Here is a 120,196-nt window from a genome sequence, read left to right as displayed (position 1 = left end):
CACTGTCCTGGTCATTAGGTTTCAACATATGCATTTTGTGGGGGACACGAATATTCAGTCTGTGGCAACCTGTTTAGTCTCATCCCCGCTTTCAGAACTCAGATGTAGATTACAGACAGGGTAATTGAAAATTCAGGAGAAAATTAACGCGGTGAGTTAAGGCACATGCAGAGTCCAGCCCCAGCCCCCTGGTAACACGCGTTTGCGTAAAGCGCTCTAACAGCGAGCGAGCGTTGTCCTGCCATTTGCTCCTGAACGGCCCTGTGAACTAGTTGGAGAATGATTCTTAGCTCCATTTTACAGATGAGACATTTGGACCAAAAGAGAGTAGGTGACTTGCTCAGCCTGATCTGTGGCCAAATCCAGATGTTTCCCCACAAGCTCAAGTTCAGAGCTCTTAGCTGTCTCTTTCTTACCCTCCTAAGTCCTGCCTTGTGGATCTTTTTTTTTTTTTTTAAGATTTTATTTATTTGACAGAGAGATCACAAGCAGGCAGAGAGGCAGGCAGAGAGAGAAGGGGAAGCAGGCTCTCCGCTGAGCAGAGAGCCCGATATGGGGCTTGATCCCAGGACCGTGAAACCACGACCCGAGCCAAAGGCAGAGGCTTAACCCACTGAGCCACCCAGGTGCCCCCCTGCCCTGTGAATCTTGTTAGTTTTCGGCCTTAAGCGTCTTCTCATTCCTACAAAATAATAGTTCTAATAACTGAGAATCAGCACGATTGGCGTTGTAGGCCCCAAAGGCCTGAAATTAGGGAGGTGAGTAGTTGCAGCTTAAAACAAAACTGAGCCCTTCCAACAGCGAGGCAGGACATCGTCCCATTCATTCATCCCTACAGCTGTACCTGCGGAATGACGAGTTTTATCACAGAGTAGCTTTCGGGAGAGTTTCCCAAGGAAACTGAGGGTTTCCACAGTGCGGTCTCAGTGGTGAGGAAGGCTGTGCGAGACAATGTTACTGCCCGACATCAGTCATCACACAGTGGTGAAAAAGAAGGTTCCTCGTGCTTTCCTTCCCAGTGCCCACTCACTCAGAGGAAAGAGCGTTCCTGTGTTCCATCCTCTGCAGAGAACCCAGCAAGATCAGAGGCAGCATTTCACGCCAGCTACGAGGACAGACACGTGGGCAGCCCACTCAGCCCTCACTGGGCCTAAGCTCCTGAGATCACTTCAGCCCCTGGGGGCAGGGTGGGCGGGAGGCGGGCATTCGTGTGCGTCAGTGTCTCCCCTAAGAGGCCAGATGAAGCAGAAAATATCAGGCTGTGGAAAGTGAGACGGATCTTGACTCTGAGCAGACACCTTCTCTGTTTCTCGGTCTTGACAACGTCAGTGTCACAGCCCGTACTCAGCCGAGATGGAGCTTCAGAGCGCGGTGTCTGGAGCGGATCGCCTGTCGTTGCTTCCGGGCTTTGCTCCCTAGGGTATATGTGTCCCTCAGAATGTTATTTAGCCCTTCTGCCCCTCAGTTTCATCATCTGTGGTATTTATATGGGAACAGTGGGTAAGAGCACCTGCTACGAAGGCTCACCGTCAGGACTGAACGAGTTGTTGGGTGTGAAGGCCTCCGAAGAGAACCTGGCTGACAGGAAGTCCGAGTTGGGATGTTTCCGGTTCCTGTCTGCAGAAGCCTCCAGCCTCGGGATGGGCAGCTGAGGGGTACCTGCCGAAGTCTCTCTCAGCTCTAGGCATCCTTGCTTCTGTGTTCAACCTGGACTACTTCTGTGAGCGCGAGTGTGGTCCGTGGGCAGGGAACAGCGGCCTCACCAGGGCCTCACCAGGGGGGTTGTTAGAAGTGCAAATTCTCGGGGCGCCTGGGTAGCTCAGTGGGTTAAGCCGCTGCCTTCGGCTCAGGTCATGATCTCAAGGTTCTGGGATCGAGTCCCGCATCAGGCTCTCTGCTCAGCAGGGAGCCTGCTTCCCTCTCTCTCTCTCTCTCAATCTCTCTCTCTGCCTGCCTCTCTGTCTACTTGTGATCTCTCTGTGTCAAATCAATAAATTAAATCTTAAAAAAAAAAAAAAAAAGTGCAAATTCTCCATCCAGTGCCTCCGGAAGTCTTCCAAAATCAGCATCTCAGGGCGGGCCCAGAATCCTGATGGAACATACGCTCCAAGTGATGTTTAAAGTTGGAAGAACATTGTGTCAGAATCTTCTTTTTACTGAGAAAATTCAGGCCAGATACCCACTTTTATGAATCCTAATTGCAGGGCTGCAGTGGTTACGGTGACTCTGGGGACCAAATGGCCTCAACAAGCCCTTTGACTTGGGGACTGATTGGAATTTGGACAGCTCGTTTAGGACCTCAACATAATCTGCCTAGTTCGTTAAAGGAGTGACATTTGGAATGGGAGGGGAGCCCTTGCTGGGGTAAATCCAGATTATGAATTGGGCTAAGTTTTAGTACCAATTTATATATTATTTACCTTAGATCCAATTCCCACCTACCGTCCTATATGTGTAGTCTGAATGAATCTGTAAACAGAAGATTGCTGGTGATTCAGGGGCTTTGAGGATGGTTTCTGGTGCTTTTTTAAAATATGAGTGGAGCTAAAGCTCATAAAGGAAACTGAGAGCCCATTCTTTGTAATAAAGAGAGCAGTAGGCAGTGAAAATCCATCAGTAGTGTTTGCTGAGTTTTCCCAAAAATTCCAGATACCACACTAAGTAAGCACTGCAGAGAGGTAAAGAGGCGAGAGGAATCAGTGAAGAGACGTGAACTGCTACCTTGAGCTCTCTCCCCACTCCCATGTCTCCATCCATCTACTTGTCTCCATCTGCAGGACGTTTCCCCCATCTAATCAATAAATATAAAACACATTTCTGAAATGGACTTCCTTGATCTTCTACACGACAATTGTGTTTTTAGCTAATTCTTAGGCAACAGTGAAACCATTACTTTCCCAGTTTTCTTCCTGTGCTGAAAGCGTTGAGGTATGAGTCAACTCATTACCTTTTGATGCATGACAACGTCTCTGGGATCTGTTTCTTCTAACCTCCCTCCATTTTGGAGGCACAATCCAGTTCAGGTTTGCATCACCTCATTGCCGGATGGCTTTAGCGACCTCTTGGCTATAACCTTGATGGACCAGCTTATTTCCTCTTCAGTGCACATACCTCCATCCCCCTTTGCCACAACAACTCCCCTTGAAGATGTTTTCCATAACGTGTCATTCATGCCTTTGACAGAGAAACAATTCTGCCCTCATTTTGGCTCTTCTATCAAGACCAAGTATCTCTGCCCAGCCTCAAAGCCATTCGCTAACTCTACCTCCTATGTTTCATCAAGAGAATTCTCCATATACCTTTTCATCCTAGGAATTCAATGTGCTACTCATCCCTCAACATCCTCCCACCTCCAGAGCACACACACTGTCCTCCCCACACTGCCACAAACACACTTCGCCCATCTTGTGTTTTTCTTCCTGCTCCCCTTCCATTTGTCCTCGTCTCTTGTTTCAGAACTCCCATCAGGCATCCCCTTCGGTCCTCTCTAACCTTATTTGTACCACTACTGCTATCTCCATGCTCTTATGTGGCTTTGCAAATATCCCCAAGTGATTTCTATACGTCAGTTCTCATCTAGGTAGTTTACTGCTAAAGACCGAGGCAGCAGAGAATTTTCCATTTCTTTTGTTAATGCTACACTTGGGGGAGCAGCCCAGAGATGAAGTGGGCACTAGCTCCACGTTATTCACCAATTACAAAAATGTTGCTTGATCCCCCAAAGACAACCGGGGGCGGGGGGGGGAAGCAGTTAGGAATCCTCTTCACTAAAGCCTGTTTTAGGGAGCTCTAATGAGACCCAATTAGAAACCTTCCTCCTGTTTTCATATGTTTCATGTGAACAGTAAGAGCTAATACGTGAAAAAATCAGGCTTACTGTGGCTTTTTGGACCATTGCACACTTCTCTTCTGCTCTGAATGCTTGCCTGGTTTGCATTACGATTTCCTTCCTTGCTGGAAAACTACATAGACTTTCTCCCTTTCTTTGGAAGAAGTGGGACCTGTTGGAAATGTGAGGCTCCAGGATTCAAATGCAATAGGCTTGGCTGTGGCGCTCTGTAGTGCATTTCTTGACAAGTCCTGAAAAGACTATTGAATTCTAGCCTGTGCTTTTTTTCTGCAGTATTTGGATGTGTTTCAGCAGCAGTATTTGGCTGGATAGAGTAATCGAAGTCGTTTTTTTCTCCCCCAGCAATCTTAAGTTACAATTTCATCCTTTGCAGTCAAAGTGGAATATTTTACTCTATGCAAATACTTTGGAGTGCAATAGAATCATTGCTCTTTCATAAGCAAACAATCTCCCTTTTAACATTACATGTAAACAGGTGAAAGTATAAACTGGCAATGTTATCCGGATGGAAAAACTGGTAGGTATTTGGTGACTTAGCTAGAGGATACCAAGTTACAATGAAGATTTTTTTTTTTTTTTAATTAAAGACAGGCATTTTGGAGGACCTTTTACTTAATAGGGGAAAAAAATGGTTTTCCTCTTTACTTTCCTATGATTAAAATATTGTAACTAGTAACCTCCTCAAGGTCACAAGCTTTGTGCCTATGTGGTGGGTTGGGCTTTTGATGCCCTGTGTAACAGGCTCTTGTTCTCTGGTAATCTTCAAAAGGCTGCTGGCCTTTGAATTTGCTCCATATCTAAAATTCTAGCTTTAATTATCAGATTAGCCTGCATTTTTTTTTCTTTGTGAGTAAGGCGAGGAGAAGCTGAAATGTGTTTTATTATTCTGCAAAATGCTTGAGATGGTCGGATCCCAAATGTTTAATTCTGTTCTGGAAATGGGAGCTGTCAAATTATCGACTCCTTCAAGCCGATGGAGGGAAATTAATAAATCAGGGGAACAGAGTCACTGAGTGACATGACATCAATGGGCGTTCATGTGGTGCGCTCTGCTAAACAATGCTGGAATTGTGCCTTCCAGGGTCCCTGCAAGTCATGAACAAAACAAGAAAGATTATGGAGCATGGGGGAGCCACCTTCACCAACGCTTTTGTGACCACCCCCATGTGCTGCCCCTCCCGGTCCTCCATGCTCACCGGAAAGTATGTGCACAACCACAACGTCTACACCAACAATGAGAACTGCTCCTCACCTTCATGGCAGGCAATGCATGAACCTCGGACTTTTGCTGTATATCTTAACAACACTGGCTACAGAACAGGTAAACGTGGACTTGTTAGCCAATGAACCTCTGCTGGTACTTCTTAGATACAGGAAAATGCCTCGTCATGAAATATATAAAGTTCCAACAATTGGAAGTAGTGTAGGTTTTTGGTTTTGTTTTTTGGGTTTTTTTTCCTCTATCAGGAGCCTCCCTATCCCCCTTTTTTTTTTTTTTTTTTTTTTTTTGCTTGCTCTAAAGAATGTACCAATGTGAGATCCCTTAGGAAAAAAGTGATGCTCAGGGGGGCACATTATGAAAATGTTATATTCATCAGAGCACACAACGGTTGGAATTTTCTAAGAGGATCCGCAACAGAACAGTTTTCACCCCCATTTACCTGCTTACCTCAAACTCCCAGATCTCAAGGGATCATGGTTCAGCTTGAGGCTTGTCTTAGGTGTCAGTAAATTCCTGCTGATTGTTTCAGTGAGAAATCAACAAAGGTTTTGAAACTGTTTAGCATCTACTTCAAGATCTGGGACACAATAGGTCATCAGAATGATTTTTTGAATTAATAAATAACTGAATGAAGAAACCAGTGGGGTATACCTTATTGATTCATTTACTCATTCATTCCTAAAATCAAGAGAATTTGGAGTTTCTTTAGCCAATTTGTGGTTATTTTTAGGTCCCATGTGTTCATGCCCATCTTCCATGAAGGGAAGTCATCCCCAGTCCTGTGTAGGGCAAGGAGAGGTTTTTGGTTACTTGGTCTTTTGAAAATTGGGGGTCTCTTTCAAGAGAAGTCATAAATGTCATGCCAGTCTTTCTAAGAAAGAAACAAGCTCCTTCTGGTAAGGTTAACCCCCAAAACCTTTGAATAAAACCTGAGAGAATTCTCAGCATGTCGATATTCTCTTGGGTTTTCTGAACGCTTCCTTTTGAAAGGCAACAAGGATGTTTATAGAAGAGTGGGAGAACAAAACTAGTTTTGTTTTTTTTTTTTTTTTCAGAGCCACCTAGACTTATAAGATTTAAAGATATCATCATTAAATCTCGTTGGAAATGATTTTTAGGTCTACGGATTCTCTATTCTGAAGATGATGAAGTAAAGGGTTTCAAACAAATGTATTCTCTTAAATACCTTTAAACAATGAAATGAATCTTTCCCACTGGACTTGAAAAATATGAGGCCATTTGCTTCTTTTGCAGAGCATTCTGTGGGCACTTAATCCTTGTTATTTATGGATAAAAATATTGATTTTGACTATGATAGTGTTGTCATTCACAAGCATCTTAAAATCTCCTCCCATGACTCTCAAGGGTGTTTGCTTATGCTTTGGAAAGAAACTAGGTTACACAGAGTGCCTTATCCTAAGTGTGTTTTCTCACGTAAGTGATTTAAATTTATGGCACCTTTCATCTGAGAGCTCTAAGGCACTTTGCAAATCCATCAAACATCCCCGTAGGGTTCAGAGACAGCAAATGTACTTGGCTCTGTTTTATAACTGAGGTGGAGATTTCAAATACCGTGTGACCAACTCAGAAGCAAAATCAGAAACGTTCCCCTAAAGCCTGGTTCCTAATTGTAACCACCAAATTGTGTTTTGTTCGTGAGAAGCATCATGTGAAATTGATGCCTTTCAAACTCCCAGGCTCCCTATCATTTAAAACCTAGTAGCAGATACATAGCTTGAAGGATCAGGACTCTCCCCATATCCAGAGTGATATGGACGAATTCTGTCATAAGAAATAGAGATGCAGGATGACACAGGGAACCCTGATAGGACTTAGAGTGGCCCACTAGGTTTTGCTAACTTGTTTCAGAGCAAATCAAGAAAAAGCAAGAAGATAAATGAGTTCTGAAGAAACTGTGTACAGCAATGGGACCGTAGTTGACAATATTGTATTGTGCACTTGAAATTTGCTAAGAGGGGTTGGTGTTGTCACCATATAAGAAATGAAAAGGGAACATAGTAGAGGTATGAGGTGATGGATATGTTGGTTGGCTTGGCAGCGGTGAATATCTCACGATGTTTAAGTATTTCGGGCCATCAGGTTTTACACCTTAAATATATTGCAACTTTTTTAGGATTTTGTTTATTTATTTGAGAGACAGAGAGAGAGAGCACTTGCAAACGCAGGGCGAGAGAGGGACAAGTAGACTCCACACTGAGAGTGGAGCCCCACCCAGGGCTTGATCCTGCAACCCTGAGATCATGACCTGAGCAGAAACCAAGAGTCGGGCACTTAACAGGCTGAGTCACCAAGAGGCCCCAAATATATTACAATTTTCAATTGTCAGTAATACCTCAAAGAAACTAAGGAGAAAAAAGTAAGAGGGAAAAGAAGGAAATTAGTATTTGTTGCTGACCTGCCATGCAGCCCGCACTTTCACGGAATTGTCTCACTGAATTCTTTTGGCTTTGCCTATGTTACCAAAGACGAAAAGACTCAGGAATTGTCTAGGGTCACAGGTTAACCAGTCTTGAGTTGGATTCAGCACATCTGACTCCAGAGTCTTTCCTTTTCCATCATTTTATTTCTTTATGTACGTTTCTGTCATGGCTCAAACCAGAGTTTCTTCAGGGACACGTAAAACACACCAGGATACAACACAGTAAGGACCCTGGAAAATGGAAATGAAGAGACGTACCAGTAAAAGTCAAGGCAAAGCTAGGCGTACAAAGTTCCCACTGTGGAGTTGTGGGGGGGGGAGGGTGCCTATGTGGAACTAAGCTTCCAGATGGCAAAAGCAAAAATCAAAATGCCATCCATTGCGAAGTTTACCAGGTCACTAAGATAAAATAAATTGGTTTCTTCTAAGAAGCATAGCGTATTCTGGTACTTGTTTCAATTAGACTATGCTGTATCTACCCTACCAAGGGATCATAAGACATAAGATAAAACAGAGAGAATTTAGTTGGAGTCCCTTATTTTCAGGTGAGCAAATTTAAGCCAAGATTAAAAGTGACACATCCGATTTTCTAATGCAGGGAGCAGGTGTCAGGACCTTGGTCTTCAGGGTTCTTGCCAGTGTGCTACCCTGCCTATATGGGTGGGGTCTCAAATGACACTGCACACCATAAGGCTGTCCCAGTGACAATTGTCAGGCTCTTTGTGAAGCCCAGTTGTCTTCTCTCAGTGTAGAAGACTTGCTCCTGGAAACCTAGTCTGATTCTGAGGCCAACCTTCTTTCTGCCCAGGGGTCTAGACACTTAGGTAATAATTGGATTTATAGTGAGTCATCGTAGAGAGGAAAAGGAATTCTTTAAAGGAAACAAGGACTTTTCCAAATAGTTAAAAATAGAAAAAGGATGATCTTCACAGAAGAAAATTAATGTTGATGTGCCCCTTAATGAATCAGACAAAAGTACAAATTGGAAGACGAAAATGGCAGTGATAGAGATCTATACAATTTAAATTTATCTTTGATAGGAAAATAATGAAGAATCTCAGGTGATTAGGAAGCAAAAATGCCTTCTTAACAACAGTTTATTGATCTAGCCAGGGATAGAGACCCATTTGAAAATACACAAATAAGAACAGCAGGATGACAGGCATTTTAAGAAGTCAAGAGAATGAGTGAAGGGGTATTAAACCAACATAATCATTTATAATCTACTAACCTAGAGGGGGAAAAGCTGATATATAAAGATTTTATTGTTTTTCTAATAATGAATACATTATCTGGAATGTTTAGCTGAGAACCCAAGAAAAATAATGTAAGAAATTGAGATATGTATCATACATAAATATTCATCGAGAGAAAAGCACAACGCAGTAATCAGTTTTATGAAGAATAACTCCAAGAAGACAAATTACTAAGAGACAGATTTTGGGAGGCATCCAGAATACATGGATTTCAATGGATTGAATTGATCCAATATTATATTTACCATCGTATGACATGATTTTTCTTTCTCAGAACTGAGGCATATTTTTGGACTGGCTATAGCCTGAATTTTTTCTAACTTTACTCATGGAAAATATGACTCTCCAACAGCTTAAATGTTCAAAAGGGGAAAATAGAGCAACATGTCTATTGCATTTTATGTTCAGACAAGTGAAGTGGGAATGATACTGGATGATCTATCATAAAAATGAATATCCTACCTGACTCTCCGCTCAAAAAAAAAAATTAGTGTGAATTTCTCGTGAGACTTGAATGTAAAACCTCGATAGACTTGAATGTAAAACCTGGCATTAGTTTTAAGGTAAAAGTAACAATCCACGTTTGCGAGATAACAATAAATGTCAGAAAAATCCCTGAATCAAGACTGAGGAGAGCTAGAGCCACATCACATCTCTGCCTTTAATTTGTTTAGAGAAACTTGCATAGGCTAGTTTTCCAACTCATATATGTAATACAGAGATTAAATTAGGATGATTCCTAGTGTTTTTTCCTGTCTAAAATTATACTGTGGTTTTATTATAATCCCTATAATTTTTATATTGATTCATTGAAAGATTGTAGTGTTCAAGTTACAGTCAGAATACATGATACATAAAATCACATGTGAATTAAATTTTAGTCATACTCATTTTACTTCATATCATTTGGGGAGAAGGGGCTATATTTAATGGAGAACTGCAATAAATTCTTTTGAAAAAAAATCCCTTTGTAACAAAATAATTTGGACAAAGGAAGTTTCTGATTTCATTTCTTTTTAGTTTATGAAATTTATTTATGTTACTTACAGCATATATATTTTATTTGCTGTCCAATATGGGATTTTTTAAAAATGTAGAGATGACCTAAAGTAAGACACACTAATATTCTAATTTTAGTGAATAATGACATTACAGATTTTTGATAGTAACATGAGGTCAAGCAAACATTTTTTGAACTACTGATGCCTGGAATTACACTAAATGCTGGGATATAAAAAGATATAAAGATCCCTGTCTTCATTAGATTTACAGTCCAGTTGGGGAATTGCAGTTTTAACTTGGTTCAAAATCATGTATGTTGTTAGTTTGTCAGTTACTACCAGTAAAATCCTGTGACCCCAAGCCTATCAATGACACGGAGTAAAAGCTCAATTAGTGTATCGTTTGTTATATTACGTAAGATTTAACTTCTTCACAGCATCAGACATCTTTTGTGTAGTTCCTATTGCTGACTGAAAGGTCTTTGCTTCAAAAAAGTTGAAGGGGAATTTTTAAAGTATTATGTAACAGATAGTCTTGGACAGAAGTAGCATGACATAAAGTCAACACTAATTATAATCAGGTCTTTGTGATCTTTCACCCTGTCACCTGACCCCTCTACCACCTTCTCAAATAGCCGTGAAGGGAAGTGTTTAATGGTGTCTCAGAGAAGAACACGATACAGGACGGGTAGTTGGTGTGTTCGGGATATACTCCCATAGTAGTAAATTGTCTGAATTGCCAATGCCAAAGGATAAGAAAAACTTCATACTATACGTAATGCAATAGCATTATGGGCAAGAAAACAAAATTCACCTTAGGGAGGGAGAAGAGATTTAATACATCTGGAGGAAAATAATTAGAAGCCCAGATAATCAATTGCAGAGCACTGCCAGGAAGCGTAATGTTGCAAGAGGCCAGGGGTGATTACAAATGAGTCTCAGTGTTATGAGGCAACAAGAAAAGCCAGAGTAACTTGAAGCCCAGGGCACCAGGGGTGCCGCGTGGTGACGCACAAGGTCCTGGTCTCTCTTGGAATGAATGTGATGGGTGAGGGCACATCTGGAATCCTGAGTACATATTTTACACTCCATTAGCTCAAAGACAGCGAAAACCTGGAGGGAGTTCTGAAGCCGGTAACAGGGACTATAAAGAGACTTGATGGGATAGTTTATAAGGGGAGGATTAAGGGAGTGGCTATAGCCGTGGCAATGGGTAGAAAGCAGCGGTAACTAACCCAACAAGGACAACCATGAGGGAAGGGCAGGAATGACCTGTCATGGCTGCCCCCAGTGGAAAAAACAACAGAGAACAAAATGAATGAAGCCAGAAAAAAAATCTACAAACTAATGAAGCAGGAAAATGTAAGCCAAATGGGAATCTGTTGCCACAAAATAAGTCTGATTGGGCAGGAAAAAGATGTAGAAATATTTTCAAGTGCACAAGTGCAGAACTCAGACAAGATTTCCTCATAGCACAGGGTGGTAAAGGACTTTGAGTCAGGACTCAGGGTTGGAAGGACCATAGTAATGGAGCTGCTAATAAGAATATGAGCAGAGGTGGCATTTAATATGCCCTTGTTAGGTGCCAGGCACTGTTTGAAGCACTTTACATATGTTTTAATTCACTGGATTCTCACGACAACCCTACCGCTGTTCTTACTATGATCCTCATGGTCTTAGAGATGGGAGAACTGGAGGTGAAGAGAGGCCAAGTGACTTGCCTGTGGACAGACAGCTGGTGAATAGCATGGCCAGGATTTAAACCCAGGCAGGCCAGCTCCGGGGTTTATACTCCAAACCCCTGTACTCTTCTACGTCTTTTAAGATGAAAGGAGAGAAAAGGGGGAGGCGCAGGGGGCAGGGAACCCTGGAGATGAGGAGCAGGCCAGAGGACAGAGACGGGCTTGAGCTTATTGAGTGAAAAGTTCCTGGAAATAGTCCCCTCTGAGGTCATGTTGGTGGGGTGTGGCCCTCGTCTGCTCCTTCTGACTGGAAGTCATTATTGCCTTTCGTCAGAAAGGAAAATCATCTCGTGGTTCTCTGTGAAAAGGTGGTTGGTCTCTGCAGACGAGAAACCTTCATAAGAATTCCTACTGCACGTAGTCAGCTCGGAGGGAAATCCTGAGTCCTATCTGACCTGAGATCCTGTATGCTTTGTCCCACACCCCTGGATCGGCTCCAGGGCTTGGCTGGGTAACCAGGCAGTGGGCATTAAGCCAACTGACTGCTTGATGGATATACTCATTTGCAGACTCAACATGTAAGCATTCATTCAACAAATAAACACTGCTATGTTTCTCGATTTGAGTTAGCTCTTCAAAGAAAATTAATCAAAAATGGCAGCTTCAGCCACTTTTGATTTCAGTGAAAACATCAGTCTAGAACTTGTGGAATCCCCAGAACACACAGAGGCCCATGAACTCCAGTTCCAGTTTCCAGAGAAGCGAAAGCTATGAAGCCCCCTATGCTATGTGCAAGGATGAGGAGCAGGAAGAGTACAGAGATGAGGCAAAGACAGTGTTCGCCCTCAAAGCCCTACAGGCTAAGGGGGATTACCTTACATACGAGCATGACTGTAGCACAAGGAGGGAAGGGAAGATGGCCTTCGAGCCACAGAGACAAATCGCTGTGGGGACTGGGCAAAGACTGGGATTAGAATGTTACCTGGTCTAGCCCTGATACATGGCGGGGAGATGAGGGAACTAGCACCGGCAAAGGCAGAGAGGTGAAAACCAGAGCAAACAGAGAAAATGCCTCAGAGAGAGGGACAGATAACCAAGAATGTGGGCTGGGGTTGGAAATGGAAAGAAAGGGATTTTGTCCTTGCATGGCATGCTATCAAATGAAACTTGATTCTATCAAGTGAAATTTGAGGGGGGGGGGGGTCCATCCACGATTGCGACAATGGGTGATGTCCCCAGAGTCAGTCTTCAGGAAGGTGGTATTAAGAGTAGAAAGGTCCGGAAGGCTGGCTAGGGGAGCTGGCAGGAGACTGAGAGTATTCATGAGGGGTGTCGAGTCATTGGAGAAAGAGGGGCAGGTTCAAGAGCTATTATCCACATGGAACCTTCAGGTGGTGGCTTCCGCGTAGCAAGGGGACCAAAGGAGCAGGTGAACCGGGAAAGGCCCTGGGGTGCCGTGTCTGGTTAACCAGGAAGACGATTATGACTCTCAGAGAAGAAAAGGGTATCTGAGGAGAGAAGTAAACTGGGAAGGGAAAAGAATTCATTCCATTCTGGACGATTCTATGAAGAGTAAGGAAAACATTCAGCTGCGGGTATCCTACAGGTAGCTGTGCATCAGGATGAAAGCAAGCTAGCTAGCCCATCAAGACACAGATATGACGTGCCGTGGGCGAGACTGAGATTCAGAAAGGCGTGCTTGAAAAGCGATACCAGTAAACTGCCTGATTCAGGGATCTGTTTTCATCTTCCCAGGCTCATCATCCAGGAACTACCTTACTTCATGTGTGTAAGTGGAGGCGCCTGAAGCCTGTTTAGTGAAGATGCACAGTGGCTTTGACACGGAAGGCATCTGGCTAGCCAGAGTTTCTCCCTAAAATGAAAGATGGCGGCCTTGATTAAAAATCAGAAAAATTAAAGCTTGCCTGCATGTGTGTATTACATACACACATATGCACAGGTCTAAGCGTGTGTGTACACAACACACACACACACCCCTCTATATCTATATATAAAAATTTCTCTACTCCTTCTTACTTAAGGGGAATGCTATGTTTATGGCTACTACAGTGACCAAACATGTAGGTTACCCAGAACAGGGCTTGTTTATGCCTGCCTTCCTGGTGGAATTACAACTATTCGGAATAGTACCCTCCTTGTCTTATGGACTGATTGGGTCCTGAAGTTTTGAGGGCTGGTTGGTTCTTAAAGAACCTTTTCAGAACAGCGTATGGGCTATAACAGTCTCTGCTTTCCCCACAAATGGAAATGTGTGTGTGTTTACACCAAACCTTAAAAAACTGGTCACAGCTGCTTGGAAGTAGGCTTTATCTCAGGATCATGCATGTAAACATGAGAATACTTTAACAACAGATCCCAGTTTGGTTTTTCTGTAATTGCCGAGTTCGAGCTACGCTGCTGCGGTATTAGAGTAATTTTTGAATGTCATCTTGAAATAGAAATGTGGATTTTAAGTACTAAGGCAAGGGTAAAGGAGAAACACTTCTTAAACATATGCAGTGTATTTTCTCTGTAAGAATCCTAAATGTTGACACATTACCTATAATCGAAGTGGCTAATGACTTTTCAGCAAGGTGATTTGGTCAGACCTTACCCACAAACTTGGGTATACTCCAGAATGCTTTCCTACACTTGTGAAGCTCTCTTGTCTAACCTGAATTTACGTTCTGTGGTGATAACACAGTGTGATTAGATTCAAGTGAACATATTAAAAAAAAAAGAAAGAAAGAAAGAAAGAAAAGAAAGGAAAAAAGTAATGATACCCTCTTTCATTTTTGGCTCCCCTTCTGATAGTTATAAGGCATTTGACTTCAAGATCTAACACATTTTGTTCCCGAAACCCCAACCTGCCCTACTTATTCTCTCTTTGCCCCTCTCCTTTCATCATCTGTGGCAGAGGACCACATCCAAATCCAAAGTTTCCCTCTGACAGGATCGTAAGTTCTGTTGCCCAGTGGCCTTCCTTGGGGGTGACATGCCAAAGTTAGAAATGTGAAGTCGCCTAGGGACCTCGTCAATGAACAGTAGCGTCAGTGTCCCACATACTTCTGTGCGACTATGATTCTATGAAAGTTAGTCATCTGTGCAGTAATTCTGCGTCAGCAGAATCCTTCATTATCAAGAATAGACATACACGTTCATAAAAGACACATAATGTGAACACCAATGCCATAAAATGTGTATGGCATAGAAACCCTCGCCTAAGAAATGGAGTTTACCGTGGTTCCTTGACTTGGAAAATTTGTACTCTGGATATGCAAACCCAAAGACAAGCTTTTCTATACTGTTTTCATAATTTTTAACTCACAAATAGTAAGTTAGAAAACTTATTTTCTCACCAAGACTGAATTTTCAGTCCCCCAGTATTTGCCCAGAGACAGCACTCCACATTGCCACTGGCTACTTCTCTGACTGTTACATCAACTTAACAAAAGGATACATTCTGCTTTCATCCCAGCAGACCTACAAGAAATGGATGCACCCTGAGTACCATGATCATTATGGTGATTTTATTGCACTATAATCTGTGTATGTGGGTGCTATGCTTTTTTATTCAAAAGGGAAATGTACGTCTGTCACTTTGCCAAAGAATCAGAGTATTACACTATTATTTCGGCGTTCACTGTTAGCAAGGTTTACTTTGGTTTACTCCCCTTTTTCAAATCCTAATTTCATACTTATGCATTTATGCATTTATTTGTGATTAATCATTTCATATGAGAAAATAATCCTTTTTTCCCCCTTTGCAGCCTTTTTTGGAAAATACCTCAATGAATATAATGGCAGCTACATCCCTCCTGGGTGGCGAGAATGGCTTGGATTAATCAAGAATTCTCGTTTCTATAATTACACTGTTTGTCGCAATGGCATCAAAGAAAAGCATGGATTTGATTATGCAAAGGTAATTTTCAGGCACTTTTACACTGCATCAATTTACTTTGTGCATAATGGGGAAAAGCCATTTTCAGTGAGTTAACTTATCCGCGAGATTGGCTTTCTATGTTCTCACAATGTTAGAATGAGAAATTTTAAGGTAATTTTAAACTCCAGGCAAGAAAAAGACTTTCAAGGAACACTGACTTTGAATAGTGATTCTTTTTTCCCTCATTAGGATGAAAGGCAATCAGCCTTTGATGAAGTATCATCAAGAAAATCATAGACGCCTCCATTCGGTCTCGTGATATTGTTTTATTTTTCTGCTCCCTAGAGGATTTGTCCACATAATCCAGTGTTCTTCTTGTACCATTTTGCTTTTCACTGGCGTGAAAGTGCATTTCATCTGTGGCTTCAGGTTTAGAGCAGACAAGCACAATAATTGAAGGTCAGGAAACCACATTCTTTGCTTTTCCTCCTGTCTGACCAAGCATTGATATGTGACAAGGACATCTGCCCCATGGCAGCGAAAGTCCACAGCATTCTCTGGGGCCATCAACCCTCAGATTTCCAAATCTGTTCACAGAAACTGAAATCGACACATCCCTCTGTGTCTCTGACAAATGCATCCCAGATTAGACTTTTTAAAATTCACAAAGGTTTTGTGATTGCCAACCAAAAATAAAACAATTTTCAAACGACAAGAGTGAAGGGGAAAATATCTTCGAATTTAGCCCACTAATTAGCCTAAAATATCCTCTTCTCTTCTAGCCATGCCCAGCTCTTCCCTCTTGTCTAAAAGAAGCCGGCAATCTGCTCTATCTAGCGTAGATCACTACGAAAGAGCCATTGGTGGAAATCGGAGAGAAGGAGCTTGATTTAATTTTGGCATGGTGCTGGCTTTATGCTTGGCCTGATTTGAGCTGGAGGAACTTAGTAGGAGATAAGGTATAAGTCTAGCTCTTCCGTCCCCTTCAGAAAACAATGAATGCAAATGAATTCACAAACATTGCTAATAAGATTCCAGACTCATCAAAGTGGAGAGCTGGCGGGGACCTTGGAGGCAGATTTGAGCAATGTCCTACAAAGTGCGCTAATTGTCACTGCCATCATTTTTTATCTGTAGGGATGCTTTCATGCTCCTTGTTCAAGCTATTAACCTTTCTTTCCCTGTTGTCCTAAGGAGAGCAAAGTAATCAAGATTCCCTCCAAAGACTAAAATTAGCGTAACTTGCCCATTATCACAGCTGATTAAGTGTCAAAGACAACTGTGTCCGAAAAGAATATATGGCTTTTTTTTTTAGTGAGAAAAAGGAATGAAACAGACACTCCCATGGAAGAAGGTGATGGCCCGTGGAGTTGTCCTCACAATGACATGTGACACAGATTTCCTCCCTTGGGCATGGCTTTGGCAGCTGTGCTGGTCCTTGAATCTACATGTGATTAGTCATGCCTGGGAGCCTCTGACACTGTGAATGCTGTCTGGGCACTTTCTGAATAAACTTTGCAGTGGAGCTCCAGGCCAGCAGTACCCACTTAGAGGAAGCAGGTGGTTTAAGTTTTCATCGTTCCTTTTCATTCCATTTCTTCCTTCCCCTTTACAGAGTTGCATCAGTCCCTCGGATGGCAGCTCAAGTCATTTTATTAGCCGGTCAGGCTCAAATCCCAGCAGCTGTATCATTTTAGTTGTGCAATTAACAGTATAGTCTGCAGGAAATCAAATGCTCCCCATATTTACTGTTTCAAGTGAATTAATTGATAAAATACTGCAGCTTTTCCCTGTGCACCCAGATTTGAGCTCTGGCTTTCATTTAGCAATTACTGTATAATTCCCACAGGTGAATTTTGAATTTAAAGAAAAGACCTTTCCTTTTGTTTGTGCATGTGCGCGCGCGCGCGCGTGTGTGTGGGTGGGCGTGTTCTGCAACTGTGAATTTGTAGTGGGCGTGGGTGTTTCCTGCCCTTGAAGTAATTAAATTTTTTGTCAAAGAATTACATCAATGAAATCTGAGAATGAAATATGTATCCGGTGTTTCATGGGCTCTAGTGTTTGGATTGCCAGATCTGATCATTATCTTGGGCAAACAGGACTGACTGGACTCTTTTTCTTTCCTAATTGCTAAGTCGTGCCCTTACTTAAAATAAAATTTTTGCGTGTTACCAAGCTAGTCACCCTAGAAAGTAACTGGCAACTGATTTCGTCCGTTTGGGAAGATGTTTTGCCGCTTTGGGAAGTTATCACCTTCCTTCCTGCTTCAGGCCTCATGCCTTCATTGAGTGAGACGCTTCTGAAGAAAGCAGTATGCAAATGCCGTCTGATGAATGTCACCTTTTGTAATTTTTGTTTTGTGTCAAATGTATGTTTCAGGACTACTTCACAGACTTAATCACTAACGAGAGCATTAATTACTTCAAAATGTCTAAGAGAATGTATCCCCATAGGCCCATTATGATGGTGATCAGCCACGCTGCGCCCCATGGCCCTGAGGACTCGGCCCCACAGTTTTCAAAACTGTACCCCAATGCTTCCCAACACATGTGAGTAATAACATCAGTTCTGGGACCTGCTGAACACGGGCCTTTTCTTTGCTCCCACCCCCCACCTCCCATCTCTCCCTCACTCCATTTCCTTCCTTGCCCTGTCTCCCGAGGCAGGAACATCAACCAGTTCCTGCCAAGAGACCACGGGGCAGGCTGGCCACAGGGCCCGGCATAAGGACCAGGTCTCATGGCATGATTAGGAGTCACAGTATGTCCAATCTTTGTTAAGTAGCTAAATGGAAAGGAAGAGAAGCACTTACGGTGAATGGGGGAAATTTGTATCATGCGTTCCCTTCGGTTGTCTTAAATAATATCCCTGAACATGATCTCATAAAAATAACCATCCAAGGGTATGCTCCTTGTAGCGGCAGAGTGGCGCCCCCTGGTCTCTGGTGGTAGAAACACGGGTCTGTCTTCCAGGAGAATACGGGGGTCGGCTTTGCTGCAGATGTGCAATTAGGACTCCTGCAGAAAGCAGCTTGCGCCGGCTTGCCCGAGAGGCCTTCTCAGGTCATGGCTTTAAAATAACCTGATGTTTCCTTTTGAGAGGCAGGAGCTCTGGTAAGGAGGGGAGGGGAGGCCCAGAAGAGGGGTTGGGGTGCGGAGGGAGCGCGGCAGAGAGCCCTGTTAGGCTGGTAACTCCCCCTAGCCAAGAATGAAAAAGTCCGGAATGCTTTGGCAGCAAAGAACATGATTTTGTTTTTTACTCCCTTGACCCACTTCCTTCCCGTCCTCTGCAATAACGTGCAGCCTTCCCGACAGAGCACTTGGCTCTGTGTCTACGGAAGGATCCACCATCAGGAAAGTAGGGACCGGGGAACTGGTATGTTTCCTTCAACACTAAACCTCCAAAATTGGTTCTTGCTCTGTTTATGCTGAAGTAGCATCTCTTCTCACCCATACTGATTTCCCAGCCGCAGTCCTAGACAGAAAGAAAATTGAGTAAATGTATTTTTGGAAAGAGAGACATACCGAAGGCACTGTTATTGCTGGTCATTATATATCCCTGAAGAATCTTCCCTTATATGCTTATTTTTTTTATCTTATAACTAGTAAACTCATGGCTTTGGGCCAGTAGTATTCAGGTCGTCTCTGCCATATCAAGTGATTTAGAAAGAAGGAAGGAGGTCAGAGCTGACTGAGGACAGGAACTAACAGTAAATATAAAACCAGGACAGACCCCCTGCTGAACATGCCCAGTCAGGATGGAAGGATGTAAGGATGGAAGCATCTCAACATGAACTATTGTCAACAAAGAAAGCAGGTTCCCCCAGCGCCTGGGGAATGTGGTCTGGGTGAGCTGCTGTGTTTCGGAAAGAACGCTGTGGATGGATATACAAACCTCTAGAAGGTCTACCTACATATAACCATGCAACAAAATTCATGAGCAAAGCCCACAAATGGCAAGGGGCTCTCCATTCCAGATCACTTACAGATGGGCAACCTGCTGGTTCAGTGAAAGAGAAAGGTCTTTGTAGTTTTCTTCCCAGCCCTGGGACCCACCTTTCTCTTTCCTTTTTGAATCAGAAAATCACTGTGTCGGTTTTCTTGTTACACTAGCAGATGCCTAGCCTAAGGAGGCTTGCTACAACTGTAACCCTTACCGGTGTTTTCGTGAGGTTGAGGAGAGGGCATTGACAAAATGTGGTGTTTTATGGCTCCTTAGAAGTCAGCCTGCTTTGAAACTTCTGCCCAAGGTCTTGAGCCTACAGAAAAATCAGCCGCAGGTCAAGAGGTTCTGAGAGCCAATGGCATGCACAGACAATTGTAGGAGGAGAGGAATCTGCAGACTTCCCTGGGCCTTCATCATCACTGAACCACAGCATCTCCGAGCCCAGCAATTACAAATTCTATTTGATTCCACAAATATTTATGAGTGGTGCTCTCCAGTACAGCTGGGATATAGGCACAAGGAAGACACAGTTGCTCACAACCAGAAACCAGGGAGCAAAGACAGGCATGGGCCCCCTGGGGCCAAATCCAGCTTGCCGCCAGCTTTTGTTAATAAAACTTTATTGACATACAGCCACATTCATTCGTTTTTGTGTTATCTGTGGCTGCTTTCACAATTCAACTGCAGAGTAGTTGTAGCAAATACATTATGGCCTTCAATGCCCCCAGTATTTGCTCTCTGACCCTTTACAGGATGAGTTTGCCCCAGCCCCTACTCTGGGGGGAGGATGGGCAAGTGTCCAAACAGCCATAGCACCAGTCAGAACAGAAGGCGTAGGTACTAGGACAGGCCTTCAAGGGGCTATGGAAGTTTGGAGGAAGAGGCATTCTCAACACGGAAAAGTCATGGACCAGCAGACATTCAGAGCAGGTCTCAAAGAATGGGTACGATTTCTGCAGCTGATCCTACAGACTGGCTAGTTGATTTCAGTTAGAAAATGCAGCGTGGACAAGTGGCCGCCACGTTATGTGAGACGATCTAAGATGTGACCTAGGAAAATGGAGCACAAAGAAAGCAAGAAGGGATAAAGCCAGAAAGGGAAACTAGCAGAATTTTGAGGACCTGAATGAATTTGTATGTGACCGTAAGCAGAGTCACCGGAGATGACGTCATTTGGTGGGGTAGTGACAGAATAAGTGACTCGGTCATTTTCTCATGAAAATTGTTTCAGTTATTTCTTTTGAGTTCACGTGAACTACCTGTGTGGCTTACTAGTGACTATAAAAAAAATCTTCACTTGACAGAGTGAAAGTATTTAGGCCTTTGAGACAAACAAACATGGGTTCCTTTTTCATGTCTTCCCACTACTAAGCCTGTGGGCATTCTTTTTTTAATCTCTAGGAAACTCCATCATCTCATCTGTTAAATGGGGATAATACTAGCACTTTGACATAATATCATGAACAAAAACTGAGACAGGAAGCACAGGTCAAGTCCCCCCATAGGGCCTGGGACACAGAAGCCACTTCATGGACGCTGATCCTTATTGATCCTTTCCATTGAGATGAACCACATAAAGCTGCTCTTTCTTGAGGCCATCTTTCCTGGCCCACAAAAAGTGAGATTTCATTTGGTTCAACTTCACGTTCAGGGGAAGCAGCTGAAGAAATGACAAGTTGATAGGTGTCCACTGTGATGTGACAAAGCTCTTGACAAGCTAAGACTCACACTGGGACGAGCCTCTCGCACCCGGCCGCTCTAAACACCCAGGCAGGATAAGCACCCATCTGGGCTGTGTTATCTTTTCCGGCTGCGAAATGGTGCTGCGAGCAAGTGCCAGTGAGGAGAACACCCTCAGCCCTAGAAAATGAAAATCCATGCAGTTGGCTAGGCGACTCAGCCTCTGTTTGCTGCTAAGCCTCGGGCTTTGGTGCCCCCGGCATGGAGAGAGCCGCTGCGGCTCCCTCGGGCCTTCAAAGGCCTGGGTTAGCAGAGTCTTTGTTGCCCAGGCCTCCCTGGCTGCCGCTCGCTGGAAGAGGGGGCCGGCGAGAGTCCGTGTGCGGCTCTTGTCACCGTGAGTGACTGCACAGGTCCACAGTTCAGTCTGTAGACAAAAGGAGTGAGACAGATGAAGACAAGCAGCTAATTGTGGAGCATGGAGCCCCTGAATGGTGGGTTTCCTTAGCAAAAACGTTTGCCACACACTCGAGCATACTTTGCAGACATGTTTGGCAAGCCCTCTGCAAACAGGAGAAGCTGTAGACACTCCCCCGTTGGGAGAAGCAACTAATGTGAACGCGTTCCCTGCGGTGGCCTTCCCTGGTGGTCACGCGGTATCCAGGTGCCTTTCATGTGGCCTCAGGCAGTCGTCATCTGGCCCTCTCCAACCGGAGTGAATGCATCGTGTTTCCACGGTACTTTCCACTCCCAACAAAGGAAGGAAGCCGGGCCAACACTGGCTCGCTGGCTTTACACTTCAAGGCTGAAGGTTTTGCCAACCAACTAAGAACTAGGACAGATATGGACCCCTCGTGACAGGAGGCACTGTTTAATCAGAAGCGGTTCAGCTGTTCTAGGCCTCGGTGATACCTGAGGGAGTCTCCGTCATAACATCACACATGATAATCCTTATCCTAAAGCTCTTCCCTGTGGCGAAGACCCTACTGTCCTTTTCAGTAAATTACCTCCCAGGATCCTCCTAGGACTGCTACACCCTCACTCTTTCTGTGACACAGCTTTTCTCTCCTGGCCGCCATGACATGATAATGTGCAGCAGTGACAGGAAAGGAGACTCCATTTACCTACCCTATGATTCTGGGGGAAGCTAAGAGACTCCCTCAGAACTTTCCTACCAACCATCCCCCTATCAACTGAAATTTTTTTATTATTCCATTTCACCAGTTCTTTCCCCTGTCCCTGGAAATGTGTCTGATTGTGTGTATGAACACACAAACACCGGTTCAAGTGAAATCTAAACTCTTGGTAGAACGATCCAGCTCCTCTAACTTGCAAGAATTGGTCTAAAAGCTCAGTTTGGGGGATGACAAAGTGTGCTAAAGGGACAACAACCTCTGTGTAAGCCTCAGAACAAAGTTTTTAAAACACCTCTGTTGTCCGAAATGGGAAAGAAGTGTTTTCCCTTAGAGGAATTTGCACATCCTCACTTCATTGCTTCCACAGATCCATAAAAGAAAATGCTTTTGAAGACGAGAGAATTTTAAATTTTCCGTAAGAATCTTTAGTCTGGGCAGAACTCATCACTCCCTCCCTGTGTTCCCACTTTGTTCTTCTCTTTGTCATTGACTGCATATCCCATGGCACTGGCTGTTTACCCAGACCCTTGAAGTCAAACTGCACACCTCCAGGGGGCAGCATTCACACAAGATACAGTTTGAATGAGGCCCTGGAGTTAGGCAAGATAGCTCTTTCCAGAAGGCAGGGCCAAGTGTTACCTCTCTGCTTCCGGTGTCTGGGGAACATGGCTCCTTCCCCATCCCTTGCCAGATATTTTTTTGTTTAGCAAATGAATAAATGTGTTAATCCCAGGTGACATTAAAACATATTTTGATAGCATAAAAATATTTAAGCAGTCAGTTTTATGAATTAAAGGACACCTAGAAATCATCGAATGCCATAACTTTTTAGGTTAAAAAATGAAGGCCCAAACTCTATTTCAAAAAAATAAAAGACCCAAATGGCTCTGCCCAAGTAACGTAAGTAGACAGAGACAAAGCTGGAGCTATTCTCTTGGCCCCAGGTGATCTTTGTACTTCCCCTGCTTTGTTCAGCACTCGTCACAGTTACAGTTAATATTAGAAGTGGCTCCCATGTGTGGGTTTGCACAATTCTGTTGGAGTCTGCAGCATCTTAGAAGACTTTTTAAATTAGTTTCCTGCGGTATCTATAATCAAGATCATTCGATATTATTCTGCGTGCGTTCAAATGTTACCTACCTAAAGACATTTGAACTCAGGTGGGGAATATCTCTACAAAGTCAATTAAATAAGTTCAATTTGAGTGAAAGCTGAGATGGTGTGGCCTGGGAGATTAAGTATAGAATTTCCAATTTAATGCTTTGAGTGAGTGTCTTAAATCTATATAACTAGCTTATTCTGGGAATTGAAACCTATTTCATTTCTCACAGAATGACGGACCCACTACCAGTGCTCTTTAAGAGTTAGATCATTAGAGTTTTTGTTGTTGTCCGAGACTAAATAACAAATGAAGAAAACACACGTGCGGATATGAAATGCTAGAAATGTCTTTCTTTTCACCGGATGACAATAAAGGCCATCAGCAGTAAAAATGAACTGCTAAGTTCTTTGCAATTCCCAGAATATGGATTTCATACACAACACATGCATTTCTTAAAACCATTTCTCGTCTAGTGAGAATTATTCTCCCCAAATACCCACCCATCAAAAAGAAAGGTGACATTACTGATTTTCAGGATTCGTGTTCTCGTTATGCCAATAAGCAGCAGAGGAGAGGGAATCAAAGCCCAGAGAGAATTGGCATGGACGGCAAAGGTTGAAGTCACAAATGTGAGGTCAAAAGGATCTAGTGCTGAGTAATAAATTCAAACACGAAGAAAAAGCAATGTGCAGAGAAGCCTCACGGGGGGAAAGTTAACATTTTTTAACTATGAGAATAGTCTAGGTTTGGGGGAGAGTGTAAGGCCTGGAATGCAGAATTACTGGTTAAAATCCTTCTTGGAACAGACAAGAAGGAGCCTTACCAGGTCAGGCACATGCGACTGTGACCCCAAAGTGGATTTTTTTTTTCCTTAAAGCAACAGAAACTTAAAAACGACAACTTAGTCATCTCTCCTCTCAGTTTTTAAGCAAAGAGCCAGTGTTATGTCTTTTCGCTGATGCATCCAGTTTGCCTTGGAGGGTCCGACTTTATCTTGTATTGTCAGCAAAAGCAGACACTGGGCAGCTGGTGGGAGGTACTTGAACGGGGAGCAGAAAAGGCTAATGGACGAAGGCTAAGGATTTTAGGACTTAGTTTTGACAGAAAGGAATGCATGTATCAGACCTTTGAATGACAGGGATTTTGAGGTGCTTCTTGGGGACTCTGGTGCAGGACTCTGGTCGTTGTGACGTCATGGGAGGAACTCCGGCCCTGGGAAGGAATTGCTGAGCCTCTGTACACTTTACTTTCTCATTTGTGAAATGGGAATAAAATGTCCTGCCTGCTCCTCAGGGTTGCCACAGCAACCAAAAGAGCTATTAAATGATGAGATCTTTCCCAGCTACCCACGAGAACAAGTGTGATGTGGTCCCAGGATGTGTTCTCTGGAGTCACTGAAATCTCCTTAAACCCTCACAAAGCTCTGAAGTCGTTATGCCCATTACACAGATGGAGAAACAGAGTCTTAGAGGGAAAAAAAAAAAAGTTGCCAAGATCACGCGGTCATAAGTAACAGAGCTGGGATGAGATTTCAGGTCTGATCCCCAAACATTCTGGAACAATCGGAACTGTGATTTTCCACTTTTCCCCAAAACAGTTACCTGCTCCTTTCAGTGGCTGATGTTCCAGCTGAGGGCTCCAGGCCCTGTTTGAGTCATTGTGAGTCAGTTCTTAGGGAAGCAAGTCTTAATTATCACTGGAGGACAGAAGGCTGCATCTTCCAGGAATTTGGAAGACCCCAGCAGGAGGCAACCACAGGTCTTTGGCAAAAGATCACTTTTCAGCAACATTGTCAATTCCAGCGACCCCCGACCTTCCACCTGCAGGTCCCCGAACAGCTGCTGTTCAGTGGGTGGGAAGCAGGGGCAGGCTGTCTTCCTTTAAAAGGCAAATGCATCCCCTCCACTCCTTACCCCCTGCTGAGATCCCACCTGGGATTTCAGCTCCAGAGCTGGGGGTCAGCTCCCACTTGGAGAAAATAAAGGGGGAGGGGGAGAAAAAGGCAGTTGGGGGTAGGGAAGGACATCTTTGACAACAGACCTGAACTCTCCTTTTTAATATAAGCCAGATTTAACATATGTCATTGTGTAAATCCGGGAGTCCAATTGGAGGCTTGTAATTTGCTGTGACCTTCCCCATTCCTCAAAGTGAGATGGAGTTGTGCCAAGCACATCAAGGTAGCTGGTAGAAGATATAATTTGCCTGCTGGGAGTCTTCGTTTCAGTTCCCTATTGTTAATTTTTATTTGTGTTGAGGTTTTGTGGCTTTAAAAAAGTCAACTCTGTTTATTTCAAAATTAAGGCAAACCAACATCAAAGGCAGTAAGAGGAAGATGTTTAGGTATTATAAAGAAACGTGTGATCTTTTATAGCCCTATTCTTTTTCGAGACACGTATCAGTAAATGGTTAGGGGACCTTTCATGACCCACTTGCTCTATTTTTCTGACCTCTAGCCACCCCTGAGGGTGAAAATCCCTCTCGGATGGGGTTTAGAAGCCCCCTCTGTCATCCTGCTCAGCCTCTCCATCTAATCCTGTTTGTACCACGACATGCTGCGTGAAGAATAAGAAACAGGGTTTACATCCTTTCCTACTGCATGAGCCCCTGAGATTGAAGAGGCTGATTCCACCCGTGTTCACTTTTAGATATCAGGAACCCTTTCAGGCCAAAAACACGGGACAAGTGGTTCATGAGTCATTACCCGGGTAAACATAAGAAAGTTTATGCTGAAAGTTTCTCTTAAAAAGAAGAGCAGGTGATACCTGGAGACCTTGTTTGGTTTTTAATGCAACAGGATTTTTCCACCCAGACACTTACATAGAATGTTTATTGGCTCATGTAGGAAATTCATGTGCCTCTGTACTAGCACTTTTAAGTGATATAGAGATAGATAGATAGATAGATAGATAATAAATAGGTGATAGATGGATAGAGAGATGATTGATAATGATTAGATAGATAGAGATAGACAGATCTGTTGTTCCTCAAAAGAGCTTTTTAAGAAAGGTACTATTATCCCCATTTACAGATGAGCAAAGTGAACCATACTTGCTTTTCCTACTCTGCAAATCTGCCCCTTTAAAAAGGAGTTGACTTACACTACTGAGCACAATTTATACAATCTTAGGGATAGTGTCTTCTGTGCTCACTGTTATTCTGGTATTTGTGCTGTTTTACTTCTGCTAGTTAACTAGCATCCAAGAAGCTCAGTGGTACCAAAACAGCATTAAAAAAAAAAAAAAAAGATTTTATTTATTTATTTGAGAGAGAGAGACAGAGAGGGAGAACAGAGAGGGAGAGTAAGAGCAGAAGCAGACTCCCCACTGAACAAAAAACCTGATGTAGGACTCGATCCCAGGACCCTGAGATCATGACCTGAGCCAAAGGCAGACACTTAACTGACTGAGCCACCCAGACACCCCAAAACAGCATTTTCAACTATCAAAAGTGAGATTTTGAAAATGTATAACAGGCAGCATTTATATTGTTCAGCATGCATAGGAATAGCCCAATAAACAATTGTGTAGCTCAGAACTTCCAGGTTCACCCCAAGGGAAATTTGCGCTAGAGCAAACCAGCAGAGTTCATGGTAAATGCTCCTGAATTCACTCGGCTCACAGTGATTATTTCTCTAGGGTTTTTCGGGTTTGGGTTTGGGGTGGTTTTTTTTTTTTTTGAGATTCTATTTATTTATTTTAAATTTATTTTTATTTTAGAGAGAGAGCAAGAAGGGAGAGGAGCAGCGGGGGCAGGGTACGGGAGGGGGAAAGAATCCCAAGCAAAAGGACACTGAGACCATGACCTGAGCCCAAATCAAGAGTCGGACACTTAACTGACTGAGCCACCCAGGCGCCCCTATTTCTCCAGTTTTGTAATATAAAAGATGGCACAGGAGGATGAGCATAGCAGCATCTAATGGTCAAGGGATTTGGGTTAGATCTCAAAAAGAAGGCAACATATTTTGTGGGTCTCCAACAAAATGTATGAGACACCACTTGGATTTCTGCAATAAATTAAATATAGGCTTGAACCCGCATGTTCGAGAGGAATAAGACCCACCTCCCTGTAGTTAACAAAAATTGTGTCTGCACGTGTATTGAATTGTCTATAAAAAGAATGGCTTTATGGATAAGCATGTATATGGCAGAAATAGATTGGCTTTAATTCCAGCACAGCCCATTAAATTAATGGTATCTATATATAAGGTTAGGAATGAGAAAAACTCATAGACTACATATGTAAGTAATCAATATAATAGCCCAGTAAAATCAAGAGGAAAAAATACATTATTCCACATCTTTGTATCTAATAATATATCTAATAATATATATATATCTAATAGCCTAATTAACTACAACATTTATAGAGTTAACATCACCATGAAAACATCCCCTTGTGTGTTACAGAATTTTACCTTTAGATCTTACATGATCATCCTGATGTCTTTTTACACATTTTATTCAATGAATCAAATGAACTTGCACTAATTACCTTTTTAGCTGCCCGTCTAGGTTTTATAAATTTGAATCCATATGCCTTTTGGGGATGTGTGATATTTGGGGTAGTGGAGTTTTGAGCTCTTCTTATAAGCATAGAAGACCCGTGGGAGACAAAAATAGCAATGTCTAAATTACCTTTCCTAAATGATTACTTCACAACCTTCAACTTGAGATTTTTCTCTACCTGACTAAAATTATACATAGTAAGAATCCTTTCTGGGTATTTTCAGAACCCCTAGCTATAACTATGCACCAAACATGGATAAGCACTGGATTATGCAGTACACGGGACCCATGCTGCCCATCCATATGGAATTTACAAACATTCTACATCGCAAAAGGCTTCAGACTTTGATGTCGGTGGATGATTCTGTGGAAAGGGTAAGTACACAAACTTGCCTCAGTGACAGGTTTTGGTCCAGCTTCCTTGGTGTAGATCCATTCTTCCTAATTCTTTCTTCATCTCGTAGGTGTTTTCAAGAGAGGGAGAGAGCCTGTGTGCGTGAATATGTGTACGTGTGTGTTGAGTGACTTTATCTTCCCTCCCTTATCTTGACCTCTTCTACTAGCTCTCCAGGCTTGGTTCTTTGGAGCCAGCAGCAAAGAGGACAAAATCAAAACACCGTAAGTCAAGAGCTACACTCACAAATACCTTCAAGAATTAGGCAAATAATGTAAATACCCAAAGCTGGTCTTGTATAAAGCGATAGGGCATGGCGGGGACTATGGGACACTTTAAACGCCCACATCTGTAACAAGGAGCAACTACTCAGCTCCAGCTTATTTTTCCTGCGTAGGAAAATAGATCCAGTATCATGAGTTCTTTTGACTTTTCAAAGGAAACCAGAAATACAAACATTTTATTTGAAATCTCCTGAATTTAAAAAAATAACAGAAGCCAAACAAAACATGCCCAGAGGCTGGATTTAGTTGGCTCAAGCTCCAAAGCAGCCTCTTCGTAATCCTTGATAAAGAGTGATGATAAAATTTGCTTTAACAGTGGATTTTCGAAGTAAAACCTGTAAGTTAGGTGGCAGGGACTGTTTTGTAGAGTTTGTTGTTTGGTTTTTGTTGTTGTTGTTTTTTTAATAGGTGCACAAAAGCTTGAAGAACAATGTGCCAGATTCAAAAAAGTTACATTACTCTTTTATCAGACATTTTCCCTCCAGGATTGTAAGCAACTGGAACATGTAGATAGTCATCATGTTTCTCAGCCTTGTTGAAGTGACACTTGCCTTTAACAAATAATGGGGAAGACTTTCGGGGAAAATCACGGCAACACTCTTGTCATCTTGCCCATCTTGTCTCCGTTGTATTTCAGCTGTATAATATGCTCGTGGAGACAGGCGAGCTGGAGAACACTTACATCATTTACACCGCTGACCACGGTTACCATATCGGCCAGTTTGGACTGGTCAAGGGGAAATCCATGCCATACGACTTTGATATCCGTGTGCCTTTCTTTATTCGTGGTCCAAGTGTAGAACCAGGATCCATGTACGTATTTCTCTGCTTGCAACATTTGGCTATCATGGCTTATGTGTATCTGAGATGATTCGATTATCAATCTCAGGGTCTGGTTTCTTTTCACCCAAAACAGAAAAGGGGGTAGGTAGGGGGAGGTTGCTAATTTAGAAAGTGAAAATCTTAGTTTTTTTTCCCCTGCCACATGTTAAATTAACTGAAGTATGCTATTTAAAGAGAAAGGAAAATTAACTATCAATGACTAATTCTGCCAAATGGACCAAAATCCACATCTCACGGCCTGTGCTCACAGACATAGAATGGGATCACTAGGGACATATCTGTATTTTCTTTGAATCAGACATACACTGTCTTTAAAAACAGAAACAAAAACTGAAACAGTGCCTGCCTCTAGTTGTTTTTTTTTTTAATTATTACTAAAGAAAAATTTTTAAAGAAAATAAAATTTTTAAAAAGTATGATTTTCTTTTAGAAGAAAAAAGGGTCTGAAAGACTAGCGCTCTATTTCTGCTACTTGGGAAAAGTAGACAAGTATTATTTGGGAAAAATTAGACATGTCACTGCCTCCCTCTGCATCTCTCTTTTCCTGTTACAAAATGGGTTTTATGTTCCCTGCCATCTACATCAAAATGTTCAGTGTAAAATAAGATTGCGTACATGAAACAAGTTATGGAAAGAGTTAAAGAAAAGAATCCATGTGGAATTTCAAATCCTGAATGGTCCTAAAGGAGCATCCAGCCAGGACTACTACTTCTTTTTCTTCTCCTTCTCCTTCTTCTTCTTCTTTTAAGATTTTACTAATTTGTTTGAAGGGGGGCATGCCAGCATGAAGAAAGAGGAGGGCAGAGGGTCAAGCAGACTCCCCACTGAGCGAGGAGCCCCATGCGGGGCTCAATCCCAGGACCCTGAGGTCACAACCTGAGCTAAAGGCAGACGCTTAACCTACTAAGCCACCCAGGCACTCCCCAGCCTAGACTCCTGATCTAACACAGAAGAAGCTTGGCACAGCACCAGTGCCTCTCTCAGAGTCCCTGATTCTGGAAGTGGCTGCATTGGGGCCCAGAACCTGGATATTCTGAATCTCCTCCATGTGCCTCCTCTGCCACTACATCTGGGAGAAGACGATAGTAGTAAAAGGGCTTCTTTGAAAGTTATTGTATCTCTTCAGGTCATTGGAAACACTTTGAGAATTGTCTGATCTAGGTGAAACAGTTTTATGTGTGAAAGACTTAGGTAGGGGGAAGAAGGTTGAAGGCCAAGAAGTATCAGTGTGGAGAAAGTGGCCCTCCGTGCCACCCACACAGACATTAGTTCCGGGAGTGACCACTTGTCCCTTTGCAGAGTCCCACAGATCGTTCTCAACATTGACCTGGCCCCGACGATCTTGGACATCGCTGGGCTCGACACTCCTTCCGATGTGGACGGCAAGTCAGTCCTCAAACTTCTGGATCTGGAAAAGCCAGGTAACAGGTGTGTCCATTCGCTTTCCCTCAGTCAGCCCCAAGCGCCTCAGCCCCCAGAGCCAGCCGGCCACTGAAAGGAGTGAAGGCCAAGTACCTCTTGCCCATGAGAATCACCCTAAGCTGAGAATGTCTTGGCTGTTTGTGAACAGCATACTGATGGAGGGGCAGTCGCGGTCTGCGGGAAGCGAGAGGTGTTTCTTTAAATAAACTGTGAGCACAGATGCATGTGGAAAAACGTCCAGATACCAACAGTAAATATTATTATTTTGCTTTCAGGTTTCGAACAAATAAGAAAGCCAGAATTTGGCGTGATACGTTCCTCGTGGAAAGAGGGTAATTACTAGTTCCTGGGGTGCTTCTGGGAACCAGGCCTAGTGGGCAGCTCTCCCTGCTGAGTATTTTTTTCCCCCTTATTCCAGTTTACTAAGCATGCAGATTTCGTAAGCTTGGTCACAAGATTGAATGGTTGGCTACTCATTCTCCACTGGCTAGCACAGTAATGATTGTTGCATCAGAATTGTAAAGCATAAGTTCTCATACAACGGGACCAAAGCGTTGACTGTTGCATTTTTCGACCTCGGTTCTGAATTGGACCAGTCCATTCCTTCCTTCCCAAGTCCTGCCTCACCCTTTCCTTTCTCCTTCCTTTCCGTAAGTGCCTTTCCTAGTTTTAAGTACACATATGAGACTGTCATTTCCAGAGTCCCTTCTGGGTTTCCCCTTTGGATTCATAATCCTCATTGTCTCTCTCTTTTTTTTTTTTTCTGTACATATATTGAGAGAAAAGCATTTATATGAATCTAAAGCTAAACACTTATGCCCAAAATTTTGAAATTAATGTTTTAGGGAGATAACGATTCTTCCTAGTACCTGGCTTATAATTTTCACAAAGGAGTCAGCAAATGTTGAGCTCCTATGGACAAGGTCTTATCATCTATTTCACACCATTTGAAGAACATGGAGGAGTCATGCTGCAGGGGAGAAAAAGAGAAAAGGAAAATACACTGGGTGGGTAAATCAGATCATTTCTCACATCAGGAACTTCTTCTTTTCTGTCAAAGGAAGTTTTTACGTAAGAAAGAAGAATCCAGCAAGAATATCCAACAGTCAAATCACTTGCCCAAATATGAGAGAGTCAAAGAATTGTGCCAGCAGGCCAGGTACCAGACAGCCTGTGAACAGCCTGGGCAGGTGAGTGACACGGCTTGTCTTCACCACAGGTCACATGCTTCTTCATTTCTAATTTTAACAATTTCAACATATAAAATAATGTACATTTATATATAAATACGTTTTTCATAGTGGTCATGCAGCGCTCGCTGTGACAGCTCTCTTCTGACTGAGAATTATTTAACTGGTCTAAGCTGGGCCTCCTCATCACTGCTTGGGCTCCCTTCAGTGAAAAAAAGATGGTGCCCTCAGAGAGAACTAGATATCCACCCAATTAGCCAACACCAGTTCAATATATCACACATGTGAAATGGGTAGTCTGGTTAGAAAGATCAGAATCTTGGTTCCACCTGAGGAGTAGCCATCACCCTCTGGAGTCCGGTTAACTGGTTATCAAGAAGGGTCAAGAAACTACTTAGTCAAGATCCAGGGGTAGATGTTAAGCCCCTGGGCGGTGAACCACCCAAGACACATGATCGGGTCTTCCCATCCTGTACTAAAGTCAGATGTCATCGAACCCACAGAGGTGGAGAGAATCATGACCAAGACTGGGAAGTGAAAAGGGAAGCCATATTGTGTTTGTTTATTATTTCTACTTCTGCTCACAAAATTTCTGACATCAACTATTTCATTAGAATGAATTATTTTTATTAATGGAAATATTACTACAAATGGGGTGCCTGGGTATTTCAGTGGGTTGAGTGTCCAACTCTTGATTCTGGGGGAGGTCATGATCTTGGGGTTGTGAGATCGTGTCAGACTTCACACTCAATAGGGAGTCTGCTTGAGTTTCTCTCTCGTCCTCCTGCCCCTACCTGCCCCTCTATCAAGTAAATAAACAAATCTTTAAAAAAAATTACTATAGAATTAAGGACTACCCAGAACACCAACTATTATCAATAAGAACTAAAGAAATACCATATGATGAATTAACACAGGCCTGTTTCTAAGGAAAGTGAGAACGTATGAATGCTAACTATTTAAAACACTCTTGATTGACATCTACACTAGCTAAAACAAGTACTGTATCATGATGAGAGAGGAATTACCTAAGTCATTGAGACAAAATTGAAGGAAAGTGAAAAATAATAGTTATTATGCATTTGTCTTACATAAAGCACTATACATGGAGTTTAGTTTAATAATTAGCTCTGTTTAATAATCCTCATATCCGTCCAACGAGGTAGACATTGTTGTTCCCATTTATAAATGGGCAGCTGGTGAGTGCAGAGCTGGGATCGAAATGAGTTGTAGGATTCAAAAACTCGGGCCACTTGCAGCCTTCCAAGGTCAGTTACATTAACGAGGCAAAGAGAAGTTCACATCTGTTCTGAGTCTTTTCTTCTCTTTAACTTATCTGACCTCTAGATAGCCACACAATTAGCCAATACCAGTTCAGGATACCAGGTACATGAAATGGATACACAGTCATTATTAAAATGACCTCCTAAATGTAGGGCATCACAGTTGTACTGGTGATATGGTATCTAGCTTACTGAAGAGACATTCACAATAAACAACTTGAGCCTCATACTTTCTGCATTTCCTCATGACTTTTTGTCCTCAGGGATTCCTTTGAAATAGAAAAAGGTGGGGATGGAGGTTGATGAAGGAAGGGATAAAACCAAGCCTGCATGACGTTCTCGTAAGTCTTAATTTTCAAGTGTTTAGTGGAGAAGCTTAGACTTATTCATTATATTTTAATATGATGTCTTCAGATCCTTCTCAAGGAAGCTCTAAGTGTTATTATGACTAAAACCTCAGAATTGTTCTGTAGCTCTAAAATGATTTTTATGAGCCAGCCTCAATAGACTAATTTGCTTTTATTCAGGAGTTGGAAATGTTTGGTGTTAAATATATTTCACACGAATTGGTGATTCTGTTACTATTTTAGCCTTCCAAGTGGCAAGCATTACACCCTTTTGAGAATTAGGTACACTGCCTACCTTTCAGTATACAATTTTGCAAACCCCTCTCCATATGGCTTGCCCTGGAATTTTAATACATGTCCTAAAGGGCAAATGTAGTCTCAACTAGATTACGGCATGTTGGCACAAACTCTTCCCTCTTGTGAAATGCTAACTGTGTTAAGAATGTCACTTCATTTTTTTCACAGTTTTCTAAACTTGTTTTGCCCACCATAAAATGCTTTAATGCCTGGTTCCCTGAGATTCTCCTCTGCTGCTTTATTTCCATGTGAATCAGTCTGAATATAGAATATATCACAGGAATATATGTAAATGTTCACAATAATTTCTTTTAGAAGTGCCTGAATTATTAGAACAGAGAATTAAACTCTACCCCGGATGGCGATTTCTTTCTTTCTATAGGTGATGCTCAAATTATAGCTTAAAAATCTGAGAACTTCTGGAAATTTTTGAGCCTCTTCAGGTCAATTACAGAAACTGTGGGTCAAACCTGATAGCTCGGTTGTATTCTACAGAATCTTTATGTTTTGGGACCTGTGCTTTTTCTATCTGGTTACTTTGAAGATTATCTTGTTAGTTACAGTATCAGTGACTTTTAAAAAAGGAAAAGTCCAGAAGAATGAGGTTGTTTTGCTCTGGATCAAGGAATCAGTTAAGGCTAGAATGAACTCTAATCTAATCTCTTCTCTTGACACTGATTGCACACCTGGCCCGTGGCCTGCGTCTCTTCCCCTGACCAAGGTTAACCAGCTCCATTCAAAGACAACACAATCTTCTCTTTGGTTTGACTCTGTACGGGATAGAGAGGAAAAACCCAAAATACCAAGCCCATTCTCTTCACTTCAACCCCCAAAGAAACGGTGTATTTCACCCATGAAACCATACCCTCCTGCTCGGTCCCCTAAGAACTGCTTGGCAAGGTCAATGTGGATGCACAAAGGAGGTAAATGAAGGAAAGAAAATAGGACATCACAAAGTTTGGGTTAGAATATTGGCATCCGCTACTATTTACCTGTGTATTTGGGGACTGGATTAAGAGTCTTGGGTTTTCTATCCCTAAAGTTAAGAAAATTAATCTCAGTCTCATAAGGATTCCGTGATATCATATATGTAAAGTGCTAGATGAGTTACAAGGCTACGTGGGAATGTTGGGCGTTATTTCTGTTCCGGACCATCTTACCTGCTTTTTTGTTCCTGTGAAGCCAACAGGGAATTCAAATGGGCTGGAATCCCAGACATTTGGCAATACTTCTTCCACTTTGTGAACAGAGCAAGCAGCAGGGACTAATTAAGACGGCATGGACATATGTGTTTGCATTACTTCTGTGTTCCTGAATTAATATGAGGCTGAGTATGAATTCCTGCCACTCTCTCAGCTGGCATTATACCCCCAAGCACATTATGTACAGATTTATGTATGACACACTAAACACACACACACACACACACACACACACACACACACACGTGCAGATCTCAGCTTCTATCTGAAAAGACTTTGGCTCAACAAAGAACACACATCAGTAATGCTCAATTCTGGCCGCACCTAGAATCACCTAGGCAGCTTTGGAAAGGGCGCCAGGGTGGCTCAGTCAGTTAAGCGTCCAACTCTTGGTTTTGGCTCAGGTCATGATCTCAGGGTTGTGAGATTGAGCCCCGCCTTGGGCTCCACACTGGGCAGCGAGGGTGGGAGAGTTGGGGGGGGGGTTGCTGGTTAAGATTCTCCCCCTCTCCCTGTGCCCCTCTCGAAAGAAAAAAGAAGGAAAAGAAATATCAATGTATATATAGCCTCCCCCCCAAACCAATCAGATTAACGGGTCAGAGGTGAGGTCAAGGTATCTGTATTTGTTAACATAGTTAAGAACCAGAGGTCTAGAGTCAGAGAATATTGAAGTTGGAAGGAGTCTTAGAAATCTCCTAGTTGAAAGGTATCCTTTTTCTAATAAGGACATTTAGATCCAGAAAACTTAAGCCACAAACTCAAAGTCAGAACCTGCAACTCTTCACTCCCAGCTTCATCCTTTCTTCCCCAGAACATGCTGCCTCTTCAAAAATGTAACAGAGTAGATTTTCTCTTTGAAATTATAGATGGCATTTGCCTGGCGGAAGCCACAGGAGCTTAGGACCCACTTAGAGCATCTAGGGAAGTGGTTCCCAAGCCCTGCACATTAGAATCACAGAAGCAGCTTTACAAATGCTGATGTTCAAGCTTCACTCCAGACAAAGGAACACAGAACCTCTGGGGATGAGACCCAGACACCCCGTGATTGTTTTCCAGCTCCTGGGTGATTTCTTTGAGCGGCCAGGACTGAGAATCATTCATGCCAGGAAAAAGTTACTCTATTTTTCCCCTTCTAGGTATAGGGATTGACTCCTTAAAAAGGAGTTACATAAAAGAGAAATTCACGAGGCCTTCAGTTTTGGAGTACACTTCATCTATTCTCTGTTGTTTGAAAAAAGCTTGTTTTTCTCTTTGATAAAGAAAATTTCATGTCCTCTGCGAGTTGTTAAATTCCAGTAACCTGGCAATTTCATTTGCCTTTCTACTATTGTGTCAATATGAAATCAAAGATTTGTTGACCATTACGGAAGAACCCCAGATCAAGCAAGCGGGTACTACTTGGGAAATTAGAATGTGGCTTGTCGAATGTCCTGGTTTAGCTCCAGGATTTATGTTCTCATCCCAAAATTATCCCTCTGACCACAGATCTTCAACCTTTTGTGACCAGCTGCAGAGGAGGAATAAAAGGCAGTTACCAGTAAGATCGGGCAAGTTTGCCAGGAACTGACAGCCTGTTTCCAGAAACTCACTGAGCCCTGGCTAAAATTTCAGCATGGCTCACAGACCCTTGCCCACGGCCCTCCTTATTCCAGAGGGACGGCCCCAAGGACCGAGCCCCAGTGCCACCCTCTGGCTGAACGCTTGTCTGCATGGCGCTCAGCACCGCCCACCGGGCCGCAAAACCTCGCCTCCTCCCTCCCCTCTTCAACCTGCACTGAAGGACATTTCTGAATAGTTGTGCCTCTCGATGTTTTGACTTCTGTGCATTTTTTTTTTAATAATTTTATTTTTTATAAACATATATATATATATTTTTTCCCCCAGGGGTACAGGTCTGTGAATCTCCACGTTTACAAACTTCACAGCACTCACCATAGCACATACCCTACCCAATGTCCATAACCCCCCCAACCCCCCTCTGCCCAGCAACCCTCAGTTTGTTTTGTGAGATTAAGAGTCACTTATGGTTTGTCTCCCTCCCAATCCCAACTTGTTTCATTTACTCTTCTCCTACCACATTAACCGCCCATGTTGCATCTCCTCTCCCTCATATCAGGGAGATCATATGATAGTTGTCTTTCTCCGATTGACTTATTTCGCTAAGCATGATACCCTCTAGTTCCATCCATGTTGTCGCAAATGGCAAGATTTCATTTCTTTTGATGGCTGCATAGTATTCCATTGTATATATATACCACATCTTCTTTATCCATTCGTCTGTTGATGGACATCTAGGTTCTTTCCATAGTTTGGCTATTGTAGACATTGCTGCTATAAACATTCGGGTGCACGTGCCCCTACTTCTGTGCATTTTTTAAAACACAAACCGCAGACTTAAATGTCAAACCATACTTAACGATGCCCCAAACGAGTCAGAAAAAAGACAAACATAAGGCCATTTTACTTATAAACTACCTAATGCGGCCACACCCGACTTAATTTACGCTCTTGCTTCCCACTACTCCAGAACACAGCCCGCTCTGGGCAGGATCCCCTTCTCCCTGCTCGTAAACAGAGCATTCTCGTCAGCGGCGGCCGGCATGTAAGCTGTTGCCTCTGCTTCCCAAATGCTATTCCCTCCACCAAGGCTGTTGAGAAGCCTCACATTCTACCACTCTTTTTTTATTGGGGTCCTAATCAATTGGGATTGCATCCTGGGTCCACTGCTTTCTTGCTACGTGACCAGGGGCAAGTTACTCAATTTAACTCTGCCTCAGTTTCTTCATCTTGAAGATGGGCATAATAATAAGTACCTGCCTCAGAGGGTCACAGTAAAGGTTATAAGAGATAAGTGTATTAAACATCTAAACCAGTACCTGGCACATAATAAGCACTCAACAAATACGGGCTATCACCTGTTGGCCCAGGTCAGTGTACCAGTTGTGCTTTCCCCAGACTGTAAGAACAATACTCCTTTCGACCTTTCATTATTGACTTTTACAAAGGATTATCCAGATGAAAATCTGAAGGAAGAAATATTTTCTCCTGTTTCTCTTTCCTTTCCATTTCTTCTCCCCTCTCCCATCTCACCCTATTTCAAAGAAGACAGGAAATAAATCTTAGCACAAGTAACTCTACTTAGACTGGTGAGAAAATCTGACAATGGCTTCGGCTAAGTAGCAATATGAACGAGGATGTTTATATGGTACTTTTATAGTCCCAGTGTTGAGATGAAATTCTAAATGCATGTCCACAGACAGGTAACTGTGTTTTACGATATTGGTACCGGCCTGAAGGTTAACCAGGTTATCCCAAAATTACTGTATGGTTGTTTTATTTTGGAGAACATGATTTGACCTGCATTATGACCAAATCCACATAATAAGACATATAATGATGACAAATAATCCATGTGTGTTTGTGTCTATGTGTGTGTAAAATTAAGCTTTCATTGCAGTGTACTTTTGAAAAAGCTGTAGCCAAATTTTTTTGTTTCTTATTCATGAATAAGTGGGCATAAATAAGAATATAGAACATTCTTAATCAATCTGAAAAATATCTGCAATTAAAAATGTAGAAACTAAAAAAAAATATAGAATCTATAATGATTATCTGGTAGGTACTTCAGAAAAGGGAAGTAAACAGAGCTCTATCTTCAACTAATATTATGCTAGGCACTTTACACGGAACATTTTATACCTGAAAATTATTTTGTAGAAGAGATCTTATGCTCATTTTAAATATAAGGAGACTAAAGCTCAGATGGGAAAGTCACTTGCCCGAAGTCACAAGTCTGAGTTCAAACCAAGATCTGTGTGATTCAAACCCACAGTCTCCCCACTAAATAGTAATTATTGTATTATATACAATGTGCAAGCATGAAACATGAACTTGCACAAGGATTGGATAACCGTTGTTAAAGGTCAATTATAATAGTATTGCTCTGGATTTATATAGTGCATCGTTTTCTCAGAAATCCAAAAATATTCAACGAGTTATTCTCATGGCATATTCTTGAGGCCAGGAGAAGCAAGTATTATTTTACTAGATGTGGAATCTGGAAGAACAAAAAGATTCTGTAATTTGCTCAAGGCCGTAGAGTTAGCAGGAAAACAAAATGAAAATGGAGGACTTCACATCCCGAACCCAATACTTACCTTCATATCCCTAATCCAATACTTACCTCCATTAAAAATGACTATCTCTCATTAAGTTTGCATAAGACCAGGTTAAGTAATAAACTTAACTTGTGTGTGCAGAGGAAGATAGTCTGTGAAATAATAACAATAATAATAACAATAACTGCCTTTGTTGGGTGTCTACCAAGTACTGAGTTCTTCCTGCTCCTGAATGAGTTCTAATACTCACGAAGCTTGATGGTAGAGCTGACTTGCTCAAGGACACATAGTGATGTGAGAAAGCTGATAGTCGAATCCAGACTTTTCTAGGTTTGAAAGTCCAGACTTCTGCCACCGAGCCACATCGACATGGATATGAAATGCCATTCTCAAGTCCCAGGAGGAATATGGGTGATATTCACCACTACAAAATCCTACTCCATCAAATGAGTTATGGTAGCACTGTAGGTTATAGTGGTGATTACGTGGATAAATTTATATAAAGTGCTCTAGACCAGTACCTGGCATCAAGAGTTCCACAGGTGATGATAATGATGTTGAAGGGAATTGATTGAAGGGCATTTGTCTCATTTCCATTAGGTTTGATTCCACCACACAAGCTACACACATGAGTCCTTGTATCAAAAGGGCCAGCCATCTCTTCTTCATCACGTGTTATTTACATATAAGTGTAGACAGTCAATCAAGGCCACCAAGACACGATTACTAAACAGAGTGGTTTGATGCTGAGCTAACGTCAGGGAACAATTCAGGAGTGTGACACATGGTCCTTGCCTTTAATTTGAAATTCCAGTGTGGTTGGAAAGGCTAAAATGAAATCCTAATATAAACTTACAAAATTATTTTAATAGTGTAATTGAGCCCCTCTCTTGCCGAATGCGTGCAGAAATCACTGTGGAATGAATGTACATGAAGTGATTGGTACAGACGGAGTCAGAGATGCAGGAGATAAACCTAGAGGATGTCCCACGAAGTGGCAGAGGAATTTACGGAAGGGGAGAGTGGTTCAGGGAAGATGGACAGTGGATCTGGCAGTTCACTGATTCACTGATAAACTCCCAGAGAGTAGATAAGAGGGAGCAAGTATGCTATCTGTACCTCTGCACAGGCGTGTGTTCAACAAAGCAGGTCCGGGAGGCTGAGCCGCATCCCCTGGGAGGTTGCCTCCTCTGAATCCCCGCTCCCATCTGGTTGCTGCAGCTCTTAGACAATGCCAAGTCATTGCCTCTCTTTCTTTTGAGCATTTAAGGGGCTTGTGGCATGAGTTTCAGAGCAATTCCTGAGAGCTCTCTTCCTTCGTACTAAGATTTTTAAAGCCCCTCGCTAATGACTCTATTAATAGGGTCTACAGCTTGTTCAAAGGGCCCACGGTAGAGAAAATCATTGGCATTTTTCTCTGTAGCTCTTGTTTTATACAAGAATGTGTATAGGTGTATACATGTGGGTATATGTGTGTGTACATGTGGGTATATATGTGTGTACGTATGCATCCATATACGTATGCCTATAGTATATGTGGGTATATGCATGTATGTATGTGTACATTAATATATATGTGCATATAATATATGTGGGTATATGCATGTGTGTATGTATGCATCCATATATGTATACCTATAGTATAAGCGGGTATATGCGTGTGTACGTACGCATCCATAAATACATGCATATTTGATTTGTGAGATATATGATTCATACCCAGGGTGGTGTCAGATCTCAGGTTTGGTTAAATTCATCTCTTCAGGAAAGAAACACCCCTTCCCTTCACCTCTGCCCTGTAGGACATTAGCGAGGAATTTGGCTAATGGGGAAAAGCAGTTTGGATTCCAGATAGACCAAATCATTAAAAATTCTGCCTAGACTTTCTGTTCTAGAGGAATCTACTTGTACCCTCAGCTCTTCAGGTCACACAAAAAAAGTAGAATTTTTTAATGCATCGTGACTATAAAACTAGGAGGGTTTTCACTGTAGTTACGTGTTTTAAAATTCAAGTTTATACTGAAATTGAAAAAAATTCGAGCCACAAATGACACAAGACCATTATTTTTCAAGAATAAAGTTAACCCTATTTTTCTGTCTGGTCGAAAATAGAGCATTTCTTAAGCCGTTACGAGGCTGAATTGTGGATCCCCTGGCCACTGCTTCTGCTAGCATATGCATCAAGTAGCAAACTCTTAGCTTTGGGATGCTTAAGTTAGAGATTACCCAGATTGATGGACAAGTCCTCAACCATCTGGATTTAGGACAAATACAGATCTAGAATGACACTCAAGCACCACCGATTCCCAATTTTTCTGGAGCTTTGAAAGCATACGGATTATTCTGCTGACACTTCCTGTCAGCAGAAATTCTATTCTATTCTATAGGGCATATAGGATACACAGAATGATAGTTTCTGAGAACAATTTTTTTTTCTCCTGAGAACTATTTTTGAGAATTTCACTGCACCTCCTCCCAGCTCATGGGATGTGTCTAGAAGGGCTACAAACCCAGGCTTGAAAACCACTGGTCTCCACGTTGAATGACAGAACCCTGCCGCAGGCCACACACTGCTTTGTGCTCAACCTTTATAAACACTAAGTTCCCTCACTTGTCAGCTAACTGTGGAGAGAAAGTAAGGAAAACTGGTTACTCTTACAGAAAGCACATAGTCCTGCCTGTAGAGACAAGCCAGTAGTATTCCTCTGTTGCAGCTGGAGTCGTCTTCTGATCCAATTACATCAGTACCTTTCTAGACACAACTTCCTTTGCATACCCAGGCCGCAACATGCATACGCCCCTCTCAAAGACTCATCCTTCTGAGCTGCTTAGACCCACAAATACCTCTTTTGCCCCTGCCATGGGTCCCAGCTGCAGAAAGTTCCAGGGACCAGATGCAATCGAAGATATTTGTTCTTAACCCCAACTGCACATTGGATTCACCAGGAGAGCTTTGGAAACTCCCAGTGCCCGGCCGTGTGTGAGAACCACTGAGCTCACATAATTCCCCGGTGCCTAATCAACTTGACTTTGCTTTTTTTTTCAGTTAAATCATCTCTAACTTAGTGGGTCCTCGACTATTCTTGTCTGTGTTGCCTTTCATGGCTTTGTGAATAGAGTTAGTCACCTTGTCTCTTGAGCCTGCTTCTCTGGATGGAGGGGATAGACATTGAGGAGGATATTCTGGTCAAGCCACAAAGAAGATTGTCATCTGATGTCACTGGAAATGACCAAAATCAGTAGCACCAAGAGGGTGTGGGGGTAAAGCAAGATCACAGCCCAAGCCCTATAAACCAGGGATTTGGGAACTCTGTGGTAGAGACACAAGGCGGCTCTGATAATTCAACACTTACAGAGGGCACATGGCTCCAGTAAGAGAAAATAAGCCAAGACTGTACCTCGCTCCACGGTGAGTGGTTGAACCCCATTTTGTACACAAGGGTCGTTTGCTCACCAGGACCTCTGGGACCTTTGACTAAATTTTACCTTGCATTAGGTCACTTGGAGATTAAAATATAATCCAAAGTATGGTACAGGTACAAGGCCGGGATGGGGGGAGGGAGCATCTGAGATCATTTTACGGTGGTGCAGGGAAAACCATCTTTTATTGGATGATTTTTTTATTTATTGAAAATATGTAACTCATGCAACAAATGCATAATTTGACAGGTACTGTTGCTTTGGCCACTGATTAGAAATGTATCCATTTAAGGAAAGGTATCAGTAATTGTATACAGGTGATACTCTTCTCTGGAACAAAAACCAGAGACAGAAGTTGGCTCACACTACGTGCTAGCATGGTCAACTTCAATTCAGGGTCAGTGTTCTTCCCAAACTACCATTTGAGGGAGCGAGTGGGGGGAAAAGAAAAAGAAAGGGGAATGTTATTCAGTCTTTAAGTAAGATATGGAGGAGCTCATGAAATGCCCCCAAGGTGAAATGCTCTTCTTTCTGCCAGATTGCTATTCAAGAAGCGTGGGCGGGAGGTGAATGAACACTGAAGCCGGATGCTGGGTCCTGTTGATCTAGAGTTGAGCCCGCAGTGTCTGCAGTGGGCTTGGTAGAAGGCTCAAAGGAGAAAACCCTGGGCCAGCTCCCCCATGCCCGTCTCTTGGGAAGGTGAACGATGTGTCCTCCCAAGCAGCTCACTCTGCCGGGTGTGCAGTGTCTGTAGAAGGCTAAGAAGAGGCCCAGAGAAGACCTGACACGCTGGCTCATGCCGTGTGAAAGCTGGTCCACTTGCTCCATGTAGACTCTGATTAAACTCATCTCTGTCTTCCACGGTTTGAGGCAGAAACTCGGGGGCCCGAGAACAAAGCAGCCAAGTGTGTTTCTCCAGAGAAAGAGGGGTCTGGCAAAAACAGCCCTGACAGCTGGGTTCTGTGGCTTGGCGAATTAAGGGCTTTTACATGTTTCATTCAAGACTCTGTTTAGTCTGGATACCGGGGATTTATATATCAATTTTTGGCTCTAGTGTCACGGAGGTGGTTCTGATTTCCAGTGATTTCATTGTCATCCGCAGTTGCCTACAGTGAGAGAAAGAGCTAAGAGAACCGGGGTTAGCGGGGTATGGACTGAATGGCAGTCTCAGCTAGAAGCTTGCCTTTCTTGCTTGGCTCTCCTTAAAGGGGTTTCTCATGCTGCCCCAAACCTAAGGCAGCCGTCCTTAATCAGAAACACCTGGAGCGGGATGGGTAACCCGCTTTCACATTGGCTTTTGCAGAAGTGGCAGTGCATTGAGGACACATCTGGCAAGCTTCGAATTCACAAGTGTAAAGGATCCGGGGACCTGCTAACGGTCCAGCACAGCACGCGGAACCTCTACGCTCGCGGCTTCCCGGACAAGGACAAAGAATGCAGCTGCGGAGAGTCCAGCTATCGTGGAGGCAGAAGCCAGAGGAAGAGTCAAAGGCAGTTCCTGAGAAACCAGGGGACCCCCAGTAAGCTTCGCGCGGGGGGCCCTCTCAGGGGAAGGCAGAGTGCTCTGCCGATGGACAACAGGGAGACGAGAAAGGCTTGCTCCGTCTACGTTTGAGATCTTATCCATTCAGAGGTTTAGCGCCAAAAGCAAAGAATTGTTCTGTTTAGAAGAGCGAAGCTAAGTTGAAATCTGGGGTTTGTGGACATTTTAACTTAAGCATAGAATGAAAATATATTCAGTAAAAGTACTAGACACAAACTATACACACACCTAAAAGAGCTAAAAAGGGGTAACAGGTGTGGGGAGGAGCAGAGGGTATAGTTTAGGTCAGTTTTAGTTTACATGAATACTAATGTCCTGATTTGTCTGCCTTGAGCTGTTCTTAAAAAAAAAAAAGGAGGAAAATAATTCGAAGTTTCATTGCTTATAGATTTAATAAGAAAAATATAAATACTTTTTTTAAAGGTACATCTGTTGTAGGACAGTATCTTTTTTTTTTTTTTTAGTTCTGGTTGACTGGCAGGGTCAAACTAGTCAAATTCAGCATGAAAAGCACTGCCTAGCATTTTCTTTATAAAAATTCTATCAGGCAACTATGAAATTCCTGTGATTATACAGATGTGAAAACCCAGTCTGGACCCTTCCCTAAAAGAATGAGAGTCTAGTGCCATCTAGTGGCATATTAGGAAAAGTGACTCATTTCTGTGGCAATTCTTTTCCATATTGGTTTGGAAATGAGTAAAATACATTTTCTGTGTTGTTGTTTTAAGTAGGCTATACACACAACGTGGGGTTTGAACTCACGACCCCAAGATCAAGAGTCGTGTGCTCTACCGACTGAGACAGCCAGGTGTCCCCCTCATTGTAAATTAGGAAATCAATCACTAGAACAATAGAGGCTCTTAGCGCTGGCTTTTTAATCCTAGACCTCACAGATGGATTTTAAGGGATCGTGAGCCTTCTAACATTTTATCCAAAATAATAAGTCTATTCTGTATATATGTGCACATTTTTCTGGATGTCCCTAACTTTCAACATATTCTTAAACGAATCCCTAACCCAAAGGCTAAGAATGATTGATTTAAGAGATCTTTTTTCCTCCCTAAGAGAAAATGCCAGGTTTAATCATTTACACAAAGATATCAAACGGAAAGCCGGAAGGGGCAGCCTCCACAGCAGTGACCACGAACACTGATTTTGTCCGACGTTGAACACAAATGGAGATGCCTGGGGCCGTTCTTTCAAACCATGTAGAATCTCACCTATTTGAGGACAGGAGTTGCTCATGAGCACACTCCGTGCCCTGCTGACTGTCACAGAGGCGTTTCCTCCTCTGGAAACTGCCATCATGGCGGGATCCTGTGGCAAGTGCCATTCTGAGTCCATGGCCTGGGTGTTCTCTTTTTCCTATTTTAGCAGCAGGCTGGAGAAAGAGGGCCGCATGAGTATGTCCCCTCAGAGCCAAAGTTCATCTGGTAAGGAGGGGCCAAGGTTTATGCATTAAAGCCTGTGTCTAGCACACTATGAGCCTTGACCACGTCTACAGACCAGAAACCATGCTGGCCTACCCCTGGCATTGCCCTCCATCTGCCAGGTATTAAAAGTCAGCTGCCTGATAAAAGCATTTGCAAAATTTAATTTTTCTCTATTTTTTTATCTATTTGACACCTTCAAATAGAAGGTGTCAAGAACATGTACCCTTTTGTAAAAGCAGCCCAGTGTTGTAGAAAGACTGTGGCCTTTAGAATCTGGTAGATTAGAGCCCTGGCTCCCACAGCTCTTGGCTCCATACCCTTGTAAAATGTAAGCAGCATTCAGAGCTTCAGTTTTCCCATCCGTAAGAATCATCACACCAAATTTATGAGTCTGTTCTGGCAATCTATTAAGTTTTTTCTTAATATAAGGATTTATTATAATAATACAGGTCTTCCAAGATTGTGGATTAGAGATAAATATGAACTGAATAATATATAGCAAAGGCCCAGTCAATAAGAGTCAGTATTATGATTAATACCATAATTGGGAATAGAGATTTATGCAAACAAACTGCCTTAGCAGTTCACGTTGAAAACGCAGTACGGAAGTTCACAGCTTGCTGTGAGTGGAAAGGAACTTAGACGCACCCCCTTCTCCACTGGAGGGACGAAGGGCTAAGGCCAGGGGAGCGTGCCATCCATCCACTGCTATGCAGCGCCCAAGCCCAGACAAGAGCCCATGTTAATGTGTATTCCCTTATTTCCAGAGTACAAGCCCAGATTTGTCCATACTCGGCAAACACGTTCCTTATCCGTCGAATTTGAAGGCGAAATATATGACATAAACCTGGAAGAAGAGGAATTGCAAGTGTTACGACCCAGAAACATTGCCAAGCGCCACGATGAAGGCCACAGGGGGCCTGGAGGTCCCCAGGCTGCCGGCGACGGGGACGCAATGCTGGCAGACAGAGACAATGCCCTGGGCCTGCCCACCACTGTCCGAGTGACTCACAAGTAGGAAGGCTTTAGGTGTTCTCAGGGGCTGAGTTCCCAGTCATCCTCCCCTCTCCATTATCACTGTCTTGCTTCTTTTTTTTTTATTATTATTAAAGATTTTTATTTATTTGACAGAAAGAGAAATCACAAATAGGCAGAGAGGTAGGCGGGGGGGTGGGGAAGCAGGCTCCCCACTGAGCAGAGACCCCAATGTGGGACTCGATCCCAGGACCCTGAGACCATGACCTGAGTCGAAGGCAGAGGCTTAACCCACTGAGCCACCCAGGCACCCCACTCTTTTGCTTCTTCATAAAAAGTGATATTGCTCGGCTGTACAGGGTCCAGAGGTTGGCCCACAGAACAACTGGAGTTTAAAGAAGCAAGGGGGTGTCCAAACAGTCATACATTTGGACACATGCTTTCGGTTCAGTTTCACATGAAGGCTGATCTGCTGGGAATTTAGCCAAAGCGGTTCTATCACATCTTAACTTAGCAGTCATGGATCTCTGCCCTTGAACAGTTACCTTTATGGGAGTCTAGGAAACAGATGGAAACCAAGACTGGCACTGTAGAGGCTCAGAGGAGCTGTACATTCATACCCCAAAGGAGGACTGAGAGTCCAGGAGAAGCTTCTGGAGAGGTGGGATGTGGTGGGAATGGAGGTAAGATGCCGAAACACCTAATTAACCAGGGAGGATCCCAGAGGGCAGGGAGGGCCTCAGGAATCATAGAGACAGGGAAGGAGACGATTATCCCACAGCTGTAATGCACCACCTCGGTTCTCCATTTCCTTCTAGAATCGTTACTCTCATGAGAGAGAAAAATTTTCTTTCTGAATTTAGTAGCCAGGGTTTTTTTCTTTCTCATTCTATCACTTTGGGGAGGCCCGGTATTACGAGCTCTGGCAGGATTTTTATCTTTGGGACTGGTCTTCCCGTGCCTGTGCAGTTGACCTTGAACAAGACAGGGATTGGGAACACAGACCCTCCCCCTATTCCACAGTTGAAAATCCACTTATAACTTTTGACTCCCCAGAAACTTAACTGCTAGTGGCTTACAGTTGACCAGAAGCCTTAACAATGACATAAACAGTCAATTAACACTTATTTCATATGTATCATATACTATATTCTTACCGTAGTATAAGTTAGAGAAAACAGTGTTGTTAAAATCATAAGGAAGAGGGAGGAGAAAATATGTTTACAGCTCTGGATTGTGCTCATTTAAAAAAAAAAAAAAACTACTTATAAGTCAACCTGTGCTGTTCCAGCCTATGTCATTCCAAGGTCAACTGTAGTTGTTTAGAATTACATGCTAGGAGATTCAGACCAGGATTTGTTTCTCTTTCAGTACCGATCAACCCCTTATCCCAATATTTCTCTGCCATAGGGTTATTTCTTTGCTTCAAACTGAATGAGGTACTTGAGGCAGGGTCTTTGTAACAAAATGAATAGGATAATAACCCCTTCTAACTCTGCATTTCTTCAGTCAGACAACTTGCTTCCATTATAACTGTGGAAACCTGCCTGTTTCCTACGTAGTTGACAAGGCTTTCAAATCTGGAGTTTTCCGGTGGTCGCTGTTCTTGCAGACATGAATACTGAACGTTGCTGTAAAAGGGGATCTCAGTAAGGGTCTCTCTCTGACACCATCCTTTCCCCACCCGGGTGTCCAGGAGACATTCCCACGTATCCTTGTCTATGGCTCAGCTTCAAACTACTGCTTGCCTCCAAATTAAGAGTTTAGAAGACAATGTTGTTCCCTTTGCTATTTCTAATGGGTTTTTTTTTAAATGCAGATTAGCTTATAAACCTATTTCTAATGTTCTGGGTTTGTTTGTTTTTGCAGGTGCTTTATTCTCCCAAATGATACAATCCACTGTGAGAGAGAACTGTATCAATCGGCCAGAGCCTGGAAGGACCACAAGGCGTACATTGATAAAGAGGTTAGCCACGGCTGTGTGATTGGAAGGTGTAGTCCAAAGGCAAACCCGGCGCACCAGCTCCATGGCGGCCGGTGGGGCTCCATGTGTGTCCACTTCATTTATTTTATTTATGATTTTTTTTTTTTTACAATGACAACTACGTGAAAAATAGCGTAGCGAAGTATTTATCTTTCCCTGGGGATATAGTGATCATCCTGTCTGAAAACAAAATAGGGTGTGAGGAAACCGTGGGGGTTGGCTCGAGGACCTGTTGAAATCTCCTCGAGGAAATGATCCAGTCGTAAGCAAGGCACCTGCTCACGTTTGTCTCAGTGGGAACATCAGCGGGAGGACCCGAAGATCATCTAGTCGTGATCATCATGACCAGCGGGAACATCGTGGTAGACATACTCTGTGCCCAGTTTGTTTCTAAGTTAATTACCATCTCAGGGGATAGCCGGAATTATGGAACACAAAAAACGAGGTGAAAAGAGGGGCACTCGGCGCAGGAAATCCTGATCTTCAGATGTCATTGTTCAAATACGTGTCTTCCAGATTGAAGCCTTGCAAGACAAAATTAAGAATTTAAGAGAAGTGAGAGGACACCTAAAAAGGAGAAAACCAGAGGAATGTGCCTGTGGTAAACAGAGGTGAGTGCAGCCCCCTGGCGGTCTTGCTTCCAAACGTGTGTTTCCACAAGCTCCAGGGATAAGAACTGGGCTTCTTTCTCTCTTATGCCAATAGAAAGCTTTATAAATTGAATTTGTTACCATATACTGTAATGACCTAAACTCCTTAGGTTAAATGAAATATGTCATAAATCTAAGCCGAAGGATAAAAAGGCCCTATTAAGCTAAGATCGTTAAAGTAACCACTTTCTTTCACTTCTGCTTTTTGTTGTTGTTGTTGTTGTTGTTGTTTTCTTTTTTTTAAGGGACCCCTGGGTGGCTCAGTTGATTGAGCAATTGTCTTCAGCTCCGGTCATGATCCCAGGGTCTCAGGATCAAGCCCCATGCTGGGCTCCTTGCTCAGCATGGAGCCTGCCTCTCTCTCTCTGCCCCTCCCTCCTGCTCAGCTTTCCCTCTCTCTCTCTCTTTCAAGTAAATAAGTAAATAAAATATTTAAAAATACAATAAAATGAACTGTCTGATCGAATGTGAGACTACGAAGACTCACTCTTCAATCTTCTTGCCCGTAGCTACTATAATAAAGAGAAAGGTGTAAAAAAGCAAGAGAAGGTGAAGAGTCATCTCCACCCATTCAAGTAAGTGAGTCTCTGTTTTCTGCATTTGCTGGGAGTGGAGGACTGTACACTGGGCACTTCTGAAACATAGTAGGGGCCCCTATGTTCCACGTAGTGCTGCTCGCTAGCAAGCAGATTTAGTCAGGAGGGCCCAGAGCCCAAGAAGTTGGAAACAAAGCCCATACCTTGCCAAGAGACCACAGGGATGCTTTTGGAATCCTTTGAGGGGGAACCACAAGGAATTCTACTCTAATTCTGAGTGTGTTTTCCAACCGTCTGTGAGGTGGTACCTGGATTTTATTCTATGCACTGCTTCCTCTGGACAGTGATTGGGAAATGGAACCATCTTGAATAGGATGGTGCGTTCCACAGAGTGGTCTGCAATTGTGCTGAATTCTGAAAGTTGGGAGAAATACACATTTTTTTAAATAACAGTAAAATGTGCTCATGAAGGGGATTTAGGATTGAGCCTCAACAAAAGTTGAGTGCTTTATGGAAAAAAAAAAAAAAAGCAAAATAATAGCAAAAGGAAATTCTTTCCAAGCCATCTAATCCCACTAACCATGGACTTTATGGCCAATGAGTCCCGAGTCCCCACGGAGTTAAGCCATTTGTCCAAATGCTGTGGCCAGCGGGATCTATGGATTCACACTGACATTCCTTTCCACCAGTGTTTCCATGTAAATAAGAAAGAAAATGTTGATCCTTTCAAGCTCAGTAAAATTCTAAGAGAGTTGTCACTTAATGAGTTTGTCTTCACTCTTGCCTATTATAGTTCGAGGTCCTCTGTGAAAAAGAAAAGTCATCCATTATTGTGTGTCTGCCTCTTTGTGTGAGGTTCATAAGGACGATAATATTTTTAGTCAGGCAAGTCCTTTCTGATCCCAAACGCATCCCTTCTACTGGAACAGGGAAGCTGCTCAGGAAGTAGACAGCAAACTGCAGCTTTTCAAGGAGAACCGCAGGAGGAAGAAGGAGAGGAAGGAGAAGAAACGCCAGAGGAAGGGGGAGGAATGCAGCCTGCCTGGCCTCACCTGCTTTACCCACGACAACAACCACTGGCAGACGGCCCCATTCTGGAACTGTAAGTGTTGCATGGTTTTGGTTTCAGGTTTTTTTGGTTTTTGGTTTTTGGTTTTTAGAAATATATTCCCCAGTTTTGTGGCACCTGGGCAGCTTTATTGGTTAAGTGTTGACTCTTGGTTTTGGCTCAGGTCATGATCTCAGGGTCGTGAGATCGAGCCCCACATGGAGCTCCTCGCTCAGCATGGAGTCTGCTCATGACTCTCCCTCTCCCTCTGCCCCTCCCCCCCACTCATGCTCTCTAAAAAAATACATAAAATCTTTTTAAAAAGTAATTCTTGGGGCTCCTGGGTGGTTCAGTGGGTTAAGCCTCTGCCTTCAGCTCAGGTCATGATCTCAGGGTCCTGGGATCGAGCCCCGCATCGGGCTCTCTGCTTGGCGGGGAGCCTGCTTCCTTCTTTCTCTGCTACTTGTGATCTCTCTCTCCCTCTCTGTCAAATAAATAAATAAGATCTTAAAAAAAAAAAAGTCATTCTTTTCCCCAGTTTTATTGAGCTATAATTGACACACAGCATCTTCCAAGTTTAAGGTGTATGGCATAATGACCTGACTTCTGTGTGTTGCCACATGATGACCACAGTAAGTTCAGTTCACATCCGTCACACCATCTGAGTTGCTGCTAACTGCCGCCGTGCGGAGAGACACCGACTCACACGACAGTTACTAAAATGAGGGCTTCAGCAGCCTGAAACCAGGGATCTAGAATGATTCAAGAGGAGACCATCATATTATTTTCTGTACTGGCAACTAGAATGATCTTGCCGAAAATTACTATTTTCTTTGGAAATCAGTTTCCATATTTTATTTTTTTTCAAGTTGTATAATATTTTATTTTCATAGAAAACTTTTAGTTTCCATATTTTATTTGAAAATACCATGCTCGCCCTGGGTGTGTCTCCTGATGGTGTTACTTCACATACTGCCCACCTCTAGGCAGAGTTCCTACCCAGTAAGGCTGGGTTTAGTCATATCTGTTACCAAATAGCTAAATGGATGGACAGTCTTGCCTTGAATACATTTTATTTCTGTTTTATTTCATGTCATATTCTAAGTGTAATAAAAGGAAGGGAAAACCCCTTCAATGTAGGGTCTCTATTCGAAATCTCAGTCCTCTTTAGTACCTAGCACTATGCCCACAGAAGAATAGGGACTTTAGAAAATATATGGTTTTACATGGAATTGCTGATGATATGAATAATAACAATGTGCACTTTTTTTTTTTTTTTTTTTTTTTTTGGAGAGAGGGCACACTAGCAGGAGTGAGGAGTAGGAGGGCAGAGGGAGAGGAAGAGAGAGAATCTTAAACAGGCTCCACACCCAACACAGAGGCAATGCGGGACTCAAACTCACGATCCTGAGATCTTGACCTGAGCCAAAATCAAGAGCTGGACACTTAACCAACTGAGTCACCCAGGTGCCCCAGCGATTGTAAACTTTTAAAATTCACACTTACAATGCTTTAGTGGCCTAGGCACAGTATTGACAGAGGTCATCTAGAAATAGTGCCCTCAATTTTTGTGACACATCATCTGATTGAAGGCGTACCATCCCGGGAAGTAGCTAACACTGCAGACCTTCTCCTTGAAAAGAGCCCAGGAACCACCTGGGTCAATGTTTCTCAAAGTAGGATTTGGAGACCCCAGGAACCCCAGAACCCGGTCCTATCTCTGAGGATTTTTGTTTTATCTTTCCATTTTGATGCTTTTTTATTTCAGTGTCTAAGTTTGCATTTTCATTTCCAGCCATATTGAGGCCAAGTGAAGTCTTAGACTCATAGCATTTAATGTTTACTCTCGTTCCCTAAACTGGGGTGTGAGGATCTCTGAGGGTCATTCAGGTTGCAGGGGTCCGTCCTCCACCAAGATCCAGGCTGGGGCACCAGAGGCACAGCAGCCTGAAAAATCGTTTCTGCGGGGCAAGGATGAATAGATGGAACAAGGGGGACATTTAGGGCAGGGAAACTGCTTTGTGTGACACTAGACTAGTGGGTACATGGCATTATACATTGGTCAAAGCCCATAGAACACACAACACCAAGAGCGAACCCTAATGCAGACTATGGACCTTGGGTGATGACATGTCAATGTCGGTTCATCAGTTGTCACAGATGCACCACTGTTGTGAGGGATGTTGCTGGTGGGGAAGGTTGGGCATCATGGGGATGGGGTTCTCTCCAGAAATTCTCTGTGCCTTCTGCTCAGTTTTGTTGTGAACCTTTTTATGCCCTAAAAAGTCTATTAAAATAAAATTGGGGAAAAATCATTTCTCATTCGTTGTTTAAAACCTCTTTTTCAGCTTGAGGAGATAGTGTGTTTAATATTGGATGCTGGGGGGGTGGGGGGAGGTGCCTGAGTGGCTCAATTGGTTAAGCATCTGCCTTCAGTTCAGGTTGTGATCCCAGAGTCCTGGGATGGAGCCCCAGGTTGGGCTCTCTGATCAGCAGGAAGTCTGCTTCTCCCTCTCTCTTTCTCAAATAAATAGAATCTTAAAAAAAAAAAAAAAAGATACTGGATGGGGGTTAAGTAGTATGTAGTCGTAGGAGTATCCCCTCTAGGGACACCTGCATGGCTCAGTCAGTTAAGCATCTGCCTTTAACTCAGGTCATGATCCCAGTGTCCTGGGATCGAGTCCCTCATCGGTCTCCTTGCTCATCAGGGAGTCTGCTTCTCCCTCTGACCCTCCCCCCTCTCATGCTCACTCTCTCCCTCAAATAAATAAATAAATAAATCTTTAAAAAAAAAGATTAAATGAGTTAATAAATGCAAAGTACATAATGGACAGTGAATGCTCATTAAGTGTACCTATCCCAAAAAAAATATTTGCTGGACAGCAGATTTTTAAAATGCAATTATCATTGTAAGAAAGGTCAACAAATTTGGAAACTGCCTTTCTATAAAAGAAGACCAAGTAGTTTGTTTTGTTTTGTTTTAATTTGACATCTGTTTTGCATACTTTCCACCAGTTAACCAGTGAACCTCTGCGTGGTACGTAACGTGTTCATAGTCATAGCCTGTTTCATGTTAAAAATTGTTGGGGCACCTGGGTGACGCAGTTAGTTAAGCACCCCACTCTTGGTTTCAGCTCAGGTCATGATCTCTGGGTCGTGAGACTGAACCCAAGTTGGGGTCTGCACCGAGCTGGGAGTCTGCTTGAGATTCTCTCTCTCTCCCTCTTCCCCTCCACCCATGCATGCGTGAGTGCATGCTCTCTCTCTCAAATAAATAAATCTTAAAAAAAAAAAAGTTGTCTACAATGATCAAAATAATCCCCTTTCTGCGTACCATTTGTGAGTGTGATCATGATGCAGAGAACAAGCAAGGGCACAACGTCCTTCTCTGTACTATGTAACTTTTTTTTCCTTTTTTAAGAGAAGATCTTAAATAACCAGTAAAAGATAAAAATAACCCCATTCTCCATTCGCTCACCCTTATTTCAGAAACCACTGCCTGACGGTGGAGGGCAAATGAACGTACCGAAAACTTCACGTTGGCCTGAAGTCTATATTCACGATCATAGATGGCCACTGTTTTCCCCATTTTCCACCTGTTCCCACGGCAAATTGTTTAGGGAGGGGGAAAGTATAATTTTTTTTAACATCCAACCACATAATAGTTACAAGACAGAAAATGTGCCCCTTGCAGTATAAAGATAAGGAAATGTTAGAATGACTAGCCTGCCTCCATTTTCATTGTTGTTGTTTCATTCTTTTCATTTCACTGTTCTGTGTTTACCAACAGTGGGATCATTCTGTGCCTGCACGAGTTCTAACAACAACACCTACTGGTGTTTGCGGACTGTCAACGAGACGCATAATTTTCTTTTCTGTGAGTTCGCCACTGGCTTTTTGGAGTATTTTGATATGAATACAGATCCTTATCAGGTAAGTCAGTATGTTTTCGTGGGATAACAGCTGTTGACAGTAAACTAGCCGGAACCTGAGCTTACCCCTCCCGTCCTGGCCTCTTCGTCCGCAGCTCACCAACACCGTGCACACGGTGGAGCGGGGTATTTTGAATCAGCTGCACGTACAACTCATGGAGCTCAGGAGCTGTCAAGGGTACAAGCAGTGCAACCCAAGACCGAAGGGCCCAGAAGTTGGTAAGAGGGGAATAAGGGTTTTTTTTTTTTTTTTCCTGTATTTTCTGGGAAATTCTTTGTGTTGTTGGGTTTTCTGCCTGTGAAGTGTCTCCAGGCATAGACGCAGAGAGTTTGGGATACTTATACGGGAGGCTTGCCAGGCAATTCCAAATATAATGTGTTCTCTAAGTTTACCTCTGAGAGCATTAATGAAACAGCTAATGCGCCCAAAGATTGGGTGAGCGTTTCATTCTAGTTTCTCGCACACATCGGTTCTCCTAGTGAATCCTCCTGAACGAAGCATCCGCTGGGGCAGGTGGGTTGAAAGCTTGGGGGATTTATCTGTTCTTGCTGTCAACAGACATAATACAGACTCAAGGCAAACTGGGATATCCTCAAATTTTTAGGTGAATTTGGACGGAAACACCCAGTGCCTTGTTTCTGCCTATCCCACAGCTGGGAGCTGCCCCAGGGGAATCCCTGCCTGGAACACGGGGAATTAGATTTCTTTTCCCAGGATTTTCCCTCTGAAACCAGAGATACTTAAGTAATGCACTCTCTGGGGCTCTAACAGCGTTGGAGGGCCCATATGGAATCAGCCAGATGTCCCCTCTCTGGGCTGCTGTGTTAAACTTAATTATCGCTTTGTTTCATAGAGCTGCAGATCTTTTCAGTCTGTCCCCGCCCTTTCCTAGTTGATGGTAATACGATTTCCTCTTAATTCTGGTAGAACTATAAATTCCAGCGGTCCACGGAAGGAAGGAGAAGGAGCTGGCATTGGCAAGGGCGTGCGTGTCAGTAGGGCCCGCCAACCCCAAAAGGGCAAAGTGCAGGGTGCCCAGGCAGGGGGAACACTTTGCAGGAACCCCTTGTATGCAACAGCCAGTCCTGGGTCATGTGACCGGGAAGGGGGGAGTGCCCATCCCCAGAGGATCAATGTCCACAACCGGTCATTTCCACCATTGTAGGGTCCTGAGGCTTTCAAGCTTTGAAGGTCCCTTAGGAAATTATAAATCCTGTGAGGGGGTCACCTCACAGCCATCAGCCAATCCTTCTTCATTAACACCTTACTCAGATGAATGGCCAGCAGAAAAGTCCAATCCTGATTTGCAAAAGAGGTCTTTTGGTCACAACCCCACTGAGCTCAAATCTTTCCAGATATCCTTGATTCTCTGTTTGAGCTTTTCCTTACACCATAGCCCTCCATACACCAAGAAGAGGAGAGGGGGGAAAAAAGCCCAGTAAGGCCTAGAAATTAAAGCAGTTATTAGAAGCAACAGAAATATGACACCCAGACATTTCTCCCCCAAAAGACCTAGCTCTCTTACAGGTGGTGACGGAACTGCCAGAGAAGTCTGACAGTCCCTTGATGGGATGACACACCCGGGCGTGGGGGAGAGCCCATGATTGCTGTTCGGCCCAAAGTAGTCCTCTCCACCTTCTAGACAATTCCTCAGGGAGATGACCATTGGCCCTTTTTTTTTCCCCCAAGTGTTTTGTCTCAAAATAACCAGCATTGTACTGAGACTGGAAGGACTTCTCTTCCTGCTCTTAAACGGGCTCTCCTCCCTTCCCATTTCGCTCATGTCTCAAATGAACTCCTCTGCATTTTTATCTCAGACCTTTTTATTTATAACTTCATTTTGAACCCGTCTACTAGAAAAGTCCTGTGGGACTCCAGCCCTGTCTGCATTTAACACAATCTGTTTCTCTCTAGGATTTAGACGTTGTGCATGGAAAACTACGTAGTGAATGGTGTTATGAGTTCTAAAGCTAACGTAAATTACTCTTGTATTTTCCTATGTCAGGAAATAAAGATGGAGGAAGCTATGACCTGCACAGGTATTCACCCTTTTTTATTCTCCCCCGCAGCTTCTTTTCCCAATAATTGCATGATCCAGCCATTTCAACTAATTTCCGTTTCTTGCCGTGTTGCACAGAGCATAGTGTGGGGTGCGTGCACGTGCTAATAACATTCGGCACCAGATTGTGTCATTGGTTACAAATCTGTCATTTTGCTTTTAATCAGCTGACTGTCACTGCGGGGTGTCTCTCAGAGCATTGCCTCCATATGCATTTGCTCATTAGATGATGCTTTTAAGCATGGAATGATGTGAAAGGGGGGAAAAAAAAACCAGAATGATCTTTGGGAACTCTGGGGAGAAGTTGGGAGAATGATTTCCCTTGCGGGGCTCACATGTGGATTTGCTGGACAGGCTTCATGGAAACTAGTTTGAGATTTTTATGAAATATAATGTCAAAGACCCAGAAGGAGTGATGGGAATTTCTAGAGCATTCTGAAGCTGAATTTGGAGGAAATAGAGCTTCCTTGCTAAGAAGCCTTAATTAACTTGGGTGTTGAAAAGCATCAGTGTTATGATCCAGAAGGCTCTGCTGGTGGTGAGTGAGGAGAAGGCACTAGGGTAGGGGACCGAGAGGTCTCCGCATTAGCCCAGAGACGGTACCGCCTGACGCACCCAAACTTCATAAATGAGCCTCAGCCCAGCCATCTTGTTCCCTCTGACCCCCACACCCATCCTTCTTATCTCTTCATGTTCTGGAGGGGGATCCCACACACCTGGCACCATCGGCTCTTGATAATTTTCCACTCTGAGCGTAGACCTCAGGTGGGTTTGTCAGAAACGTGCCATGTGGGGCAGGAGGGGACTGACCTTACCACCTCTAGGGTGGGGAAACTGAGGCACGGTGAATCTGTCAAAGGAACATAAACCTCCTTGGACCCATGCCAGGGCACCCTATCTGCCCCACGGCCTCCCCTCCAGCCTCCCTAGCTATAGTCTCAGATTCCCCTTTTTCCAGGGCAGCTCACTGGCCTCACCAGAAACTAAACAACAGGAAAGATGAGGGGGTGAGGGGAAGGGAGATGTAAACAACTAACAAAACAAAGGAAGTTGGGCTTTCAAGGATCCTTAATAACCGTATGTATCTCTTCTTTTTCTCTTCTCTCCTGTCTTCTTTCCTTTCCTGGCTCTGCAACGCCCCCGGCCCCCCCATCACCCCCAGCACACGTAGGACAGAGCAAAATAGCCCACTCTTAAGCTGGTCTCAGCGGAGATACGGGCTGACGAGGTAATAGCCCGCACCCAGGCACTCTTCCGCCTGCTTCCCAAGGGCCACATTAAGACATTTCCAAAGTGTGACATTTTAAACGGACCTACCACTAAATATTGACTTCACAGTTATTTGACGATGCCCTCAATTTTACAGCGAAGGGATTTTCAGTCGAGCTTTCTTTGACTCCTTGTCATGAAGGAGATAAAAAGATATGAGCAGGCGATTGCAGACACAGGCCGGGTCAGAGCTGACTCAGAGAGCTCTTCTCCATCTAGTCAACCCCAGACAACTTTGAGGGGAGGGATGTGGAAATGCTCTCCGGTCATAATTAAGCGGCCAACATCTGAGACTCCTCCCTCTCCTTTCCCTGCTGCCACCACTAAGTCCATCATCTCTCAGGTCCTTTGTCACAGCCTTGGTGACTCATTGTTGATGGGGTCACCTGTCTGAGAAGGTGGCTGTGTGTGCAAGGTGACGGAGTGTTACCTGTCGCCTCCCCACCGCCCCACCCGAAATTCCCTACCAAAGGACAAATCTAAGGAAACTCTGTAACTCAGAATGCCTGGCATTTTTGGATCCCACCGTTCTGTAAGGCAGGGGCGAGCTGGATGTCAGCAGATAGCCACGTTGCAGGCGGGAGGGAAATCATGAATCAGGATTCCTGAGAGAGCTTCTGCCGGTCACACCTGGGGACTCTCTGGATACCCAAAAGCAGTGTCTGCTGCGACCTCTCCTGCTTGCGGTGTCCTGATGGACTGAAAGGGAACAGATGCCAAACAAGTCACCTCCTGTGTGGAACTGCCGAAAATCCTGTCTCCAGATGGTGTCTATGGGTACGCCGCCCTCCGGCAACTGCACTCCTGACAGGCTTCTTCAGAAGCCAGGACTCTTCAAGAAGATTCTGATTTTTTTTTTTAAGAAAACGAGTTAAATACATTTTTTAATCATAAAATCTCATTATAAAAGACTTTGAGAAAACCGGTTAACTACCAAACCTGAAGAATATGAAACTTGAGAATTCAGCAGACCAGTATTTCAGAAACATTCACCTTGCACAAGATTGACTACATAATAGTTTTAACTGCCTTCAATTTTGTGGATTTTGAAAATTTCATCTTTAGATTCTTTTCAAAATGACCTTTTGAAAAGCAAATCTGTTCCTTGTTCAGCTTCATTATTTATTTTATTTCTTGATGGCTGTAGCATGTGCCTGGGGCTAGGCCCCCCGAGAGGCTGGCTGACTCTCCCCGGGTCGTTTTTCCTGTTAGGACAGGCACAGAGTAAGGGCATCGCTCAGAAAGTAGCCCTCATGACTCAGGAGATCATTTTTGGCTCGAGTTGAAAGCAGTCATTTCTGTGTTGCAAAATAGAATGGGAGCAACAGGTTGAGGAGGTGTTTATTTTCCCATTGCTTAGGAAAGCTAATGCCACTGCCTTTTGATGTCCCGGAAATACTCCTGGCAGGTACAGTGGGCACCCAGCAGCTGTGTGGGGCAGCCCAGGGCAGGGGGCGGTTCTGGGCGGCCTCATGCTGGTGGGGCTACTCCCTGGCCCCAGGGTGCCGCCCTTTGGAGACCAGTAGGCCACACGGAGCTTCACCCTCCACAGCCAGGCTTCTGCACACCTTGCTGTTGCGTGTTTTGACTCATCTCCCCTGGAGCAGCAGCTATCGTCTTGCAGATGGATATAGATGAGCGAGCTGGGTGTTAGGGCCTGGTTAGCATGGAGGAGCCAGTCTGCCTTGGGTTCAAGTCCTGCCTTCCTTAATAAGAAGATGAGAATGGAGCCTGGCATGTATCAAGCCCCAGGAACGATGAGTGTTATTAGTAAGTTGTATATGCTATATGAAACATTAAAACGAAGGAGACAGTACTTGAAAGGGAATAGTGACATCAAAATTCTGAAGAATGCTCCTGTGTTTTATAAGAGATAGTCACACAAATAGAGATAGTCATCACCATCACTGCCATCTCATTCATCACTCTTTGGTAATCCAGAGTTCTCTTTTTTCTGAACTGCCTGGACTTCTTGAAGGACAGAACCCAACCTCCACTACCCTGCTCTGTGTTGCTTTAATGAAGTTTTACCTGGTTCTCTTCTCTCTGTCACATTTCAGGACTCCATTTTCTTTTTTCTCTCCATATTTCTTTCCAGTTCTACTGAAAAATAATTGGCATGCGTCACATCTAAGTGCATTTTATTTGTAAGCTGCCTTGCTAACCCCGTTGGACTTTTCTGTTTAAGAGGCTTGACCAAGAGTTGGATCAAGGTCAAGGTTTGGGGTTAAAGGAACCAGCCTCCTCAGGTAACAGAGGGCTGAGGGTCAGAGTTGTTAGGACGTGGGTCAGAGGCAGGGCTGCTGTGTGGGATGCAGGCACTGAAATCCAGCCAAAGTTCTGCTAGACAGGCCATGCCCACTGGTGGGTTAATTTTTCTTCACTCAACAGAGGCCACCCTGGTCAGGATCAGGGGCAGGGACAAGTCAGGATCATCTAAGCTACCAAAGAATTCTCAGAATTTGGTCTTACTTTTCCACTAGTGATTCTACTCCCAGTGCCTTGTTTCTTATACCATAGAAGAAGAAACGAAAATATTGCAGGATTCGAAGACCCTTCCTCCAAACGGAGGAGCGAAATTTACCTGTAATTGGCTTCAAAATTGAGAGAAAGGTGGGGGAATTAATCCTCTCTCATCATTCAATAGTTAAAGAAGGAAAGAATCTACATGGCCACTTCTATGCATGCCACTGCTTTCTAGGAGAACATAGTCAAGTATTATGATTACAACATAGAAAACAAAGTGCTCTGACAGGAAAAACATGACACTGTATGAGCCATGTGGGACCCCTAACCCAGCCCCAGGGAATCCTGGGAAGCTTCCCAGGGAGGCAGCATTTAGGGCTGCATGCGGAAGGCAAGGCTGGCATGATCTAGAATAGGATATTGAAGAAAGAAAACCATTCCAAGTAGAAGGGAGTGTTTTTTCAAAGTCAAGATTCATTTGGGGGGGATTGTGATCAATTCAAAGTTAGGATAAGGAAAGGAGGTGAGGGGTGAGCAGAAGACGTAAACAGAGCTGTTTCATGAAGAGTACGGTATGTAGTGTGACCACAGAATTTGTCTTCCAAACAGCAATGTTTTGACCATAGAGGGAGTACTAAAAATAATTAAAATGATCTAAATGTGATATGTGTCTTTGCTGACCAATGACTTGACCAGTGGATGTATCAAATAATTGTATTGAAAAATGATTTTCTAAACTAAAATTCCAAAAATTCTGGACAAATGCTTAACGGAAGAGGATGCCAGTCCAACACACATAAACAGGGACCCTCCCGGACAATCTAGACAATTTGGTTACCCTGGTTGCATACTGCATCCCAGGATTGGATCTTTATCCTGAATGCAATAGGGAGATATTCAAGAGTGTTATAACCTATGAGAAATAATATGATAGGGGGTGCCTGGGTGGCTCAGTGGGTTGAAGCCTCTGCCTTCAGCTCGGGTCATGATCCCAGGGCCCTGGGATCGAGCCCCACATCGGGCTCTCTGCTCAGCAGGGAGCCTGTTCCCCCCGCAACCCCTGCCTGCCTCTCTGCCTACTTGTGATCTCTGTCAAATAAATAAAAATAAAATCTTAAAAAAAAAAAAGAAAGAAAGAATATGATAGTATTTGGGTCAGATTAGGTAACATACATAGTTGCAAGGACAGTTTTGTGGGTCAGCTTAGTCCCAAGGTCTGGCTCCATTGTTTTCTAATTTGGGGACAATTTCTAGCTGTGTTACCTAACTTACCTTATTCCCACACTCTCCTAAGTTCTTTACATACGTTAAGTCACTTAACTGTCACAATAATTTTATGAAGGCAGCACTGTTACTGCCATTTTATTGATGAGAAAATTGAGTCACAGAGACACCAAGTAACTTTCCCAAGATTATATAGCTGATAAATGATGGAGTACCTACCCAAGGAGTCTGGAACTAGCATGTGCTTTTAATCTCCATACCATGCTGTTTCGCTCAAACAATTTATTTAACCTTTTAACTTCGTTTTCTCATCTGTAAAGAGGTGATCGTATGCAGATACATAACACGTAAGGATTACATGAACTGATATCTGAAAAGGGCTTAGCCCTGAATGTACATCATTCATTTTTAATTACTTATTTATTTTTTTATTAACATATGTATTACTTGTTTCAGGGGTACAGGTCTGTGATTTATCAGTCTTATACAATTCATTCTATGAACGATGTTTGATAATAAAGTTGAATAGTGAGAGAAATAGCAAAGAGCCCCAGAATTTTGAAGGACATTTACCATCCCATTAATGGGTAATGAAATTAGAGGCTTTTTAAAATAATGAAATGTTAAGAAAGAAGGAAAATTATGTGCATTTGCCCCAATAAGCAGGTATGTGCTTTTAATCAGCCATTGACTATGCAAAGTTATTCATCTATAGATAAATCACATAACTTACTATTTGTAGTTCTATACTGCCTTCTTAGTGGAACGTTCATGGTCTTGTATCTGTAAAATAAATAGGTGTTCTTGTAATTCATCAATAAAATTAGTGCCCTAGAAATCTTCTATGCATAACAAATAAAAAGGTACATATGATTGATTGGCTTTTAGTTATGTGCAATAGGACATAATTGACATAACTCTGAATTCAGAGTCTCTGGAATTTCCAAACCCAAAGTGAATTCCATTTCAGCCTAAAATGTGCTGTGTTTCAAGCAGCACGAATGTCACACACAAGGCACACTGCTTTGGTCCCAAATATGGAAACTCCGTGCCTTCAGAAAAATATTCAAAGAGAACACAAAAAAAAACAGGGAAGGGCTTTGGAGAAAGGAATGGATATGTTAGCGCAGATACTCTGCTCGGGCTCTCTCAATTTTGGAAAATCAAATGAATGCCTTCAGAACTGAAACCTGGGAGGGGACTAGCCATATCAGCGAAAACATCCCTCTAGTTAGCAACCATCATCAGAATTCCAGTGCTTATGAATTTCTGGTTGACCTAGTACTTGCCCTTGAAATTATGGACATCTAGCCTGGTGAAAGTCAAAGTGAACTTCTGAACACAAGTCACCAGGACCATCTACAGGTGGGTGTGTAATGGAGGGGCTCCCACCATGCTGAGGAAACCCAATGGGGGGAATAAGAGGGTCACGAAATTGTAGAGGGAATGATGCTCAAATTTCATTTTGAAGGCTGAGAGCCAACTCAGATGATGAGGCAGGGAAGCAAATTCTAGGAATAAATGCCAGGGCTGAGAAGGGAGAGAGCCTGGTGTTTTCAGGAAACTACATTGTTTTGGCGAGGCTATGGCAGAGGCCATGTGGGGAGCAGGAACAGAGCAGGCTGAAGAAGTCGGTAAGCATCAGGCAGTCTCTGTAGAAACTACTCTTTCTGCTTCCTAGGACACCAGGAGTCCTTGTGGATTATACCATTGCTCCAAAAGAGGGACAACTCTACCCTTATGTGATCTCTGCTACCCATGCGTAGACAGGGACATAATTATTGGTCATGTTTTTAAAGATGTATTTATTTTTTTCAAAGAGAGTGAGCAGGGGGAGAGGCAGAGGGAAAGAGAGAATCTCAAGCGGACTCCCTGCTCAGCGCAGAGCCTGACTCGGGGCTTGATCTCATGACTCTGAGATCACAACCTGAGCCCAAAGCAAGAGTCTGAAGCTTAACTGGCTGAGCTCCCTTAGAGCCCTGAATTATGTGGTCATGCTCTTAAAAGTCAGTAAGTGCCATCCAGGAAGAAATGAGACTCAGTTTGAGACCTGCGTGTGCTTTTGCATTTCTCTTAGGGGTTTTGCAACCTTTCTATTTCCCAGATTGGATGAGAATTACCTGGAACTTGAAATCATTTACATTTACTCCAAAAATTCACTTTTCAGAACAAACCTACTCATATGTTTACTCCCCGAATAAAGAACTTCAGAATGGCCCGAGAAAGAGGGCTCCTTTTGTGAGATGAGGACTGGCAGAAACCAGGACGGAAATGTGGACAATTTAGTTCTAATATCTAAAAGGATTTTGACTAATATTTTGATACAATGTTACAGAAAACTTGCAAGAACACTTCCAAGAAATTTTACCCCATTTGTCTTAATGTTTTTTCTTGTTCTCTGGCTCTTCTCCACATACACTACATATACTTCTTTTATTTTTCCCCTGAAATCATTTATAATTTGCAGATATCATGTATCTTTTTATACAAGAGCTTCAGTATGCATTTCCCAAGAACAAAAACATTCTTACATAACTGTTGTACATTTATCAAAATCAGGCAATTTAACGCTGATACAAGTCTATTTTCTGGTCCACAGTCCATATTCAAATGTTACCAATTGTCTCAGTAATGTCATATTTATGGTTTGGGGAGGATTTTGTTTTTCTGGTCGGGGATCCAATCCAGAATCACACACTGTAGTAAAGTGTCATGTCTTTTAAGTCTCTTTCCATCTGGAATAGTTCCTCAACTTTTCATTGCCATTCATGACATTTTTGTTGTTGTTGTTAACATATAATATATTATTTGTTTCAGGGGGACAGTTCAGTGAATCATCAGTCTTACATAATTCACAGCGCTCACCATAGCACATACCCTCCCCAGTGTTCATCACCCAGTGCCTTATCCTTCCTTCCCCTCCCCCCAGCAATGCACTGATGACATTCTTAAGTGTATATATAGGCCAGTTATTCTGTAAAATGTCCCTCAATTGGGGTTTTTCTGATGTTTCCTTGTGATTGGACTAAAATTGTGCATTTCTGGCAGGAATACCACAAACATGGAAGTGTACACTCAGGATATCTTTTTTTTTAAGATTGATTTATTTATTTGAGAGAGTGGGGGCAGGAGAAGGAACAGAAGGAAAGGGAGAGAGAGAATCTCAAGCAGATTCCACACCAAGTGTGGAGCCGGATGTGGGGCTCAACCTCACAACCCTGAGATCGTGACCTGAGCCAAAATCAAGACTAGGATGCCCAACCCACTGAGCCACTCAGGCTCTCCCCAGGATATCTTATAAGGAAATCCATGACATCGGTTGGGTGGTCTTACCTTTGAGTACTTGGTTCAAGTGTGGTTTGCTCGGTTAACCTGCTATAAAATCATACTTTTTCCTTCTTTAATTAATAATTTATTCACTAGCTTTGGATGATTTTATCATTTTTAATCATTTTGATGACTGCAAAATGATTTTTTTCCAACTTCATTATTGTAGCTACATTTCTTAAGTAGTACTCTACCACAAAGAAGAAATTGCCCTTTTCTCATACATATGTAGACATGTATGTATAGCAATAAGGATTCATAGACCCTTATTTCATCCCATGGATATCCCTTTGCTACCATTCTTTATTTTGATCAAACTATCCCAGTTTTGGCCAACAGTGTCCCTTCAGATGTCCCTTCAGAACTTTTGGGGTGTTCCCATTATCTTTTGAGCACTCCCTTGCTTTGGGGCCTGTGTTGCAGGTTCCCTTTGTAGTTTCACTCCCCTACAACTGGAATCAGCCATTTCTCCAAAGAACCCCAGTTCCTTTTAAGTGAGGACTGGCATTTGGACCCAAGATCTGGGTTTGAGGGGCGTAAAATTGCTATGGAGGCATCTTTGTATGTAGACCTTTTGGGTGAACAAAGCTAAAATACACACGCACGGATATGGACAACCATTCCCAGATATATTACAAACCATATGTTCATACTGATACCTCTAATTCTAACTCAAAGGCTCAAGGTTCATTCTAGTCTTCCTAGTTTCTATACGGTAACTTCATTTTCCAGCTTTGAGAAGTCTAGTTCCCATTATCCTCAAAGGATTAACTCATCTGTTAAATGCTACAGCACACAGAAAGCAATTTTAGAATTGCTAGATCCTGCAACAGTAAACACAACCCTGCTAACTAGAGTTCAGTATATTTTTCAGGTCTTTATGTCTTCAGAAGGAGCAAAAATAACACTGTGTTTGAAATTACTGGGGCTAGCTCCCTGCTACCTCCCCCTTTATTGTGGTTATGTTACTCATTTGAAATAGACCAAAGTTTGTTTATTTCTGTCTGTATTTCCATTTTTGGTTCTATTTTTTCCTCATCACTGCTAGTGTAATTTTCTTTTTCAGTGTGTAATACTTTAACATAGTTCCAAAAGTCAGAAGTGCCAAAAGCGTATGGAGAGAAATGTTAGTCCTTCCCACCACCTCTTCCCACACGTGCGCTGTAGGTAACCAGACTCCTCAGTTTTTCCTTTACCTTCTTGTGTTTTTGTTGCAGTAGTAAGCAGATGGTGATACCTGATTTCTCTTATTTTCTTTCACCGAGGATAGCATACAATATAAACAGGATTGCACTTGGTTTCTTTCTCACTTAAAATATTTTCACTTTAAAATCTATCCTCTCCCTCAGTTCATAGAGATCTTCCCATTCTCTTTTCACTTCTTCATAGTAATCTACTGTGTGGCTGTTCCATAATTTATTCAGTCACTCTTTTATGTATGAGCCTTTCGGTTATTCTCATATTTTGCAATTCCAAGTGGTGCTGCAGTAAAGAGCCTTGCACAAATACGTTTCATGTTCTTGAGGCTATCTTCAAAATAAATTCCTAGTTGGAGGATTACTGGGTCAAAGGTAAATGCCTATATGGACCTATTAAATACTGCCAGATTTCCCTCCATGTGGTTTGTACCATTTTGCATTCCCACCATCACTGTATGACTATCTGCTTTCAACAGCTGTCCAGGTTCTAAATTTTTTTTCCAATTGAATGAGAAAGAAAGGGTATCTCAGTATGGTTTGAATTTGTATTGCTCTTCTTATGAGTAAAGTTGAACATGTTTTTGAAAGTTTAAAGGCCACGTTACTTACTTTTGTAGATTATCTGGTTATGTCGTATGCCCACTTTTTTATCTGGTTTTTGAAAGAATTATCAGGAAGAACTTGTATCTTTATGATGCTGAGTCTTCTATCCAGGAACGAAGGCTATATTTCCACCTGGTTAAGTAAATTTCCAGGTCTTCCAGGAGCTTTCTGAACGATCTTCTCATAGGTTTTGCACAATTCTTGGTATGTTTATTCATAAGTATTTTATCTTCTCTGTTATTATTGTGAATAGGGTTTTCCTCCATAATTAAACCCTCTTTGAGATTCTCATTTGTGTATATGAGGGCTACTGATTTCTGTATATTAATTTTATATCTTGCTACTTTAAAAAGTATTTCTATTTTTCAGTTAATTTTATCATTGATTCCCTTGGGTTTTCCAGATATATTTGTCATACATTTGTGAATAGAAATAGATTTGCTTCTTTTTTTTTGCTTAAGATTTTATTTATTTATTTGACAGAATGAAAGAGAGGGAGAGCATGAGAGGAGAGAGGGTCAGGGGGAGAAGCAGACTCCCTGCTAAGCCAGGGATCCTGATGTTGGGACTCAATCCTGGAGCTCCAGAATCATGACCTGAGCTGAAGGTAGTCGCTTAACCAAATGAGCCACGCAGGCGCCCCAGCTTTGCTTCTTTTCCAGTTTGTTGGTTCTGACTGATCCCTCCTGTCAACTTGAATGAACTAATACTTCTAGTACAGTGTTATCTTGTTGCTGATCTTAGTGAAAATGCTTCTCAGATTTCCCTGTTAAGTGAGAAGGCATGTTTCAGAACTAAGTTGTACACATCTTTACATGTTAAGGAACTAACCATTGAATTTTTTTTTTTAGTGTTTTTATTAGTAATGAATGTTGAATTTGTCAAAGGCCTTTTTCAGCATCTATGGAGATGCTCAAATAATTTTTCAATCTTCCAATATTATATATTATATTCTAATATGACATATTTTATTCCAAAGTTATTCTATTCTAGTCTGTTCTATTCTATTCTATAGATCTTCAAATATGATATATTATATTAATGGACTTGCTAAAAATGAGCCAACCTTTCATTCCTAGAATACATTCCATTAAGTCGTTGTGTGTTATTTTCTAAATTTAATATTGGGTTCTCTCCAGTAATATTTTACTTAGGATTTTTGTATTATATTAATAAATAATACCAGTCTGTAATTTTCTTTTTGTTTGCACTAGTGTTACCTTTTTAGGTATCATATTAGTTTTCTATTGCTGCTGTAACAAATCACCCCACTGTCTTAAGCAACACAAATTTATTCTTTCATTTTTAGCAGTCAAAAGTCCAAAATGGGTGTAACTGGTCTAAAATCATGGGGTAAGCAGGTCTGTGTTCCTTCCCAGAGCTCTAGAAAAGGATCCCTTTCTTTGTCTTTTCCAGCTTCTGGAGGCTCCCTACATTCCTTGTCCAGCCCCCTCCCCCCCATCTCCAGAGTTCGTAGTGTAGGTCTTCAGATCTCAATCTGTATGTGTCTGTGTGGGCATGTGCAAGCACGTGTCTCAGACCCAGGCTTCCGGGCTCGCATCTTCTCACTCCCCTGCCTCTTTCCCTACTAAGGACCTTCATGGTTACATTGGCCCCATCTAAATCCTTCAAAATTATTATCTCCCCCATATCAACATAATTGAAATCACATCTGAAAAGTCCCTTGTGCCATGGAAAGTAATAGATCTACAGTCTCTAAGATCAGGATGTGGCTATCTTTCTTCCTACAACAACTAAAAATGTTATAGTTGCTTTATAAAAAGAGTTTGGAAACTTTCTTTGATTTTTCTATGCTTTAAAACAGTTTATCTAGTGTTCAGATTCTCTTCTCCTTGAAGGCTTGGTAAAATTCTCCTGTGAAACCATAGGGACCTGGTGCATCTTCGTAGTTTCTTAATAACCTTTCTTTTCCTTCTTTGGAAATTGCTTTATCTAAACTTTCAATTTCTATTGGGTCAATTTCAATAAACTACTTTTCTGGGCAATTATCTCTCTTATCTAGGTTTTCTAATTCATTTGTTTCGAGGTCTACAAAATGGCCTCTTGTGTTTTAAGTTCTGCATATCTCAATGATTATTTCTCCCTTGCCATTTTTTTTTTTTGTCATTCAACAAATTTATTAAATACCTACTAACTGGTTTACAATTCCATTTTTTTTTATTTTTTTATTAACATATAATGTATTATTAGCCCCAGGGGTACATGTCTGTGAATCACCAGGTTTACACACTTCACAGCACTCACCATAGCACATACCCTCCCCAATGTCCATAACCCCACCACCCTCTCCCTCCCCCCTCCCCCTGGCTACCCTCAGTTTGTTTTGTGAGATTAAGAGTCTCTTATGGTTTGTCTCCCTCCCAATCCCATCCTTTTTCATTTATTCTTTTCCTACCCCCAAACCGCCCAACGTTGCATCTCCCCTTCCTCATATCGGGGAGATCATATGATAGTTGTCTTTCTCCGATTGACTTATTTTGCTAAGCATAATACCCTCTAATCCCATCCACGTCGTCGCAAATTCCCTTGCCATTTCTTATTTCGTGTATGTGAACTTTCTCCTTTTTTTCTCAAATAGCTGAACTAGTGATTGTCAGTTTTGATACTTTTGTAAAGAACCAGGATTTTGATTTACTAGTTAGGTATGTCATTCTTCTGTTCTCTACCTCATTAATTTTTGCTTTCACCTTTCTCATTTCCTTCCTGGTGCTTTCTTTTGATTTACATTGTTCTTTCTGCAGAAAGAAAGAAAGAACATCTTCTTTCTTTTTGAGTTTGGTGTTTAATTCATTTATTTTTCATGATAAAAGTGTTTAAGGCTAAGAATGCTTAAAACGATGCATAAATATAATGCCTTATGCATCATAGGTTCTAATAAACAGCGTTTTCATTATCATTTTTTAAAATTCTGCACTTTTAGGTTTCTATTTTCCTTTTCACCCAGATGACCTCAGCTTCCAGGTCAAAGGGCTTTCTTGTTGTTTTAATGTTATTAATTTCTAGTTTTATTGTATTGTGTCAGAGTGTTTGTGATATTTCGGTTTTATGCAACTTACTGATTCTTTTTTTGTGACCGAACACATAATCAAGTAATGTGACTTTCTATGTGTGTTTGAGAAGGTGTGTCTTCTACCCTTGGAATATACTATTGGACACATTTAAATGAGAACTACCTGACTGATTATATATACTCAGGTCTTCTAGATTCATACTTACTTTTAGTCCACTTGACATGTCTTAGATTGAGTATCACTTATTATTATGTTTCCACATATTTCACTTTGCATCTTTTACAGGTAGTTTCTTCTTTATAAAGATGGTTGTCTTCCCCTCCCACTTTGGAACTTTGTAGGATTTGCATTTTTGTCCTATTGGTTGCCTTTGAACTTAAACGTTTTTAATGTCCCTAGTCCCTGTTTCTTATTTAACCTTTTGTTATCTCATTGGTCAGTTTTCAATGGAGTTCTTTGACTCCCAACTATTATTTCAACTCAATGAGCTTCTCTTTCAACTTCTCTATCTTTCCTCCCATTTCTAGTTACATTATTTTTACTTTGTCATATAAAATGTATACATTATCTCTCGACCCTTCTCCTATCTTTATCAGACTCCTAAATCTGATAAGTACATTAAACGCTCACTATCAATCCTTTTGCTCCAGTGATTTCTTGGTTGGATAAAAACTGTTCAAGAAGAGCTGATGTGGACAGTGTTCTCTGCATTCTTACATTTTAATTTTTAGGCCCGTTTTTCTGTAGCCTTGATACTTGAAGAAGGGCTTGGATGGTTGTAAGATCCTTGGTTTGTACTTTAATTTCTGATTTAAGATGGTTTTCATATCCTGGGGTGCTTGTTGACTGAAAATATTTAATTTACTTGGCAGTGTTGTATTGTGATTTTCTTCACTTTATGGTTTATTTTGTAAGGGGATTTGGCATTTTCATAAGATGATAGATTTTGTTGTCCTTATTTTCTATTTTCTTTTATAACAATTTTGTATAGATTTAAGCTGTTTTTCTTAATTTCATAGATTTCAAGTATTTATAAGATTTCTACTTTAAGAGGATTCTTTCTAGTGGGTGTATCCAAGATACGTTCTTTCTACTATTTTGTTTTATTATTATTTGGGGATGATGATAGGGGAGGTGGTGTGTTTCCAATTTCTTCTTTCTCTTTTTTCCTCACAGGATCTGACATTTCCCCTCTTTTGCTGTCCTTTTCCCTTATCACCCAGTTTCCAAAGGATGTTGCTTCTTGCTTTGTGTCCTTTCCTCCCTGCCTTTCCGACTGCCACCTCGATTCACACCCACTTCTGAGTCTCTTCCTCGTTGTCGCCACTGCGGTTTACCAGGATTCTGACAGTCTTTTCTACATCAGGTCGACATTCTTTCCGGCGATGGCTTCAACTCAGTTCTTGGCTGCGACCTCATTTCCTGCTTCTCTCATCTGTCCTGTTTTCCCAAGGCTCGTGCCCAAAGTGTGACAGACAGCTCTGTCAAGATTCCATTTTAACTTTCTTTTTTTTTTAACTTACAGGTCATTTGAAGATTATGTAATTTTCTATCTTCTTGTTTACCAAGAGTGTGGGTTTTGTGTACTTTTACATATTCTTCCTGTTGGTCCGTATTGCTTGTGGGTAGTTGATCACATTAATCTAGGCTGCCTCTTTCTAAACGGTACTTAGACATAACAAAAGAAAAGATGCTATTTTCCACAGGACTGGAGCCACCTTGGTGATGTAGAAAGATCTGAGAGAGAGAAAGCTGGTGTGTTCTTTGTACACTGTGGAAAACATTCAAAGATTGACTTATCTAGAGCATAGAACTTTTAGGGCAAACACAAAATCAGAGAGGCAGATTCAAGCATCGGACTTGAAGAGTTCAGTTGCAGTCACGTTTGTTTTTATACTCAGTCCTAGGGAGCATAAAAATGTCTGACTAAGCATCTCCTGTTCATTAAAACCCTTTCAGATTCATCATTCACCCAGTGACCCGGTAGGTAGTAAAGTTTCCATCACACAACTATTCCCGCATCTGACAGATGAGGGGTCGAAACTCAGAGAGCCTCACTCACATGACGTCCTGGTCACAAAGTTGACTTGAGGAGAGCCAGGAGTAAAACAGCAGCCCCCTGACTGATGATGCCATGCATTTCCAGCACCAGCTTCGCCTCATCACAGAACTTTGCCTTTGTTTGAACCTCTTTACAATTTTGTGTTACTGTTCAGTCGCTTCTGTAACCTAACTCCACTCCCTGACAACAAATGACTAGGGGAAAATAGTCTTTAGTGTTGTATTTCAAATTGATTTGCCCTGTTAAAAACAATGTAAGTTGCTTGTCCGATGAGTAGGAAATACTTTCTCCACTAATCTACCTCCATCTCTCTTTTCACAGAGGACAGTTATGGGATGGATGGGAAGGTTAATCTGCCCAGCCCCGCAGCCGATGTCAACTGGCAAGGTCTGGAGGATTTATACAGTGTGAACGAAAGTGTTTATGAGTACAGACAAAACTATACACTTAGTCTGGTTGACTGGACTAATTACTTGAAGGATGTAGATAGAGTATTTGCACTGCTGAACGGCCACCATGAGCAAAATACAACAAATAAGACTAGGACTGCTCAAAGCGATGCGTTCCCGGCTGGATCTGCTGAACTCTCTGTGCCCGGGGAGGGGGCCTCCGCGGAGTCCGACGAAGACCCGAGTCCTAGCGTTGGGGAAGCGCCTCATTGGACCCTGCCCGCTGACCTTCCAACTCTGCGCTGGAACCAACCAACATTCAGTCCAGACACGAAACTTGAATGGAATAACGACATTCCAGAAGCGAGTCATTTGAATTCTGAACACTGGAGAAATCATAAAACTGAAACGTGGACGGAGTACGAAGAGGGAAATCATCCTGAAACCGACTTCAGTGGCAATGGCCTCCCGGAGCTGGTCCTCCCGCCCGGCCCCCGGCTGCTGCCCGGGAGCTGGCCGCCGCGCGAACTGCCCCGGGCTGGCGGTCCAGGCGAAGACGTTTTTGAAGGTCAGCAGCATCTTTCGGGGCCCGCTGATGTGGATGCCGTTCATCAGACGAGCGATGCGTCTGCCGGGCAGCGGCCCGCTAACCCCCGTGGCGAGAAGCGGATGTTGAACAAGGCGAAGAATGGCAAGACGGGGAGCTTACAGAGTCTAGAAGGCAGTGCCTCCTTTCCACTCTCCTCCAATTAGCGGACATTGTGACCTTACCCTAAACACAGTATTTTTGTAACTTTTTATTAGGAAACTAACAACGATGATCAGGACAGCCAACATTGTACGCTACCCCAGGCACACAGGTGCAGAAGTCAGCGCCCGCGCGAGCAGGAGGCCCGCGGGGACTCGGTGTTGTGATTCACCAGGTGTCAAGAATAGAAAGAAAGGTTGACTTGTGTGTGTGCGTTTGTTTGGGGAGGACTCAAACAGTGGTGTCTTTTGAAAGTGATAGGGATATGTCTGTACAAATATTATCCAATCAAGATGGCTAGAATTGTACCTTTCTGAGTTTCTAAAACTCGACACCCTCCATGAATTTGTCAGCACACTCTCCACTGTGTGCATAATGTGGTTTTGATTCCGTTTTTAACCACTGGACCTTTTCAGTGCCATCACGTTCAATGATTTTGCACTTTGAGATCAGAATGCCATGTCGGTTTGGTTAGTCATTTTTTTTTTCCCCTTCCCATAGGCATTTTCATAGTCTCACTGCTTGCTTTCAGTGTGACCACTGGGAAGCAGACCCCAGGAATGACACCCAGTACAGATGACATATTGTTCAGTGTACGCTTTTGCCAGAAAACATTGCATGCGTTTTCCTCGACTTGCTAAAATTGATTAGCAGAAAGGCATGGCTAACGATGTTGGCAGTAAAAATAAATAAATCAACAAAACCAAGATTGCCTGCTCTCTCTGTGCCTAGCCTCAAAGTGTTCATCATACGCTTCAGATTGCTGAATTTTTATTATTTTATTAACAGGATAAAAGGACAGATGACTTTTTTTTTTTTTTTTTTCCTTTCTATCTTTGTTTTCTTGACCTGGCAAGTCAGGTCAAGTGTTGAGAAAATATGCTTAGTCTTGAATTTATATAAGAAATCTTTTTCAATAAAACAAACTCATGAATGTTTCATCTTTTAAACACACCATATGTGTTATATGATTATATTTAAGGACTTCACCAAGTTCTGATTTTTTTAAAGGCATAATTCAAGACTGCTTTTGAAATTCTGTATTCTTGAAAATATTCTTGTTATGTATTAGATTTTTAAATACCAGCAAAAGGATTACCTCATTGAGAGTTACCAGTACCCTAGCCAACTTCCCAAGGTTTTTTTTTTAGCTTAACAGTGATTTTCTTTCTATTTTTAGATCATTCAAATGCATAGGTAAATTATGTTTCTTTAAGTGTTTAAGGTAAACTCTTTTAAAGAAAATTTAATATGTTATAGTTGAACCTTTGACAACTTTAAGTCTTTATCATAGACTTTGTACATATGTTAAAATTAACTAGCTCTTTATCAGATGTGTGTGTCACCAGCTGAATGACAGAAGAAACATATTTATGGTCATGAATGATGAACTTTGTAAAAAGGTTTCAAGTTATTAGGAAGCATACTGTGTTTTTTAATCTTGTGTAATATTCTGTGATACTTTTATAGAACAACTCTGGCTTCGGGAAAGTCTAGAAGCAATATTTCTTGAAATAAAAGGTGTTTAAACTTTACCTGTTTCAGAGAAATGAGCTTATTACCAAGTTTTTGTGTGACACCCATTCTTTGTAGGTAAAATTGAGTCCTGATCTCAATGGACATGGTCGAATATTGGCCACATTTGTAAAACTGCCCCAAAGTCCGTGTGTTCTAGAACATGCTCAGATTAACGATTTCAGTGCGGATTTGCCTCCTCACTTTGGGGAGGCTATGGTAGAGGCAGCACAAACTGGCTCCCCATGATGCCCCCCTTGGTTACATAGACCCGGCGTTTGGTTGAATGGTCTCCGGTCACCATGTTGACATCTTTAATGATCTTTGAACAAGGAATCCCACTTTTCCTCATTTTACCAGACCAACAAACTATATACCTGGCTCTGGGCAACACAGATAGAGTTTCCCAAAAGCAAGAGGACAGATCCACTGAAGGAAGGTTCAGTTCACTAGGGACAGGACCATAGACTTTGATCAAGACCCATCCACCCTCCAATACTTCAGGTTTTTCTCAACTGACAAATGCCATATACTTCTTTCTGCTCCAGATTTCCTGAGGAGCTGCTTTTTCTGCAGGTCCAGGGGCTGACAATCTGTGAAATGGCCAGAGACCAGAAGGTTAATAGGAAAGGGAGAAGAAACTAAAGCAAAGGACTTCTTTGAGATCTGTCAACCCAGTCCTGAGATAACTGAGGAAACCATCTGTATTAGTTTGTGAGGGCTGCCATGACAAAATAGCATAGGGGGGCTTAAACAACAGACATCTATTTGCTCACTGTTCTGGAGGCTGAAAGTCTAAGACCAAAAGGATTTGGTTTCTCCTGAGGCCTCTCTTCTTGGCTTTCAGATGGCCATCTTCTCTGTGTGTCCTCACATGCCTTTTCTCTGTGCGTGTGCAGCCCCGGCCTCTGTTCTTACAAAGGAAGAACACAAAAAATGCCAGCCATATCAGATGGCGGCCCACCCATATGACCTCATTTAACTGTAATTACCTCTTTAAAGGCCCTCTCTTCAAATACAGTCACGCTGGGGGCATAGGGATTCAACACCTGAATTTTGAGGGGCATAATTCAGCCCATAACACCACAGATTCATCAAGAGAAGAGTTTGAGATAATAGTGTTGACCAAAAGCACGTCATTTTGCCTCCCTCCTTGATCCTTTCCCACCAAAAGTGACTAAGCCAAATGCTGCTATCCCAGAGAAAATTCCATTTTAGTTCAATTCAGTAACTATTTATGCAGTACCTACTATGTGCAAGGGCATGAAAGAGACATTCAGATTTTGAAGAGTGCTTCGAAATTCACTAGCTGACTGACCTTGTTTGACCTCTGAGGAGCTGATGCCCAGAGGGTTAAGCTGATTCCCCAACAGCCCATTTCCTACAGATTTAAGAGGAAGAGGTTTACAGAGGCAGGGCCCGCCCCTCTCCACTTTCTCCATTTACACACACACACACACACACACACCCCAGATCAGGGAAGGGAGAAGCCATAGTGAAACTCCATGTAGGAAAGAGTAGTGGAAAGAACAATGGACATGAATTCTAAATTTTACTACCTATGAGCTGGGGAAAGTCGCATAACCTCTCCTTGACTGTAAAATAAGATATGAAATAAGGATGGCAATTACATCACCTCTGGGCTTTCTTTTCCTAGAACATGCCCAGGGAAGACATTGCTCATGCATGAGGACACCTCCGCATGAAGCCAGAGCACTTGTACCCTTAGAATCCTTCCCAACACAGCTGGCTACACCATCGGTAATGAAGTGTGAGACACAAACCTACTGACCATATCCAAAGTAGGTAATATCTGAGGCTCCTCCCAGCCTTCTTTAGAAAAATAAAATAACCCTCTCTATGGGGTTTTTGGTTAAGAGAGAAGGAATGAAGCTGTAACACTCCTACCCCATGCCAAATGTCCCTAAACACGTTGCCCTTCTGAAAAGAGATTTTTAAATGCCTGTTGTTCAGAACTTGCTTTAGAGCTACCCTGATCTCAGATATAAGAAGGTGTTCAAAGTCCCCCAATTCATCTAGTTCTGCTTGATATTTTCAAATTTTATTTGCTTGATATTTCAAAATCTAGTTGGAAAATATTTTCAAACTTTTCAAAATTTATTTTAGCAGAAAACAAAGACCTTAGAGCAAATAATACCTCCATGTGGTCCACCACCCTGGTGCATTTAAGCCCTCATGGTCTCTCCTTGAAGCTGCTGGGAAAGCTGTTATGGCACCCTAAGGCCCTTCCCCTCCAACTCCACCCCACCCTGCACATGCTGTCTCTCACCACCTGCCTCAGATCTCAGCCTCCTGCTCAGAAATGTTCGGCGATTTTTGACACGCACACTTCTCCCACTGGAAGTTCTAGCCTTCCATCCACCCATCCACTCCCCCTCCACATGGCCTGTCAGGACCAGCTTCCCCCAAATTAGCTCCACCTTCCCAGTTCTGAATTCCCCACTTCAACTGGTAAAAATCTTATCCACTTTTCAATTCCCATATTTTGTTTTCCCTTTTATCCTAGCAAACTTTATCTTCTCTTTCCACGTACATTTTCCTCAACTCCCCCACCCCTTGGACACACAGTATCTCGACCATTTTTTGCTTTACTTTTCCCCAAGTAAGAGAATACGGGTATTGTACCAACTCTGAGGCCGATGGAGTGAAAATGACCAGCCACATTCATGACCTTGCCATTTGCCCCTAAGAAACCTGCCTGAGGCAACTGTTGTTCATACTGGTCTAATTGACTCACCTTCCTCCAAGTTGTGTCGTTGATGCTGAGGACTTCACCAGCACAGTACCTAGGTCCTCAGAGCGAGCCCACTATGGTGTAAAATAAGCAGAGAAAATAACTTTCAAAAAGCAGATACTTCCTGTTGAGACTAGGGAGTCCCTGCTCCCCGATGTCAGGGAAAGCACTGCAGAGTATTGTTAGACAAAGGGAGCTACAAATGTTGAGGTCTTTTGTGCTGAGTGTTGCCTCACTTTTCTGATAGCAAATGCATTTAAGTGGTGGACAAAGGTATCCACCCTCTATTCTGAATTTCTAGCCCCTACACCAGTGTGCCTCCCAGGACCCAGGAATTCCGAATCTGTGTCTTCTACCCCGGGTCCTCTTCCTCATTATCCAAACTCCAGCCCCAATGGCACAGGTGACCCAGAGCCAGAGTGGAACCAATCCAATTACTAATGGGTTTCAGCAAAAGAGGACGGGTCATTGCCACCCTAAAATGAACGTGGTCACAAAAACCCCCATACAACTCAAGCCCAAGAACTGGAAGGGATGAGAGGTTAGTAAAGCATGTAATTTCCATAATAACCATTAGGTGTCACTCTAGTGCAACTCATGACAGGCTTCCTTCCAGCCAGGATCCGCCCCTGGCAAAGCTGCCATTTCATCGATTTCTGAAGTAGCAGCAGTACATTTAGACAAGAACGCAGCTAGAACAACTTGATCCATGGCAAGCTTGCTCTTTCTTTGGTACCTAGGATCTTGGCCATTTACCTAGGATCTCAGCCATTCCAGAAGACCAAAGAAGGGTTTTAGCTTTCTACTGATGTATATTGGTATTATGAGTAGGAACTGCATCAGACTTTGACGTTTAAATACAAAAGTCAACACCAAATATCGATCTCCTTGTTTTCCAATGACTTTGCACAATTAAAAATGGGGCTTTTTGTTCCCCGCCCCCCCACCGGCCCCTATGCCAAAGCTACAGAGGCTGTCTTCGCTCAGCTGGCAAATTTTTAAAAGAAGAAAAGAACTGGATGCTTTTTAACAGCTCTTAAGATGCTGAGGTTGTACCAAGTCTGGAGCTAATGCAAGATGAGTGGCCACATTCATAACCTTTCCTCTCTCCTCATTTCTTAAAAAGAAACTGTCTGGTGTGTCTCTTTCAGAAAGCCCAATATCTGGAATGATTCTGCTGTTCCCTTGAATGTGTGAGATATTTAAGAGAATCGAGTGAAATCTCAAAATTGCCTTAATGGCACACATTGAGGAAGAGAAGAACATAGACTGGGGAAGAGGGTACTATCTTCCCTTTGCATAAATGGCCTCCACAATGAATGCACAAGGCCACGGAGGAAAGTAAGTTTATCCAGAAACCAGCACAGACACACACGTCCCCCCAGGAACTCCTGTATCTTGAGCCACTGTGACCCTTTAGTTGAGCGGAGCAGGAGGGGTGACTGAGTGAGAAATGAAAATCAATTGCCCTGCTTTACACCTATGGAGGGCTCCAGGCAAGGTTCTAAAAATAACCACTTTGTGCTCCAGTCCCTGACTCATGCTGTTATTTCCGGATCTCCTCTGCCTCCCTCCTCCTCTCACCCAAAAAGTTTTGGATGCCTTAGAAAACTCTGCTGTCCAACAGGAGAGAGCTCAGAGACAAACTAATTTCAATCCAACACACTTTATTCTTTTCTTTTTTTTACTTTTTTTTCTTAATTTTCAGTGATCAAGTATTCAAGATGTTGTAAACCAAGGTTTATTAGTACATTGACAAGAGATTTCATTAAATACAAGGAAATTATACATCTTTTAAATTACCCCTAAGAGATCTCCAAATAAATATTCATTGTAAAAATCACAAAGTCAAATTCCTTTATGCAACAACTCAAAATGGCCTTTCATCACCAACACACTTTCACACAAAACACACACACTGAACACACACTCCACCAGGATCCTAATGCCAGTTTATTTGACACAGTATTACATCTCCTTTAACTGAAAAGTTAGAGGTGGATCTGCCTATTCCGTGCTTCTAAATTAACATTTGGGGCTTGGGGTAGAGGTATGTATTTTAAGAAAAATGCCCACTATAAAGTTTTATCGATTATTCTTCTTTTTCATTTCTAGATACAAAGTTTAAACTGTTCACCCCCTTTGGTTTAATATGTCCCTGCAATTATTTTAGTTTTGGATAGTTTCCTCCTCTGATTTTAACATGGAATAGAATACCAGAAAAAGACAACACCATCCAAACCCCAGTTATTAAAAACACCTCACAAGGGTGTCAGTTTTTTGGGAAAAGAAATAAAAAAGGTTATGTGAAATCATTTTCCCCTCTCTCTGAAATTATTTGTAGCATCTGATTATTCTTGCTAAAAGAAATACGAAAAGCACTGAGTTTTCCATAAAAAAAGGTATGCCCCCTTAGTCTTCATGTTTGCAGCGTCAAGTTCATTGACTAACTATAGTAATGAGAATAACGAGTGCTTGTTTTCTGGGACGTTCTCTAGATTTCCAAAAGCAAAGCACATGCGGTCCCTTACCAGGGAGACTGTAAATTCAGTGGTGCATTTTTGTGGTGAGCATGCATCATTAAATACTTGTAGCACCGAGGCTTTTTTTTTATGTTGCAAAAGCCAATACCCAAGGAGGATTTTCATCCTATTTGACCTTTCTTAGGCTGAGTAAAAATGAAGTGCTTGAAAGGACCTGTTCAAACATATACAGATCTGTTTCCAATGTAGCAAGAAGCCTGAGACAGACACAGCCAGCAGCAACCTGGAAGATGAGGAAAGGAGAGAAAACAGAAAAGATAAAGTGCACAAGGCTACCACCTTCTCCTGTCCGCCACAGCACACCCTTCCACACCAGGAAACAGGAACTACAAATAACGTGCAGAGGCTACATACTGGTCTGGAAAACAGAACTAGCAAACCTGCAGTCTAGGCAATTCTGGGATTATACAGTATTTTGATATCTATCGGCTACTTAGAATACTCTGTATGCCCCTCTAATGCAATAGTTAGACTCATGTTTCTGCGACATCGAGGATGTCTGAAGTCCACACACACTTAAAGTATAATAGGCTACCCGCCTAGACTTGGGCTCTCCTACCGCTCCTGGGCATACTACAGAATTTCCATGAATGCTTCAGGTCCATTCAAAAACCATGCAGCTGCTCTTTGGTTGATGCAAAACAGGCTCCAAAAAGAAATTTTCTGGCTCCAAGTCCACCAAAGAATGCAAGCTGGAATTGCAGACTGAGGAAGAATCTTCTTTGTAGTTCGTGAAAATGCAGGATGGCCATTATGACTTCCTCCTTCTCTGATGCCTGCGTTTCCAAGTACATGCTCCCATCTGTGACCACAACTACTAATAGTGACAATCTATGTTCATTTAACATGTAACACTTTGCTTCTGTTCATTTAAAACTTTTATTTAGGAAACTTAAAACCCATATTCACTAAAAATTAATGGAAATGTTAACAATGTGAAAGAGGAAGAAACAAACAAGAAAGCATACACTTCAAATCCCCAGAGCTCAGATTCAATAAATCTGAACAGTATTTCCTCATGATTCATTCCAGAAATTCTACCGAGACCCAATGCTAACATCAAAATTGGTTTGTTCTATATTAAATATGGACTATAAATAAATACTTGAGGTATGTTATGACAATGTTGAATATAACACTTAGCTAAATAAGTGTAAATTTACCTTGAAAATCTAAACATTAAATTTTGATGTTTCCTACAAATTTTTTTTCTATTCTACACAAAGGAATAATAATTTCTCTACTCCTCAGGAACAGTAACACATCAAAAAATGAAATGCTTTACCTCACTAAATTATAGTCACACTTGCCTTTGTTAACCAAAACCACTGTAGGCATCTGATAGTGTGAGAAGCAAGCCATGGCGATAGAAAGCTGCTTCTGAACACTAACTTGGCCACTCTGTACAATCCTAAACGAATATCTTTGCCTCTCTGAGCCTGTTTTCATGATCTGTTTAAGAAGGAAAAAAAAAAGAATAAAAATAGTTATCTTGCAAAGTTATTAACAGTATTAAAATAAATGATGTATGTTAAATACTTGACAAAATTCTCTGAAATACTCAACACTCCACAAAAGCTAATTTGTTTCTTCTCTGCTCCTCCTTTCTCCTCTGACCTTAGTTCTGAATGACTTTTGAAAGTTTTCAAGAATTAAACCTACCTAAAAGAGGACTTCATACTAATGAAGATAACAAAAATGTGCTTCAACCACGCACCCTCCCCCTGGGAGTTTCTAAATTAATAGGCTAGACTCAAGGATATTATATTTGCCTATGAAGCCAAATAATACCTTAATCTACAGGGCTGAAAAAAGAACAAGATGACCTTTTTTCCAAAACAAGTATTTAGAAGCCTAAGTTCATGGAAAATGGGAATTAAATTTAAAATAGGAGTTGTGACTGTAAAGTGAGCAACATGTGAGAACCTCATATCTACACTTAAATGGTGCCATTTATAAGATAGTCACTTTAGTTGACTATGCAATATTCCAAGGATGCCACCAGGACCCAAAGCATTTGGGGGACAATTCTTGATTGGTATGTATTCTAAAACTTCAGTCTTCCGTGATTTTTACTACTTATTCTACATTAACCAACAACACATGAATGATACACCCTTTATTTATAAGTATCACATACTTGAGGAAGTACAATATTAACAATCGTGGTGTACAATTTAGGCTAATTTCTTTGAGTTTTGGCCAGTCGACCTGAAGAATTTCACAGAGCAGCAGATGGTAATTGGCTGAAATAGTGCCTGATAGAGAATTGGTCATTGGTTGCTGAACTGGATGGATGACTGTTCAGTGTAAAGAAAGGGGACTCTCTAATTATACGTGAAGAATCTGTCACTTCCTACCCTGGAGTTCTGAGAGCAGCTCCTTTTCAAAATACACTACCAGTGTGTACCTGGGTGGCTCAGTGGGTTAAAACCTCTGCCTTCAGCTCAGGTAATGATTCCAGGGTCCTGGGATCAAGCCCCATATCGGGTTCTCTGCTCAGCAGGGAGCCTGCTTCCTCCTCTCTCTCTGCCTACTTGTGATCTCTGTCTGTCAAATAAATAAATAAAATCTTAAAAAAAAAATACACTACCAGGAAGAGACAGATCCTAAGAGTGTTGGAACATAACAATCTAAGCTTTAAAAAAAAAAAAAAAAAGGTGCTAATTCCATCCAAATTCTCCCGATGCAATTCTTTTGCAAATACCACCTCTCCCCAACCTGTATATCTTCAGCTCCAACACAAAAGGAAACTTTCTAACAGACCTAAAAGATCAAAGATCTCCCATAGAGAGTAAAAGGGAACCCTGAGGCACCAGAGTAGACACTAAGTGAATCAACAATGTTCTCTGTATATACCACATGGAGACAAGTTGGACAGACACCAGTGTAATTACAGGCAACAGCAGACTTACGACTCAGCCAAATGAGACCATTTCGAGGGAAGTCCTTGTCACCTGAGACCACTGGCTCCACCCCTTCCAGACATTATTCTGTCTAATAGTGATAACCCTCGCCACAAACCACATGCCACCAAAAGAACCATTTGACAACACCGTTCTTAGGTGGAGAAGAAAATGACCTTGAACCCAGGAATGTTCACGCAACTCCACCAGCGCCTCCAAGGATGAAGGGCAGAAAGCCTGAATCACGGGACAGTTCTGTCACTCATTTCCCCTCTACAGAAGAGTGTAAGCCAGCCAAGGAAATCAGTTCCTAAATTAGCCCCTACATAATCATAGCCTCCTTGGCAGAAACTGTTCACAATTATACTGGTATTTGGACCTTCCGCGTCCCTCCGACGTCCGGGTTGTCAGGATTCTTTTTCTGAGCAGCCAAGACCCCATGAGTTAACTTGCTGTCAGTCCAGAGTGCTGTCAGGAAGCATCTACCTTAAGAACCATGTAGAAAGCATTCTGTGTGGCACCTAAGTCAAAGCGATGTTCTGGGAGGGACTCAAAAGAATGATGGATAATGAGCGCAAAGTGCATTTAGGAACAGAGAAATCCTCTCAAAGAATCACTTCGGGAAGGTTAACAGTAGGAAAGAATCAAAGAGAGATGTAAAATCGTTCTAGCTCTGATAAAGGGAATTCAGTATGACAGATGAGTTGATTTTAAGTAATTTTCAGTCCTGACTTAGGATGATACTCTCACAGCTCACAGATCCGCCTCCTCCTGTATTCAGAGTGATTTTCTTATCACAGGTATGAGCTTTCCTGATTTAATTACTCAACTTCAGGGGGCAACCACAGCAATTTTCTGTACATAAGAAAGAAAATGATTCGCTAGGGTTTCTAGGCATATAACTAAAACGATCAGATGGGACTCAGTCTTACCTCTGTGGAATTTCTTTTTCCAACTATTTTGAGTGTCAAGGTTACGATTCTTAGCTACCCTTGTGTGGGCCCACAAGAGATAAAAGAATTTCTGCAGCATTTTTCTTTGGATGAGAAAGCCATCAGTTTCTCTCCTTATGAGGCATCTTAAATCAGGTTCCAGCCATACTGTTTAGCACATTAGTTTTAAAGCCCCTGGCAAAAGAATACCAGAGTTTAAATTCAAGCTAACAGATTTATGATTCAGCAGACTCTTTACCTTATGATGGGGCAGACAGACTAAAAAAGGAAGTGTCTTATGAAATAAAGTAGCTGTTCCTTTTATCACACTATGCATATGATTCCTTTGAAGCATTTGAAAAATTCTACCTGATTTATAACTCTGCTATGGCTTAAAATGCTAATAACAGTACTTTAGGGAAGGTTTATTGTCCTCTTTTCAAAAATGTATCTGCTTTAGTCTCTTGAAAGAAAAAGTAACATGCTGCACTTACATTTTCCCAATCAAAATTGCATAGTTGAGACAAATTCGTTTGTGCTTTGTAGCGGAACTCACAGTATGTGTTCATATCTAAAAACTGATTTGTAAATGCAAAGTCATGGTCAAGCTCACCTTTGTCTGGAGTGTATGCTAATGATATGTACTGCCAATACACTTCCCAAAATTTCAATAACCAGGCGCCTCTCAGCCTTATGCCACCCTAGAGCACGAGCATGAAATTCACATAGCGGAAAAGGGTAACAAATCTGTCTAAACTCCTCCTTCTTGGAGAGAAGGGGGTAAAGGCTCTCAGTCTAGTTGAGGTATCCAGCCCTCACTCAATAGTGGCTGTGTATACTGAGTTTTGTTGGTTTGAGGATTGCGTCTTTAGAGGTTAAAAAAAGAAAGAAAGAAAAGAAGGCACGGGTGTTTCTCAAGTTGCCATATTCAACTCAACCAACAAAACTAAAGTCTTCCGTTTTCAAGCTTCAGGAGGGAGGCTACATGGCAGTAGGGCTCTCTTCCGGCCCCGGGTCCGGGGGGGAGCTTATTGCTTCGGGGAAGGGCCCCGGATAGGTCTGTGCTGTGTACTGGATCCCTTTCTGCAGACCAGTCTCTTCGCGGAAATCCCCCTGGCTGCTGAAAGCCGGGCACGATCTAGTCCGGGCATACTTTTCGGCCTTGTCGGTGTGACCCACCACCTCGCTCACAGTGCTCAGAGGGAATTCTCTCCACTGTCGCCTCTGCAGCTCATCCTCCTTGTACTTAATGGAGTACCAGGCCAGGAAAATGAAAATAAAGCCGACAAATTTGAGGCCAGCCGCCAAACCGAAATAGACAAAACGGAACGATGTCACGTTGTACTCCCAGCAAGAGCCTTGCACTCCACATTCCTGTTGCCAGAGCATGCACGTGGTGTCGATGACGGCGCCAAAGTAAATTGGCGTAGGAATGTATGCTAGAGCGGGAGAGAAGAAGACAAGAACGGTGTTTAGCCCATCTTATCAGAGAAAACAGATCTGTAGATGAGCAAGGTGCTTGTTTGCTCTCCGACCAGTTGAGGACAGTGGTTTTCTTGTATTAAGTGACTGTTTTAACTATGGCACATCTTATTATACTATAATATTATAATATCTTATTATAATATAAGATATAATAAGATATCTTATTATAATATAAGATATAGAATTATAATATAATATAATACCTATATTATAATATAGGTATTATAAAAACGTTCACGGAATTATAAATACTTTAAATCTTCCAATTTGCCACTCAGTCAGAATACGTTATTGTTCTATGTTATATGTAAAGATGTCGATTGCTAAAAAATTCAATCAGGTGATCCTTTTAAACTTAAAAATCAGATTTTGTCATTAAATACTCAAGAGGCTATACTAAGACCCTGTATGAACCACTAAAATGCAGTACACTTAGTTCTTACGGGGTTGGGTTCTAGTCCTCGGGTGCGGGAAGAGTACGAGGAAAACACTGTCCCCTATAAGCCAGAAACCACATCAAATGGCAAACTGTATAAAGATATTTGGGGCATGGAAATAACTAAGGCATAAAATTCATCTTTGAAGCTTGGGAAATATCTGTGATGAATAGTAGCTTCGTTGTTTGGGCAATGAGATAGACATTTCTTCACTCCCATAAGAAAGAAAGTCTACCCAAGTAGACTTCCTTCACCATATGTTACTCACTTTGCTGAAATGTGCCCCATCCCCATATTGTTCACCTTACAATCATCTAACCCTCCTTTAAACTCCTCACTCACTCAGATGCCACTGTATTCCCACTGCATTTTGTATACACCTTCATTGCACCAGCTATCACGTAGCAATGAAAGTGTTTGCGGATTTGTCTCCCATAATTTCCTAGATGGCAGAGGCCAAGTCTTTTATTCCTTGCGTCCCGAGGACCCCTCAGGACAGCCCATGGATCCTCGATGAGTTTATACAAGGAAGTGATCAGAAGGAGCAGGGGAGAAAAGGGGGAAGAAAAGAGAAAAGAGAGGAAGGAAGGGAAGTCGGTGGACTTAGTGATATATTTTTAAATATATTGTATTCATTTCAAATGACATGTTCATTACAATTAAAATGTAACATTACTAAAATACTTAAAATTCCCTTTTTGTTTGGAATTTTGGGGAATGGAAATTGGTTTGTTGGCCCAACTATAGCTTTTTCATAATCAATAGAACTTAAGTCAAGTCTGAATTAAATAGATGACTGAAATGTCCTCCTTTCACTTATTCCTGACACTGCGACAACCCTCTATTGACTTACATTTACCTCCAATTCCATATGAAACTACCCCAGCTCCATGACATCAAAGACAAGCAGAGCAAAAAGGAGGACCTATTTCTTCTTTTCCTATTCGACTACCCCTTCGCTAAACAAATTTCCTTCTTTGAAAACAACTTTTTAGTTTTCAACAGGAAGTATAAGGCAAGCTTCTTAAGTAAATCAAAGCATGCCAGAATTTCCTTTCGCCAGCTGGCTTTGAAAAATGGGACCTTCAGAGTTTTATCGGTACCAAAAAAATAAGCCACCCACTCAATGCAACCAGAAACCTCTGAGAGTGACCGGAGAAAACTCCCTACTCCCAGACTGGGCCACCAACCACAGCGTAATGATAAATTGAGAATTCCAGAGAAGATTAATGTTTCAGAGGGTCAAATGATAGCATTTTAAAGTGTTTCACCCTTCAAAATGGAAATTAAAAATTCAAATCAAAAAACCTATTTCTTTTTCTTTTCTTTTCTTTCTTTTTTTTTTTTTTGTCTTATGGACAATGATACTGATTACTGGGAGAAAAAACAGCTGAAGAAAATGACAGACTGCCACTCGTGAAAGAAAAAATGTGCTTGATGATGGGGAAGTCAATAAAAAATACGTTGAAATTGATCAAGGCAATGGGCTACTTCACAAGATATTTCCCATGCATTGTCCCAAAACACGACAGAGTGAGACCGTGTTTGTCAAAATCAGAACGATGTTCTTCACGCCCTAATGAATTCTGCCATATACAGACCGTGCTAATGACCTGCTCTTGTTAATAAGTAAAGGGGACTCCTGATGTATCAATTTGGGGATATTTCTTTTTTCTTTTCAGAATTTTTAATTTCTTTTCTCAGAAAACTCAATAGGTATCCTTTTTGCCTGGCCCAATAAAATTCTTATAAAGAAGTAAGAAATTAAAATCTTTGCAAATAATACGAGTGCCAGTTTCCATCACTTTCATGTGAAAAAAAGTCATAAAGGGACAAAAATGCCAGGATCATAATAAGCCCACTATAATAGCTTGGTTCAATATTTCTTATGGTACCAAAAACGCTCTAGGGAATCTAGCCCACATTTATGCTTATGGTGAAAAAGAAACTGTTCTAAAGTCCATTGTATTCTGATTCCTCAAACGACAGGACTGGGTAGCTTCTAGTTCAAATCAGAAAATAAGAAAGTTGTGCCCTTGCCGCTAACCCATAAAATCCTAGCTACTACTAAGGGTAACAAAAGATCGACTTGCCATTTTTTAAAAGACCATGAGAATTTGCCATCTGTAAAGAGGAACTAAGAGGCCCATGCGGAAATTCAGGAACATACCAAGTGTTCGCAGTAAAACAAACTGCATTCCCAGAGCGAAAGGTCTCTCCTCATCTTCTACTGACCTATGGTGAAGGGAAAGAAAGAAATGTTTTATAACATTGGCCTCAAGAAAACAAACATCAAATCAAGCCTGCTTAGTACAGAGCCAGAGAGCAAGAGCGGCTGTGCCAAAATATTTATTTCCTAGAATTTATTAACAACAGCCAAACAAGACTGCTGAAGTAGCTAAATCAGTGAATGAGTTCTCCCCATTGAAGACTCAAAGAAGTCCTGATTAACTCTGTAAATATTGGTGGAGGGCCAAAGGTTCATGGTTGAAGGGGCAAAATCAGCTCTGAGCTTCTAAAATCAGTTCTGTGAGGGACGCCTGGGTGGTTCAGTGGGTTAAGCCTCTGCCTTTGGCTCAGGTCATGATCTCAGGGTCCTGGAATCGAGCCCTGCATCAGGTTCTCTGCTCAATGGGGAGCCTGCTTCCCCCCCTCTCTCTTCTACCTGCCTCTCTGCCTCCTTGTTACCTCTGTCTGTCAAATAAATGAAATCTTTTTTTAAAAAATAAATAAATAAATAAAATCAGTTCCGTCAAAAAATAGATACGATAATTTATCCTAACTACTGCATTTTTTTTTCTATTTGCCTACACTTTCCAGAGGGCAGGTGTGTCGACTGAAAGTTATTCCTGTAATTTCTCAAGGGAAAGTACAGAGGAAAGAACTTAAAGAAAGAAGTTGAGTCCCAAGAAAGGCTGCAAAACAAGTCAAACATTAGAAAAAGAGTGAATCCCTCCCACCACCTCATGTTTTTCTTCTTTTCCCAAAACATACGCTCCAAGTAATTCCTATATGGCAGGAAGACTGGAGTCTATTGATCTGTAATTAGCAAAGATTAAAGGGCTCTTTTTCTGAAGTTCTGGGTTAGAAGCCAGCTGGTGATTTGCCATGACATGGGCAGCCCTGATCTGGGTTATTTAATATCTCTTGCAGAATTAAAGTTTCAAGAATGAGATTATTAAGGATTCATTTTTTAAAATGATGAAGTGCCTGATCTTTTCTGTGTCATACACGTTGAGTTCTAGGTAAAGCATGTCCACTTCCCCAGGACCCATGCACCTGCCATCTTCTCCCCACCTTCCTTATCTTTTCCTAGCAATTTGCCCCATGCTGCACACACCATTGTCACTCTGTAAGTATCCGTTGTCGGAGGAATTGAGAGATTCAACCAACGGGCCTTCCCACCCGGTGCTGTTATCATACATCTAACTCAGTATCCCATAAAGAAAGGAAGCCAAAATGTACAGAAGCAGCAGCAAACAGCCCAACTGTCCTGCTAAGAATGACATCCCAGCAAGTATGACCACCAGGTGCCCAGCACTGGGGGGTGCTGAGAAGCCAGGGAAGAGGTAAAAGGAGAATGAGGACTGATTCCCTTTCCTCCTCACTCCTTTGTTGCACTGCCTCTGCTGGTCCCCTGAAGCTGCTTCTGGGGGCATGCATTTCCGTCACCATGCTGTCCCCTTCCCTCCTTTGCCCACTGCAGCTTTTACTGCAAATGCCAACACACTGATCTGAATGAGTCCGTGTCAACATTTTTAACAGGACTTCTATTAAAGCAACGCCTGTGTTCTCTTATAAGCAAAAAACCACAAACGGGATACCTAATAAAACACAGCATGAACAGCTGGAAAATGACATCTCCCAGTCTGTCCTTTCCTTGTTTCAACTCCAAAACTTTATATGATCGTACAATTCATGGAATCTGCATTTTGAACTGCAGGCCCAGCATGAAACGTCCACTGATCCTGGGGGCACTACCTACCTACCAGGTTGGAGATAATACTCTTCGCTGTATGCGAGACTTAGAGACTTCGCCGAATGACTTCCTGCCCCGTCTGGGAGTCAGGCTCCTTGTGCCTAACATGGTGATAGCTTTCAGCCCCTGAACTTGAACCATTTAGGGCACAGACTTCAGGAACAAAAGGCACCCCAAAGAAGTTTCACTAAACTGCAAACCTAGAACCCATCTGAATAACGAACGTTCTGGAGTATGAAACATTACAACCTTCCATTCCCTTCCTGATCTGGGAAAACACTTCTCTTAATAAATTCAACAAGCAAAGGTCTGAGTGCTTCCCCGTACAATCTAACTCTGTTTTCCTCTCCACCTTACCACACGAGTCCCAGCTTGGAACGTGTTCTCTGGCCATTCTCAGTGTACACCCCTGCCTCCCGCCACCAGGCAAGCAGAGTGCTGTTCTCACCTGAGTGTCACTATGATGGCTGACGGTTGGGCGCATGCTGTGATGAAGGTGACGATGAAGAGAAAAATTAAGAATGGGATAAGGGTATTGCAGGCTCTTTTGCACTTCCCGGACACAGCATAGCCGTTCTCGTTGAGATAGGTTTTGACAATAACCACACGGAGCTGACCGCGCTGTCCCACCGTGGGTGGAGTGATCACTTGCCGGCTTTGGACACAGGTGCATTCTGTGTAATTCCTTATCTAAGGGATAGCAAAGATGGGTTGTGAGCCAACCTAAAGCATAGGAAAATTAGAACAAAGTCAAATGCTCTAAAATAGCTCTAGTATTTAAGAATGGGTAATGTTTGCTGAGCGAAATAAGTCAAACAGAGAGAGACAATTATCATATGGCCTCACTCATATGTGGAACATGAGAAACACAACAGAGGCTCATAGGAGAAGGGAGGGAAAGCTGAATGGGAAGAAATCAGAGAGGGAGACAATCCATGAGAGACCCTTAACTCTAGGAAACAAACTGAAGGTTGCTGGAAGGGAGGTAGATAGGGCGGATGGGGTAATTGGGAGATGGGCAAGTGATATGATGAGCACTGAGTATCACACCCAACTGCTGGGTCACAGAACTCTGCATCAGAAACTAATGATGTACTATATGTTGGCTAACTGAATTTAAATTTTTAAAAATATGCATAATATTTAACTGAAAATACAGCCTCCTTGCTAACAGTAATGATCTAAAGTGTGCATCCAACAGTGTCTGCTGGCCAAATCGTTTAAACCTAAACTTTTATAAGGAGCTTTCAGCACTCTGTTCCACAGCGTTCACATTCCATATGCTCATTTTGGTCACAACTATATCCTGCTCCCACTGCTGTGCAATTCTTGGGCTGTCTGATTAAAGAAGCCCCTCGAAAACAGGAACCAAGCTTTCTGTTTACTTGTGCCCACCAGAGCCCCCGGCATCAACCTGGACACAGCGTAGGACCTAACATAAATATTTGTTAAATAAATGCAGAGAACACGCGATGCAGCCGTTGATGACTCCAAGGCCAAGACCAGGGAACATATCATTGACTGTTTCGTTTGAAAAAAGCTAATTCAAGGACTTAAAAAGGTATTTCAAATAAAAGCAACCAATGACTCTTTCTGCCTCTTACATTGTTTTTACTGAACAGACATCAGGCTTGAACTCCCTGTCACTGTGAGCTCTCAGCCACTTAGAGAAGCAGTAGCAACAAATATGAGAATGGGAACCGTTTGGCCATCTGTGCTTCGGGGACTGCTGGCCTCTTTTTAAGAATGAGGACTGTGCCTTAGAGGACTCCCTCGCTCACTCCCAGGGAAGGACTTAGCCACTGAGAACAGATCTTGTTGTCTCTTCCAGCTTGGCATGCACCAATTATATAATGGGGAGCCAGCAACAGGATTTCTCCATTTATCAGTATAGCTTAAAACTCAGAAATCAAATATGACAAACCCAAAACATACCGTCAATGGTCTAATCCCTTAACACCTACACAATACAAGCCAATGCACCTTAACTTTTTAATTAAAGCAGCCTCCTACAATCTGTCCTTATGCAAAGAATGAAATCAGGCTCAGTAAAGAACTGAGTAGAATATGAAAACCTCCCACAGTATTACAGCTTATTTATAATTCACAGGGAAGGGAATTCTCAAAATAGCCTATTCTTGAACTGACAGAAATATCTTTACTCTGAAAGTGAAAGAAAGAAAGAGAGAAAGAGAGAGAGAAAGAAAGAAAGAAAAAGAAAGTTTGAACTCATATTCTATGAAAAATGGCCATTGCCCATCTTCGCAGACTCTGATCAGAGAAGATGCTCACCTATTCTCTTCTGCCAGCACCAAATGTGGTCATCTTGACCTTCAAATGCATCACAAGGGCCCTGGCAGAGTAAGAAATGAGAGGCCTAGCATTCAACCTTCTCACGTTTCACTGAGTTGGCACAGAATGTGAAGTGGGAGAGGGCTGATGTGGAAATAAGTCACTGCACCCACATGTTCCCTTCGTCCCTGAAGAAAATGATAGCATTGCATAATTTTCTTTCCTCTGGCTTTTTGTCAAGATGTATTTTGTAGGTTATTTGAAATTTCTTGAAAAGAGGAATAGAAGCCACGTGTTAGCCTGTGAATCCTAACATGTCTTGTCACAGGATGTTGGATCAACAAAAGTACAGGAACTTGCGAAAAATACTCACCCCAGTACTAAGATTACCACTGTTAACACAGCCAGCCAGACAAGGGTTAAAGTATGTAATTCCATCTGATCCGCAGACTGGCTCATACTCGTGTATCTTACAACCACAATTAACATTGCAGCTTCCTGTCAGGTTCCTGTGAGGCATGGTGAGAGAAGGTCTAGAGAGGAAAAAGCAGGTCATGAGCAACATTTACTAAAATAAAACTCTAAAGAAAGTTCTCGACATTCGACGTTAAGTAGTTTGTCCATTTTAGAGAAGCTAGTCCCCTTAAATCAAAGCTGTGGTATTGTAAAGTAACCACCTTGGATAATTATCATTTAGTATCATTTTAAACAAAGCACCAAAAAAAGTTTCAATCTTCTGGTACCATAAAATTAAGACTTCTGTATCAAATTATGTATCATGCCTCAATTCTGTCTTCCATCTTGGTGCCACAGATCTGGGCTCAGCTGTTCTAACCCCTGTATAACTACTCGCTTATTGTAGACATTAAGCTTTCTGTCTGAACAAACCCAGGCCTCGATTTCTTTAACTATAAAAGAGAGGAAACACTTTCCTTTGCCAGATCAATAACACCATTAGGAGGGCACCAGCAAAATCCATCCATCACAGTTGTCGACACAGGTTCCTCTGACCAAAAACTTGAATTATTCTGGAAGAAATTATCAAAGAAAGACATGGGACTCTAAAAATTGAGTCATAAGTGATTTTCAAAGAACGGGAATCACATCACTAGTTTTGATTCAAACAACCAGAGAGGAATGAATGATTCAGTCCTTACTTCAGAATGCCCAGATGTGGATTCCCAGTCAAAGTGGTAGGTTTTGTTTTCTCATAGGATCATGATGTCTGATACAAAGAAATGATACAATATGCAAAGTTCCAATACAATCGATCTAGGCAACAAATATAAAGGACAGGGGGAGCAAGTAAGGAAAGGATACAGGGCTGGGGAGAGAAGTAGAAGAAAATGCTGTGGAAGAGCAGACACAGGCAGGGACCCCCAAGGGACCCTTGGAAGAACGAAAGGGGTTCTCCAGTGACCTCTTTCCTTGGCTTCTATGACCACTATTTTTGTCACTGATGAAATACTGTTCCCAAAACCACATGAGTAATACAGATCCATCATCTGTCCACCCATCCAACAATGTTCTAGAATATCTCTTACATGCCAGAACTTATCTTTAATGCCTATGTTGAGTAACCACTCCTTGTCCCAACTCTGTGTGTTAGTCTACACACATAAAGCATTATTTGTTCAAAGGTGTCTCTCCTGTGTTCTCTTTTACACGTTGATAACTGAGTCCTCAAATTTTATTTAAAGGAAAAAATACATAGCCGTATTCAGACCTTATCAAGAGGGTCACCTGGATGACTCAGTTGGTTAAGTGTCTGCCTTTGGCTCAGGTCATGATCCCAGGGTCCTGGGACTGAGTCCCACATAGGGCTCTCTGCTCACAGAAAGCCTGCTTCCTGCAATCCTTCTCCCTCTGCTCCCCTGCTCCTGCTCTCTCTCTCTATCATAAATAAATAAATAAATAAATAAATAAATAAATAAATAAAATCTTTTAAAAAACTTATGAAGAAAGGCTTCTAAGGAGGCAAAGTGAAATAAACTGTTCTTCATTTATGTGACTCTCAAAAGAAATTTTGTCATAAAACTTTGATGATTATGCCCACAAACTCTTGGATTCATATTATTTTGTTGTATGTTTTTAAAAATATGTGATTCTAGGCCAGTAATTCTCCACAGAGGCAATCTTGTTCCCTAGGGGACATTTTGGTTGTCACAACTAAGGGAGTGCTACTCACTGGGTAGGGGCCACAGATGCTTCTAGACGTGCTTCAATACACAGAACCACCCCACACCACCCCCACATACAACAACCCTGATGACTACATTTGTGCCCTCATGCACAATTTAAACCCCCACACAACCCCCGCACTACTCCCATTGCCCGAGTCTTAGTGGTCTTGAGGATGAGGTGAGAAAGCCTATTCCAGACCTACTACTACATCCCACAAATGACTAAATGGAGGTCCAGAGAGACCAAATGATTTATTTTAATGCTGATTAGTGCTGTCTTAACTGGTACCCTATGAAAAGTGTTCTGTGTCCATTACTGTTCTCTTTGCTAGTTCTTCAAGAGCCACATTGCAAGCCATGACCAAATAAAAGGGGTTTTATTGTCTGCGTGCTTCGTCACTAAAAATGACAGGCTCCAAATCCATACACTATAGTTCTTACTATTGCTATCAAGAAGTTATAAGGAATTTCTTATTAAGAACATGATTCATATTCATTTATGACCTCCACAAGCTCCCAAACACCTCTCTTTCATGGGTTGTCCACTCAAGAGAAAGGAATCTAGGAGAATATAAACAGATGCTCAAAACCCACTGATGACAGGAAGCAAAAGCTTTCCTGAGTTCCAGAAACAGAGGCCCAGTCCCAGGTCACGTTGGGTATGTTTGCTTTTCTCATGAGAACATGATGTCTGAAACAAAGAAACGATCCAGTAAGGCTCTAAGAAAATCAAAACAGGTAACAAACATAAACAGCAGTGAAAAGAAGTGGGCATTCATGAGAAAGTCATTAGGGGAAAAGGCCAGAGTGGCACCAAAAAAGGAAAGATACCAACATGGTTAAGACGCTACACGGTGCAGATGTTACAAAAGAAATACATTTTAAAGAGTAATAATGTCTTGTTTGACTATCACTCACTTTCCAGAAAACAGGCTGGGTTATAATAAGGGTATAAGTGTGTAAACATGAATAACACTAAGCAACCGTTCATTAGCCTGAAGGGAACCCACCATGGGAGGACAAATGCACAAGGGCCGTGGGACACCACACCTCCACTGTGCAAAGGGACTGTGCATCACGTTTCCAATAACTAAAGCATTTCTGACAAGTTAGCTTTACAAGTAAAAGGCTCCTGGCAGCTCAGAGGCAAGGTAAGTGTTCATTTCCAAGTGAAGAAAAAGGCCTCAAGGGGACGCCTAGGTGGCTCAGTCAGTTAGTTAGATGTCTGCCTTCAGCTCAGGCCATGATCCCAGGACCCTGGGATCAAGTCCCGCATCAGGCTCCCTGCTCAGGCAGGAGTCTGCTTCTCCTTCTGCCTGCCGCTCCCCCTGCTTGTGCGTCCTCTCTCCCTCTTTGACAAATAAATAAATAAAATCTCAAAAGAGAGTGAGAGAGAGAGAGAAAATAGAAAAAGGCTTCACTAACAAGTGGACCAACAACCAACCACAGAGTCCAAGATGCAAGCCTGTGAGAGTCACATATGAGATCTTACCTGTAAGAATCGCAGAATTACAGAACTAGACAGATGGGAGCAGTCTCTGAGATCATCGAGTACCACTTGCTGGTTTTAAAGAAACTATGAGAGATGTAATGACATGCCCGCCATCATTAAGGCTTCAAGAAAAGCAGCCACAGGGAGACCAAGTGAACAAAAAAGGGAAAATGAGCAAGTTTGTCGCCCAGTCTTTATCAAATCAATTGCTTGAGGATCAACGTTTACTTAAAGTAATATAGTAATATATAAAAATCAAACATATCATGGTTTAACATAAGTCATATCGTCTACCATGGGGCCATTACAGCTGGGTAAGTAAGGACACAGTTGCTCTCAAATTTATCTCTCTGTCTCTGTCTCAATCCCTCTCTCACTAGTGTGGGCACAAGCACACACACACACACACACACACACACACAAAGTATGTCAAATCACTCCACCAAAAGACCTGAAGATTACTTGGACCTCCCCATCTGACATATTTCTACAGGTCACTGCAAATCAAAGAGGAGCCCCCTAACTATCTTTCTGCCTCCCCTTAAGTGTCTCCCTATTAAGAAACTTGACAAGTGGGCATCCATGCATCTTATGCTCAAGTCACATGGATTAGAAGAATATGATTCATGTAGCAAATACTCTTTTATCACAATATACTAATCACCAAGAAAAAATTGATATCTTTCTCATAATATCTTAATCGCTATCAATTTATCTCAACCTTCAAGAAGATTTCAATTAGAATGTTTCCTTTCGATTCCACTTAATTTTTGGCTTCATATTAAAATGCTTCCCTGGCTATATATAGCTGTTCAATTTCAGGTTTATAATTATTATTATTATCATCATAATCAAAGTTATCATTTAAAACTAACATTTACATAGCCCTATTTTTACTCCAGGAATTGTGTACCAAGATCTTTATATAAATTACCTCATTTATTCCTCATGAGAATTAAAACTATTATGACTGTGCCTTCATCTTTTAGATGAGGAAATTGAATACTGGAGAGGATAGATACTGTCAAAGTTCACAAAGCTAGAAAGAGCCAAAAACAGATCGAATCATATACATATAACCTGCAGCTTTTTGTTTGTTTATTGTGTTTTTCCTTTTCTTTCTTCTCTTTTTTTTGGGTGGGGGGATGGTGCCTGGAGGGGAGAGGGAGAGAGAGAATCTCTAGAAGGCTCCACACCCAGCACAGAGTCTGATGCAGGGCTCGATCTCACAACCCTGAGATCATGGCCTGAGCCATATCAAGAGGCGGACACTTAACCCACTAAGCCACCCAGTGCCCCTTCCTGCAGTTGGAATTAGGAAGTGTGTTTGGCTTCACCTGTGTGTCTGTATTTCACACAGGCATGTCAGAATCATCTCAGAGCTGTAAGAGTCAGGATTTACTGTGAACACTGTGGCTTAAGTAAGACTTTATATAAACACATTGCATAATGTGAATTCCTTGCTCTTTAGCTTTTCCTCAAGTAATTTTTTAAAAAATGGAGTTAAATCTGATTTCCATGTACAGAATTGTTCAACAGTACCGAGGCTTGATAAATCATTTAATAATGCTAGCTTTATTATCTTTCATTTATCAAGTGTCGTCTCTTTGAACTTAAAACTAAGATCTATTATATCATCTTCTGGTTGAAATTACTTCAGACTTGAATTATTGGGCCAGAACTTTTCCAAGGATGATTTCTTGAGCTGTGAAGTGACAAGGAAGCATTTTCTCAGTTTCCTGTGTTTGGCAGTGACTGTTGGATGGAGAGATCCACCAAGTTCAAACAAGTCCAAAATCTCAGAGGTAGGGACTTTTCCCTGAAGTTATTTCTCTCAATATAGTTTTATTGAGCCAAAATGCTAAGACTACAGAAATTCAATAGAGCCTGCTAATTCAGACCTTTGTTGCAACTTTTCCAAAATGCATTTCATCCTCTTTGTCATCACTCCTGCTCCTGCCATATGGTGTATATAGGTAGTACTCCACTACCAGCTCTCCAGATACCTAGCATGTCTGGCCAATCGCTTCTAAATTCTCTAACAAAACCATTTATCTCCTGTGTCTGTGTCAAACTGTGTCTTACAGACAGTTTAACCCACTGAAGTTTTTGCCGGTTATTTAAAGCTTTGGGTGCCACTCAAGACCTCTTATTTATTATAGAATATTTAGAATATAGAATTCTAATATATGTATTCAAAATAAGAATTAGAATTAAAAAATAGAATGTATTTAGAATATAGGCTGTTTAGAATATAGAATATAGAACTATTATAGAATATATATTATATATAATAATATATTTTTTATTATAGACCTTATTAACTTTAAAAGAAATTCCTGAAAAGTAGAGGACAGTTTACAAGAGATGTTAAGTAGGTGTGTCTCTGGATTATCCTAGCTACTTTTATTAGTAAGCTTATAGTTCATTTCTATAATATATATATATATATATATATATAGAGAGAGAGAGAGAGAGAGAGAGAATATATACACACTCACACACATACATACATAATTACATAAATTTATTTGACTACTTTTACAGTTCACTGTAAATCAAAGAGGAGCCCCTTAACCATCTTTCTGCCTCCCCTTAAGTGTCTCCCTATGGAGAAACATGACAGGCAGGCATCCATGCATCTTATGCTCAAGTGGGTGCTGGGAATGTAACTGAGTTGGGAATGGGCCAGGATATTAACCAGAGTGCCTAAGATCTTCCATTATGAAAAATCATCAAATTCTCAAATCTGAATTTCTTTCTTTCAATTTTATTTTATTATGATTAGAACACTGACCATGAGCTCTACCCTCTTGCAAATTTTAAGTGTACAATACAGTGTGTACAGCAGATCCCTAGGGCTTATTCCTCTTAATCGACTGAAACTTGATGTCCATTGCCTGGTAACTCCTCATGTTCCATTTCCCCAAGCGACTGTTCTGCCTTAACTATTTTAGATACCTCATAGAATCAGAATCGTTCTTCATCTGTCATTCTGTAACTGGCTTATTTCACCTAGCATGATGTCCTCAGGGTTCATCCATTTTGCCACATATTACAAAATTTCTTTCTTTTTTAAGCCTGAATCATATTCCATTGGATGTATACATCACATTCTCTTTATCCATTCACCCATCGATGGACGCTTAGGTTATTTCTACATCTTGGTTGTCAAACCTGAATTTTCTAGGGGAACCACTAACAACATGTCAGGTTCATTCCACAAAAAGACTGTGATTCCATCTTGGCTGAACAGGAAAATTTCATTTTTCTAAAACATCTCAACCCCACAGCTGGTATTCAGGTGCCTCTTGAGCATTTGATACTAATTGAAAGATGGATCATCATGAAGATTCACCCTGCTGGTGAACCCGGAGCTTCTCATACAAGCTTTAATAAATGGAGGCAGCCTATACACTGTGCTTGCTTCTTTGTGTTGGTTTTTCTTCTTTCAGAACATTTTAATAATGAAAAGCACTGCATTCAGGATCAGAGAAACCTGGCTTCAAATTCTAGTTCTCCCATTTTCTGACTGTGTGACTCAACAAGTTATTTAATCCTTCTGAATTTCTTTCTCTTATTCCAAATGAGAAAAAAAAATACCATTTTAAATAGTTATTTATTGGGCCCCTGGGTGGCTCAGTTGGTTAAGCAACTTCTTCGGCTCAGGTTATGATCCTGGAGTCCCAGGATCAAGTCCCGTATCAGGCTCGAGTCTGCTTCTCCATCTGACCCTCCCCCCACCATGCTCTCTCTCATTCTCTCTCTCTCTCAAACAAATAAAATCTTTAAATCATTATTTATCAATTGCTTATTATGTATGGGTTTTCTCCTATTTTATTCTTTCTCTATTTCTGAGAGATTGGTACTGTTATTAACCCATCTTCATGATGAGGGAATAGAGGCAGACAGGGTAAGGAATGCACCAACCACATTATTCAGTCCCTGCGGCAGTTCAGTAAGATCGTATCTGTCAGTATTTTCACCTTAAAGATGTGGAAACCAAGCACAGAAAATTAACGAATGCGTCCATACTCACACAGCTGGGTTTCATTCAGTCCTCCTCCTTATTAACTGAGGACTGTGGGCCAATCACTTCATCTCTAAGCACAGTTTCTTTAATTAAAACATGGATAATCATGCACACAGTAAAGTTGTAAGCATTATATTAAAAAGATACACATAAACAGGTGCCAATTACCACACCTGAGCCAAACAGATGCCTAACAAAGACTCCCCTTTTCACTGCCACTCCCTCCATCTCTCTCTTTGTCGGCTTTAAAGGAGAAAAAAAAAAATCCCATATGAAGCCTCAAAATCATACAGAACAGAAAACAGTTTTTACTTAATAGGCCAACTCATACTAATGAGCAGGTTGTACACTGCACAAGAGGACCCAGCCACAGGAACAAGTAGAGACTGAAATGTAGCCCACACCCTCCTTGGGTCCCCTTATTCCTCACACAAACAGAACTGCTACTCTAAAAGTGCCAAGCCTGTTCACCTACACCATCTACCAGGTGTTTATACTGATTCAATTTTACTGTACTATCAGTATTAGTATACTATCTTCCTAGAAGTATTTGGGAACCCAGAGGAATTTTCCAAGGAAATCGGGTTTTTTATTTTGCTGATTTATAAACTGTGCTTGAAGTCAGGCTGCAGATACTGGAATGAGTGGATCCTTGAAGCAGCCTTCAGAACACCTACTCAAGTTTTTCTTCATTAAATACAATTAAATGAGAAGAAGTATACCATAAATCATGGATTTAGATGTGGATGTAGACGTTTATTCTCATCAAGTTCTTACAAGTTTAGAACCACTAGATGAATAACATCCCTGCATAGAGGGAGATGACAGACATTCATTCATCTTTTAAAGAAGAAAAGGGAGCTTAAAGAAGAAAAGCTTCGTATGATCTAGAAGAAAAGGGAGAAGAGGCAAGAAACTAACATTTTGGGGGCACCTGGGTGGCTCAGTAGGTTAAGCCTCTGCCTTCAGCTCAGATCATGATCTCAGGGTCCTGGGATAGAGCCCCACACCAGGCTCTCTGCTCAGCAGAGAGCATGTTTCCCACTCCCCACTCTGCCTGCCTCTCTGCCTAGTTGTGCTCTTTCTCTCTCTCTGTCAAATAAATAAATAAAATCTTAAATTAAAAAAAAAAACTAACATTTTCAGCACATACTATGTGCTGGATACTGCACTAGGAAATATCAGAAAACCTCCTTAATACAATCCTCAAAACCAAAACTACAAACATTTGTCTGAAATATTGGAATGCTTCAAACTGGAAATTGGGGATGAAGAAAAGAGACACTGACTTCTCATTTTTTACCCTTCTGAAGTATTTTAACTTTTCAACTACATATGTTTTACTTTAATTATGCTTGCAATCCAGTGGCACTGACATTATCACCAATTTAATAATGAGGAAGCCAATACTCAACAATATATGGTAGTTTTCTTGCAAGGCCATGCAGCTAGAAAATTGATGGCTCTGGTCCTTTTCTTTGAAAACAAACCTACCTTTGACAAAAGAGTTTGTGGGGGGAAGTGGGGCTGAGGTCAAGAAGTTCTTTACTGGGACCTCTGTTTTCTCACTAACACAGAATCTGGGATGCCCAACAAGAAAATCAAGACTAAGATAGAACACTTCAAGAAAAGAATTTTTAAAAGTGCAGCCATCCTGGGGCATAGGAAAGGAAGCTGAGTAGGGCCAAGAAATGGATTGCTCAGCAAAGATGAGGGCCTGCTAAGATTGGAACTCATAAATTTGTAATGGCACCAATCAGCACAATTATATAATTTTTGCCCATGGTGCTGGAGAGCCCAGAGTCAGTTGATTCAGGATTGGCAAGACAGATACGGTACGAAGCAAGGGCTCCAAAGTCTTGAGGGGACTTGCAGTTTAAAAGCAGGTAAGACAGTGAGTCTGCCTTCCCTCCCTGCTGAGAATGCACTGAAAATTAAAGCAAGAAAGATTAAAAGGAATAAAACTAGCAATGAGGAATGAAAAGTGACACCAAATTTCACGAAAATAGCAAGTGGATAGGCATAAATTTATGTGATGAGGAGATCCCCCGCCTCGGAGGAGAGCCAGCCTGCCCCAGAACCCTCCACAAGGCTCCAGAAGGTTCTGAGCTTAAAGTCACCAGATGTGGCAGAAGCCAAAGGTGAGGATGAACCTGAGGCTTGAGGGAGAGAAAATTGTATTGTTGGGCCCTTCCTTTCTCATATTCACTCACCTCCATCAGAGCCCAGTCATTCTCCACAAAGCTCTTCTCTAAAGATATCGAAAGAAATTTAAAAAGCTAAAATTCCCTAATTTTTGTAGGGGGGTGAGGGTGGGGCACATAACCTGAAGGGTGACAGACTGAGTCCTGTCGACCTGTAAAGTCCAGAATAAACAAACAGAAAAAACTCACCCTTAACATTAAATGGCAAAATGTGAGGCATAAAAACAAAGTGAAGAGAAAAATCTAATTATATATACAGATCTGAGAAGATATTACTCCTTAAAAGGACAGAAAATGTTATGAAAAGGACATACTCAGAATACAACAAAGAAAAAAGTTCTCAAAATAAAGAAAATTTACATAAAGAATAGAAGACAAAGTATGGTAGAACCTCTCATAGCGAAGGACAGAGGAAAGATGAGTGAGCAAACCACACATCCAGGCAACAGGGCTGTAAGTCCCAGTGTTGGATTAGCAGGAGTCCTGGTGAGTGCACAGAAAATGGAGAGAATGAGTAAAGCTATAGCAAAAGAAAACTTCTCTGGGGTAAAGAAGACAGACGTGTTAGCATAAGATGTCTCAGAGGGTGCCTAACGTAATGAACAAAGTCCTGGGCCAAAACATTCATTTGTTCATTCTTTCCCTCATGCAGCAAAGGTCCTGCATTGCTTCAGATGGTGGGGCTGCAACTATTATGGAGGCCACTATGGTAATTGTTCTCAAGGAGCTCATAGTTTAGAAAGAGGAGGCATGAGCAGAGCAAATAATTAAATGAGGGAATTTCAGCTAGTAGTAAGTGCTATAAGGAGACTAAGGAGGAATGATTGGATAAAGAATGAGGGGAGAGGGCACCTGGGTGGCTAAGTCGGTTAAGTGTCTATCCTCGGGTCAGGGTCCTAAGATCGAGTCCCACATTGGGCTCCCTGTTCAGTGGGGAGTCTGCTTCCTCCTCTGCCCCTCTCCCCAACTTGTGCCCCTTCTCTCCGAATAAATAAATAAATAAATAAATAAATAAAATCTTTAAGGGGAAAAAAAAAAGAATGAGAGGAGAGTGGGCTCCCTTAGATTGGGCAGGGAGGGGTAGCCTCTCTGAAAAAGTGACACTGGAAGGGCCCAGCCCTGGCAGAATCAGAGGGAGAAGCATTCCTTATGAAGTTTCAGAATACCCTGAATAAAATATTTCCTAAAAACTTTCAAATAAAGTTGGCCACAGACAAATGAGAGCTAGGACTGGAGTTAAATTTCTTATCTGCAACATTAGATGCTAGAAGACAAAGCAATGGCTTCGAAGTTCCCAGAAAAGCAATTTTTAACCTATAATTTTATACCCACTCAAACCATCACTAAATGTGAGAGAAGACTAAAGACACTAATACACTGGCAGGCTCAGAAAGTTTTACTCCCACATACTCTTTCCTCCAACGGCATCTGGGTATTTTTCTTCAGCAAAACAAGGAGTCGACAAATAAACAAACAAATAGTGGATACAATTGAGATCTATGAAAGGAAATCCCAGGATATAATTTATGTCCAGAGAGCAATTAGTCCAAATGAAGCAAGATCATGGAAAAAGAAAAATTCAATAAAACAAAGGATATGTTGAAAACTTTAAAAAATATATATATACATGAGCATGGGAAAGGCCAGTAGTCAGGGAAAGAAAGGGTCATTAGAACTCAAGGACAGACAACACAAGAAATAGGGTGGTCCAAATATGATACAACTTTAAGCAGATTCCCATTCCCACCCTAGATAGTAGATGACTACTCTTTCCTTGACCTCTTTATTTTCTGGAGAAAATGAACCAAAGTCTATGGACTTAGGAGCCTCATACATAAAGAAGACCTTTGGTGAGGTACTAGAATTGTAGCAGGGGAATTAGGTAAAAGTCTGCAGAGTGAACAGAAGGACCCAGGCACTTTCCCATCACCACCCCACACTCCCAGCTCTAGAATGACAGCAGGTAGGCTTACAACCCTGAACCCACCCCAACAAAGCTGCAGCCAGAGACAGGAAAATCCTGTTCCTGAGGAGCCAAAGCAACCCAGAGCTAAGACCTTGGGTTCTGACACCCAGCACCCCAGCAAAAATGCCACCTCCTGCCCTCCTGTTACCCGACAGTGAGATTCACCAAATGGCAAGCTCTGCCATCAGACACAGAGCACCTACCCAGCTTTTTAAATGTGTGTTCTTCCATACTAAGAGAAAGCTAAGGGACACCAGAAATGTAAGGGAAACTTCCAACATAATTGAGGCAGCAAAATAAATAGACAGCAGGTATTCAAAGGACATAGACAATCTAGGAAGGAAAAGAAACGCTCAATCATGTTGGAGAAGTAACAGAACATATTCCACCCCTGAAGCAAGAAACAATCAAAAATCAGGAAAGAAACTTGGAAGTTAAAAGTACAATATCCAAAATAAAGATTTAGCAGAAGACTGAAAAAATAAAGCATAAGAAACCTTTCCAAAAAGTAGGACAAAAAAATGAGATAAAATAGGTGATAAAGAATAAGTAGAGGACCAAAGAAGGAGAGAGAAGAGAAAAAGTGGTGAGAAAAGAGTAACAGAATTTAAATTTTAAAAAAAGAAAGAAAGAAAAGAAACCAAACTGAAGGACACAGTTTCCAGACAATAAAGACAAGTGCTCAGGAGGGGGTAGAAAAAAAACCCATTCCAAAGTATATCATGGTGAAAATCAGAAATACCAGGAGTAAATTGGAAGCTCCTAGAAGGGAAAAATAGGCACATATGAAAGACTGACAAAAACAAAGGCCAGATTTCCCACAATAGCATGAAAAATCAGATGATAAGTGAATAATAACCTCAAAATTCTGAGTGAAAATGATTCATCCAATCAAAAATTCTTTACCTAGCCAACTTGACAATCAAATATAATAGGTTTTTGGGTTTGTTTGGTTTTTTTTAGCTATTTCATGAAAAACCTTCAAAAACAAAAAAGTGACAGCCTGCCAGCCTTTCTGTAGCTACTGGAGGAATGTGCTCTCACGAAATGAGGAGGGAGCCAAAAAAACAGACATCCACAGAGCCCAAGGAACAAAGGATCAATACAGACAGAAGCCAATGGGATTCCCAGGGTTATAGCTGAGCAGCAGGCCCAGAGATCCTTGTGTCCAGACTGGAGCATGGGCACTAGGGCTCCAATTTAGATGACTCCAAGGGGTGGGAAGTGGAATCAGGAGTTCATCAGACAGGTGAAAAATCACAGCAGGGTATTTTGAGCCCTCAGAGAGTATGGGGAGACAGACACACATTCAGAGAAAACAAAGATAATGAAAATAAGACAATTACAAATTCCAGGAAAATCAATGCTCTACAAAAGAGGAAAGCTCATCATGACACACCACTTGGGCCTCAGCGTTAATAATACTGTCATAATCAAACACGAGAAATATCAAAGGAGGATTTGACCACAGTATATGAAGGGAAAACAGCACTCCTCATTTACTAAGATAGGAAGATATAAATAATGTCCCAATTTGGTTAATTTATACATTGTGTCTAAAAAAAATAGAGGTGAATACCGGAAGAGACAGCTAAAAAGAATTTTAAAATTACTGCCCTAGGAAGCAGGGTTAGTCAGGAGACTCTTGATTTTTTTGCTTCTAACTTCTTAATTCTATTTATTTTCCAGTTGTAATAAAAATAATTCAATAGAAGTAGAAATTATTCTTAATTTATTAGTGATGACTGATAACAAGAGCTAACTTTCAGGGAGCACTTGTTGTGGGCCAGGCTTCGAGCTGAGAGCTTTACACATGTTATCCATACTATCTTTGCCTTGAAACTGAGTCCCATTGCTGGAGACTAAATATTTAGGTCCCTGCAACATTCATAGGTTGAAAACGAACTTCCAGTGTGATGGTATTTGGAGGTTGGGGCTTCGGGAAGTATTTAGATCATGAGGGTTTTAGTATTTAGATCCCTTCATGAATGGGATTGGTACCCTTATAAGAGAGACTCTAGAGAGATGCCTCACCCCTTCCACCACGTGAGGACACAGAGAAAATGACAGCTACTTATGAACCAGAAAGTGGAGCCTCCCAAGACACCAAATCTACAGGTACCTTGATCCTAAACTACAGAACTGTGAGTAATAAGCTTCTGTTGTTTCCAAGCCACCCAGTCGACGCTATTCTATTTCAGTAGCCCGATGGGATGAAGACACTATTATCATCACCCTATTTCACAGATGAGGATACTGAGGCTTACAGTTAAGCAACTGGCCAAGCAGTGTGAAGATACAAATTCAGATTTAACTCAGGAACCAGGACTCCTATTCTATACCACCCTTAAATTTTTAAACACTTTATTTCCTATGCCATTCTAACAGGCACTAAAAGAAGCTATGTGTCAGTAAATGCATTACCCAGACACATATCTCCTGATGAAAAAAAGATTCTTGAGACAAGTGAACATATTCTGTCATCTACATAAGCTCTGATTGGTAGTTCCTCTTTTTTTTCCCCCCTTTCCTAATGCTCTATGTTAACTAAGTGAAATTAAAGCTTTTCTTATTCAAATTTCAAATGGAACATTTTAGCAGACAAAACTCCACTAAAAATCAAAAGGAAATGGGGTTTGTTGGCAGCAAGCACCAAAATCTAGGCACTAGAGTTCTGTCCAATGAGCAGATCCTAACAAACCCAAATGGAAATAAAAGTTACAGTTTTCATAACTCCCCAAGAAAAATTTTGCACCCTTTTTTGGAAAGGGTATAGGAAATCGATCCTCAGATCCACCGCTGGTGAAGGAGCAAATTGATAAAACACCTGGGGAGTAAATTTGGTAATATTCATTGCAATCTCATTTCTGGGAATTTATCCTACAAACACATGGCACACAGAAGAAGTGATTATTCATGAATTTATTTATTGCAGCATGATTTTTAATGACAAATGATAGGAAACTGCCTTTCAAATGGGGACTGGTTAAATTACAAAACAGAACTAAATGGAATATTACATGGCAGTTAAAAGGAGTGTTTAAAGCAATGTCCATAACAGCCAAACAATGGAAAGAGCCCAGATGTCCATCAACAGATGAATGGATAAAGAAGATGTATGGTGACTAACGTAACATAAAAAATAAATAAATACATGAAATAAATCGCTCACAAAATTTAAAAAAAAGAAGATAGGCTGTATATATATATATATATACAATGGGATATTACTCAGCCATCAAAAAATGAATTCTTACCATTTGCAATGACATGGATGGAACTAGAAAATATTATACTAAGCAAAACAATTCAATCAGAGAAAGACAATTATCATACAGTTTCACTCCTATGTGGAATTTAAGAAACAAAACAGGATCACAGGGGAAGGAAGGGAAAAATAAAACAAGACAAAATCAGAGAGGGAGACAAACCACGAGAGGCTCTTAACCATAGGAAACAAACTGAGGGGGGCGCCTGGGTGGCTCAGAGGGTTAAAGTCTCTGCCTTCAGCTCAGGTCATGATCCCAGGGTCCTGGAATCGAGGCCCGCATTGGGCTCTCTCCTTTGGTGGGGAGCCTGCTTCCTCCTCTCTCTCTCTGCCTGCCTCTCTGCCTACTTGTGATCTCTCTCTGTCGAATAAATAAATAAAATCTTAAAAAAAAAAAAAAAAAGGAAACAAACTGAAGGTTGCCGGAGGGGAGGGGGGTGGGGATGGGGTATCTGGGTGATAAACATTAAGGAAGGCATGTGATGTAATGAGCACTGGGTGTTATAGGCAACTGATGAATACTGAACTCTACCTCTGAAACTAATATTACCCTATATGTTAATTAATTGTATTTAAGTAAAATAATTTTAAAAAAATAAAAAAGGAGTGTTTAGGGCACCTGGTGGCTCAGTTGGTTGAATGACTGCCTTCAGCTCAGGTCATGATCCCGGAGTTCCAGCACTGAGTCCCACATTAAGCACCCCGCTCATCAGGGAGTTTTCTTCTCCCTTTGACCTGAACCTCCCTCTTCCCATGCTCCCTCTCTCACTCTCTCAAATAAATAAATAAAATCTTTTTTTTTTTTTTAAGAGTGCTTAAATGTATGGACTCTGAATTGTTTGGGGTTAAGTCTGGATTAAGTCCTATGTAACATGAAGCACAGCCACCTTAGGTCACAAAATCCTCAGTTTTCAAGGATTTTGTCAACTGTTTAGCACAGCCATTATTAAAAATTAAATTATATAAACTTACAATTAAATAAATGTTACAAACAAAGATAGTAAATAATCAATTCATCACCTCCTAGCTTTTTTACCATACTGTTATCTATGTCTTGACTAGGCTATTTAGGTCTAACTACCTGTATGAGAGAAATATCATATAATGGTATGTGACTGGGCATCTCCTAGTGTAGTGTTCATCATTTTCACGTTGTTAGCTTGAAATCAGCCATGGTGGGGATATTTACACCTCTGAAATTGTCAAATGCTATAGATGGGAACTCTTTTCTTAGCCATGTGTTACATATTATCAGCATACCACCGATATGTGTGTTCTTTTTTTTTTTTAAATAAAGATTGTATTTATTTATTTGACAGGCAGAGATCACAAGTAGGCAGAGAGGCAGGTGGGGGGTGGGGGGAAGGGGGAGCCGGCTCCCTGCTGAGCAGAGAGCCCGATGTGGGGCTCAATCCCTGGACCCTGAAATCATGACCTGAGCCAAAGACAGAGGCTTTAACCCACTGAGCCACCCAGGCGTCCCTGGTATGTGTGTTCTGTACCTCAATTTTGCCATCTGTAAAATCAAGATAATAATAGAACCTTCCTGATAGGGTTGTTGTGAGGATTAATGAGTTAATATATGTAAAGCATTAGAAGAGTGTCAATACAAGGGTTAACTATACATTGTATTATTATTGTTGTTGTTGTTGTTATTGTTACTGGCACAGAAAGATGTCCGAGCTATGTTGTTATTTTTTTTTATGCTGGGAAAAGTGTGTATGAGTTACTTTTTGGATATTAAACAGGGAAAATTTTTAATACATAGTCATAGGTTCTTATAGAAAGAAGCCTTGGCGGAAGGCACAAGAAATGAATCTAAGTAGTTACCTGGTTTGTCCTTGATTGGAGAAATGAGTTTGAGGACTTTAGTAAGAGCAAGACTTTTCACTGTACATTGTATTTTCATTGATTTTTATGTTCTTCAACTATGTGAATGTATCGTCTATTTAAAATGTTGCCTTTAAAAAAAAAAAAAAAAAGAACAAGTTTGGGGCGCCTGGGTGGCTCAGTGGGTTAAAGCCTCTGCCTTCGGCTCAGGTCATGATCCCAGGGTCCTGGGATGGAGCCCCACATCGGGCTCTCTGCTCCGTGGGGAGCCTGCTTCCTCCTCTCTCTCTCTGCCTGCCTCTCTGCCTACTTGTGATCTCTGTCAAATAAATAAATAAAATCTTTAAAAAAAAAAAAAAGGAACAATTTTCATTGACCCAGTAAGCATTTCCTCCTCATCTGCTTAACCAAAAAACCATGGGAAATACTCTGTGAGTCTCGAAAGGGGACCTGGACAAAGGAGAGACCATGGTCCCTGTCCTCCACGCACGCATGCTCCACCTGGGGGAGATGACACGTGCACAGGAGACCCCCCCCCACCGGCAGGGGGGAACACTCATCTGACCCTGGGGTACAAACACTACAGGGCTTTACACTTCTTTCACAATTAGAATGACATGAAATGGCTCTTGAAGTTACTTACCCTGTTGTATACGGGATGTTTATGCCTCCTAGATTAATACTTTCACACCCAACAATAAATAGGGTTGAAAAACACAGTAAAGACACACCACTGCAGATCATGGCAAGTTTAGCAGATTCTCTTGCACCAAGTTTCAATTTCTTTATAATGTAGCCTCCCAGGACAATGCCAACACCAGCACTGGGGACAATAATTACACCTAGAGAGAAGAAGGGAAGGACAGGATTAAGTGAAGTCCTATATGCTGTAATTTGTTTTCTAATTACTCTGTTTCTACTTACTTATTAGTATTAAAGTACAAAATAAAAAATACTGTAATCAACAAATCTTCAATGTGTATGATTTTATAGTATAATTTCTTTTCAAAGGACTCATAGCCAAAAGGTAAAATAACTTTTACAAAGCAATAAAATAAAGACAAGCCACCCACTAAGAAAGTGAACAGAACTTGAATGGGCCCCTTACTGGAGAGGAAATCCAGCTGGCCAATAAACACCAGAAGATGTTCACTCTCTTTGCTAAGAGGGAAATACAGATTAAAACATAGTAAAATACTACTCTATACCATCTGTGTTCATAAAAATTTAGAAGTCCGATATTACCACATGCTGGCGAAGATACCAAGCAATGGGCGTTCTCCACGGCTGGTGGGATGTAAATCGTGAGACCTACTTTGAGAAACAGTTTGCCCTTTATCTGGTAGAGTTGAAGATACACATATCCTGTGACAGGCAATTCTACTTCTGGATCTATACCTTGAAGAAGCCCAAGCACATGGGGACCAAAAGAAGTGTACAAGATATTTGAAGCCTCATAATAGCCAAAAACTGGAAATAAACCAAAAATTCATCCCTAGATATATTGCCTGTTGTAAGTTCAGGTAGCAAAATTCCACTACACAGCAATTAACAGGAGGGAATATAATAACATACAACCATGAGCATGGATCACACAAATACAATGTTCAATGAAAGAAGCAAAACAGAACAGATCACATGACATGATGGCGTTCGTAAAAAGTTCAAGTGCAGGTACCCCTAAATGATCTGTTTAGGAATGCATATCCAGGCAGTGCAACTATGAAGGAAACCCAGGAAGTAAGTGTCATAAACCCAAGATAGTAGGGGAATAGGTGGGGTCAGGAAAGGATATAGGGGGCTCCTTGACTACTGAAAACAATCCATGCAATGACCTGGATAACAGTTACACAAATGTTCACTTCATGATTACTCATTAGCTCTGAATTTTGATTAATGTATTTTTGTGTGCATTGTATTTCACAGTTTTAAAAAACTAAAAAAGCCTGCCCCAAGAACCTTATAATCTAAAACAGAAATATACAAATTAGAGTACAAAAAAACAATTATACAAAAGACAGGGAGAATACGGGGATAAAAAGCATTCTGAGCCTTACCTGGGAGAAATCAAGGAGGGCTTCACAGAAGTAGCAGTATTTGTACTGAATGAAGTATGAAGAGAAAAATAAGGTGAAGACTGAAATGATACAACTACGTCACTAGAGATCTTGACAAGAGCAATGTTAAGAATAGATATTGTGAAGAAAGAACCCAGACTCCAATAGGTTGAGATGAGGATTTAGAGATTAGAATTCAGACTCTTTCTAGAACTTAGGCTATAAGAGGAAAAATGGGTATGGGTCTAGAGTAAGAGTGGTCAAGGTAGAGTTGGAGCTTGGGGAGTTCATTTGTTAAGACAGGAGGGGACTAAGTGTATTTATATGCAGACAAAAATAGACTAAAAAGGAATGGGAGCTTGAATGTGGAGAGAAAAGTTTATCTAATACCAATGCAAGATCCTTGAGGAGTCAAGAGAATATGGAATTAACAGCACAGATAATCTGATTAGCACTGGATGGGGAGGGAGAGAGAGAGAGAGAGAGAGAGAGAGAGAAAGACCCCTTCATTCAGGCTGGGAACAGGAGAAGGGAGAATATGGTAGGGCATAATAAGTCAGCAGGTGGGTGGTAGCTCCTCAAATTAGAGCTTTTCTGTTTCATTTTTTCCCCATTATTTTGCAAACATCATGTAATACATGTTGTAAGAGAACACCGGAAAAGCACAGAGAAGTATGAAGGAACAAAAATCCACTGCTTTCATTCTGGCCTATTTCACTCCAGTCTTTTTTCCATGCTTCTTTCCTTCGAGATTTGATAACATGCAGGGCACCTGGGTGGCTCAGTAGGTTAAGCCTCTGCCTTCGGCTGGCATCATGGTCTCAGGGTCCTGGGATCAAGCCCCACCTCAGGGTCTCTGCTCATTGGGGAGCCTGCTTCCTCCTCTCTCTCTGCCTGCCTCTCTGCCTACTTGTGATTTCTGTCTGTCAAATAAACAAATAAAATCTTAAAAAAAAAAAGGAATTGATAACATGCTATAAATTCTTTTTTTATATAGCTTTGGTTTTTATTTCTGGGTGTTTTTTTTTTTTTCTGTATAATTGAAAACAAAACTAACTCTTAGAGGAAAGGGATATGGAGAACTTTAAATATAGCCAAGGATTAGAATAATCATCATAGGAAAGCAAAGTGAGTGCTAAATAAGAATATGTAATAGGCTTTGCAAATGGAGAGTCCACTGGGTCCAGATGATACTAGATTTCAGAAGTCCGCAGCTGCCCGGGGAGCATGGTTGAATGATTCGCTCCAGCATGTTCAGCAACCCACGTAAAGGAGCAGAGAAGGATTAGATTAATCTAAAATCTGAGCTTTGCCTGGCAATGAGTGTTCATTTTATAATCCTCACCAGAGTCCTGATTTTATAAAATCAGTAATGGCCTTTTTACAGATGAGGAAATTGATAGCTCAGAAAAGTGACTGGTCCAGCAGTGCACACAAGGGAGAGTGAGTCTAAGGGAAACCAAGATCTCGGATTCCCAGCCCAGCGCTCTGTCCACATCACCACAGATGTCTCCTAGAACCGACAGGTCCCTGGAATCTTTTAGGTAAATTGACCAGAGCTCTGGGCTCAAATGAGCTGGTTAATAAAGTCTCATCATCATTAAGGAAAAGTACACATGTTATCTATATGAATAAAGAGGCAAAGTTTTCCTCTAAGGTGAAAGTGATACATCTATGAAATTCTTATTTCAACTGAAAAACTTATACAGGTCTAGACCCCTACAGTAACAAACAAAACAAAACAAATCTCCATGCTCATAGCTCAAGTCTTAATTTAAAAGCAATATAATTTACTTGACTATGCATCCTAATTGGTATTCAACTCTTAAAAACAGGAAATTCGGGGCTCAGTGGGTTAAAGCCTCTTCCTTCGGCTCAGGTCATGATCCCAAGGTCCTGGGATCGAGCCCCACATCGGGCTCTCTGCTCACTGGGGAGTCTGCTTCCTCCTCTCTCTGTCTCTCTTTCTGCCTGCTTGTGATCTCTCTCTGTCAAATAAATAAATAAAATCTTAAAAAAAGAAACAACAACAGGAAATTCGTCATCAGTAAATATGAGGTTATATCAAACAGAGTGAAGATCCCCTTAAAATTTTCTCCTAATGTCCCCTGCCATCTAAATCTCACTGCACCACCCAAGCAGAATTTCTGACCATTCAGATCTCCAGCTTAAGTAAGAGACCCAAATGTTCCATTTTTAGAATATTAGGCATATGGGATGGTGCTGGGGAAGGGCACAGGGGACAGAGTAGAGCCTTCTCACTCTCCCTTCTGAAAGCCCCCAGCTCTGGGGAAACCAGACTGTACAGAGCATGGAGGGGCTAGAAGTTGGTTTCCCCGCCCACCATCACGCTGTTCTCTAGTCCTTCCCAGTTCCCCACCACCTTGAGGGGAGAGGGAAATACAGGCATCCCCTGCTTTTCCAAGTTCACATCACACCACTTCGCATTTATGGAAGACCTAAGTACCTGTGTTTGCTAACTAAAAGAAACCCAAAGAGAATTTTCATTTTTATGGGGGGGGGGCGAGGGCCACAAAGGTGAGCACCGAAAATAGCACTCAGAATTTGCTCCACAGAAAGGGTTACAGAGCCAGTGAGAGTGGCCCAGCCAAGCTCCTTCCCTGGCAACTACCCTCAGTGTCTTAGCATCAGGCCCCACAGCTCTGAACTTGATTTAGTCTGCACATCGTTAGGAAGATGTTCCAGAGGTATCCGGAACACCTAAAAGAGGTTGTTTCTTGAGTCTGGGAATGCTCAAAATATAAATTAACTGTAATTGCATCTCCACTTTATGCCATTTCAGCTTAGGAAAGGTTTCATTGGAACACTTGACTCAGATAGCAAGGGAAACCTGTAAATATCTAAGATGGGCTCTCCCAGCAGATGCTGCCTGCCTGCCACTCACCACGTCTGAGTTCAAACTCGCCTCAGTGGCTTGTGCACACCCCTTCCCTCAGTCCCCAGAGAACACCCCCTCCTAATGCCTCCACTCCTCTGAGCTTCTGCTCCCTCTCCAGCCCCTTTCCCAGCCCCTTTCCCAGCCCTGGCAGGATGGTTCCGCAGTCCCTGAGTTTCTATTCCTCGAGCCCTCTAGTGGCCAAGACATGATGGGACCCGCGGGGTACAAAGGATGGGTGGGAAAGAAACATCAGGGACTTGAGTAGGAGGGGAGAGGGAGAAGGGCAGAATGCGGAAAGACAGAAATACCTGGACCAAGCCCAGGGGCCCAGCCTAAGGTACAGGCGGTAGAGGATAGAAGCCAAAGCAGTTGCAGATGTCTAAGAGACAAATGCAGGTGAGATTGCAGGCCACGTGGACAAATTACCTGAGTTCAAATCTCAGCTCTCGCCACCTACAAACTGTGTGTCCTTGGACAAACTTCTGAATATTCCCAGGCCTCAGATTTTCTCCTCTTTAAAACGTGGGTAAGAATAGTATCTTCCTGGGGTGTCTGGGTGGCTCAGTCAGTTAAGCATCTGCCTTCAGTTCCGGTCATGATCCCAGGGTCCTGGGATCCAGCCGCACATCAGGCTCCCTGCTCAGCGGAGAGTCTGCTTCTCCCTCTCCCTCTGCCCTTCATTCATGCTTGCCCAGTCTCTCCAGTGCTTGCTGTCTTTCAAATAAATAAATAAAATCTTTAAAAATAGTATCTTCCTCACAGGTTGTTAGGTGTAAATGCGTTAAGACATATGAAGTGCTTAAAAAAGGGGCATCTGCCTGGCTCAGTCAGAGGAACTATGACTCTTGATTTTGGGGATCATGAGTTCAAGCCCCATTTTGGGTATAGAAATTACTTTAAGTAATAATAAATAAATAATAAATAAATAAATAAATAACTTTTAAAAATGAAATGCTTAAAACAGTGTCTGACCCCTGGTATACACTTAATAAATGTTAGTGATCAGCATCATCAGAAGTATGAACATCATTATTATCTGTCTAATATGAATGAGCTTAACATTTGCACAAATAAATATATTGGAATTAGGCAAAATTTCTATATGCTATTTTATCTATAGGAGTGAATTTAAACTACTCCTAATGGTCCAACTGAACCTCTATGTGTTCTTTTTATATAGACCTTTACTTGATATTTAGCTACAATGTGTTAAGCACATAAACCTCTGTTAGCTGTTTAGTTACTGCGTGTATATATCTGAATCTAAAGAACTCAGGGATGCATGGATTAACTGTTCACAAAGCAGAGGATCCTGCTTTACTTCCAAAAAGGTCTGTGAACAACCTACTGGTTTCCAGTTGGAATTTATATTGGATAAATATTTTTCCAACTGGATCCAATTTATCTAGTTGGATAAATATCTACTTATTTATCCAAGCAAATGGACATGTTAATTGTCCTACTTCCTTTCTTTCTCTTCTATCAAACACTATTCCATAACATTCAGTTTTGAAGTTTTTACTCTGAGTTGCAATTCTGCTTGCCCTTATAATGTATAGTCTGTGAAGCCAAAAAGTCTTTACGAAAAATGATATTCACTGAGTTATCAAATATTAAAGCTACTTGTGGGAATTTTTCCTCTTTACTGTAGTTTTTGTCAATACATAGAAATGATCTGTATTGAAAATAGACATATAGGGGTGGGCGCCTGGGTAGCTCAGTCGTTAAGCCTCTGCCTTCGGTTCAGGGCATGATCACAGGGTCCTGGGATGGAGCCCCACATCAGGCTCCCTGCTCTGCGGGAAGCCCGCTTCTCCCTCTCTCACTCCCCTTGCTTGTGTTCCCTCTCTCGTTGTGTCTCTCTCTGTCAAATAAATAAATAAAATCTTTTTTAAAAAATAGACATATAAAATATACCTCTGCTTAATGCATGATTTGGGACACCAAAAAAACTTGAAAAAGGGGAGGATGAGATTAGGTGACCTGCTCATCATCAACAATGTTCTAGGCTCAGGGAAGGGAATGTCTATTGTGCAACTATCGCTATTGTTAAGAACGATAATTTACTTTCACGTTACCCAGGGCTGACCCCTGTCATAGGCCTGCCACTGTCTGTTGTGTTTACCTCTTTCTTTCCTGCTTGACTGTAAAGTTTTTGTGCATGGTGGGGACTATATTCTCTTCATGCCTTTCTAGCACTTACCAGGACCTGGAAATGTACGGATGAAAGAGCAAAACTTGTTATTTAGAATTTATTATATAAAATTATATAACTAATGTTAAAATTTATATTAAAATTATATAAAATTATATTTAAAAAATTATATAAAAACTACAAATGACAGTCTTCAATTATTCCTAAACTAGGCTATATCTTATTTTACAAAGAGGAAATCTAAAATCTAACTTGGGACCAAAATAAGCTGCTAATATCAGTTTAAAACTGGCAGGCACTAAATGATGTCTGGAAAATTTCACTCTTATCAAAATTCTGAATTGAACATTATTATCAAAAGTTTAACTCCCAGGCCACTAACGGTGACAAAGCACGTAATGTCAGCAGCCCTCTGAGAACTCTTCTCTCTGTGAAATCACTGTGAAGTCACAGTGGTGCAGAATGCGGTGAACTAAGAACTCAAAATCTTAGATGTCCTCAATGCTCTGTTCTCTAAGTTCACTGATCTCTTTTATGTGTTTCACATCCAAAGTTCTCTTTACTTAAGTTGAAAAAGAAACGGCTCGTAAACGTAAGACTATGAATCAGTCAGTAAAAATATAATCGTAAGCTATTATGACTTGGAGGTTCTCCTGCTACCTTGGGGAAAGGCAGCTGGGCACAGGGGAGGGGAAGAGAAAGCAGCATGGATATCCAGAAAAGAAGGAAGTCCAGTCGGGTTCATTTTCATTCATTCATTTTCTCTTTCTCCCTCTCTCCCTCTCCTTTTACACACACACACACACACACACACAGGTATAGACTATATGCCACACACTGACATAGAGTATGCCATCTCATTCTCAGAATTGTATGGATTTCAAATTGCTTTGAAACAGAACTGTCTCACAATCAAAAGTATCTTACTCTTATGTCATAATCTAATTAAAAGCATTTTCCTTTCATAATAACTCAAAATCATGGAGCATCTTACAATTAATGGTGTCTTGGATTGGAAGGAATGCAGCTTCTTTCCACATCACAGAAATATCTAATGAGTGATAGAGCAGGGAAACAAACTCAAATTCATTTAGCTTTTCCAAAGACTATGCTTGTAATCGTATACAAAATAAAGGTTTTTCCAATCACCCAGGGTAGATTATTTTACCCTTTTAAGCTTCTATTTTTCCTTGCAAATATTTTCTTATGGGAAATAAATATCAAGGAATAAAAGAATAAAAGGGGACTAAAAGAAGAGAATATTTTAAAAGTGCAAACATTTAAAATGATAGCAAATTTTAAATGCCCTGAGAATATAAGCAGACATTTTCACAAACTATACATAAGTCCACAAAGTTTCACAAAAGCACAATACATCACTCTCTCTTTAGTATCTCAATGCCACTCTTGTGAAAAATGTCAGAAATCCCTTCACAAACCATGATTAGGTGTATCATTATATATATTATATACATATTATATATATTATCATTATATATTATATTATTACATATATTATAATGAATATATATCATTATATATTATAACGAATATGTATATTATAGTTCAGTGGCTGTTTTAAGGCAGAGAACAGGTTTTCATTAAATCCATAATATTTCATAGCCTAATATCTAGTCTAATTATAAAGTAGGGGTACCATGCCCCGTTTGGCTGGATTAGGAAAAGCAGCCCATGTGTACCAGTTCCTGAAGAGAAGCCTATGGGCCGGAAGGAAGAAGTTCTTTTAAGAATTCTCCGGAGTCACTATGGTGAGTGCTGTGAAGTGTGTAAACCTGGCGATTCACAGACCTGTACCCCTGGGGATTAAAATACATTATATGTTTATAAAAAGAATTAAATTAAAAAAAATTTTTAATTTAAAAAAAAAAAAAGAATTCTCTGGAGGCAGATAAGCTGGCAGTGTAGCTAGCCTTACACGAGGCTGCTGCTGACAGCCTGTCTCGTGTTTTGCCTGTCTGTAGCTTCAGTTAGAGGACAAGGTGCCAGAAGCAGACCTCTCCAACCACAGCTTCCTCTTCAAGTACCTGGTGACAGCCACAGTGTGGCTCAGATGGGACCACCTGCAGCCAACCAATAGAGAATGTTCTGAAATTTCTAGCCCAGCCTTGCTGGAATTACCAATAAAGGCTTTCAATGGGATACATGCTTCCAAAGGCCTCCGCCTCCATGACTTCCTCGTGGAGACACCAATATAAAGTCGTATTTAATTCCCAATAAGGCGAAGGGGGTTCATTCACCCAGAATAACACTTTCTTCAATTCTGCCAACACAGGGACACTGTGTATGGTAACTGGAGGGAAATACGAGATTCCCAATCTCGGGGATTCAAGGTCTCGAGAACACTGACTGAAGGAAAGGTAGAAAAAAGGTACATTCAGGAGCGAAAACAACCACACTTTTCATTTCAGGTTTTTGCAAAGCTCTGGCTACAATCATACATAAAAGCCAATGCCAAGCGGCATCATGAAAGGGATTCGAAAATCAAATCAAATTAATATTTCATCTTTTATGGCTTAGAAACCTAAGTGTTTTCTGCATCTAGGCAATAAAACCACAGAGGGCAAAAACAACTTGAAATGATGAAAGGCAAAAATCAGATGTTTACTTCCATTTTTCACCGGCTCTGGGCAACTTAACGGCAAAATAGCGAAAGTTTGAACCAAATTACTGCAAAAGAGGAAAAAGCCTCTTGCAGAGGAAATTTCACAGGAGAATAATAAAGTCTTGGTGACTTTTTCAGTTATCAAAATAAGCCTCAAGCAAAGACCCTGGTGTTGGGTTACTGCACTTAGTTTCCGTTCACAGAGGCAAAGCCTACAGATGTGGGCTGGTGCTAAACGCAAAGCCTCTTCAGAGGCCCTGTGGGCAAGATCCATTTTCTGTCAGCAGTTTTCAACTTCTCTCCTTTCCATTGTTGTCCAAACCCAGCAGCTCTTGGAGTTTTCCCATCGAGGATGGTTGACCGTCATTTCGCCCACTAATAGCTGAGCCACAAAAGCCTGACAAAGCTATCCCTCCCCTGGGAGAAGCAAGAAGATTTTTAAAAACTCTATTTATATGACATTTTGAGACAAACTTCTAAACACCTAACCGTACTTGTTAGAACGCCCTTACCCCCAGGGGGCCGAGTGGAGATTTGCTCCTTAGAAACTGTTTTAATCTTACCAATTTCTTGAGGAGGACCAGAACAGCCATTTGATAAACACAGTCAACTCACTAATCTGAATATTCTGTTCCTCTTTTTTTTTTTAATGTACAGCTTTCTTGAGCTATAATTAACATACCATGCAATTCATCTATTTAAGTGTACAATTCAATAATTTGGGATATACAACCAATCTCACAACCATTGTGAGAACATTTTCATCACCCCCCAAAAGAAATTCTGTATGCATTAGCTATCACATCCATTTCCTCCCTCAGCCCTAGACAATCACTAGTCTACTTTCAGTCTCCATGGATTTGCCTATCCTAGCCATTGCATATAAATGGAGTCATACAATACTTCTGTCTGGCTTCCGTCACTTAGCCTAATGTTTTCAAGGTTCATCCGTATTATAGCATGTATCAGTACTTCATTCCTATTTATGGCCAAATAATCCATTGCACTGATATATCACATTTGATTTATCCATTCATTAATCGATGGTCATTTGGTTTGTTCCTATTTTGGGCTATTATAAATAATATTGCTATGAATATACATGTTCAAGTTTTAATGCAAACATGTTTCATTTCTCCTGGATATATGCCTAGAAATGGAATTTCTGAATCATATGGTGACGCTAGCTTGAGGAAGTGCCAAACTGTTTTCCAAAGTGGGTACACCATTTGACATTTCTACCAGCAGTGTGTGAGAGTGTCAATTTCTCCCAATCTTCAATTGTTAATATCACAGATAATATTGACAATAGTCATCTGAGTGGGTTTAAAGCTATATCTCATTGTGCTTTCGACTTGCATTTCTCTGATAATTAATGAGGTAGAGCATCTTTTCATGTGACCATTTGTATATCTGTTTTGGAGAAACGTCTATTCAGATCCTTTGCCCAATTTTCAATTAGTTTATTTTTCTTTTATTATTGAGTTCTATGAATTCTTTTTTTTTTCCTAAGATTTTGTTTATTTGACAGACAGAGATCACAAGTAGGCAGAGAGGCAGGCAGAGAGAGAGGGAAGCAGGCTCCCTGCCAAGCAGAGAGCCCGATGCGGGGCTCTATCCCAAGACCCTGAGATCATGACCTGGGCTGAAGGCAGAGGCTTTA

The 120,196-nt window shown here is 41.7% G+C and overlaps 2 protein-coding genes across 2 annotated transcripts; one reads left to right on the top strand and one right to left on the bottom strand.

Moving 5' to 3' along the window:
* Positions 1-1,623: 1,623 nt before the first annotated feature.
* On the top strand, positions 1,624-73,331 carry LOC116862902 (extracellular sulfatase Sulf-1-like; the record flags this gene model as incomplete). Its single annotated transcript, XM_032850348.1, has 18 exons — positions 1,624-1,735; positions 4,932-5,171; positions 15,222-15,373; positions 17,714-17,883; positions 27,924-28,074; positions 29,015-29,190; positions 30,520-30,648; positions 30,918-30,974; positions 31,703-31,832; positions 43,803-44,019; positions 46,243-46,489; positions 48,320-48,416; positions 48,951-49,045; positions 49,594-49,659; positions 50,550-50,722; positions 54,459-54,601; positions 54,696-54,819; positions 72,164-73,331. Coding segments are annotated over 18 exons (3,300 nt in total), but the record flags the coding sequence as incomplete, so codon positions are not given.
* Positions 73,332-82,875: 9,544 nt separating this feature from the next.
* Positions 82,876-110,049, bottom strand: LOC116862901 (solute carrier organic anion transporter family member 5A1-like). The gene is made up of 7 exons (XM_032850347.1): positions 110,045-110,049; positions 109,908-109,960; positions 109,443-109,686; positions 92,197-92,356; positions 89,980-90,221; positions 87,723-87,787; positions 82,876-85,069 (listed from the first exon to the last, which is right to left on the bottom strand). The coding sequence occupies exons 1-7, from the start codon at positions 110,047-110,049 to the stop codon at positions 84,612-84,614; spliced, it is 1,227 nt and encodes a 408-aa protein (XP_032706238.1). The 3' UTR covers positions 82,876-84,611.
* Positions 110,050-120,196: the final 10,147 nt, after the last annotated feature.

Source organism: Lontra canadensis, unplaced genomic scaffold (assembly GCF_010015895.1).
Source record: "Lontra canadensis isolate GAN:19392208 unplaced genomic scaffold, GSC_riverotter_1.0 scaffold371, whole genome shotgun sequence".
Taxonomy (NCBI): Eukaryota; Metazoa; Chordata; class Mammalia; order Carnivora; family Mustelidae; genus Lontra; species Lontra canadensis.
This window is presented reverse-complemented; position numbering and strand designations above follow the sequence as displayed.

Excerpts from the sequence above, each read along its gene's own strand:
- LOC116862901 (XM_032850347.1), bottom strand. Across the intron at positions 92,357-109,442 it reads AACATCCCGTATACAACAGG|ACCTTCTCTCACCATGCCTC; the intron begins GTAAGTAACTTC and ends TTTCCTCTCTAG. Across the intron at positions 87,788-89,979 it reads GCCATCATAGTGACACTCAG|GTCAGTAGAAGATGAGGAGA; the intron begins GTGAGAACAGCA and ends CCTTCACCATAG.